Source organism: Brachionichthys hirsutus, unplaced genomic scaffold, assembly GCF_040956055.1.
Source record: "Brachionichthys hirsutus isolate HB-005 unplaced genomic scaffold, CSIRO-AGI_Bhir_v1 contig_202, whole genome shotgun sequence".
Taxonomy (NCBI): domain Eukaryota; kingdom Metazoa; phylum Chordata; class Actinopteri; order Lophiiformes; family Brachionichthyidae; genus Brachionichthys; species Brachionichthys hirsutus.
Genome location: NW_027180319.1, coordinates 665,885 through 810,063, shown reverse-complemented (window position 1 = coordinate 810,063; position 144,179 = coordinate 665,885). Strand labels below are relative to the sequence as shown.

Genomic DNA, 144,179 nt, shown 5'->3' with positions numbered 1-144,179 from the left:
CCGGGGGGGGGGCACCTTGAACAGACCAGCGCATCGTGGGGCCACACTGTGTAAATTAATGTGGGGAAATCTGCAAATACAGGAGCATTTCAAATAAAGCAGGGATTCTGAAAATACCAGGGCAAAATTAAAAACGAAGCCGCGAAAATAAATGTTAAAGAATCTATTTGCACTTAGCGGACAAACTTCTCACTTGACACTGCCGTTGTGGTCGGCAACACGTGCAGAAGCATTTCAGGTATGGCTTCTGACACGTGGCTAAAGGTGTCCAAGATGGTGAGCTGACATGGAAAAACTCCTGCAGCACCCCATACAGCTCACTTGAGTATTTCCCCCGGGTTACTGGCATGAACTGTGTATAAGGAATGATAGCTGCTCTAATCTCAGACAGATAAAGGTAATGGTGTGGAGAATGAGTGGTCATATTGGTATTTAGGAAAAGGGTTCTCTCTATTACAAAGATACATTTTCAGTGATTCATTTGAAGCAATTCTAAATGTAAAGATAATCTGCTGGGTCAGACCATTTTTACAGAACATAAATCGGGGTCTCTGTTCCTCCACAGATTGATTCTTTCAGGGGTAACCTGAAAATAATGCATCACTATTGAAGCTGTCAAATAAAGGAGGTGTAGCTGTGCACTGATGAATTAGATGTGCCACAGAGCATTATTTTCCTCTGAAAAGTTTTAAACCTTAGGTTCAAGAGTACTTTGTCATTGTTTTCTCACTCCAAATGAAACTTTTTGAAAAATAGAGAAAAATCTTCCAATGGGAGTGATTCAACATTTGATGCAGAATCAAACAAGGTCCAGCAGAGCACACCACCTTTAAATGGACTGCACTTATAAAGCGCTTTTTCCACCTTAACAGTGCTCAAAGCGCTTTACATTAGGCCTCACATTCACCCATTCACACACATATTCACACTCCAGTCGGCAACTGCTGCTGCTGACATGACCAGACCCACTGGGAGCAATTTGGGGTTCAGTGGGGTACCTTTCGTCAGAGAAATAATGGCCATCAAGCAGAATCATTAGCTGCTGTTTAATAGCTAAACATAGCTAAGCTGGGATAGGCTCCAGCAACACCCACTGCTGTAACTGAGACAATTGTCTCATGTGCAAGAAAATGGATGGATAGAGGTAACCAGGATTCAGCACTCTTTGATGTTACCGTGGAAACTGTGAGGGTTTTGATATAACGATATTAGTTGACAGCCCTAGCATTTAACATTTTCATATTCCCTGAATTCGGTCAATTCCTGTTGTTTCTGTTGCTTCATAATAATTTGTAGAGTTATTATTTTGGAGCAGTAACCTTGATTCAGTTGAAATATAAGAATAAAATCATCTCTCATGTGACAACTACATAAAATTTTCAGTCATGCTTTATGAATATTTATGGAATCTATTTTTGTGTTTTTGCTCTGAAATAATTGTGTCTCAGCTCTTAACCGTAGTAAATTGCAGTTTTAAAGACAAACTCTGTGGCCATCTCTGCTTTGGTAAAGGCCCCTTGGCAGGTGCTGATGCCCTGAACTGATTGGATAGAAAAATGTTTGGAGGGGAAAACATAAATGCATTGATTGCCGCTGCACTCTAAAATAATAAATATGCTATAAATTCCCAAGAGGCATGCTCATTTGTTTGAAGTATGTTTGAAGTATGTTTGGGATAATAAAAAAATAATTAGTCAGAGCTACCTTCTCATGTCTGCTCAGATAAATGACAATTGAGAAAACACTCACACAAATGCATTTCTCTGTTTCCTCTCATATCCCCATCAGGTGTACCTACTGAATTAACATTCTGTTTGAGACAGCAACCAGGCATGATTGCTGAAAGTCATTAAGTTCATTTTTTAAATTAAATGATATGATATTAATTAAAAACTCCATATTCCATTTTCATGGTGTGCTCAGTAGAATAATTGTATTTGCTTTTTAATATTTTTCATGTTTTCAATTAATTTAAAACATCAGCTCATTCCCTCTGACTCTCCAGCCTTCTTGGCTTCTTAAACTCTGCCGGAACTCATCAGATAAGTACAGGTATAGTTAGTGCAGTGAAAAGAGTGCCCTTATTCTCAGTGATAGAAAAATGATATTTCTAAGATTCATCCATCTCCATCGTGTGCTGCTCTCTGTGTTCTCTTTTGTTTCAATGAATATGCAGTATCTATTTCGAGTATTCACAATAGGGCTGAAAAATGAACAGCCTTTGGTTGTGCAGCGCCAGAGCAGCGGACCTTGGCTGATCAGGAGGTGAAAAAGCAGAGAAGATCTCATTGGAATGTACACATTAAAAATCTAAATCAATTCCTATTCTGAAAGTAAATGGCCTTTCACGCTCTGTTCACCAACAGATTTGCAAAATAATTTTCTCCTGTAATAGAGGAAATGTATAAGAATGAGACTCCGTCACTTGGCTGTGGTCAAAGTGAACACCCACTCAAGGAAGCTTAAAAGAGAATCTGAGGTATAAGCAAAGGCACAAGGGCCATAATGCATTCTTTAAATGTAAAGCATGTACATTCATCAAGGATAATTAGCCATGCTGCTGCGGGAACCAAACACTCCCAGATGAAATAAAAAAACACAGACAACCAACACTATGTGATGCAAAGGAATACATTATTCATTTACCAAAGATCTTATAATAAATTGAAGAAAACGAATGCTGTATTGGTAACATGTAGTAAAAGCTGAAATATTTAAAATTCAGTAAATCATTAAGATTCATGTTTGCCAGCAGTTTCAGTCCTGTCAGCATCTAGAAATACAGAATGCATCCACCAGTCAATATACTGTACATTGGGAAGGCTTTATCATAGTGGCTCTGTAGTCAGTAGATGTTCCAGCATGGGGGTCAGATTCCAGAAGATGATGCACAGAGTCAGACTACAGAGAAACATTTCTGCACTGAAATATGTTCAATTTTTATTTTTCAATCTCCTTGCATGGCTTTTTGTTGTGAATTATTTAATTTAGCTCAATAAATTATTATGGGCAGCACGATGGTGCAGTGGGTAGCACTGTTGTTTCACAGCAAGAAGGCTCTGGGTTTGATTTGAGTCACATTCATTCTGCCAGTCAAAGAATCAGAATCAAGAACAGCCAGAGAGACAGCAGCATCTCAATTTGGAATTGGAGTCATAAAAAATCCAAATGCCGACCAACTCTATTTAGTTTTAAAAAAATAAAAAATGGATAGGATTAATCTTGCTTACCTCTTCAATGTGAGAAATCATAATAATTTCTGACAAAAGCACATTTCTCCTCCACGCTCTTTATTACAGTTATTAGTAGCATGGTGGCGATTAACTACTCATTTTATTGACAACCTTGCAGGTAAATTCACTTTCACATAATTCGGAATCTTGCACTTTTTAACATGCACCAATCAAAGCGGAGTTCCAGTCAAATAAAATATAGCAGCATTAACTTCAGTTCAGCCGCAGCCCTTTTACCGGTACATGTTTTGTATTTAACTTAACTGACCTTGAAAGTTTAATAGGTAAAGTTCCGAGCATGAGAACAGAGATGTTATAAATAAAAATCTAAAATTATGTGTGAATGCTGTGCTTTAATTTTAGATTTTACATAGAGCTATACTGATATTTTGTTCAGTGTTTAGTTTTCTTCATTCTTCTATGCTTGTACTCTTGGTAGGTTAGCACCGTTTCAAATATTTTTCATTCATAAACCACTGGTTGTTCCATCTTTTTGACACTTAAACATGTACTACAGAAGACCCCAAACTGATATTTGATGTTCCTCCTGCATTATTAATATGCTCCAAGATATGAGAACTGGGAAGTCACTTACTCTTCTCTGTAAAGTTATCAAAGATGACACATCTAAAGCCTTTGTTGATGCTCCATCCTCTTCACAGCTGTATACGAAATGCATCATACATTTTTGAAGGGAGTAGAGAAAGGACTTAAGATATCCAATTAATGTCTGAGTGTCAGCATTATAACTTTTACTGTAGTTTTTCACTGAGACTTTACATAGTATTTGTATTTCAGGACTCCAGCTTGTTGCTGATTATTCTCAGTATAGTTGACTTTGTCACTTGCATGCAATCATCAAATTTCAAAGTCCATCATTGTGCTTTATATGAGACTGAGACGCTGTGTCTGCATCGTTGAATGTTAGTGCCACTTTGAGCTTCAGTGTCAGCAAGATGTTTAATTATGCTACACCCAGTGGCATTTCTTGCTACACTATGCAAAGGATTAAAAGTTTGGAAGGGCAAGCTAAATGGTCAGACACAGAAGAGTCTTTAGTTCATTGATAAAGGTCACACAAGAGGGCTGTCAGTTTTCTAATTGAATATTTGGTACTAATGCTGGAGGATGTATTGAGAAGTGAGAGTGGCCTTTTGAAAATACCACAACAGTTAGTAATGTATTCATGTGTTGGGCAAAACAGTGCTTCCTCTTTGGAACTCTTCTGAAGTGTTGTATGGGATAAAGTGTACTCTAAGCTAAAAAACAAAGTACCATAAACGTTTCATATGGAACAATAGAACTGCATGAAGTTTTGCCAACTTTGCTAAGTCGGCTGCAGTACAGCAATATTTCTGGAATTAGTTTGAGAAGAGAAGTATTTGGTGTGTAGGGCTTCCTCTACTGAAATGTTTGCACTTGGGTTTCTTGGCGTGATGACAAACATTTATTGCCGGTTTATTGAACATTCCAAGCAAAATCCTGGGTTTGGGGGAATCCAGTAAAATGTCCCTTCACTAGGTTTGATTGGTCATTTGCACCTTGCCTCACACTGCTGCTGTTCATAGCTTTTTTACTTTGTTTGATACTATATGCACAACTGGTCTTTTTTTTCATTCCTTTTTTTTTTTTTTGTCTTTTCTTCAGTTTCTGTATTAAAACTTTCATTCTAATTTTATTTTAGCTTATTTTTGGTATTATTATGATATGGGTTTTATTATTTAAAGGCATTCTATCCATGTCTTGTACCTCTGACCAATCACATGCAGGGAGAGGTCCAGCAGCAGTAGTAGCAACATGGCATCATATTTCACCAAGGAGGAGCAGACAGTAATTTTGTGAAAGTTTGAGGAACTGAATTGTGTAATCCTCTAAATTTGACAAGTTGCCCAAATAGTAGTAGAACTTGATGGCTTACGTTTAACAGTCCCTTAGATTAAAACATATTGCTCTCATCTGTAGTCCAAAATTAATAGGATCTTCCTCAAACAATGATTTTCCAAGAGAAGTGAGTGTTCATTAGGCTGTGCTTGTATACCTGGCAATCTCAATCTTGAACATAACCTATCTGGATACAGATAGCCATTCAACATAAATTACCATGGTAGCGTATCCCTATAAGAGGTGAACGACTGTTGCATCAAAAACACAGACTGAAATCCTGAAGTTACCTTGAAAACCCATTCATGCTTCCTAGTATACGTAGGGCTGATAGATGAGATAGAGGCACAGATAGATATCTCTGTTGTCATTCAAGGACACGTGAAAACATTTGCACTTAAATGGCATGCTATCCCATTGACTCTTGAATTAGCAGTAAAGTAATGCTATTTACAAAATATGCAATAATAAAATAATATTATATAATAAAAAATGTTTTATATTTAGCTCTAGCAACAGTTTTTTGTGACGCAGCAGTGTTGTGTCATTTTACTGAGTGTTCAGTAGTCCTGTGGCACGGGGGAACAGTCCATGGTGTGGATGTGTGCGGTCGCTGATGATGTTATTGGCTCTTGTCAGACAGTCTTAATGTCCATATGGAGGGAACAGAAGTCCCAAATATTTGTATCCATCATTTTCACCGCTGTCTTTGATTAAGAGATGTTTACAAAGCAGAGGAGTTAGAGTGAAGTGCCAGTTATTGAATGAAGGCTGAGCAGAGAGATGCAGAGCCCTGCATCTGATACACGGGAATAAAAAAAACAGGACGCAGGAGGGAAGGGAGAACACAGGAAACCGCACAAATAAATAGAAGTAGCAAACATGGCTCTACAATAGTTAGTTGCATATGACATGTTTTTATGTACGTGCATAAACAACATCACCATTATTTTTTTCGGCTGCAATAGTAATATATTGTGTGAAATCGTCCTTTTATAACATGTTACAGAGTTAACTTCCAGGCTCTTCTTTTAAAGAAAGGACTTATAGCAACAGTTTGCAAAGTCAGAGACTGTGATGGCACCACAGTGATGTGATTAAGTTCAGTGTGCTGCTGCTGTAATTTATGATGCACAGGTGAATATTTGCTTTTCAGCAAGAACAGCAAAGGACAGTCAGTCTCCTCTTCATCAAATAGACGCAGCTGCATCTTTCACCCAAATTACAGGATGGACTGCCAAATTCGGGATTTAGTGGTTAACTGCCACAATTAGAAAGATCTATAGCTCTTTCAAAACACTTTTCTGAAAGTATGCAATTGTGTAAAGACATGCTGATGGAGGATAAAATAGTGATCCAGGCTGAAAAAGTGGAAAGGAGGAAATCACAGGAACGCGATAGTTCATTGCTGATTGATCTTCAGCAGTCATTGATCTTAGGACAGTGTCTCACATCACAGCAGGTGGTGTGTGTGTGTGTGCTGGCATTGTGCTGTGGAATTTAATTTAAATAGGACAGTTGGAAGTACATTGAGACACAATCTAAGATGCACCCTGCATAAATAGAAGGTAATGCTTTTCTGGCCTTATAAAAACCCAACCCTTCCTGGTATAATCTGATCATGTTTTGAATTGCCCAAGTCAGAGTGTTGATGACAGTGGTCTCTGCCAAGGACTTCCCTTTTCTGGCCTCTTCATCACTTCTGAAAGGATGTTGTTTTACATAAAAGCTGACTTCCTGTCCCCTAGATATCCATCCTACCATCTGCAAAGACATTGTGGTGGCTGGCGCTCCTGGGTCCGGTCAATGTGAATAGTTTTCTCTAATTAGGTTTCAAACTGTTTCAAAATGATTTATTTTCTCCTGGGAAAATAAATAAATAACTCTGTGTCCTTGATAACAAGTGCTTCTGAATCTTCTGACACACATTATAGACCCTTCTTTTAATGGCAGGATCTCCAAAGGATGCACTCAATTAATCCTCAAATTAATTATACAACAACTCCTAGAGGGTTCTTAAAGTGAGATGATGACACTGGTGCACTTCTGTTACTGACCATATACACCCTTTGGTTCATTAACCCTGATTGCTCTTCCCTTGTTTGCTGAATGTCATAGCAACACAATTAAAATAGGCCACTATATTATAGTTACAGTATCTCATCCAAGAAGGTCATGTTGTCACTTGTGTATGTCTGTTAGCAGAATTACAAAAAAAAAAACATTTTGATATAGTTTCATAAAACCTGGCGGCAGACTTGGGCATGCGACGGAGAAGGTACCATTTATAATTATTTTTTTTATTCATATATATATATCCAAATATCCAAATCTAATGATTTTTTTTCAGGACAACAGTAATCTATCGTTATTGTTTTTAGTTTTTACCATTTTGGCCAATTTTCTTTTTAGTTTACGTACACCCGATAATTTAGGCCATGGGGCATAGAAGAACTCATCGAATTTTAAATTATTGATATGGCTCATGAAGAAAACCCCACTGATCCCAGACTCGCAACTCGTCTTCTCATGTCCCTCCTCATGCACTCTGCGCAAACTCAAATACAGAGCGGAAACGTCTCTGACATTCTGTACATCCATCTCCTCTCCTACTACTGCTACTGCACTTGCGGCTTGTCCCGTCAACCTTCTCCACTTCACCCTGTCTTTTGCATCGTTGTCCCCAACACCAGCCACTCATGTCCTCCCTCACTACGTCCATGTATCTTCTCCTAGGAGGTCGACATCCATCGCCTGTCCAACTCTCATTAACCTAAAAACAAATATTTTGGCTGTTCCAGCCCCTTTCATTTCTTCTTTTCATTAAAGTGTGATCTGAAATGGGAAACATCTCCTCAACTCAAGGATATTGCATATGCTTCCATTCCTCTGTTGCTTCAGACATTCTCGCAGTGGAGACGACTGATTTTGACATCATGTTGCTATGTTACTGGCGCCTGATATCCCTAACAATATAAGCAGACTCGGTGTTTGCAGTGGTGTGTTGCTAGGTTACAACTGGTACTGTGGTCAGGTTTTGTCACAGTGGAAAGCCCCACAGATGATCATGCTGCTAAAATCACCCTTAAATGTCAGTGTATTAAGAATATGTCAGATAAAACATCTTACCTGCACTGTGCCAAAATGACATGCTTCCAATGCTGATAGGCAAGTGTATTTTAATCTGTATTTAATTGTTGCAAATGTCTGACAATTCAAACAAATAGTGCAAATATAACTGGAGTCAAATTTATCATTTGCAGCAACAGGTGGGATAGCAATTTAAAGAACAGCAAAGTTTGTCAGGTTAAAATTAATACAGCATCTGGCACATGGTGTCATCACTTGTTCTACGTCTGGCTGTTTGAAGACTATACATGGCCTTTACAAACTACTGAAGGTCAGGCAAAGCAGGATTTTCAGGGGGTGTTCCATTACCCTTTAAGTGAGATTTAGATAAGAAAATGGCTTCAGGCCAAATATTTTCCACCCTAATCATGCTTGTTGCCTTGTGTGTTTTTTCACAGTACATCTCAAATTACTGCTGAAATCTGTCCTGTACTTCAGTCTCTCATACTTTCTTGTGTTTATCTTCCTGAAGGGTGCAGCTTAGTGGAGAGCACTTCAGCAAGTCAACTAAATCATTGCAGATGAATAACACTGTTGATGGAAATGCCACTCACTATATGAAGTTGTGGTGCACGTACCCCTGGCTATTTATCCTGTAGCATACACGTTTAGAACACACAGAGAGCTGCCTGTTCTAATAGAACCCAACCTGACAAATGTGTTGTGATTATGTTGCTGGTGACAGTTGAATTGAGACGAAGGAAGTAAACTGTTTTGTTGCCACCATCAAAAGACTGAATGAAGAATCCTTTCATTCATTCATTCATCTTCCCGACCGCTTTGTCCTTTACCGGGTTGCAGGTCATGCTGGAGCTTATCCCAGCAGTCAACAGGCGAGACGCCAGTTCATCGCAGGGCCACACAAAGACAGACATCATTCACAGACCCATTTATGCCTATGGGCTATTTAAGTAATTTACCGTACTGTGCAGTGTTTTTATTGTAACCTCGTTCTTTTTTATGTCTTGTTGTGTCTTTCTTTTTTTTATCTGCCTAGGGACTGCGGATGTAAATTAGCATTTTTGCTAAAATCCGGCATAATTACATCTATTAGATGCTTATGTATAGATGTGCATTAATGTGCACTGTCTCTATCAAATAAATTAATAAATAAATAAATAATGTAACCAATTCACACAACTTGCAAAGAACCCTTAGAGAACCCATGAAGACACGCGGAGAACATGCACACTCCTCACAGAAAGCCCACAAGTCGAATTCAAACCTGTGAGGCTACAGGTTTGAATGTGAGGCAACAGCGCCTACCACTGCACCACCACGCTGCTCTTGAATGAAGAATCATGGGAAGATAAAAAGAATGCAGTAAATGCATAATCATATTTCTCTTTATTTGTCACCTGTACATTAATAGAGCATCGGCATCCTCACTCTGGTCAAGCAGCGCCTCCCAGGAGGCCACTGGATATTTTCCATTAGCTGTTCAAAGTCTGTGATTCGGTTATTGACTACAGCCTAAAGTGTCTCCTGACCTAAACCTAGACTGAAAGAAACAACAGACCTACTTGACAAGCAGGTGCAGGAGTCAGAGAACCCACAGGAGGTTAGTACATGAAAGGAAACACCGCGCCCGATATAGCTATAGGGAACCGATGCTCACATTGTTTGACGCTGTCTATGTGTTAAGGCTTAGGGTTATGGTTAGACATCCACTGTCAGAGTCAAGTAAGATTTCATGTGCTACAATATATTTTCAGCATGATTCGATCAGTTCACCATAAACTTGAGAATGACATTGCAAATTGGAATTTTAGATCTTTGTTTTTATTACAGACAAACATGAACTGGAAATGTTTTTTATGTTGACTTTAATCAAATGTTCAAATTTAAACTTTAACTTGTGGCTGCTGTCTTAAAAAAAAAAAACATTTAACATTATAACATTAATGTGGAATAACTGTTGGCTCATAAGGAACTATTAATAAAGACATATATTGTACATGCAAACATGAATAAAAGTGATCCTCACATGACAACATACTCATTTAATGATGATTCGGAGTTATGATGGGCTTTCTGAAGTTTACAAATAAAAGCAAAAAAATAAAAACAAAAATAAATCGCTGTTATGACGAGCGGGATTCACGTCACGTACATATGCACAGTATAAATGGCCTATACATATGCAATTATAAAATGTTTTTCATTCATCGATTTATTTTCATGTCCGCTTTGTCCATCTTGCAGGTCACGGGTGTTGCTGGAGCCCATCTCAGTTTGTCTAAGGGCAAGAGGCGGGGCACACCCCAGATGCATTGCCAGCCCATTGCCTTGTCTTTGTTTTGTTTCAATGATGAGCTAACGTGATTGTATTTGTTGTATGGGACTTTACTGAGATCCATTCTAAACAACATTTCCACAACATGTAAAACATGTAAATATAATAGTGCTATTCTAAAGCTGCACACAAACATCTATTTTGCTAGAATTTAACTAACAGGAAAGTGTTTCTGTTTTATTAGGAGTCTATTTGAAGCATTCTAACATTTTATTAATTCTTTAATTCTATTTAACGCTGAATGGCTGCTGTATGGATTCAAAATGCAGAGGCACAGACTGACTGTAGAAAGGTTTAATCCAGAAAAGGGTTCAGTACACAGAAAACTGTCCCCACTGGCAAAGGTATCCAAAATTATTAGGCAAAAAACAAGGTAAAAAATCAGGCAAAGGTTCAGATACGAGACCATGGCTATGACATGAGAAAAAAGGCTGGGACGTGACTACGCGGTTCAATGAACCGGCAGAGGGCTGAAGACAGCGGGAGGGATAAGGAGGCAGGGTGACGAAGGGAATGAGGAGCAGGTGTGAAAAACAGAGCAGGTGTGACAACGAGAGGGAAAGAGGTCATACACAGAACACAGCAAGTAATGCAAGACATAAAGGCAGGCATAGAAGCAAAAAATACAAGGAAAAAAATCACGAACATGGCACATAGTGTTGGATTGAATTTGCTACCTTCCACCATTTTCAGACTCCCACACAGCTGAGTTGGAATTAGAAAAGAGGAAAGAAATGAAGAAAGAAAAAGGTTGGTGGTGTGCCGAAGACATTAGAATGTTTACAGAGGGTGAAAGGGTGAACATCCTCTCAGACAGTTGCCAACATGTCGTCAACATGTCCGAGTGAGCTCAAAAGGCTGCCATTAAACACCAAGAGCCAAAAGCAGCCATGGGAAAATGGTGAGTTTGGTTGAGGCCTCATCTGGGAATTTTGACAATAGCTGAGTGGTTTTCTTTTTTGAAAGTAAAATTATGCTGCTGAGTAGCAGTGGGTGTTTACATCACACATTGCTGAGCATAATATTGGCCTGTGGGCCCGTCGCTGTAATGATTGAGCTTTTATAGTCTGAGGCCAAACGTTTGAAATGACAGGCGAAGGAAAAAAAGAAAAACAGCATTGAAGGCTGCAGCTAAAAGTGCGATAAGTCCATCATAGGCAGGGCAGGTGCATTCCTAGAAGGTATTGTGTGATGGGATGAGGAAGTGACCTTGAAACAGATGAATATTTATGCCTTAATTGTTTTTCTGCGCAAAATGTTGCACTTTCCCACACTACAAATATTTCATGGCTGCTTTTATATATTTTCTGTTTCGCAGCACACAAATTCTTCATAAAAGGCAACTAATTTGAACAATAAATATATTTCTGAAATGCTACTGGCTCAGACATATTTCCCCCCCTCCCCCCCTGCGTACAAAAATACAAACCTAGAGAGGCTACTTTACTGAGACAAACTTTCTTCTTTCTTCCTCCTTATTTCTAGTCATTTGTAGTTCAATATTCCAATCATTACACATTATTCTACTGTGCAGTGCTGGGCCAGACTGCACACAAAGCAGGTTCTGCTGTGGGATTCGAGCAAGCTTTGCATAGCTAAATACTGAGATCCCTTGAAGCTGCAAGTCTCTGCACTGTGCCATCCTCACAAATCAATATGGACATCAAATATGTCAGCTATGGATTTAACAGCCTCGCCTGGATCACAGTCCTCATTGGCGATACCCTACTTTGCTAACTGCTTCACCACAGTCAGAAGTTATTGACTGCTTTGACTCAGTGTGAACTGGAATTGCTATCCTTTCTCATATCTTTGCTGTCTGCTGCTTTCTGAAATCATCAGCACTTCTGGAACCTACAAGACTCTGACTTAGTATTATAAACACGTTATCTATTGGAAATCTCTTTCACACGCTCCTTCACTCTCACTCTCGCCTCCAAACTTGAATCATCCTGTAACAAATATGGTGTGAGGCAACAGATTCCAGCAGGAGCAAAGGAAGGAATCCAGAAGGATCTTGCCACTTGAGCTGGATGTAGAATTTCGAAGATTCCGTTATCTTCAACTGACCTAATTTAATAAGCACAAGGGGCCACTGGGGCATTAAACCTATCATAGCTATTATGAATAGTCAACTAAATAATGTCATGTTCACCTGAAACCTTCCTCCAGTTCCACAGAATGCACCACTGAATAACTTGAAAAGTTCATCAGACTGAAGGCGGTGCAGAGACATTAAAAATGTGCACATCTGAGAGAAGTGACTGATTTCCTTTGCTGATTCAGCCGAGTTGAGGCAGAGATGATTTTATAAGGACGTGTCTCTCCATGCGCCTGTGTCAGCAAAGGTGGGAACCATAAAATAATTTATCCAATCTTTTATGGTCGCCTGTGTGGAAACTCAAATTTTTTTTGCATCATTGACAAATCGCGTGTCTTGTCAAGTATGAAACATTTAAATCATGCACTAGTAAAACAAGCACTTCCATGCCAACTGGAGTGCTGTTACATCTTTTTTTTTGCCTATTCTTCCTCTGCCTTCAAATCCATAATAACACTGCAGAGGAGTGGACGGTGGACCGTGTACCCATACTACTTTACATAAATGGAATGGTCCTGTCTTCAGACACTGTAGCTGACAAGCAATCACCGCATTTTTTTACATCTCAGGACTAAATCCAAGACTTATCTTAGAGAAACATTAGTTACTCAAGTGATGTCATGTAAAGCTTTAAAACAAAAATAAGTTATGATAAATGGTTCATATCCAAATAAATTCAGTGCTCCTTGTACGCATTCAATTTGTTTTTTAATGCATTTTTTTGGATAAGGGATGGAGCTCATGATCCAAACCATCAGTTTTGTCAAATTAGATTGAGGACAGATTGTGATACTTGTGATAAGTAAGTAAGTACATAAGTAAATTACATTAAATGTATATCTATCTATCCATCCATATCATATATATGTGTAGAATAGATAGATAGATAGACAATCAACTTTCCTCGACTTAATTTGACAGATATGATTGTAGGCTTTATTGTACTGAATTAAATTAAGTAAATTAAGTTCTGTGCATTTTTCTCAGTGTGATTACAGCTAGCTGCTGACAGCAGCTCTGTTTCTGAACATAGAAACATACTGTACTTCAGCTGTTTCTTCTTTGGTCTGGGGGTGGGGTTGAATCGGGGGGGGTTAGTAAATATCTCCATGTGAAAATGTAGGCATCACAGCATGCCTGGCTGCCTTGCTGACATTGCCGTCTGTTGCCATCCCATGATGGTCCTTTCCTGTTAATGACCCTTCTTTTACAGTTTGATGCCCAACCATCTCTACCTGTTCCTGATTTGTCCTCCTGATAACTGGAAGCTGATTTTGACCTGCTGCCTGTTAATGACTTGCCTGCCTGCCTGTCTTGTTTTGTGGGGATTTGTCTTTGAGCCATTGAATTTAGAATAATTTAAATAAAGTTGTTTTTCTTTGACAAGTTCTGCCTCAGTCTCTGCATCTGGTTCCTTAATCCTATTGACTCGTTCACGCAACCGTGACAATGTCTGTCTCTTCCCCCCAAGTGATGAGCCTCGTTTTGCATTTAAGCCACAAGGTGTTGACATCAGACATGTGATAGGGCATTTATTATGTTGTAGACCAAGAGCTGGCCTTTTTTCCTCTGTTTTTTTTATTAAAAAAAAGAAAAACCCATTGTTATATTCATGGAGCAGTTGTTTTATTTATTTACATAATTCATCATTCTCTCTTGCAAAAACATAATGGGCATGTAATTCAGCCTTTTTCCAATTTTGTAATATATATGTTCACAGAAATTGAAATTAAATCTATTCACTCCTTGGACATCATGTGAGGGTCATGTGGCTGCACTGGCTGATTGGCCTACGACTCACACCTGGTTGCTGCCTCTCAGCCCAGACACACCTGAGGCTGATTACGACCGGCCTTCATAAGCCCTGCTCCGCCCGCTGTTCCTAGTCGGACTATTTTTCATGGATCGTGTCCCTGCTTACAGAACGTCTTTCTGCCGCTCCTCATCCCTGGGATCTGCCTTTGTTAGAGTTTGTATTTTGAGCTTGCTTATTTGCTTTGTTCTTTTGGCTGTGTCTTTTTGTTTAACAAGATATTTTTGTTGGGCTCCAGCCACCCCGTAACCCGTGCGCAGCTCCGGGATAGTGACTCGACTGATGAACATTCCAGTAAAACTTATAGTCACGTTTGTACTGTCTCCGTCCTCTGTTTCTTGGGGTCCTCTCGCACCAGTCCGTAACAGTAATAGTCCGACCACAGTAACATGGACCCCGCAGAGACGGAACGGGTACGTCAAGCCCTTTCTAGCCAGGGCCTCCTAGTCGGGCAGCACGATGCCTCCCTCAGGGGTCTCGCTGACGCCCTGGACCAGCTCAGCTCCACCGTAGCACAAATGGACGGGCGAGTTGAACGCATTGCCGGGGCCGCAGCGGGGATCCCTCCACCCACCTTCTCCCGCGAGCCGCATATCCCCACGCCGGAGCGATACGCCGGGGAACCGGGGAAGTGCGCGCAGTTCCTGCTGCAGTGTTCCTTGATTTTTGATCACCAGCCGGCAACGTACAGCACCCAGAGCGCCAAGATCGCGTTCCTGATAAGTCTCCTCTCTGACCGGGCTGCCGCCTGGGCGCTCGCCGCCCATTCCAGCGGGGCGGCCTTCCTGGACTCGTACCCGCTATTCGTGGCCGAGATGCGGAAGGTATTCGACCACCGCGTCTGCAGCAGGGAAGCCGGCAGCCGCCTCCTTTCCCTTCGACAGGGCTCCGCCACCGTCGCCCATTTTTCGGTAGACTTCCGTATCACAGCGGCGGAGAGCGGGTGGGGACAGACTGCACTCCAGTCAGTTTTTTTAAGGTGCCTCAACGACGATGTCAGAGACGAGTTGGCGGCACGGGACGAGGCCAGGTCACTGGAGGAACTGGTGGCGCTCGCTATCCGTCTGGACGACCGCCTCAGAGAGAGACGCCGTGAGCGCGCTGAGACCCGGGGAGTCCGTGGATCCATGGGCCCCCGGCCATTACGGAGGCCCGACTTGGGTGCCTTCGTCCCCCCGGAACCGGCTGCTGCCACCCCTTCTCCCGGTGCTGGTGAGGAGCCAATGCAGCTGGGGAGAACCAGCCTCTCCAGGGCGGAGCGTCAGCGTCGCCTTCAGCAGCACCTGTGCCTCTACTGTGGTGAACAGGGTCACTACCTCGCCTCCTGCCCCATACGGCCCAGAAGCGCCACTCCGCCAGCCGGGGGACGGGCCCTTCTGAACCGGGCAGCGTCCTCCCTCCACACAGTCAGCGGGGTTACAATTCGAGGTACAATCCGTTTTCTGCAAGATTCTGTTCCGGTGCACGTTCTGATCGACAGCGGATCAGACGATAACTTTGTGGACTCTGAACTCTGTACCCAAGCCGGCATCCCGCTGGTGACGCTTGCTAGTTCCAGGGACGTCTTGGCGTTGGATGGGAAGCGCCTATCCAAGGTCACACACCGCACGGCCCCTGTCACCCTCCAGTTGTCAGGAAACCACGCTGAGGTCCTTTCTTTTTATGTTTTCTCGTCACCCTCTGCTCCGTTGGTGCTCGGACTCCCCTGGTTACAGATGCACAATCCCCACATAGACTGGTCCACCGGGTCGGTAGCCAATTGGAGCGTTTATTGCCACTCTAACTGTCTCCGGTCAGCTATCCCTCACTCCGGTCACACCCCTCCGTCCACTCCGCCACCGGCCGACTTATCCAATGTTCCAACGGTGTATCATGTCCTCCGTGAGGCTTTTAGCAAGACCCGCGCTCTGGAACTACCGCCTCACCGACCCTATGATTGTGCTATAGATCTGCTCCCTGGCTCACCTCTCCCTTCGCAGAGGCTGTTTAATATCTCCAAGCCAGAGAGGGAGGCCATGGAGACGTACATAACCGACTCCGTGGCGGCAGGCATCATCCGTCCGTCCTCCTCTCCGGTCGGGGCGGGGTTTTTCTTTGTCGAGAAGAAGGACAAGAGCTTGCGCCCCTGTATCGATTACCGTGGCCTCAACTCTATCACCGTGCGCAACAAATACCCCCTTCCTCTCATAGATTCGGCGTTCGGGTCACTTAGTCAGGCCACCATTTTCACTAAGCTCGACCTCCGAAATGCTTACCACCTCGTCCGGGTCCGCGAGGGGGACGAGTGGAAGACGGCGTTTAACACACCTCTCGGTCACTTCGAGTATTTGGTTATGCCGTTCGGGCTCACCAACGCACCGGCGGTTTTTCAAGCCTTAGTGAACGACGTGCTGAGGGATATGCTAAATCGGTTTGTTTTTGTGTACCTCGACGACATTCTGATCTTCTCCCGCAACCTGGACGAACACGTCCAGCAGGTGAAGTTGGTCATCCAACGGCTGCTAGAAAATAAGCTGTTTATCAAGGCCGAGAAGTGTGAGTTCCACACCACCTCCGTACGGTTTTTGGGTTTTGTGGTAGAACAGGGACAGGTCAAGGCGGATCCGGCTAAGGTCCGAGCTGTGGCAGAGTGGCCAGTCCCTGATTCCCGCAAGCAGTTGCAACGGTTCCTCGGTTTCGCCAATTTCTACCGCCGTTTCATCAGGGACTACAGCAAGGTCGCCTCCCCCTTGACTCGGCTCACATCCCCTAAGACACCGTTTGAGTGGTCCACTGCCGCCGCCGCCGCGTTTAGCCGTTTGAAGGCCCTGTTCACGTCGGCCCCCGTACTTATTCACCCTGACCCGGCCCTTCAGTTTATCGTGGAGGTGGATGCTTCCGACACTGGGGTGGGGGCCGTGCTCTCGCAACGGAACCCGAAGGATTCCAAGGTGCATCCCTGTGCGTTTTTCTCCCGACGCCTATCGCCTGCAGAACGGAACTATGACGTGGGCAACCGGGAGCTGCTGGCTGTGGTTCTGGCGCTCCAAGAATGGAGGCATTGGTTGGAGGGCGCAGTACAACCTTTTGTGGTGTGGACGGACCACAAGAACCTGTCCTACCTCCGCTCGGCGCGCCGCCACAACTCCCGCCAGGCTCGGTGGGCGTTGTTCCTGGGACGGTTCCAGTACACGCTCACCTACCGCCCTGGTTCCAGGAACACCAAGCCGGATGCGCTTTCCCGGCAATTCGCCCCCATGATGGAGGAGGGGGTGGTGGAAGCCATCGTTCCCCCATCTTGTGTCGTGGGCGCCGCTCGCTGGGAGGTGGAGCGGACCGTCCAGGAGGCCCAGGGTGATCGACCGGTGCCAGGCGATTGCCCCCCCCGATCGGATGTTCGTCCCACCAGCAGCTCGTCCGGAGGTGCTACAGTGGGGGCATGCCTCCAGGGTAGCCTGCCATCCTGGAGTCAACCGCACGCTGGCGCTGCTGCGCCGGAGCTTTTGGTGGCCATCCATCGCCGCCGACACCCGGGCCTTCGTCTCCGCATGCACGGTTTGTGCCCGCAGCAAGGCTTCGCATCGGTTGCCATCTGGACTTCTCCGGCCGCTGCCCATACCCGGACGCCCCTGGTCCCACATAGCCCTGGATTTCGTCACCGGCCTTCCCCCTTCCGGTGGTAACACTGTCGTGTTGACTGTTGTGGACCGGTTCTCCAAGGCAGTCCACTTCGTTCCTCTGCCCAAGCTCCCGTCTGCCTTGGAAACCGCACAACTCATCACACAGCATGTATTCCGGCTCCACGGTATCCCCCTGGACATTGTGTCGGACCGGGGCCCCCAGTTCATCTCCCAGGTCTGGAAGGCGTTCTGCCGTGAGCTGGGTGCTGTGGTCAGCCTGACGTCAGGGTACCATCCCCAGTCCAATGGCCAGACGGAGAGGGCGAACCAGGACCTTGAGGCGGCTCTCCGTTGCGTCTGTTACCAGCGACCTTCGTCCTGGGCCGCCCAGCTGCCCTGGGTGGAGTACGCTCACAATTCGCTGGTGAGCTCTGCTACGGGGGTGTCGCCGTTTGAGGCGTCGTTGGGGTTCCAACCACCCCTGTTCCCGGCCCAGGAGGGTGAGGTGGCAGTTCCTTCTGTCCAGGACCACTTGCAGCGGGCCCGCCAGGCCTGGCGGGACACCAGGGAGGCCCTGACCCGCACCGCGGCCCGGAATCGGCAGTTGGCGGATCGTCGTCGTGCTCCAGCTCCCCCGTACCAACCGGGCCAGAAGGTCTGGCTCTCCTCCAAGGATCTCCCGCTGCAGGCGGTCAGCAGGAAGCTGGCCCCGCGCTACATCGGCCCCTACGAGGTGGAGCGCATCATCAACCCCAGCGCCGTCCGCCTCAAGCTGCCGCCCGCGCTGAAGGTGCATCCTGTCTTCCACGTCTCCTTGCTGAAGCCGGTTGCCTCCAGCGATCTGTGCCCTCCGGCCGACCCCCCTCCGCTCCCGCGTCTTGTCGACGGCCATCCGGCTTATACTGTCCGGCGGTTGCTGGACGTTCGCCGCCGGGGTCGGGGTTTCCAGTACCTCGTGGACTGGGTGGGGTATGGGCCTGAGGAGCGTTCGTGGGTTGCCCCGTCCTTGATTCTGGACCCCGACCTGTTGGTTGACTTTTATCGGGACTTCCCGGACAAGCCTGGTCGGCCGCCGGGTGGCGTCCGTTGAGGGGGGGGTACTGTGAGGGTCATGTGGCTGCACTGGCTGATTGGCCTACGACTCACACCTGGTTGCTGCCTCTCAGCCCAGACACACCTGAGGCTGATTACGACCGGCCTTCATAAGCCCTGCTCCGCCCGCTGTTCCTAGTCGGACTATTTTTCATGGATCGTGTCCCTGCTTACAGAACGTCTTTCTGCCGCTCCTCATCCCTGGGATCTGCCTTTGTTAGAGTTTGTATTTTGAGCTTGCTTATTTGCTTTGTTCTTTTGGCTGTGTCTTTTTGTTTAACAAGATATTTTCGTTGGGCTCCAGCCACCCCGTAACCCGTGCGCAGCTCCGGGATAGTGACTCGACTGATGAACATTCCAGTAAAACTTATAGTCACATTTGTACTGTCTCCGTCCTCTGTTTCTTGGGGTCCTCTCGCACCAGTCCGTAACACATCACTTATCTATACACCCTGCACGGTGGCCAACGGTAGTGCAAAGTACATTCCCACTTAATCAATGGGCTGTAGCCAATTAATATGGTCCACAATAGTGAGACTGGCACTGAGATTGGCTTGTCTACTACTTGTCTACACACATTCACTTACTTCAACCCTAGTGATTAATGTAAAGTGGCTTCAGAGGTGAAGTGGTCATTCTCTCATTGGAAGTGTCAAGGTTTGATTAACAACTCTTTTTGGTCAAGGGTGCATGTGGAAGTGTCCTTGAGCATCCTCAAGGAACTCCAACTGGTTGCTTGCGTGATGGTGTGAATGGTTATTGATCATTAATAAGCAGGTGTCTTGGATTGTAGCTGCTACGACCATCAGACTGTAAAGGGGCTATACAGCACAGTCCATTTACTTGTTCTATAAAATTATATTCCTCATCTGTGGAGGGAGGAAAACATAAAACCCACATCATTCCCTGCAATAATGAAGATAGAGATACTTTTGAGTCCAGGGCAGCCTTTACAGTGCAGCCAGAATGTTTTACAATGGATGAATTATTTATAGAATACAATAACAAATGGGCTAAATTGAAAAACTTACCAGAGAGCACTTCTCAAAACCGGGAACACGATGGAACAGGTTAAACGTTTAAATGCAGGTAGACGTGGTGGGAATAAAAGTCTGGCAGTAGATCAAAAAAATGAAGACAGATATGAAGTCATGAATAAACAATAAATGTGCTGTGAGAAAAGAAACAAAACCTCACCTTCAAAGCGGATGTAATGTTAACGCCACTGTTTGCCTTCGGTGCCTGCAGGGGCTGTCGATTGACTCGTGCAAGTTGAACAAACTTTAGATCACGGTTTCTCTTATCGTGGTAGGCAGCTGTTAAACATGTCTGTGTTCTCAGTGCAGTATACCCTGAAGTGCAGGAAAATATATGCACAAGTCACTATCAAACTGATGAAAGTATGTATAGAAGTGTAATTTTGCCACTTGCCTCACATCCACACGACTGTGGCATGACGTCCACCTGCACATACTCCGGAAATGACATGACATAAGCACATCTGTTGAAAAATGCAAATTTATGTGCCATACATGAAGAGAGAAATGATTCCTCCATCACTAAAGGATTATGTAATGGAAGGACAAGGTGCCTCAATGCTTTGAAACTGAGCTGGTGGATGGAAGAGGAATACCAAATAGTGCATGAGCAAATGTCCTTTCCTGCACTTCACTTCACATTTTGAGTCAAACAACGGCATAAACTCATGAAAAATCATGAATGTAAATGAAAAGAATGAAAAAGATAAATGCTCACATCCATTGGATTTTACTAATAGCTTAAGCTTTTACTTAAATATTTTTTGTTTTACTTTACTAAATGTTCAGTGTAAATTTTCCATCCACCCCAAGATGACAGTATACATGTCTAATCTATGCAGTCTGTGGTGCAAAAATGCTCTGTATTTCTAGGCCATTGCTCCCTGCTCTCATAGGAAATGTGCAATTACATGTATTGATGCACTGTGAGTTTCTTGCTTTGGAATTAAATGACAAGAGAGTGAGACACTGTAGCTACGGACCAGGTACCACAAGAGGTTGCCCTGACTTGTCAACAGAGTTTGGGTGAATGCTTAATCTCGTGTCATTGCTGGCGCTCCATGCATGACAAAGAAATTCAAATCAATCCAGGCAGAGTTTATGGGAGTCAAATTGTCACAATATATTTTTACGGCATACATGAAACGAGTCCTTGACAAGAATGCCAAAGGTAATACAACCCTGAGGGACATGTATTCTAAAATAACTTTTTCGATAGTTAACGGTAGGCTTTGTGGGTGAACTATTTTGTGTAAAAGGGGATATTTGGGGGAAATTGTTTAGTGTGTTTGTTTCTTTCTGATCCTGTATATTATACAGTAATGCAATGTGAAGCAAACATGTAAGATGTGCTTTTCTAATTTAATTACTGTACATTCAATCAAATTAATATGATTATTCTATTTAAAAAATATATCATATTTACCCTCAGGGCATTCCTGGGAAATGGATGACTAACATTGCTCCCGATGGTTCTGAAAGTGTAGAAAAGCTACACTAATTACCTTGAAACTACTTTCGTAGCTGTACCGGTTGCCATGACAGCACGACAGAAAGGAGTGGAAATGAAGGGTAACACTTGTGAATGATGATATACAAACGACCGTCTCCACAGTTAAAACAGCATCACATTGGTCGAGTTGGATGGAAATGGGGAAAAAAAGGAATTCACATTTTGAAGATTTAGAAGATAGTTCAAGCAGTGATAAAACTAGAATCAGTGGAATACCTGAAGAGAAAAAGGAGATCAATAGCGCCCACAAGAATTTTCAGCAATGGCTGTTTGAGATACTGTATTGGCTAGAGATAGTGTGTGTGTGTGATATATAGACACATTTTTAGTAGCAGGAGGATTTTAATACCATCCCGTGACCGTAATAAATAATTCCCAATAATAAAATGTGTTTTAAAAATATTAACATATTGAAGACAACGCACATCTACACACAGAGATTACTCATTTTACTTTCCAGTATATAATTCATACATCAGAATGGATTATTTTCTTAGTTAATGCAAAATTAATATCCCTTAAAAAGAAATGCTGAAGCGGAGAGTTTTTGCACGAGTGCTTTACACTTTCATTCCATTTAGAAGGTATTACCACGCCATGTGGGTTCTTGGTTGTTGGCTGAAAATTAGTTTTATGAATACTTGACAGCCAAAAATTAATCTATATTCTGAAACAAACGATATTACAGAGACCATTTTTCAATATTACGGGAGGCCTTTACATCCTATTTGAGAAACTATGTGCTATCATTCAAAGCTGAGATAAAGGAATATTAATAAAGCAAAAGAAGAAGAATAAGAACTGCAAATGGGGAAAATGCCCTCACTCGCTCTTCCTCCCATACAAGCATAGCAAAGGTGGAATATTAATATAATCACATGGCATATAATCTCTATATAACAATAGTCTATATATCTTTATAATTTACCGGTATATAACCAAAGACACTAAAATGAAAAACTGCACAAATCATAGGTTCTCACAATCTTATGATATTATATAAATCTCCCCACACCGCAATTATGAATGAATGTTCCTATAACAATGACAAAGAGCACAGAGATGTCAATTTTGAAATTTATATCACAAAGACAGGAAACATTTTCACAACTCTTAACTAAAGAAAGGCACAATGAGTCTGTAAACAACTTATTCAAGAAATGCCCTGCTAGCTGACCTACGGCTACATCAGCGTCAAACGCATCAATACAGGAATGAGTCAGCCTCTCTGCCCAGTCCTCCATTGAAACTGATGATGGGGGATCAGTTAAAACCAAAGTATGCCTCTACCACACTGAAATAGGTAGGTAAATATCCATCTCTGTGAGCATGCATGTAAGCCTCCTCACTACCAGAAAAAAACAAATGTGTCAAATAACAAAGAGTGAAAATTGCTGCACCACCTTACAGAAAAAATGCAACTACTGTTTGAATGACAAGCAACCAAACAACACAGACTAAAAAAAACACATACACACTTCCTGTAGAAGTACACACTATCAATCTCAAAAACACTAGAGCGACAGCCAAAGAGCAAAGTGGCTCTGGCAACAACGCATGTAACAGCATGCAGCTGCACAAATTTAATGCCTGCGAGCAACAACATGCATCTCAACAAGTCTCCAGGCACGAAGCCCAAACCCCAAGATGAGCCCCTGTGATATTTTGGCTCGGAAAGTGCAGCAAAACAGGAAACCACACCATAATTATGCAGTAGAAATGAAACCAATTAGACCAGATTTGATGTGAAATTAAAAACAAGGGAATCAGTGGTGTTTTATTTATAATGAAATGTGTGCACACAGATGTTCCACGGCAATAAGAAATAGAGGATTGTCTAACAGATTGTAACCGAAGCAGGACAGCGTGCGCCTGAAGAGTGGAGCAGAGTATTGCTGACATCGTGTACACAGAAAGGGAGCGAGGCGAAGTAAAAATCTGGTCATATTTGAGCTCAGCATTGAAAATCCATTTGACCAGATTGAATGCTCATATTTATCTGAGGTCCTCAGGAGATTTAACTTCAGACCTGATTTTCAGGAATGGATTAAACAGCTTTACAAGAACCCAACAGCATAAATCCTCTGCAGCCAAAACCCTCCCTCTGAAGCATTCACAGGGATAAGACCGGTCACACCATTTCAGTGTTAATATTTGCAATCGCTATAGAACTCCTGGAATTCACCCAGATACTGTATTATGATCTAATTTACGTTTATAAAAAGACAAATGGGCTGAATTTATTCCAGGTGTCACCAAGAGATGCAATAAACGGCCAGAGAATGATTAATACGTGATTTCACAATTATGCCACAGCTGGACGTTCTACTGTAAACTAAATAACTAGTGTATTCTTCCTGAATTAAGTCAGGAACCAAATGTTATCAATGCATGTACAATAAAATGTTTACGAAGTCAACAGTATATGGTTATATAGATGGCTTCATCTCCTACATAAAAACCTCTACATCTCCTGAGCGCTTTACGGCCAGTTAGGACAAACAATTTGGAGCTCCTAGATGACACATAAGATGAGAGACTCAAGCAAAAACAAACAAACAAATAAATGCACAGACCCTCAACCAACGCTTTGATGTGAATGTAGTGAACGAGTGAATGTCGGTGGTTATCAGGAGGGCCGGTGGTGCAAATTGGCATCCTCGCTTCTTTTCAGTCTGCACCAGGGCAGCTGTGGCTACAATAGTAGCTTCACCGCCACCAAGTATGGAGTGAATGAATAATGCAATGTAAAGTGCTTTTGGTGTCTAGAAAAGCGCTATATAAATCCAAAGCATTGTTGTTATTTTACTTCCTGGTTAAATAGTACACATATAATGCATTCAAATGGACCATACGTGTGAGATAGCGTTCTCTATCTCAACTCAGGAACAAATACTTTAAATGGTTACTAATACTCATGTACAGAAAAGGCTGTTTCTTTTTTGTTTTTATCTCAAAAAGTGTGTAATCTTTTCACGCTAATTAAAATGATCAGCCATTACAATATTTTTTGTTTAAACAATTAGATGTCTTGATGTCTTGACTGACAGCCAAACTAAGCAATGATCAAATTATAAGAATTAAAAAACTAGTTTATATTTTATTATATTATCCGTTGTAGGGTTTCTATTTCGTTCTTATTTTGTACTCAAACTTTTTCAATCAAATTCAGTGTCCTGTTTGCTATGGAAATTCTTGTAACATAAAAGTGTGTATATTCCAGCAGCAACAGGCTCTACAGCTGTGGGTTAGCAAAGCACACAAAGAACAGATTTGGAATGAAAATGCTGCATGAGCTGCGCTGTGTACAAACTGTGCACAGGAGACGATCTCTTCTCCCATGAGGCACACAAAGAGAAGGAAAACGGATTGCTTCAAATGCCAACAACTAATGGGACACTGCTTTAGAATTACCTCATGCTGTTTCTGAGATCCCCCCCGCGCCATGTCTGTCTCGTTACAAGCCGGCCCTGCGCCAGTTGGCCCGAAGGATCCAGCAGCTGAGATGCGTGACTGTTTCCTCCGTGGTGGATGCAGGTGGTCTCGGGGCCGCCATCACTGCAGCAGCACTGGGCCTGGATGTCACAGCACTGCTGATGCACAGTCTGGAGGTTGGCCTCGATTCATGGCTACACTCCGAAGTTGTTCCAGCTATCCGGGATGGGGTGGTGTGCTGCAACCAAAGATTTCTGAACAACCTGCTTTCACTCTTTTTACCTGTTTCACATTCCTGATGGATGATGCTCATCCTGCTGAGGTCTCAGCTGCTTTTGCTCCTGTGTCTCCTTTATTTGCCGCTGTGTCCCCTCTAGCTGTTGAGATGAAGTTGGCTTAAAATCCACCATCATAGCGAAGTAGCTGGGTCACTTTATCTTTTCGTCCTCTCTCTCCCCACCGCTACATTTGTCATTGGATATTCAACAGCCGAGGTCCTTTGCTTCACAAACACCATCACTCACTGTTTTCCTTATGCCACTGTCCCCAACATTTTTGGCATAGCTTCTGGACTTATTGCCCCGCTCCTGACCTCAATCAAAGGAATTTTCCTGCAGAATTTTCACTCCAGTCAAGAGTGTGAGCACACAATGTGTGTCTGAACCTTTCCCATGGTTCACTCCGTGGCCTTATTTTGTCCTTGTGTGTGCTTCCTGTTGTTTGCTTATCATTAAATGAAAAGGTTTTTCCTATGACTGCTAAATGGATGAGGTTCATCCACACGTCTCCCTCACACCGGATGACTTCTGTAAACTCTGCTCTCGATGTCGAGGACTGGATGTTAGATGGCGCCCCTCAATTTTATCCTGAGAACCAGCAGAATGAATGTTCTCATGATTCTTCCTGGGAGATTCTCTAGAATAGAATACAGCAAAAAATACATACATACAATCCCAATTTGAAACATATAATTGGTACAAACAGGGAGATCTACTGTTTTGTTACATTTTTCCACTAAGAAAAAAGTTAGTCAATGTTCTTTCAACATCAACATCAATACAATACTTTTCAGTCTGAGTGTGAATAAAGGCATCATAAAATATTGTATAATAATAAGCTCTCAATAGAAAATGTGAAAATATTATTAATATTGTTGAACCAGTGGGAGGACAGTGGGGAGCACTGTCGCCTCACAGCAGGGCTTTCCAGGGTTCAAATCCATCCGAAAATGGATGGTCCTTCAACCTGGCACACTATCCTGATGCAGATGATTTATGAGCATTTAATAAAGAGGCTCTTAAGGTCTTACCGTTCTAACATTACAAGTCAAATTAAAGGTGAGTAAGAATCTAAATGCCTTCCTCATAATGCAGACTGTCTGTGATGATGTTAAACTATGATACTGATTTATTGACGTTAACGTCTGCACATCTTAAAAGCATTAGAATTAGACAAGCATGACAAAAATGAACATGCAGTACATTAAGCATGAAAGGGATGCACAGTACATGCTTTTTGTAAAAGGAGGCTACTTATGTTCCCTTTCCTGCACCAAAGAACAGCCTTAAAAAATGCCGACTATCTCCTCAAGCATTTATCAGCTAAAGAAAACGGCAATACTGCACTCCCAGAAGCTCAGACTAGACCAGAGCTAATAGGAGCGAGATGGTAACTGATTGCTTATGTTGTTCCGTCTTTGCTATCAATGATAACAGGCTGTTCTGCTGTCCCCATGTTGCCAAAAAAATACAAAATCAATCCATCAATACTGCTTTAAGGAAAACAATAAATGAGTTACAAAGATAGGTATTACAGGAAGCTGGGAAAACTGTCAAAAATCAAATATTGAATTCTGTATCTATTATATTTATCAGTTTTTAATGATACATCTAGAGAGAGTTTTTGTACTTTTTGTGTAACCACGGCGTACGTATCTTTCCTACCAGTCTTTGGTTATTGCACAGTGAATAATGGCATAATGGCAGTCTTTATGTTGAATATCACAACCAACCAGGTTTTAATTTAGCTTAGCTGAGAGGCGTGTAATTAATTTGCCATAAGAAGTAATGAGCTGCATTGTAATGTAGCATGTAATCACCTCCTGTCTAGAGAAAAAAAATCTCTGGTATTTGCCTGTGTGTGTAGAGATACCCGTGTTGACCATTTTTCTCAGAAATATATTTAGCCCCTTCAGTTCCTACTCAACAACATTTCTTTCTCCTTCTTTCTTCTCAGAGACACGAATCCAAGAGGACGAAAAGGGACAAAACAGGACTCGATTGGTCCTTATTATTATGACAGCAAGGGAGAGGGGGGAAGGACTGTCATCCTCTGCATTGCAGGCTCCAAATAACTGTGCACTGGGCTGTGGCAGATTTTAATCAGCTCCTTGTCCTAGCCATGGGATGATACGCACCATGGGAGCACTGGAACCCGAAGACATACGTACTGAAGCTGAGTTTCTCTTAATGGCACTGAAAGGGCTTCATAACCCATGACATCAATTAACAAAAGAGGCATATAGGGAACACTGACCGTTAACTTTGTGGCATCTCAGATCACAACAATACCTAAAAAATGTTTTTGTATTATTTCCACACATGCACAGCAGAGAAGGAAATTATTTTTGGACTGTGGACTATCTATGGTAGAGGCTGTAGTCATGTTTGTCCAAAACCTCAATCTCAATCTGGAAGTTTGAGAACGATAGTCTGGGTGTAGCAGTGTCGTTGTAAAAAAAAAAACTATAAAACACTAATTAGTCAGACGTGCTCACCGCCATGTTCGACTCTTTCATCAGCAGTTGCTTCGGATGTGTTCCAATCACCTCAGGGTGTCATCTGTGAGGGCAGGATGCCCTTTCACCATTCAAATGATAAATAAAGATTGGCTGGCACGTGTCTCGGTCATCTCAAAGGAATCACAAATCATCTTTGGGGAGACATGGTTGGAGTTGAGTTCTCTTTTTCACAAATCAGTTTCTGCTAAATCATTAACATTAATGTGAAGTGGTGTATGGTGAGACTTGAGTAAAGAGAATAATAATAATATTCTCTAGGCATAATGATATGTTGCTATAGTATTAAATGTATGTTCTTAATATCATGACTGTGCATTTAGTGTAACCATCAGTAGCAGTATTAAAGCAACAGGCTTCCGGGGGCTTAAAAGCTCCGTAAAGCGGACGAATTAAATATTCTTTCTCTGTAGTCTCAGCATTACTGTAAAACACTGCTGTTCACAATTGGCATTAACTAGAAAGAGATTATTGTACCCAATCCCCAAAGTCAGAAAATGTAATCAAATTCAAGTTCCACAACACCGCTAATTAAAACTAAGATAATTTTATGATCAACTAAATTACAATGATTAATATTGTCTTTGCAGAATTTCACTGTAAGCATGTTGATTTTTAATATCTATTTATTTTGCGGTAATATTGTGCAGTTTCAATACTACGGTAAGTCTTTTTATACCAACAAAAATACACCATAAAAACAGAGACACTTAAAGTGTTGTTCTACATTATTCACACTAACGGAGGTTTGGCTGAGTAGATAATGGGATCTGTTGAGGAGCCTCTTTGCCTGGAACTGTGGCTCATCGGCAGCTTGTTTGAAGTAGTGTTCTAATGACTGAACCCTGTTGCTGATTGCTCAGGTGTAAGCTCAGACATCCAGGATGACAATGGGTATAGTGAACTGGGAACATGAGGGGACTCAGCCCAGTACATGTTGCATTGCAACCGTGTGGCATATGTCATGAGACTTCCTGGCCTGCGCAACATTTGGTGACCTTGATTGGAGCCTGCCTGCCTCCCATACATAAATAGTGCCTGTTTATTTCTGCATTTCTCCAGTCATCTGTAGTCCAGTGCCAATTAGAAGTGGCAAATGCCTTGCCAACTTCTACTGTTTCCAGCTGAGGAGTGGTGCAGGGGCTCAGTCAACAGTGGCGTTGCTGACCAGCGAGCTGGCTGGGGGCTGTCCCGCTGACTCACTTAGCTGATCGATAGCTAATTCCCTTAAATAATCAAGGGGCCTCTGCAATGGGAATGTAGTAGGAGGTGTGATAATTGATGACACTTGCTCTACATTTTCCCCAGTGGGTTCGCTCTGTGCGATACTCAGGCGCATTTTTTATTGAGCTGTTCACAAAATGCTGAGCTATGCTCCCTCAGAGCACCACATTTGGTTGGGGCCAACATGAGGTTAGAATTCTCTTTATCTTAGACACTTACTTTTGTTGCTAACTTCATGGGTTGACCATTAACTCTTATAATGAAATGTAGATATTTGTTTGTATTCCTACTCTATTTGTATTTGTCCCATGTTTCATCTTCAGTGGTTTCCACGTAGCATCAATATTAACATCACATAGCACAAAGACTGAATACATTAAGGATATTAATGGACTGTAATAAATCAATTATGTATTGAGGATTCTATTCAAGAAACTAAAAGTCCATATGTTCACGATGCAAAACATTGAACAAATATCACATTGTAACTTATAATCAAGCAGGTTCGGTTTTCATGTCCTTCACTAAATTAAGTTTATTCATTTAGAAACAAACAAACATTGAGCTTAAAGATAAAAGATGAAAACGAGATTTTTGCAGCTGCTCAGATGAGAAATCGAGGACTCAGCTGTGCTGCTGACAAGAGGAGCAGAGATGGAAACGACCAGAGGCAAATATTTTGCCTGCCTTGCAGTTCTTCTGATCCTTTGTGTGCCTGTGTACTTGCGTGTGTACGAACATGCGCGTGCGTGAATGCATAAACATCTATGCTAGGAGCATGAATAGAGGAGAAAAAAAGAGAAATAACACTTTGCTCTTGAAGAGGCCCTTTGACAGCCGCAAGCCATCTGTTATTTTATTATGTATTCTGTTGCTTGTTTATCTGCCAAAACCACAAACGCAGTTAGGAGCAAGAGATATAAGAGTGAAGAAGCACTGGGCCGGCACCAAGTCAACACAACTGACACACTGCTATCTCATGAGTGGGTTTGCAATGAATCTTTACAAAGACTCAATTAGTTTGCTTGGACACGTTATAAGGTAAAATAATTACATGTTGTATTTGCATCTAATTTAATATGTATTCACATTCAGGTGAAATCAGTGCTGGATAGTCAATAGGTGATAGATTATTTCATGTGATGCAGATATGAGCCTTGTTGATTCATTTATTGACATTTTCTGTATCCAATTATTTCATGGCTGATATTGCCATATTACATGTCTTCACCAGCAGATGGCGTTTTCCTCATTCACTTTCTTGTGATTCGTACAGATATAACACATTTAATGTATGGTACAAGCGTTGCATCAGCTTTTTCTCTGATTGTTTACTTATTTGTTTATTCTCTGGTTTTGCACATCATGATTTTGAGTTATGACATGATAAGAATGTGGGGTATGTGTTTGACCTGCAGTGTTTTTGTTATTTTGTAAACAATGAAAGTAACTGTAGGTTCTGAATTTCCCACCAAAACACACAGATGCCGATTGTGCATTTCCGTCCTCACGAGACATTTGGAAAGTTTTTGTTTGTGGGGTAAATAGTGCATACTGCACTTTCAGGACACTCAGGGAGCAGTATTTTTCCTCACTGCACATTGTTACCACCAACAATTCACAACCTGTGAAAGAATGTGAAGACAGCAGCAAGATGTTGCCTAAACAAAATAAAAAATTGTCCCTGTCCTAAAAATGCAGAGTCATGAATCTACAAAAGGTTAAAAGCATCACAGTGAACCTTTAGTGTGACATGACCACATTATGAATAGGCTCTGTTTTGAATGAAGACAATGAGCGTCTAATTAAAGGTAAATAAATTGATTTGATGCTCAAATTTCCATTCCCTGTTTGTATTAGCCTAAAACTGGGATTACAAGTTAGTTGAAACACATAAATTAGATCTGCCATAACTTGTATGCTGATTAAAATTATGTGATGTAATCTAATGTCCCAAAATAGTTGAATATGATCATTGAAGGTAGCAGAGTTTCTCATCTGCTATTAATAATTCCAAGAGTGAATCTCAATGTTATATCTGGAAACAGGTAGGATAAAGCAGCATGCATGCATTATATAAGTGTAATGAATGCACACAAAGGGCACACGGTGTAGCGACCATGCACAGTACATACTTTGCCTACGATGATGATGACATTAGCATCCATCCATCCATCCACTACGACCACACTGCTGTACTCTTGCCAGACTACCACCTGTTCCCTCCCACCTCCTTCACATAATCCTCTTTAAACAGTCCTAAAGCTTCCTCCAGATTGCTATTGGTTTACTGGGAACTAATTTCATTGAGGAAAATCCAAACAATCATGATACATATTGGATATTTATACCCATGGTGCAAACATCTGTCCACTTGAATTATACGGCACAAGCTGTTCACAGGATAATGTTCTGCCTTTTTATGGTGCTGCAAATAGAGAACTCTGTTAAATAGTAGAGGGGGATGCTGGGGTGAAACCGCTGAACCTAAATAGCTTCACTTATTTTTTTTGTCACACTTTATAAGCAATTTTGAATTTTCATAAACAGTGATTTATACTTGGATGGACTGTATAAAAACATCAATTATATGTTATCAACTTTATGTGGGTAAGTTTTAGCAGACAATTAGGCTGCATATTTGCACATCCAGTAGATGCAGACTAATATCAAGATAAATTATTGATAATGCTTCTGGTCTGCAAAGGTAAGTCTTATTTTCACTCTTTTTTATGCCTGTTTTTCTTTCTGAAGTCTGTTCCTTTAGGTGATAAATGAGCATTAATGCATTAATGTCAATATCTCCTTCCACCACCACAACCTCTCCCAATATGACATATTCAAACATTGTCGGTATTTTTTATTTTATTTTTATATTGAAGCAGTACTGTGATAAATACCATTCCCACCCCATCACCGGTTTACCATTTCCATTAAGACTGCACTCCCAATATTCATATAAAAATACTTGTCTTTGAATTTTATGTTCCTTTACTTCCTCCAATGATGTTATCTTTTGATGGCGTTTGATTGTTTCTCTGTAAGCGGACTTATGAAAAAAGCTGCTGGATGGCTCTCGATAAAAAAAAAATAATCTGAAGATGGGTCTTGGTCTAACTTAGAGCCCATTTTATTTTGAGAGCAATCTGGATACCTGTCGGGATACAGAAAAATCAGGATTTTCCCATTTACTTACAATGGAGGCTTTTTCAAAGAAAACAATGTCTAAAATATGCATTCGATTCACTCACCATATGCACTATCATGCAAAATTTATTCTGGATCTGCTCGAGAATGAGGTCAGGAAAAAATTTTACATTTTAACAATGAAAACAATGTGCTTTTCTAGTTGGATCTTGTTTCTGGCAGTTGACTCACTTCGGCTCAAATTCTTTGTTTGGCCATTTAGGAATAACATACCATTTTGTAAAATGTTGTTCAACCTGTCAAACAGGTAAATCTACAGTACATTATGTTCTTCCCTGCTGTAATAAAAAGATGTGATGGAAGAATTTACTTATTATTACCGCTGGACTTCATTACATGACACTGAAGCTTTATACTGAATTGAAAGTGCATACAGATGTGTCACTATGTTATACCAGAGGTAGTTGGTTATCGTCACTTTCACAGAAAAAGTTGGGGTATCACTGGATTTAAACTTCCCAAAAAGCCACTTCCACAGACCTACAGTATTTCTATTCATCTGTTGAAGTCACACAGGGGCTTAAAAATATTCACACTTCAAAATATTTAAAACTTCTGGATCACCAGGTGTTGGAAAATATAAAAACTTCATAAAGGTTCACACTGTCTCTTCCATCTGTTGCCTTTTGCCTTGCAATAAATTGTCTTTTTCATTTTCAATCTTCTAGTGCATAGAGGCTGAATTTTACATTCCTGTTTTTGAGCAAATGGGCTAAAACAGCATTCATGACAAGGACCATGACAAGGCTGGAGCCACAGGGTTTACAAATATACAAAACAATAGACCTGACACAGACAATTATAGCATAATGCCTTACACACCCATAGTAAACCCATAGCTGGATTTTTTTCTGGTTGAGTAGACATCTATTTGTTACCTGCTATTACTCTTATTGATAAATAAAGTACATGGTGACCTTCCATAATTTCCAGCCCTAAGAGAGGTTTGTTTATATGCTTGTTCATCTATCTTTCATAACTGCTTACTGTTTAAGGTTCACTTTGGGAATTGGAGCCGATCCCAGCTGACGTTGGCCTGGAGGCAGGACACACCCTGAATATTTCATCACAGGGTTGACCCAGGGAGAAAAACAGCCATTCAGGCTCCCAATCAAAATTTAGCCCAAGGACATACCTGTATTGTATCTTCTTTGAGACACAAGACTTGCTGAGATAACAGAGCTAATCCCTGACACACAGTAGTAATCCAGAGTCACTAAGACTACCTGCCTTCACGGTATTTAAGCCATGTGGTCATTGTTTAAGTCATGGCTCTCTTACCTAAAGAAAGTCATGTTGATGAAAAAACTATAGCCTTTTCTTAAAATTGTTATTTAGCTGTTGTTGTCCAGAGTGAGAAAACATGTCATTGAAATAAATGTAATTTTTGTAATCATCATGCTACCAGTTCAGTCAACAGTTCAATCAAGAGAGACTCGTGGTGGAAGTAAAAGTGGAAGCCTTTCATGTGAGGCAAGCTATCAGCTGGTTAGATCAGTTTCTGACATGTATAAAATAGAAGAGTGACACACCTTTATTGTTGCCCTATCATCCATCTCTTGAGTTCTTTCATGTTGTTGTTTGACCATCTCCCCATCATTGCCCAGTCTTTACAAATTCACCATTTTCTTCAGTTCAACTCAGCAAAGTCATCAGCCGTCACCACCACCTGCGTCATAACTCCAATGGGTGGTATATCTTGCTGCGTCTCAGGGCAGATGCCCCTCAGTCCCAATCGACATACTAATTACCACATACCGTCTGCTGCAATAAACAATCTTTTTTACTTCACTCTACCTCCCTGACTGAAATGCTTCTGTTGTGGCACAGCCATCTGTGGCTCATCCAGAGAGAATGGATATCCGTCGGGGTCAGGATGATGCCCCCCCCCCCCCCCCCGCCCCCCCCACCAATGTAATAATGTACCAGAAATGCAAACACAACCACATAATTATCAGACAATCAGACCAACCGCAATACCTGATGTGGTTTACAAAGCAACAAAGTCCCATGTGAAGGAGGAATGCGGACCGCCATTCCTCGAGGTAACAATGAATGACCTTCGTTGTAGGAAGGCAACTATTCAAATAAAATACAAGTAATTAAAATTTTAAGATATAAAAAGAGCCGAAACACATCTGTTCTTGTACAGTTTTAATATAATTTAAATTGTATTTGAGCGTAGTTCTTGAATACATGTACTATAGCACGGGATACTTGCATTGTGTTGTACAATGTGTTGTGTTAAATGAATGTACTAATGCACCTTTAAAATTTGGTGCACACATTAAGGGTATTCCTCTTCTGCAGACACCACTACATCACTGTGAACAACATGACTGGATCCAAACGGGTTGAAAATATATTTTCCGTTTTATACACCTCTGTACTCATACACCAGCAACTCGTCAGTATTCATTGCCTGGCTGCAAATATCACTCCCCGGTCTCACCTGTATATTTGGAAACCTTTCGTATTTGTTTATCTTTCTCAGAACGTTGACCTTTCTGATCTTCCTCAGTGACCCAACGGTAACAGTAAACAGTGTGGACAGATTCCTGGCAGACGAGGCTCCGTGGGTAATGTAGAAGCAGAGCGGTAAATACTGACCAACCTCTGCAACGAGAGAGTGACATAAGGGGAACATTAACCTGATGTTTGGCCTCATTTCTCCTCCTCAAATGTAACTTATTGAGTCAACTTTTAAAAACACCCCAGTGTGAGCAGCAGGTGTTCTTTTTCAAATGCAAAACAGTTCCTTTACACACAGGTTCACAGACACAGTTTGTTAGTTTAGCTCACTGCTGGGATTATTATAATCAATTAGTGAATTCCCTGTGGCTCTGCCCTAAACTCAATTTATACTATAAAGACTGAATCAAGTCTAGAACATTCTGAGTACGCCCACACTGGCACAAAATTGGTAACACAGCATTTGCACGTCAAACCAAAGGCACAATTCAAAATTGGCTTCATAATTTCCTCCATGAAACTGCTTTACTGTACAATTGTGCTCTTTTTTTGTGTTACAGGTATTGAGTGACGGGCTGGGTCATAGCTTTGCATAGGCAAAAGAAAACAGATAACCAGATTATCTCCCCTTGAAACATTTAAAACTCAATTTGGTCACAGCTCAATTATTTGCAGACAGAGATAACAATCATGACAATTTGTTGTTTTTGAAACAGTTTATTGTAAACAGTTGTTAATTCTCACATAACTTTTTGCCAAAAATAATACATAGAGCATTTACTCATTGTATATGAAGTAAAAAAAATAAAAGAGGACTGATTGGTGCTTAAATGAACCAATGAGGTGGATTTTCCAATTTGCAACCGTCTAATATTTATGCTAAGATAAACCAACTCTTATCTGATGTGGGTCACTGTCACTGTCACATTGTCAGGTACCATTTAAATGGATTTGAACTATTTTGATGCTCAACCACCAGATTTTGCATCAGTGTGTTGCAGTAAAACAGAACGCATTGACTTGATTTATCACTATATTCCTTTGAGTAAAATCCACAGCCCTGACCTCCATGTTCATTAAAAATCACCGGACTCCAATATTCTCTGGATACTTTATTGTTTCGTATGGTCCCTTTGCTAAAGAGACAGTGGTTTTGATTATTACAACATACTAATTTTAAAGGTTAAAGTCATTTTCAGAGAGTTGACTCAAACAAGGCAAATTCAGATTTAGCTAATAATAATTTTGTCATAGTAATTTAGATAGCAATCATTCAATTTCAATCAAATCAAATTTGTTCAGCTAGAAGTGTAAATTAACCTGCCAACAACCCTGAATGAAATATGTACATCCTTCAACGAGGACTTGGAGTCAGTAAATTGATTTCAGCAGCCTGCCAAAACGATCGCGCCCTACGTCATTGTGCCTAATTAAAACAGGCACCATCTCTCCATAGAGCACATTTTCTGACTTTCCTTTTCTTTTTAGTGATCGATTGATGCTGAATAAACAATATGTAAATGATTTAATGAATAAAACTATATTTTCACTTTGAGTATCAGTTTGGAAGAATTTAATATCAAATAAAAAAAACATTTGGGGGATTTGACCATTTTTAAGGTATCACCATTCATTACATTTCACAAGCAGTGAGACATGTCCCATTTAATATCACAGTGATTCTTCAATATTTATAATCTTCCAACCTGCTTTGCCACCAATCCATATAACCACCATAATGAAAAGTCACACATCTCCAAGTCACTGTTGTTTAAGCAAAGCTGAAGCATATGTCATTCATAATACCGATGCGTGTTGACTGATTCTGGGTTTGACTCAGCCAATTATAGGCCACTGAGTATCAATGGCGTTGTGGCAGGTTGCTCATTTGGATGTTGTCCCCTTGTAGTCCAGGGTTGTAATAGGTTGAGCCTCCCAAGCTGAAATCCAAAGGTTCCCCGTTGTCTAGTCTATGAACTGAAATGAGACAAGGTCACATTTGTAACATTGAACGCTTGATTTCAAAATGCTCATTGTGACCGTGCCAATTTCTTTTTTAAACACTGAGTTTGAATGTTTTTGGCTGCTAAAGAAAGAATTCACCTCAAACCTTTAATACTTTTACGATAATAACCGTTGCTGTATTTGTGGGGCTTGTTTATTGTTGGTTCTTCAATCAGTCCTATTCCAACACATCATCATATTTCTATATTTATTGTCACATTTATGCCATGGTTTTAAAAATATTCTATAATAAAAGGTTACAATTTCACTCTTTTCAGGTTCTTCACTACGACATAAAAAAGAAGTGTTTTTTTCTCACAATTAACTGTCCTAATTCCTGTAGAGTAATAATTGTCCACCTTCCATAATACCTTCACCTAAAATGACAATTACATTTTTTTATATAGTATCTCTTAGAGTCTTAGAAGACATTCATTTCCACTAAATGACAGCATACACTGATCAGCCGTCACATTATAACCCCTTACAGATGAATAACATGGATTATTTTATCACAATGCCATCTGTCAGTGGGTAGGATATATTAAGCAGCAAATAAACATTTGTTTCCTTGAGGCTGATGATTTGAAAGTAGGAAAAGTGTAAGGACCTGGGTGATTTTGACTAATTGTGTTGGCTACACATCTGAGTCAGAACACCTGCAGATTAAATTTAAATTTAGAAATCGTTATCATAACTGGTACATAAGATAAAGAGTAGTTGTCTAATGGTAATCATATTGTTTTGAAGGTGACTAGAGCTGGTGACAAGCCTGAGGTACAGGCGGTTGGTTTCAAATAGCTGGACCAGGTCAACTAAAGACACCAGCCATTTGAATTAATAGCAGCCACAGCTGAAGGATGTCCATCTGATGACCCAAGAGACCTGATCAGGTTTGAATCAATTTGAGATGTGCAGTGGAGCTGAACCATTAAGTGCTTTGTAGACCACTGACAGTACTTTGAAGGTGATTGTGCATTGTATTTTGCTGGACTAATATCTTTAAATTTGCATATACAGTACTTGTAAGCAGCCTGCTGCATTTTAAATGAGCTCAAGCTATCTTATTGATAGCATTAATTACCCTGAAATTATACCCTAACAGTATATAACAGGTGTATAAATGAAGCAGTTTTTCCAGAACCATTAGTGATATACATTGTGATATATTTTTCCGGTAATAAAATGCTATTCTGGTGATGTCGTTAATGTGAATAGAGTTACACAGTGAAACCTCGTTGCTCTGTCTTTTAGGATCAGCTTGGAACATCCTGTCCTGCCTGAATTTCTATATTTAGAGACTGATGTCATTGATTAAGAAGTCTGACTCTTTATACTAAGGTTGCAAGAGGACAGAGAAATATACAAGTAATTCATCTGATTTATTATACAAAGCTTTTTAGAGGTCACTTGGGGAAATGTAGGAACTTTCCATGCTCTAATGAGGAATTTTATTTTATCAATTTCCAGAAAGAAAATGATACCATTATATACCATTTTAAAGAAAAAAGACAAGTTAGTTGATTCTACAACATAATACAACATTGCTGTGTTATGTGTATTATTTAGTAATACTACACAGTATATTTCCTTGTTGGTCTAAGTCTTATGGGATCAGAAATGCTCCATTAGCCTCCAGGCCTGGTGATTATACATAACTACACAGGCCAAGGACATCACGATGAAAAAATGAATGGATTAATAATTATTCTGCAATTGGAAGTCTTTGACAAACGTTTTATTGTTGTTTTCTAAGCATGAGGTTTGTGAACTTTGCGTTCAAACACGTAATTAATGTCTCTTAACCTTGTCTCAGATATGTGAACATTGCTGTTGGGCATCGTCATCATGTTATTCAAGCATTAATTAACTAAGGCATTCTGCCGTTACTCAACCTTTTAGAATCTCTCTTAAAAGGCCTGAAGGCCAAACCTGTTTGTTGTAGCGCACGAGCTGAATGCTGCTTAACAGAAACGTTAGGCTTGTAGTAGTGCAAGGTAACTGGAACTGGAACAAAGCGCGTTTTCCGCAAAAGGTTCATGGCAAACAGCCGAGATAGATTATCCTTTTTCACACGGTCAATCAGTTACATGAGAAACTGGACATTTTCTGCATACACTGCAGTTCAAAAGTTTGTGGTCACATAGAAATATCCTTATTTTTGAAAGAAAAGCACTGTTATTTTTAATGATAACTTTAAACTACCAGTAATCAGAAATACACCCTAGACATTGCTAATGTGGTAAATGACTATTCTAGCTGCAAATGTCTGGTTTTTGGTGCAATATCTACATAGAGGCCCATTTCCAACAACTGTCACTCCAGTGTTCTCATGGTACAATGTGTTTGCTCATTGCATCAGAAGGCTAACGGATGAGTAGAAAACCCTGTGCAATCATGTTGAAAACAGTTTAGCTGGTTAGAGAAGCGATTAAACTGACCTTCCTTTGTCTGGGTGACCCCAAACATTTGAACAGTAGTGTATACTTATATATATACACATAAGAAAGTTGGACTTTAAATATGTATCTCAAAAAATAGTTTTTAACATTCTTGTGTATCTGTTTATTGACTGTTAAATGCAGCAGCACAGTGGAGTTGAGCGACACCTTTCACATTCTCCAGCTCTATATAGATCAATATTGCATGCTTTGGAGCATGGGCGCTTTTCGACAAATTGTTGTACACAGTTGTAAATTGGAATTTTCATTCATATTTCTTGCAAAATCCATTTGCTAACGTTTTGAAAATAATTGCGCCATATGGAAAGGCCTATCTCATAAAGCTCTAAAGCTCACAGTAAACATGGTACATCTAAATCCTGATCAAACAATCACATTTGGCTCACACATGTCCAAACTTCTACTGTAAAGAGGGTTTCAACATACCTGAATCCGAGTGATGCTCCTCAACCAGCTTCCGGTGGGAGAAACCCTTCTTGTGTTGCTCTTTAAGGAGGATGTAGACGACAGTTCCCACGCAGGCCACAGCTACCACAATCCCCAGTATAGCCCCCCATGCTCTGTTATTTGTTTTCCGACTGGAATCCGACTCCAAACCTTTATTGGAGGAAGGGCAGAGTCACAGGGTGAGAGAGAGAGAGAGATACATGATTAATAAACATCTACATTTTTTTGTATCAACTGGCTCTTTGTTGTCTAAATTTATTTTAAACTCATCGAGGCTTTTCGTGTTTATTTAATTTGTTTTAATTGCATGCCGATTAGGTTTTTGGATTTGTCGAATTAGTGCACCGATAATTTCACAATTAACATAAAAAATCATGATAACTTTATGAATGTATTTAAATATTTTAAGGAGTTGGGCTGTGCGCCTCATTTGGATAAAGTTGTGTGACCAAGCATTTGTTCTCCAACTGTCTTTTGTTTTTAGAAGCATAAACGGATTTCAGTTACGTTTAATGGGAAGATGAGTCTCAGAGTCATAAAAAGGTGATTTGATTTTGAGGTGGATCTGAATTGAGGTTTGGATCCAGCACAGATTGACAGTACCTGCTAAACACCAGCTTTTTCATTCAGGCATTGTGAGCATATTACGAGACTCGTGTTAACTTTTAATTAAACTCTCCACTGCTCATGTTCAGAGCAGCTCTTAGTTTTGTTCTACTATGATAAAACATGGTTATACTTTATAAAGAAGTCAATGATATGTTTGCATTGAACATGATCTTGGGAGGTCAGGTTGATGGACTGAACAGATATGATTATTTACTGACCATAGAAAAAGCACGTTTGTATTTTTAGACTGTTTGTCTGTACTCGATCGTGTTTCTCCGTACACACTGTGCCTGTCATGGTGGCTGTGGAGCAGTTTCTTTTTCTCCCTGTGTTGCTCTCACTTTCACAACTGTTCCTCACTCTTTATTGCCATCATCTGTTAGTGTTAGAACCTGCTGTCACACCTGTCAATGTGATGCCAGTTTCATTTTAACCTTAACCTCACAGCAGCTCTGGAAAAGGCCTTTTTTTGAACTTGTCATGATGTTGGTTGTGAACTCGCCCACACATTTTGCAGAATAACTAGCGTTTTGAGTACACAGAGCGATAAAAAGCAGCTTTTTCAGCCCCGTCTAGTCCATCTTTTGGTCGACACCAAAGGCTCGTCTCACGGCCTCGCAAGCAGGCAGAACAAATATCTTTGACCGAAGTCCCTCTTTCACATTTCTGCCTCTAAACAGACTTCCATTGTCTTGGTGAATAGGTGGCTGTAATGGACCCCGTCTCTTATACTGGCCACATTGATAGCATTTGAAACCCAAACCCTCTTTCTCCTTTGAAAAAGAAGTGTTTGTCCTTTGCCAATGGAAAAATAGGTACAGGTAAATGTCGATCAGGCAAAGGGCAGAATTATAGCCATTTTCAGCAATTGCACTTTGTTATATTCAAAACAATTGCATTTCCACTACACGGTTCCTGTCTTTGATAGCTGATAGTGATGACCGATGACCATTTACACTGAGGCTGTACTTTTGCCTAATGGAAAACAAACCTCCAGAAAAGTAACTGATATTAAAGCTTTGAGCCGAGTGGAATGGAGCCGTTACCGGGAAACGTGGCTTAATGGGAATCTGTAAAGAAGTTTGTTTTCCTCTTCCTTAAACTTTGACATGAATCGGGCAGGTAAACGTGCCTTAATGTTATTTAACTCATCTCTGTGTTTTCAGTGATGTCAGCCAGGCTGCTAGGACAAAGCACAAAGCAGCGTTCTGAGCACAAAAACTAGCACAAGATTCAGTGAACCCAGTACCTATTCCTGAGCTGCTCCCTTTCAGGGAATCGTCGTCTGACGTGTTTGCCACCGTCTCTGTGGTTTCAAATGAAATGACTGTTGTAGATGGAGACTCGCTTATCCCGGTGGTTGCGTTGGTAGATCCCGTATCTGGCAGGTCCCTTGACCACACATCTACACCGGGTGCTGTTGTGAATACTTGTGTGATGTTGTCCTCGTGAGCCAAGGTTGAAGTATGCAAATCAGTGTCATTCACAAAGCTGGTGGTGTTTTGTGAGTTATCCTCACTTGGCGTTGTCATGGAGTTATTTGATTCCTCCTCAGTGTCTATCGCGTTGACTTGACTTGAGTTTGTGGGGTTCACCTGAGCAGTAGTTTGAGACACGGTGGTGTTCGGAAATTCTTGCTTGGTTGTACCAGTTGGAATTATTGGTGCCACAGAGGGAGTGGCGAATGTCAGATCAACAGCTGTCTCATTAGCATCCCTATCTTGGTCAGCAGGATTTACTGACATGGGGTCAAACACTGCCCCATCGCTGCGTTCGTTACTTGACTCCAATGCAGCCTTGTCAGCCACCTGATCGTATCCCGTCTCCGCTCCGGCAGCATTTTCACTTCCAGCTTTACTCTTGGCTGGTCCACGAAAGTAGCTTTTATCAATTGCCCTCCCTGGAGAGTCAGTTGGAAAAGGGATTGATGCCGAGTGACAGGCTTGGACAAGCAAAAGGAGGCCAACTGTGATTTGTACATATATTTTCATCTTCACTCTGAAACAAAAGAGAGAACATAAATATTTCTGTAGTCCTTGAGGTTAATACCCATCCCAACATTTGAACAGGCTCACTATCTAAAACTGGCGGGTGTGGCTGGAAAATAAAAATAATTGATCAGCTTTCAGTAGAACTGTAAGAGTGATTTTATGGCATGATTGTGCTCTTATCAAATACTAAATAATTAACAAATGAATCTACAGAGGAAAAATCTGTTGATATGTTTTTGTATGTGCTGAGCTGAAAAGCCATGAATCATGTAACAACTTGCATTCAGATTGATGGTTCTTACGTTTTTGCTTGTTGATGCTGTTGACATGAAGTTGTAAATATTCAAGCGTCATTTGGGGGACATTTTAGAGCTGATATCTATATTGTCATAAAAGTCAAGAGGTTAAAAGCTGAAGTTGCTCTGAAGCTCCGGAACATAAAGTCGACGTTAAGTGAAATGTTCAACTTCTGATTATAAGGTAAAGAAGGGAACTGCTAAACTCACCAACAACATCAGCTGTACTTAAAGAAACAGTTTAATCTCATTTACATTAATCTGCTAATGACCTCACTGAACAGCGTGTTTCCAGTTTGTATGAATAGAGTTCTTATTATTGCCGCTGCTTTCATTTCAATTCAACACTAATAATCATATCATATTTTGTTCAAGATGTGACATTTTGTTGGCTTAACTTTACAGCATGGATACATCATCCTGAGCTTGTTATTGTTAACACAGCGAGTTAACACCGCTCCACATATTCTCAACCCAACCCCTGGTGAGATATGTGACTTCTTGGTGGCATGAATTTGCGCAGGTACCCCGTTAGCGATGTGTTCTCCCCTCGGCTTCACTCCAATGCACAAATGATTGCCAGTTATTCCCTCCAGGGCACTGTAACTGCGAGTCACTTTGTTAAACGGCTGTTTTATTGTGAGCAAATCCTTATAAACACTGCATATAGTGTGTGATGCCTGGTTTGTGTGGAACCTGTGGACTGAATTTCAAACCAGTACTACCGGTAGTCTACAGTACTTCCTGTTGTCTATAAATGTACCATTAGTTAAGTATTGTTCCTTCTCTCACTAGATTACCATAGTTCAGTTCAGAGGAAACCTCCACCTGTCTGCAGGTATCGCACTAGAAAATGTTCATCTGGTCATCATGATAATGCCAAAGAATATTTCTGCAGTGATGGATTGAAGAAAGAGAGAGGGGTGTTTACTTTGACCCTTCATATAAGAACTGCTCTGCCAGAGTCTGCAGTAGCTTTCCTCCACAGCTCTGTCAGCCGTAACGTCAGTCCCGAACAAACATATGCACAAGCCATTATATGATATTTATTTTAAAAATTACTTTAATTTAACTAGTTTAACTTTATTTTTCCTTAAGCTTGCCAGTTTAAAGTGTGTCTTCAATTGATGTTGTGTATTTACTACATTATGCATCTTCAAAATCCAAAGCAGGGGTTGAACGAAAGTCAATATATTGTTATGCCCAGCTTGAAGTTATCATATGTATGTCAGGGAGAAATATGCTATTTGCTCTATATAGTAGCTTTGATTACAAAGTTGATTTTATTCTTTACATGTATGATGTGCTGTTTTAAAGTGTAATAATCTAAATAAGCAGTAGAATTTATTTTAACTCCATTGAAGCCACAGTGCCAATAATGACTGACAGGATACAGAGCATAATTTGTTGCTAATGTTTTTGTAATTTTACCTGTACTTGTTTTTTTTATGCTTCTGTGCTTTTTAAAAGTGAGGGATTACTATTTTACTCAATTTGATGATCATAGTATGTTTTTTATTTTACAAATTAAATCATACTTTGTCAACAGTTTTTAGTTTCTGTTCATTTGTAATACAGACAGACAGTACAGTAATACATTAAATAATGTAATACAGACTAGACTGTATGTCACTTGTTTAGGATTGTTTAGGATAAGTGATGAGCTCTTTTCACTCACAGAACAGTGTAGTGAAAATTCCAGAGTTTTCACATTTCAAATTTCCTATATGTAACATTTTAACTTCATTCATGTTGCTGTCAGAAACATGACTCTTAATAAAGTCTTGAGATTTTTTTTAGTTCATCTTAGAAATGTAACAGCGACTCTAAATCTTATAAGAAAAATTCAGTCCTGAACAAATTATCCTTCCAGTTATGAATCCCACACATTTCACAAATTAGACAAAGATTTAAATCCTTCCTGGGAAAATCCTTACCTTATTCCTAGCCTATATATCAGATGAAAACAGGTGCACAGACAACAAATCTTTTCACTGAGCTGCCAACATGTGAAAGTGAATCTGCAGCCTGCCTGGAGACTGAAGCAGCGAGGGAGGGAGGGCGCAGCAGACTGGCATTCTGGGAACAACCTGCTCAACCTGCTCCCACACCTGTCAGCAATGGCACAACACCTAAAACGCATCCAGTTCCACGCTGTGAAAAGGCCACAAAGCACAGGGATGGAAACAAATTAAAGCACAAGACAGGCAGAGGAGGACTGAGGGGGGGTTTGGGGGAATTAATTTGTTATAGTTTCATTTTATATTCTCATTATAGCAAGCTTATTATATTCATCTTTGGTTACCAGGAAAGCTCTGTGAATCCCTCTAGTAGGTGGAGCCTCTGGCCACAGGTCTTCTGAGCCCTGTTTTTTCCTCTCAGAGGGTTTAGGCTGCAGTCGTCAAAGCAACCAAAAAGAGGCTGGCAATCTCGGGTTTCATCCTAGCCTTTGTATCTGCTCTATGTCAGGCCACCAAGTGACGTGTGACTTTGTGAACTCATTGTTACTGTGTGCAGAATGAGTCGAGCTTGTTTTTGTCTCATTCCAAGTGAACTGAGTCATGAAGCGCAGCCGAAGTGGTACTCAAACCAAGATCAAGGAAAAGTTGTATTTTGTTAATGATCTTGAATATAATTTATTTCTTTATTTTATATTAATTTTACTATTGGCTCTTGTCTCTTTTTTTACTGTGACTTGTCAAAACATCCTCTGTGAAAACAACTCATTATCTACATTTGAAGTGCTCTTTGATGCCCATGACTTCAAGCAGAGTTGCGAGCAACGTATCAAAATACTAGAAAGAAGAAAGAATGTTCCCTTTATTAATCCCGCGTGGGGAAATTATTTTTCCACTCGGCATACAATTTTACACGCAATTGTTACACACCAATTAATGGGGAGGTGGTCGAGTGAAGGGCAAGCCACGTGTCAGCGCCCAGGGAGCAGCTCCTGGGGTTTGTTGCCTTGCTCAATGGCACCTCTGCAGCACTGAGGAGGAAAACCGGCACTTCTCCAACCACCAAGCCACACTCCGAACTTCTTGGTCCATGCTCGTCTTGAACTGTCCACTCATCTCAAGCTGGTCTTTAATCCACGTCCTTATGGACTGAGCGACTGCCGCCGTGATTACTTACGTGCTTACCTAATTACAAAGGTAATTCGTCCCACACACCCACAGCCACTCCTCTCCTCGCATTCTAATCAGAAACATTTAGTTTATGTTGAGTTGTGTTAAAGGTATTTACTGTAAGGTCAAAGTACTTAAATGTCTTTCATCTATGTATGTATTTGTGGAAGACCTGCATCATATTACTGTAACATCACCAATTGATGTTTACTTTAAACAGTATAGTGACTGTATCGTAGTAGACTGGTGTTTTGCTGCTGCTTAACTGCCAAAGTGAGGTTAATGGTAACTTAATGTCCCAAATCACACAAGCAGTTTGTTTCCGGCAGCTAACTTGGCCTCCCAGTGTTTCAAGCTAATGGATTTGTAGCCTCATCAGGGATGTGAATGATAGAAATGTCTGAATGTTGAACAGGCCTCTTAATTCAGGGCCAAACAAAAGTCAGAAAAAAGTAAAAACGTGGGGTAGTTTAAAACCCGCTCAACACATTATGAACTGCTTCATTATTAGATGTCTTTATGATTTAAGTTTTACGCCAGGCTTCCTTCAGTATCCAGGACTGCAGAGACGGAAATGTGAACACCACATTTGGTTTGGTTTTGTTTTTTGTCAGCAGCGGATGATGTGAATCTGTAAGGCTGTCTTCCTGACGTGAAGGACGTTACTAGAATTCAATAAATGTACTTAAATAGACAATACAGCCATTCCTGCAACAATGTCTTTCTAATTACCTGTAAAATATTTAAAATGCAGATTAAGCTAAAGGCCATTAATGCAGTGTTTGTGCAAGTATTTGATACAGAGTCGATGGAAATTCAATCTGGCAATAAATTACCACTGGAAAACACATCTGATCTACTAACATTACCAGAGTTCTCTATTTCTTAACATGTTTGTGGCTTTTTAGTGAAAACGTCCATGCCTAAGCTAATGAGTCAGGTATTCAACACAATAGCAGGGTGCTCATTTAGAATTAGAACACAGAGAAGGTCCTTATGTGCCTTTCACATGAACATAAATGGTGTAGGATGAATATTATTTTTCATTGTCAGTCCTCTAATGCTGAATGCTGAATGTCTGCCCCTTTGTCACGGTTTGTATTAACACAGAATTTAAACCTTTTTGGAATTAGATTTGTATCCCATTTCAGAAATCTTCACATATTTTTGTTGAAGCAAAAGAGTGCAAAAAAGTGTAAAATAAAAAATACAAAAAACAACAACAACTTTGATAAATTATTTTTGTTGATAATGAAAAGCTGACACACAGAATGTCACAATATACACTGGGTCACACTGACAGAGAAATGAACATTATTTTATTTTCTACATTTCAATATCAACCCTTTCAGAAAGGATTTCATATTGCAGCACTGTCTAATGGACGTGTTTCATCCTTTTAGGAGCAGATGTGTCTGTAGGCAGGTCCATGCCTCTGGGTGCACAAGAATAATCACATTTATTAATGGATGCTGAGAGACTCAGTTACAGGGTGTTGAAGGTGCTTGTAAACAGCTTAACTGGGGTGTAGCCAGTAGCAACAGTATTCTCTGCATGAGTCAAGGACAAGTTCTCATGAATACTCATTATACAAGCTATTAATACAACAGAAACAGTCACCTCAGTCAATAGGGTTGGAGGTTAGGTTGCTATTTCTGCAATACATCTCAAACAGCTGTAAACAGATGTTGATGAGATTTCATGTCAGGGTGGATCTCAGTTCATAGCCACAATTGAGGATCCGTGGATTGGTACAGGATTTTGTTTTGACACCGTCTGGAAAGTCTTTGTTAGCAGAGTTGTCAGCAGTAGTGTGAGTACAGATGTGTGCTCTCAGAGTGCTTCTTAATTTTAATTGTTAACACCACCAAGGAATCAATAATGCTTGTTTGTTATTTGTTGGACAGATTGTCCACAGGAGGATGCAAAACCTACTGAGTGGATTTCCATGAAACTTAGTGGGAGGAGAGGTTAAAGGGCAGAATAGACTTGATTGTGCTTTGGTGTGGATATCAATAAAAATCTAAAGGGGCCCAGTGATATTTGACTTATTAAAGCAAGTTTAATTTAGCAGGAAATTGATTCATGACGGCAGTAAATATTAAATAAGTGTATCGTGCATAGAAATGTGTCTTCTGTGTAAAGGCACAGCACTGCAGCACAGTTAGCACTTTAATTCCTCATCATCAGTGTCTTTGTGAGCCAGAGGAAGCTGATTTAAAGCGTGTTTGGGCAGGTGTGGGTGTGACAAATATCTGTGAGGTTGTGTCTTAAAGTCTCATTGCACCTTACGCTTTCACACAGGTTGTCACTCAGGTTTGATCACACCTTGACTTTATGTAACTCTGTTCTTCAGGCCTGACTTCCTTTTCTTGCCTCAGAGCTGATCCAGGCTGAACAAAGAGAGATGGAAATAGTTTTTGTTTGTTTTTGTTTTTAAGGAATCTTCCTTCAATAACTATTTATTTATTTCAAAGTTGACAGACTAGATTTTTAAGGTAACTCTTATGTCAACCAGAAAGTACTCAGACAGCACACACCTCTGTCATCATCATCATTGTTACGAAAACCTGAACAAATGGAAAACATCTGAAGGGCTCTGACAGAAGAGCTGTGTTTTCTTCATCTTGGACAATGCATATTTTCGTTGTGAGTCACTGTGAAGAGATAATCAGTGACTGTATAACACAGAGCAGAGGGCATTATGTTGACTCAAGCATCATGACATTGTTTTACTTCCTTCACTACAAATTAGGCAACACAACCAAGATTTCCAAGATCCTGGAAAACCATTCATAGCATGTGCTCATCATTACTTGTTTCTATGACTTAGCAACATAGATATGATACTAATGATGGAGCATCCTGATCCGTCATCTAGATATAACAGTTCTCCTTCAGACATGAAATCCATTTGAATTTCTGAGTTAATCTGCAGTATCGCAGCTACATATTGGTGTGTCTATCCTTTCTGTTATCATACAGTGACCTAATAAATACTCCTTCAAACACATTTTAATCTCCCAGATCCAGATCCAAATCCGGATCCGGATATAGGTCCAGTTGTAGATAGAAGTGAAACCTTGATTGTTATCCAACCCCACAAAAAATATTGTTCAAAGTCTGTTGGCAGCTGCCTGAAATACCTCGCTGCCAAAAATGAATAAATAAACACGATGGTCCACTTTGGTGTCGTCATAGTCTCACAAGAAGTGTTAAGAGTGAAATGGCAGATTGTGTATTGATGACATGTGTTAAACAACAGTCAATTATTCGTTTGATGTTGTGCAAAATCTGTAATATTAAAAATAATAATAGTAAGTAAATATCATCCACCAATATCTATCTGGCAACTACTCCATTCAGTTCTGTAATACACACATGCTACATATGTTGTATTTAAATAACACAACACACATAGATTTTTAAGTCTTCCGTTACAACTTGAACCTTCATGTAATCGGCTGATATTTGCATCAAGAAACATCTCAGGCTGTGCCAGCGGCTTAGTGATGTTTGTTTGTCCTTCATTTACCTTTGGGACACTGATTCTATCCAACCTGGTCACTCCACAGATTCTAGATGAAGAACCTCTGCATCGTCATCTCTACCACTGCTAACTCCGCCTCCTGTCTTTTCCTCAGAATTTTATAAGATAACTATAAATATAACTATAAACTCTATAAGTATTACATTTTATTCCACATTGTGTACTGTATAATAACCCTGGATGGCATTTTGTTTTGGAATTTGAATGCCAAGCAGTTTGAGTTGCGTTTGACACCCTGAAAATGTCAGATTCGCTGAGGTATTTTTATTACTGCACAAGATGAAAGGTCTCAGTCTGTATAATTTGGAAACATTTAATCAAATATGAAGAGGCCAACAAAGGTGTTTTTCTTGATAAATGCTCAATCTAGCATGTTTCACAAAGACATTCACAGTTTTATTGTGACAGGAAACGTGCCATGTCATTTTGAGATGTTTAACCAATTAAGATGTTCCATTTATCATATTAAAATAACCAGAAACTCCAAACACCTTATTTTCTCTATGAACTGTCACAGTAAGTGTCGGATGTTTGAAACCCAGCTAGACAGAAAAACAAAAATGCTGTCTGTATGAGGAGGTGAATGTGGACCTGAATGATAACTTCAAGGACTGTAGGAAAACGGTTAACTTAATTATTTAACGTGTGCTGTTCAATTTTCATTTTCATAATTCGTAGAATTATTTTTTTCACTTCCATCAATGACCAGATAATGTTGATCCATGTTCTACCACTAGAGGTCAGCATCAACCAACAACGTTACCTGTAATAAATATGTATTAATGGACTATTCTTTCTATAGCTCGGTGAAATATTCATGATTAAACTAAATCATTAATCAAAAACATTGGGGGTGATAAGTGGAACAAGTGTCAATGAAGAGCAGCAGAGGGTGGATTATACATAAATTACAGAATAGACAAGAAGAGAAAACAACACTGTATGCAGAGAACTACAGTTTACAGCATTAAAAAGTACCACTAACACAAAGTGAATGAAATATGATGCAACGTGTAGATGTGTGGATATATTCTATACCGCAGAGGACTTGATGCATAAATAAAATATAACAGTTGTTTTACTGTAATACACAATTTACTATAAAAATGCATTTTACACATAAAATATCCCCTTTAGAACCACAGATGAGAAGTTATTATATATTTCATGTGATAAAAATTAAATCATCGTAGCTACAGTATGCAAAAGATGAACATAATGAATTTACTCAAGGATCTCATTGATCATTTAAATAATTGGGGGCTTGTGAAAGGAAAAAAAAGAAGGTGGTGATCGTTTTAAAATATATATATATATACAAAGTCTTTAAATTAACTTGAATTTCAATGTTTTGCACAAGAGGAGAAAGTGAACACATTTGATTTAATACAATAACACAATACGTTTTCAGTGGAATGAGTATTCTAGATGGGCAGCACGGTGGCACAGTGGTCAGCGCTGCTGCCTTGCAGCAAGAAGGGTTCTCCGGCTTCCTTCCACCGTCGACTGCTGGGAGAGGCTCCAGCACAACAAGCGACCCGGTAACAAGCGGTTCAAGAGATGAATGAATGAATGAGTATTCTAGATTATTATTATTATTATTATATATTTTGATAACATTTAAGCAAACAGTGTTAATTTATGGAAGCCCAACATTCAATAAGGATATTTAAAAAAATAATAATAAAGAAAACACCAATATGAATCTGAAATCCTGATTTACATTCAGGAAGGCTGTCAGTGATGTGGACTGAAGCAGGAAGGGATTTACTAACGCACAGGAACATCAGCACTAAAGACAGCTTGGCACGTGATTGTGTTTTAAAAATTACATTGGCTCACTGACAAGAAAATAGCGAACCTTTGCTCTCTTGGTTACACCATTCATCAAGCTGGGAAGAACCCACATGTCCCCCTGAGAGAACAACAGAATGTCCCCAGGTTAACACAAATCAACACAATCTGTGGGAAAGATTAATTTCTCTCCAGTTACATCAGAGTAGCAACTAATAACCGCACCACAAAAAAGTTGCCAGCTAGTTCGTGAATCTATAGCCTGAAATGGAGACGTGGATTCAGACAGAAGTGGTGCCAGTTAGCTCTGTGTGTGTGTGTGTGTGGGTGTGTGTGTGTGTGCTACTGCACGGATCAAATGGATGCATGATAATCTTTCTTTCCGTGGCTGTACATCACTATAATTAGTTGATCGCATCCTTTATGACGATCAACCCTCGGCATCTGTTCTGCCGTGCACAGCGGAAAACAATGAGCACATTTAAGATGTTGCACAGAACTGAAAGGTCGCTGAGATGAAATCTGGCATCAAAACAATCCCACTATTACGCTCCCTGAGGGGATCTAACAGTTACCATAAAAATAATAATACCAAGATTTGTTTTCCACTCAGTTTGTTGTCATCTGATGAGAGAGAGGCCTCTTCATAGATTCTGTTTGTTAGTGTTTGGGACGACTCCAACAGCTTGACAATGTTATGAATAGTGGATGAGGGAGGTTGGTGATTTTTCTGAGGTTTGTCCTGTGTAGAAAGATGAAAAGCAGACTCCGCCACACCTCTTATAACAAAGTCCCTTTGTGCAAACGCCTCACGGCTTCATGCCTCATGACATGCGTGCACATTACACCTCTCTAAATGACTCCAGGAGCATTACAGCATGTTTAGCTTCAACCTCTGCGTTTGACAGGGGGGGAGCAGTGTTTGCAGCATAACTGCGCTATGAGGTAGAACTTCATTAATACATCAAGTCACAACAAATTAATAACAAAAGGTTTCCTGTGTTTTATTCAAAGAAAAAAAAACTAACCATGGCTAATTCTCTGGGAAAGATTAAAGACTTAAATACTCCGAAGGAGAAAGTATTTATGGGGCTCTAAATGACCTTTCTCAAAATTAAATGTAATTAATAAATACATCAACCACCTTTTAAAATGGGGTTGATGTTGTTAAATTGAAACAGATTGTCAACAGATTCTTCTCACACACAAACACAAACACACGGCCATTAATAAGATCTGGTATTTCAGGCGTAAAAGATGGAAATAATGAAGAAACAAAGAGCATTGTGCATTGTCAAAGAAAGTGGAAAAAATATTCCTGGATCCATCCCTTCATTCTAATCCAATTTAAATAAAAATATAATACCTTCTACCTTGCAACATACCCAACTCTTCCCCATATACGTTACCATCTTAATCCTGCAATTAGTCAAACCCACAAATGAAAATATACCATCCCAGTCAACACCCACTTTGAGCCTCTCTCTTTCTGATACATCTGCTGCTTGGTCCTCACTGGAATATGGCAGGGGGGAAAAATGGAGGCTCTCCACAGGGAGGGATGACATCACTATCCAGACATGAAGTAAAACGACTGCTGCCCTAAAACCCAGACTCAGAGAACGAGATAGATAAAGGAAACAGGCATATAAATAACACTTCACAAGAATGATCAGACTTAGAAAATATTTTGAAAGGAGCAACAAAGGAAACACTTGGCTTTAATTCCATTCTTCCTTTGACGTTTGTTGGACACTCAGCGTTTCCAGTCTGTGCTGGAACGGAATCAGCTGAACGGTTTCCTGGATGTAATCAGTGGGGTTTTCTTCACCATCTTTATGAACATCATTGACTGTCAATCACTGTTTTTCGCTGCACAAGGTAACCTTTAGTACAATGAAACAGTTTTTATATAGAAAACATACAGAAAGTATGTAAATAATGGTCATTTCAGATCAGCACTGAAATTGGCAATAACATCATGACAATAAAACGGTTTGGAATCTATGTGGATGATTACATAAAGCCTATAATTACACACATATTTCACATTTGGTCTATTATAACACATTTTACAGGACATTGCAGTGGCATGTAGTAGTTATTTAAAAAAATAACAGTAGCAGAATTGGTTGATTGTTGCTCCTACACACAATGGGAGAGATGCAAAAGTTTGTTGAGCTGAAATAAGAATATGAGGCTTGTCACGCGCCAGAATCCTCAGCTCGAGACATACGGCAGAAGAATGTATTTATTTAAGCTTTTGCTTCCAGTGAAAGATAACAGCGCTTTTAAATGAAAAGAATAAATTACAGGTATGATGCAATGGGCTGAAATCATGCGTATATGATTACGAAGTGGAATAAAATTACAGACACAGTGGATTAAGTATTCATTAATATTCAGAAAAGTCAAATGAACAGATTTCTTACAGATCAAAAAAGGGTTTTTTCATGCATTCTATAACCGTGTTTCTGTCTACTGCAGCGAGCTTGGAGGATAAAACCCGAAGACGTTACTTTAATATGTTAATTCCAATAAGTCCAGTTTAGAATACTGAGCAACACTGTAAAGGCAGGCAGTGGTTTAGACATGTAATAATTATAGTTAGAGCTTGCCAGTTATTTCAGATTTATAACAACGTGAACCCAAAAGGCCACTGGCTAACCTCAACAATACCTGAGCAGACACTTCAAGGATTATGAGCCCTCCCATTCGGTCATTGTCCAGAAACAGTTTCAACTGTTTTCTTAAGTAATATTGAATTTTCCAACTTAGGACATTGATATTCAACACCTCATGCCTTTTAAATGCAAGAGAGCAGAAATGGAAATGCTTTGTTTGCTGACACCAAATCCACAATAATAATTCTTCTGTTCAAATTCTTATGGTTACCATGGACAGTATGATGTAGCTGTGCAGCGTCTCACAAAGGTGAATTTTACTTTTTGGTTACAACAAAGGCTGAAAGAGTTCTTTAGGATGAGAGAATATATCTTTAAGTAAACCAGAATGCAATAATTAACCACCACACCATATAAATCATAAACATGCATTTAACGTAACGTAAAGTAACTGAATTACTTTAAGAATGTAATAGGGCTTCGGCACCGTGGACATGCTTTGAAGTGTGCTTTGAGAAAACTTTAGCACAGACGTTAAAGACAGTGTTTAACATTTAATAGCCAAATGCCCAGATGGGGCTAAGTATGAGGAATTTAGAAAATTACACTATGGTATGGTCCCGGTTGGTCAAAGGCAGCTTTTCCAGACACATTTTAACTAAGCAAGGAATGGAAACAAATTCCAGCATGTCTGTGACGCTTGGCTTTATTCACAAGGTGCTGAACTGGTGTTCAGGAGACTGTCTTCCATGTCAAAGAGTTTATATTTAGAGTTCATATGGTGTAAAAAAAAAATACCTTTTTGAAAACCAAAACAAAGAGTGTTCGAGAAAAAATTATTATTTTGGTCTTTATCCATGTCCAGGTAATGAGCCAAACAACTGCAGTAGTAACTGTGATTAGATCCTCGGCCAAGGAACGCCTTATTATTCCTTTTCAGGATCGCTATATCACAAAGTTCAACTGGCATGTCTGCTGTTCAGTAGCTGCTGTGTAGGTTTGGCATAATGGAGACTGTTGATGTCAGACTTTGGGATAATTTTCTGCTGCTCTCCCCTGATCCTTATTAAATTTGAGGCCGTTTACTTTCCAGCAATTTAATCCACATCAGCAGAAATGGCCTTACATTTACCAGACATCAGTTATTGCTCATCCTTTCATTTCCTTTGAAGCCTTAAAAATGATTTATTATTTTTTTTAAATATAAATCTGAAATATATAAGATTTATGTTAGAGAAACAGCAAAAGAAGAAAAAGATGACAGTTTGATCAATAAGACTTTTAACTAAATCTTCAATGAATGAAATGCAAAAAAGCCGCCTCATTTTTATTTCTATGAGAAGACACAATTTTCATCTAGAACATGCATTTTTTAGCATCATGCATGTGCCCATTGCTGATAAGTGTATAGTCAAAATGTGTGCACATTTGCAAATTTGTTAAAACAAGTCAGCTGGGAACAGCAGTATGACAATAACAATGTTGTTGATTGATCCCCATGCAAGACAATTCTTGAGGAGAATATAGATTCCCAAGATACTGAATTGTGATTGTTGAATTACTGTGTCTGACACATCCTTCATAAGCTGTGAGTTATTTTGCCCGAACGAAGAATAAATTAAATGAAAGATGCATAATTCACACAGAGAAATGCCTGTTTCAGTCAAATACAATGTGGGCAGTGTCAGTCAGTCAGACAGCGGTGGGGAAGGCCTCGTTCCCGCAGCCTGGCACCATGGCAGACAGTCAGGATACACGCAGAGCCTCAGCCAACCGTTCATGTAGCTGCCTGATCCAGAGATTACCGCAATGCTTTGGCCGTCTTGCCAACTACCACACAAATTCATTACAGCATGTGGAAAGCATGCATGCACACTGAGCTAAAAGTAAGTGGCCATATAGCAGACTTTCAAGAGGTGTTCAATAACCCCATTGTGCTGCATTTGAATTCCAAATGCGTGGTACAAACAGTGTATACACAGAAAGAAAGAAAAAAGCATCAAAGTATCTTAGCATCTGCAGTGTTCCTCTTGGTATGTAAACATCAGTCTGGAAGATTCTGATCTAGGGTCAGAGATATTTCCCAGGCTGTGATGAGCCAATTAATCACCTCAAAGCATCAATTACTCAGCCCTTACATTGTGACATCCTCAACCTTGAGTCTAAACATGGGCTCTGTGTAACATAGAAACAAAGGAGTACTCAGAGATGGCATACTTCCACCAACATCATATTCAATATAACCAGAACAATAGAAAATCAAAAAGTTTGTGTTTCCAACTCTGGAAGAAGCAATCATTGTGAAATTGTCAGCGAATGTACAGTATCATTGTAACCAGGCCATCCCACACAATTACCTCCCTTTTTAGATCAACCTCTTGCCAACAAAAATATGGTGGTTATATGGAAAATTTCACATTGTCAATGCCTGGACATTATTTTCCCTTTTCTTTTTTTCCATGATAATGGCAAAAACTACAATCGGAGCTGCCTTTTTTAGTTTGCATCTAAAAGCAATAGTCCCATGGGATGTGACTTTAAAATGTGACTTTAAAAACTTAATGTGGAAAAGTATCATTATAGTTTGATAGTTATTTAAGGGGGGCGGAAACTATTTGAAGGTGTTTCATGACCTCGTCCCACAACCTTTGAAGATTCATCAGCTTTGACACCAATTACGCTGCTTTTCCTGGAAGACGCAGATGTTCACATCTCCATCTCTCTGAGGAGGAAACCTCCCAGTATACTGTAGCACAAAAGCTGAAGACATTGTTGACTAAATAATCTCACTACAAAATCGATTCACAAGCTTTTTGTGTCCTTTTGGAAGTTCCGGATCAGCTACCTGCATGATCCTTTTGCTAAGACTGCTTTCACAAGTGATGTTTAACTGCTTTAGAGGTCATCGCCTGAAATGGGAAGGTCACAGTGGGTTGTGTTATCAAGTGAACATGGAAAGATAACACTAAGGTAGAGAGACTTCAGGAGGATAAGAAGGCGCAATTAAATTTCATTGAACTCATCGCCCACGCAGAACAGCTCCCATCGATGGTGCAAATAGTAATGATAATGATGAAGAGGCCATAAGGAGTCCTCTCACAGAGAAGCTCTGATTTAAATATAAGGATTATGATGTTACCTAAGAATTTCCCCTCGGGGCTTAGAGCAGATTCTGATAAAGATGTTATTCACAAAGCAATGAAGTGCTGGAAAAATGTCAGGAGCTCTGACTCAGTATCTGAAGCAGAGAGGTCAGAGGTAGAGATCTGTTTTTAAAGTCTTAACAAGAAACTATTCATTTAAATCAGCTCAGTTAAATAAAACTGTTTCAAAGAATTAATACTGGGCCGAGGAGGCAACTGTTAATCTAGTAGCATACCCACTCCCTTAATACTCGTGTGTGGATGTTACACTACATTTTCCGATTGATTGGAGCTAACCATTTTCACTGTTAAAGCATCATTAAGTTATGCAAAAGTTACCAGCGTTCTGTCTTTCATCGTAATCGTGCACTTAAATTGATAGAGTCACACTTGGATGGATTATGAAGGGTATTATGTCTCTGATCCCACTGACGCAGGACGGCTGCGACTCCAGCCAAGCAGCAAAAGGTCTTAATAAAATGGTTTGTGGGGTTTTTGCTGTGAAATACCAGATATTTCATCTGTAGCTCTTAATTGAATAGATTTGTTTCTGTAAAAATGCAGTTGCCACATTAACTTTGGAGTGCAGAATGCAGAGCAAGCATCCGCATTCCATTCAATTTCTGTGCAAGTTATTTTTGGGTTGATGTATTTTCTCGCTTACAAAGAGAGAAACAGCCCGGTGGTGCCTGCAGATAAAATGCTGCTCTGCAGAAATGCTGCTCGAACTGTAATAAAAATGTAAATGAAAGTAATATAACTGTAGATATGATATGAATGATGTGCTATGCTTGTCAATGTGCCTTAAATTAGTTGGTCTTATTTTTGTACTATGAATTGGAACAGTTGGTGACAACAGAAACCCCACAAAATGTATCCAAATCGTGTTTCTCTCCATTTGCAATCTTTTTTCTAAAATGAGCAGATTGATCGGTCGTGGTACTTTCATATTTACCAGCACGGACATGAGAGTAAAATCTCTTCTGATTCTCTGCCGGAAGCAAACATGCATATTTTTGATTTAAAAAAAGTTTTTTTAAAAAAACTTGAAAAACATGTTGTATTCAAACTGAAGTTATCATTCCTGAAGGACATAAAAGTGAAGATCATGGCTGTGTTTGATTGCATTTTTATGTGGAGTGAATCATTTTTGGTATCCAAGGATCTTGCAAATAAATATACTGTTTGAAAAGAAAGTTACACCAAAAAAAAGCCTTGATTTTCTATGAATATGATTTGAATGCATTTAATTTATTTTTTTTAGTCTCCACAAAAATAATGATGAAAGACATTGTCCTAAGCCAATTTCTTCTTTGGTAAAAGGACAAATTCTGAGGAGGTTCACTGTGGTGAAGGATTCCCTGTTTCAAAAAGATCAATAAAGACAAACATATGTATGCAAGCCATGCCAGTAAAATGCTTTGCCGTCTATTAGTCAGAACTGTCTCTATTTTACACAGTGAGTCAAAGGATATGAGCGAGCCTGAAAAGTAACAGCTGGAGCCCGGCAGTGGCCGTTGGGAAGAGCAGCATGATTTGAAACAGAACATTTCAGGAAAATCACTCAATAGTGCTGACAGACTGCCAGGTTTTTAAAGATGCCAAATAAAAATTGTGATGTCTGACATCTAGAAAATGCCTTTGAATAGCAATATAAAATTATTTAAATTGTTTATTCATAAAATGTCTCAGACAGTAAACCTTAAAGGGGAGTTTTGGGTGAATGGTTGAACATTTCAGCTGACTCAAACTGAAGGACATAAAAACATTTGAGAGTTTAAAATAGATCTTAAATAAAATGTTCATGCATTAATTAAACATACTTCTAAAATTGATGTTCCAACTTACAAATTATTCTGCTAAAGCATAACTTATGCAGGCCACAAGCATCATCATGTATGCAGTGGAAAAGTGACTCCTCGGAGGTAGGTGGTGGTGCAACGTCTGCTGTTTCCACTGGAAAGACATGCTCAATTCAGTGGGGTTAATCATGACATATATTTGAAACACAAGATCACAGTTTCTCTTCACTTGGGGCGATGCCTGTGTGACTGTAGCAGTTTAGATTTATGAGAACGAGCCCTATCATTACATGTGAATCACATTTCTTGGATCCACGTTGTAGAATGTTCCTTTAAACACTATTGTACTGTAATGTGTTGCACAACATGCACTTGAAATCTAAGCAAATTATAGGTCTAAACTGTAACAAAGCTTTTTGGCTCTTGTTACTCAGCAGTTATTTATTTTCTGTTTCCTTTGAACTGAATTGGACTTGTCATTTGATGCCAGTGGGCAGCGAGAAACAGTATGTTGTAGAGAGAGCTCTGAGAACATGCTTTCTGAACTCATCTTATGTTTGAGCTGCCACCGACATAGACCAGGCATATGTTTTCTTTTTGCTATTGGATAATGACTTTTAAACTATTACTGTGTTCAATGAATTGGATGAATAAAAAACTTCAGATACATGCAATAAAATCCAATTTATGAATCAGGAACTGGTAAAAATTTAGTTATTTGGCTCTAAAACAGGTTGGGATAATGACATGTCATCTATTTATATTTTTAATGGATGGCAGTCAACCTGCAGAGATACTAAGAAAATATACTGTGTTTTTTTCTCGTACAAAGACAGATTTTAACCAGTTAATTACTGAAAGTCATATTGTCCTCCAATCTAATCCAATTTAACATACTTCTACTGTAGTTTGTATTTCATCTGTATGGAGACATGCGGAAAAAAAGTGACACAGTAAATTAACCATCAAAGACATACATGTAAACTTGAGCATCACTAACTAACCATGATTCATAGCCAAATTGTACTGACAGTGTCAGTTGATACATTCAAATTGTAAAGTTTGCTTTTGCGCTCACGTCATTCATAAATCCTCATTTTCCAACTGAACTATAAGACGCACAGGCACTTTTAGAACTGCCTGTGTACAGAGTAAAAGTAACACTGATGTGATTAGTTGTTACAAAACAAAACAAAAAAACTCCAACACTGAACTGTAAAAGTCTCATTCTAACTCTTCAATTTTTGCTGTGTACTAAATAAGTTATCTTTGCAGTCATTTTTTGTAATGAAGCACTTTTAAAAATCGGTTTTGATAAATGCTATTAAAATTAATATGTTGGTGTAGCTTGTAGAATAGCGCAGTTTGAAGTGGCAACAGTTCAAGCCGCAGGGACTTGGACTGGGTCCCTTGAGCAAGGCACCAAACCCCAAATTGCTCCCAATGCAATGAGCCTATACCTCAAAATTGTACTTGAATAAGGAATATATGGTGGGCTTGTTGAGAAAATTTGAAATTTACAACACTGGTGTGTAGTTTTTTTTTAAAGTTTTTTTTTACTCCTCCTCCACGCTGAACGCAGCCTTTAAAGGGGGCTGTAATCTGAGAGCGGCGCAGAGGTAACCTGTTATTATCCCTGAAGCCGACGCGCGGCTCTGGAGACGTCCAGATGTTGCGTTCACGGCACCGCGTCAAGTCGCGTTTCCACGCCGAAGCGAACTTGCATGCGTTGCGTTGTTTCTCACGAGCAGCGATGGAGGCTGCCGGGCTGGACTAGAGTAAAGATAAGCGGAGCTGTTGTAAAATATTTCCACCTTTTTTATCTTTTCGGGCAGAGTCGTCATTGCGGACGCGGAGCCTCAACTCAACCACGCCGTTAAAAACCCAATTGAAAATGTTTTTGAATTCGCCTGGGTGGAATTAAAGAGTTTTGGCAAGGAGAGCGTTTTTTAAAATATTTCCGAGTGTTTTTTTTTGGGGGACAATCATGTCTTTCCTTCGCCTGCTCCTGTGCGCCGGGATGCTGCTGCTGTCGCTGCCGGCGTGCGGCGCGTATTACAGCGGGCCGCTGCAGCCGGAGATGTCCAACGGCACTTTTCATCACTATTTCGTCCCCGACGGCGACTATGAAGAAAACGACGATCCGGAGAGATGCCAAATGCTGTTCAAAATGACGGACGACCGAAAGTGCGGTCTGGACGAGGACCGGGACGGCGTCATCCGCGATGATTTCACCATCATCAGGAGGCAGATCGAGGACGCGGCGAGGGTGCTGGAGGGGATCGGGAAAAGCGTCTCGTACGACCTGGACGGGGAGGACAGCTACGGTAAATATTTGCGCAGGGAGACGAGCCAAATCAGCGAGGCGTTTACGAATTCGGAGAAGTCCCTGCTGGAGCTTGAGGTGAAATTCAAACAAAGCCAGGAGACAGAGCTGAAGGAGGAGCACCGGCTGAGCGACGACTTCCTGAACATGATGGTGCAGACTCGGGACCTGGTGAGGGAGACGCTGGACGTGTCCCTGGGACTGAAGGACAAGCACGAGCTCCTGTCTCTGATCATCCGCAGCCACGGCACGAGACTGAGCAGACTGAAGAACGAGTACATGAAGTACTGAGAGAGAGAAAAAAGATCAGTTTGTTATCGGGAGAGTGACTATTCGGGGCGAAAAGCATTGAGCAGTCGTATCAGGGATAAACAAACAAACAAACAAAGCAAAATACATACACATGTTCTTGTAGGACCACAACTTGGGGGTCACGACCCCTCCTGTGGGTAAAAAGAAGTTTTGTGAGCTCATCAGATGATTAATGAAATGGAAAAACTGGTTTTCCTTTTGCAGTACTCTCCCATTCAGTTTGCTGTAGGGAAGCTAAAACAGCATTGGGAAAAAAAAAAAGCATCCGAGCTGTCCGGAAGTCTCAGGTGATCGCGGCTCCAGAGCAAACTGAAGAGCGCTTTGATGCCATCAAATCTATAAAAATCCAGAACATCAGATATTTCAATAAAGGACTCCTGCTCAGTGATTAGCAATTCAGATTACGATATTCGCCTGAGCAGGAAGCAGCATATTATTTATACAGCTGCCCTCGCATAAATAAAGGCAACACATCTGCTCTGTGATGGTCTTCAGCCATCGGCTGCTCCAACCACAGTAATGTTTCCAATAAATCATACAGGTCATTACTTTTAGTGAAATGATTATTCGTTTATAAAACAATACTGCCTGCTATCTTGGTTTATGGTTATTGCATTGAATTTACCTCTAAACAAGTTTGTGCATGCTTGTAAAACGACGGCTCCCAACATGAGTCAGCCAATTACAAAAGTGGGAGCATGAATTTTCAGTTTGCAAAACACAAACGTTGTTGATACATGAAGGCTTTTTTTTTTAAACTCTTGTGCATAAAACAAAATGAGAACTCGGCTTTGTTGAGGTTTTGCAGATTCACTGGGATTGAGTGAAGTTTTTTGACCTCTTGATCGTTTGTGTGTCAACATCCATCACAAGTGAATTGCTATTTGTTTGGTTTGATTTTAGACCCCAAAAGATGAATAAACATGTTTTAGAGAGACCCTTCATAAAGCAGTGACGCGGTTTACATAGTGGTCCTCATGTAGTAGCCTGGTTGGACGCTCCTATAGCATGAGGAACTTTATCGTCGCTTTCCTCTCACTCTCCAGATGTATGTCTACAAGAACTTCATACAATGTTTACAGATAAAACACCAACCTGTTGTATTTTCACCTCCACCCAAGAGGTTTATTTGTTCTATAGGCTAGCATACTTTGCACAATTCTTTACAGCTCTGGCGCTAAAGGTTGTGACATAATTTAAAAAGTAAAGCCTTTTAATGTGCGGTTTAGCAGAGGCAGTATAATCTTGAAAAATGTACAGTGTATTATTAGAAGTAAGTAAATACTGTGAGTACCAATGCGTTATTACAGAATACCAAAATATGTAATTCATTGTTCATAAAAAGGTTTTGTAATAGAGAAACATATATATATATATTCTTGTTTAACTCTAAGATATATGGTGAGATGTAATACTTTGACGGATAAGACTGCAGGCAGCACTCATGGACTTCATTGTCAAACGTTAATCTGTATGACATATTCTTAACAGATTGTATTTTGTCTTCAAATAAAGACGTTGTGTTTGAAATACAGTACTGTTGCAAAGAATGTGCTTTTATTGTTTCAATAATTCACATTTAAAGTAGGATTTGTTTAAGAATTGCAAAACGAGTCAAAATATTCATTCTGTTCACAATTGTCGATCTTTCCTCAATAGCTAAGAATGTGAAATGACTCCACTTACATAACAAATTCCATGGTGCAAATAATGGACTTCATATAAATGATGATAAAAGCATGCTATTTGATTAAACATGCCTGATTTGTGATTTGCCTTGTAAAGCTGGCTGAAAAATAGGCCTAATAATGTTTTTCTTATATATATAATGCACCGAGATAGCCAAATTCAATGATCTATCAAAAAAAGAAAATTGTTTTGAACTTTGCAGGAATATTTTTCACGAGTTACATGGCAGAATAATATCAGTAGTGATGCAACACAGCATTTGTAAAAGAAGAGTGACATCAATTTATTGGGAAAAGCGAGGGAATAACTTTTATCATAGTTTGTCAGAAGAACAGGTACGAGCAGGTGAGCATTAATGACGGCGAGCGCAAATGACAGGTGTGTGGACATTTACAGGGAAGAATCCATATGAAGGTATGAGCCGCACAGCTGGATTAAAATGCAAAGGGCAGCCTGGCAGTGTGTGACGGCGAGTGGGGCTTAAATACAGGCTTGATTGCAGATGAGCAGCAGCTGAGTGAGGAGAAGGAGTTGATGAGGTGGGCAGAGCTGTCAGATGAGCGAGTGAAAAATACTGAAGTAGCAGGTTGTGACAGAACTGAACAATTGTTAATTAATTGTTGCCTCACAACAAAACATTCCAGGGATCCAACCCACATGGATCTTTCTGTGTGGAGTTTGCTGCATGTTCTCCTACTGTGTGCATGGCTTCCTTGTGAATGTGCATGGCTGCTTATCACTCAATGTACTGGCCCTGTGATGAACTGGTGACTAGTCCAGGGCGTACCCCACCTCATGCACAAGGACAGCTGGGATAGGATCCAGGCACCCCAAGATGCTCTGCAGGATAAATGGTTGCAGAGAATGAAAGGATGGGTGGATGGAAAAAGACTGTCAATGCAATTGGATTCACCTGATCTGATTTCCCAAACTTCAGTTCCTACTCCATAGAAATATGTTGTCTGTGCTTTTAAAATGTTTAGTGTCTCCCTTGAGTGGTCAGGCCTGTGCATATTTGCAGTGCATGCTCGTTTTTCAACCTTTCTCACAAGAACAGTTCTTCACACTTGTGCTATATTCCTTGTCTTTTCCACATCCACCGTCAGGCAGCCAGACTCCTGTGTCTGGCCTGAGGATGGCAGCCTGGCCCTAATGCTTGATAAGCAGCATGCTTGACCTGTTTTGTTAGGGTTCTGTGTTGATGACATTGAATCGTTTCTCTCTGTCGGTCATACAATCTCTCCAGCTGTTGCAGGTCAGAGTCTCTAATCGATGCCGCAAGTTGTTTGAGATCAATGAGGGATTTGAAACATCATGCTCTCAAGCTCTCTTTCTGTTTCTGTTCTGGGCCAAAGACTGTTTCTTAACATTTGAAAACTCAAAATTAGCCAAATATTGGAAAACAACCAGAGGAACCCTTGATTGGATAAATAGTGAGAATAAGTTCAAAATTCAATCCAATCCAGTGAATCAACTAAACAAACCCAATTCTTTTGCATTCTGGGGGGCTGTGGACCAAAGTACAACAGATATATAATTTATCACAATATGTAAAAATATATGCAGTCTTGTGTAATAATTCCAGTATGCGTTTGAAAAATACCTGTATGGTGGGAGCATTGGCGGATTTGTAAGATAATGTATTTATGTCTTATATTGATTTGTGATAAATGTGACCTTAATAGCTAAAGTTACTCTTGGACATACTTTCAAATGATTAACTCTGTATGAGTGAATGCAGAAAACCCAATTCTGGACCATCTTAAAAGATTGCGTTAATGTCACACAACCTCCTGATATTATAAGCTGATAAATTATTTTGTAAATAATGAGTCAACCCAACGGGCCACAATGGGTTATAAAATTTGACAGAGGGGCCGGGTCAGGAACAGATGGATGGAGAGTCTGTGTGAACTAATATAAATGACATGTAAAAGCCATTACATGAAAGGATTTGGCCTTTTACAGGTAGAAATACAGGGAAAAGGTAAAATTAATGAGTTTTATACTATTTTATTTAATGATATTATTTGTACAAGTTCGGCGGGCCGTATTATAAAGCCTAACAGGCTGTATATGGCTCCCGGGCCTTAGTTTGCCCATGTCTGCTCTAATCTAAAACATATCTACCCTCTCCAAATAAATATTTTATTGTGGATTATTATTATTATTATGGTCCTAATTGTCCATACCATGCTAGTTTTTATTATTCCCCATTTTAATATACAAAAAAGGGCATATGTTGTAAAATCTGAACCTGCGTGTTATAAAATCTGTGAAAATCTGAACCTGTGTGTTATAAAATCTGTGAAAATCTGAACCTGTGTGTTATAAAATTTAATATTACATGTCTGGAGAAATGCCAAAGAAAACCGGCTGTCAATTTTCTGTGGAAAAACATGAGTGACCAAATAACTCCAGCTCTCATTGGCGAGCATAACCTTGACCTTCTGGGACTATGAACAGTTCACTCAGTGCACTCAGTCACATATATATACAGAGCAATCACGCTGACAGGAACTCAGACAACACCTGACCGCAAACCGCTGACTGAGACGGAGGAGCTGCAAACAAAGCAGGTAACTAATAGCAATGTTTTATTGTTAGTAGAATTTTACTTCAAACAGCTGACAAAAATTAAAGTGGCGAAATACTTTCGACAGCTCTTTATGTGGACAAACATAATAATAATAATAATGCTTGATTTTATATAGCGCTTTTCTAGGCACCCAAAGACGCTTCACATTGTGCATTATTCATTCACTCCATACTTGTTGGTGGTAAGCTACTAGCCACAGCTGCCCTGGGGCAGACTGACAGGAGCGAGGCTGCCAATTTGCGCCATCGGCCTTCCTGACCACAACCAATCACTCACTCACAACATTCACACAGGCAATGTGGGTGAAGTGTCTTGCCCAAGGACACAATGACAGTGGACAAACGTGCCAGAGGCGGGAATCGAACCGCCAATCTCTCGATCACAGTTTTTTATATATTGAATTTATTGTATGTAATATTTGCATGTTTATCTGCACTGCTGCTGTATTTGTCTGCTGTCAATTATAAGGATGATTAAGTAACCTAAGAAATATTGCCTTCTCAGTAACAGTAATATGCAAATTATAAAACAAGACAAGTCTGAATAAATAATTGTTTAGATTAATTAAATAAATATATAAATAAATAATAATAATAATACAATAAAAATATCTCAAACACATTTTAATAATAATTAAATATAAAGACTGTCCAGTTGGCTGTGATTTGGATGCATGGACTACTAGTAACTCCTGTTGCTGCAAGTAATTAAGATAAAGAACTCTTTATTGTCATATGTACATCACACATCAGTTCACACACACAGTGTCATTTACATTGGGCCCCACACACCTGCATATGCAGTATGTATGGGCCCTGTAACATGCATAGAAAGGGCATGATTGGCACACCTGGAGTGGTTGGGGGAAACAGTGCCTTGCTCAAGGGCACCTCGGCAGTACCCTGGAGGTAGAGTGGCCCATCTCCAACCACCACGTCTGATATTCGTGATGTCAAAGGACTGCACATGCATTATGTCCATCAACTCTTACTACTGGGCTTAACAAATCTTTTGGGGCAAAACCCTGCATGCCATCTGTAGTGTGCATGTAATTATCTATATATACGTATATTATCTATATATACGTGTAATATGATCATAGAGCCCTGTGTGTCTGCTCCAGCTAGGGCTAGGCAGGCCACCTCTGCAGTGAAGTTAGGTTTGATATATGTAAATTATCCCTGTTAGAATGTTTACTACAGTTAACTGTGGCACAACAATGGACAGTTCCCGATACATATCCTTCCTGAAAAAGTAACTCTAAACTGTTTTGTAACTTGCCAATTGATGACGTTTGTATTAACATACGTTTTCTTTGTGCACAATTAATGCTCTACAGCAATCCTGCTGCTGGAAAATGTGGAGATTTTAATCTTGATGTAAATATTGTGTTGTTTTCATGGTGTAAAACTCACATACTGAATATTTTACTGTTGTCATTTTTCAAAATGAACACAGTGCAATATTTGGTAGGCTTGATTAAGACATTTTACAGGGAAACAAAATATCATCTTTGGGATTATCTGTCCTAGTACAAGTGAATTGGAAACAGTGATGTAAACCAATTAGTGCTCTTATTGGGATTTATAATTTTGAATAATGTTTCACATTTCACAGCAACAGATTCTAAAATTTGATCATTTGTTTGGAGACACTGGAGATTTCTAATGTTTGTAATTGAATGACTTGTTAATTATCTGCCTCTCGTTGTTAAATATGCAAACCTGACGACTTTCTCTCTCTCTCTCTGTCTCTCTCTTTTAACAGAGACTTTGAGTCCCTTTCTCTTCTACAGACCAATTTGTCTCAACAGAAACGTTCCAAAATGTGGATGAATGCATTTTCACGTATAGCCCTGCCAGCCCTGCAGAGGAGCACCGCTACCATGGCCTTCTGGACACCGAGGGCTTGTCGCAGACCCGGAGAGGCTGCAGGTCCACTTCGCTCCTGTCTTCAATCGATGCAGATCCGTGAGCAGCAAACAGCGTCTCTCCCTCTGTCTCAACACTCGGTGAGACATGTCCAGTCTCTGCATGAGGAGAGGATGATAGCGGTGGAGTGGGAGGATGGAAGCAGCAGTTTGTATCCTTTCACCTGGCTGAGAGATAACTGTCAGTGTCCGCTGTGTTTCCTGGACTCCGCTCAAGCCCGGAAGTTGTTGATGGCTGACACTGATGTCAACATAGGAGTTGACGCCGTGGAGGTCACCAAAGACAACAAGGTACATTGTTGCGATGGTCTAGAACATCTGAGGCTCAGGAAGTAGATATTTTGGTCAGTTGGGATCAATAATGATTTTGTTTCGCCACAGGTTTCCATTCTGTGGCCGGACCAGCACTCCAGCGTGTTCCATCCAGACTGGCTGAAGAAACGCTGCTTCTCTCCTGCTGCCAGACAAACCATGCGAGAGGAGCTTTTCCTCAAAGGTGAGTCGAGTTTTTCTGTTTTACATTGAAACCATCACGGATTTTCTGGTAATGAATCTGGCGATTTTTGTGATTGTGATTTTTATACAGAGAGCTAAAGCTATTGCAGTCTAATGCAGCAGCCATGCATAAGCTCCGCCTGCAGGAGCAGTTCAGTTTTTGTTTTGTTTTTATTCTGCAGAGATTTTAATTTGTTTTGTACAATGTGGTTTACTGTACTCCTAAAATGTGTTGCACTACACCTGCAGCTGTTTGTGTTTTACAGTCCACCTCATTTATATTTGTTTGATATCCTAAATCAGCTTTTTTAAATAATGACACCCCTTCAAATCACACACACACATCATGATTCTTCCTCTCTATGTGCTGATTTTGTTAATTTCTCGATAAATCCATTTTCACGACTGTGATTAAGCTGCATTGGAGGAGGCTTATTTTTAATGTCGATATAATAAATGTCTTGTCCAACTAGCAGAAGTAAGAATAATAAAGTAATAAATAATATCCAAGAAATAATTCCTCCAGAGAAGCATAGATCTAAATGCTTTGTCATTCAGGCACATGATGTGTTTGTAAAAGAGGGGGCACATTTAGTTTTAGTACTTTGTGTACACAAAGTACACCTAGCTAAAACTAAATGGACCACAGTGTTCTGTCCTTCATGTAGCTGATAACCAGAATGTTGTCAATATATTTGCTGTGAGTGTGCACACATGAAGGCAGCAGTGTGGAAACGAGGTTCAACCTGTAGCCAACTAGAAAGCTCTTTGAATCTCAGTATTGATGGAATTGTGTGAAAACCTTTTAAACCCTGTACTAACCTCAATTCCAAGTTTTACACTAAATAATTTTGGCTAAACACTTTTATTTAGCTTTTTTACCTTTTTTTCTCCAATTCTTTTGTCACCAATTTTAGCATTTATAGTAAATATTAATGAGGTAACAAAGTCCCTCTAATTTATTGTAAAATGCTTGTGTATTCTATTTTTATATTTCTCAAACTTCATAGCCACTGTTTGTGATGTAAAGTGTGCAATTCTGTACTCTGTATACTTTAAAGTCAAGCTAAAGATGAAGAAGCAAAGATTGACTGAGGTGCAGATGAACCCAGTGCTGCAGTTTCTGTTGATTAATCCCTGTTCAGTGGATCATGCAAGGATAAATCAAGGTTTCACAATTATTTGGTTTTCTGTTGTGTAATTCCGTTTGTTATTGTTGTCATGATAAACTCTCACTGTTTGAGTTTATGTAACTATTTTCACTAAAAATAGAGTGCCTTGCAATCACTCATCCACCGTCATTCGGTCACTCGTGTTTTTTGTTTTTGTTTTTGCTTTAATTTACCAAAATCGGAGTATGTGAGGTTACGAAATTAAGCAAGAGTTTATGAGACCAAACAATGATCTCCTTCCTCCATGTCTGCCAACACCTTCTGTTAACTCAAGTACTTTAATCTCAAAGGTAACTACGCTTTAGAAAACCTGTGTACTTCATTACATTCTCCTTTATTTATCTATTTTATTGTTTTCTAATGTTTTTATATATTTGTTATTATAATATTTTTTAAATTCTTATTTAAAAACATATAACAAAAAAATGTGGTGGATTTTCTGGGGACTGGAACAGATTAACGGCATTTCCTTTCATTTCATTGGGGGGAAATCTGATTTGATATGTGAGCAAATTGAGTTTGGTCACGGTACAAATGAAACGTGTAAGTCATGGTACTACCCTACATTAACAGTGACCCAATACACCGAACAGTCTGTCAGACGGTGGAGGAGAAAGATGAGTTGTGGCAGAAGGTGGTGGTTTTTCAGTGGAGGGGGGGTGGACTGGAGTCAGGGCAGTCTGTGTGCAGACTTGTGGTCCTGAAGGAACCCACGGAGCTCAGCAGCTCCTGCTCAGTTCCAACGTGATGAACAATCCTTCTTATAACAGTTTACGCACATTTAGTTTTTTGTAGTATCGATTCCTCTCGCCGGTTTTCTGTGCAGAGGCGAGAGCGAGTTCACACAGCAAAGAGCAACAGAAGAATGCCATACAGTGACACGCTCCAGATGTGATGATTACCTCAGGAGCACTGGGACACATTTCCAAAAATACGCTCACATTCTTAAAAGATGGATTGATCATGTTTACCTTTCCATGACTTAAACTCAGTGTTCCCCACAGTTAAAATTTATGTTCCCTCTTTCATACATCACATCCCGAATGAATGGGCTCAAGCAGGGCTGTTAAAGTTCTTCAGCAGGGGGAGTTTAGTGCACACAGAACACTATTAGGTCAATATGAAAAGTGGCCCACTGGGGATATTATCCTGTTTGTACAGTGCCTGCTGCTTTTATGTCTTCACAAATGTTTTTTTTCTCCTGCTTTCACCGTTTCTATGGAGTTGTTCATGTCTCACCGTAAGCAATTCAGCCACAGCTATTAGCTGAGGAGACAAGGGACTAGTACAGTTCAAGGCAATTATTACACAAACAAAGCTCTGAACGGTTTATTACACAGACTCAAAGCAGGAGACAGTCGGAACGTGTTGAATTTAGATTTCTTCAGGGGTTCCAAATGTTTTCAGGTCAGTTTTTAGCATCCCATTAATAAATCAGTGGATTCCAAAGTTTGTGTTTTGTTTTTAGTCGTTTTTTGTTTCACTTCTGTACAGAAACAGTGTAAGGTTGCGAAATTTCTGAGAAGCTGATGTCTCTGTAAATGCAAAGCCTCATTCAGACTCCCTCTTCCATATGGAAAACTATTTTAGTGTCAGGCTCAAGAAAAGCACTACATGTTCTTAAAACCCACACAAACTCCCCATTGGCAGTATTTCCTTCCATGGGAATGAACAATTCCCCAAGCATGAAGGTATGTGTATCCAGCATTTTATGAATTCTTCCTGGTCTCAGTTCCTACAGACATTTTATAATCAAATGTGTCATGCCCCGTTATAAAGTTGCCATTTTCTGGTTTGTCTGTCTGTCTGTCTGTCTTCTTAAAGACACTTCTTGTCTCTGTAATCAATACGACTTTAACATTGTGTTCTCAGGACACATCCTGTACACTTTGAACCTTTTGCAGGAGGAGGAGCGATTATGTTGAATTGCTTTCTGGAACACAAGCTTATGACACTTGGCAGCTTATCTTCAGTGGCGCTTCCTTCCACCAATAAATCCATCGGGGAGTTACTCAAAACCTGCCAGATGCATTTACTATTTGAACCATGTCATCATTTCAGGCTGCCCATTTTGCGCCTGTCACGTTTATTTAGTCGTGGGTGGAATCATAACTAATATCATGTCGCTGGTATTTAGAACTTGGACCTGAAACAGGCTAAATTGATTTGAGGAAATGTAAAATAATATAATGCACAGAATCACAGCCTTTTCCTGCATACTCCAGCCATTGGTAAAGGACTCTGTCCTCTTGCTGCTGGCTCCTGAATGTGCCATGATGATGACGCGTCATTTGTGAGTCATTGTCTTTGATCACTCAAAGTAAATGCGTAGTTTGTGCTGATAGATGCACCGCTGCCCTACCTCCTTTGATCAGACCTCCTTTCAAATGTATCAGCAGTGGATGCAGTTTAGTTTGGAAGCTAAGAAGATTTCTGCTGTAGTGTTCTATGATTTTTAATTCGTCATTAAGCTGGATCATGTGTTTGGTTGAGTGTACATAGAGAATGCCCTCCGCAATGTGTGAAAGTCTTCAGATAGCCGAGCTGCAATCAACCTGATATTGTAAATGTAATGATCACTTGAAAGATGTTGGATTCATAAGTTAGGTTTTTCTTTTACTAAATTGATCATCTCAATTGTAGCTTACAGTGTGTGCATTGGTATTGCAAGGCTCTATCTGTCTTACCCATACCCCTACAGCTTATTTATAATGTGTATATTTATGCTTTTAAGAGTCGTAAAGAGCCCACAAATTGTAAATATTAGCATTAGACTGCGTATCACCCGAATGTTATGAACAGAAGTGAACGATGAAAGGAAAGCATCCTGAGCAGCAATAATTTGAGGCTTGCACCCGCGCCCTCCGTTGGATGCAGCGCAGCCTTTTAAGCCAGTATTTGATCTATAAACAGATTCATTATCAGGCTGCTTCCTGAGCAGACTTTTCAGTCAGCAGGTGGGTTTATTTCATTTTCATTTCCTAACCGCTTATTCCGCTATCGGGTCGCGGGCCAAGCTGGAGCCAATCCCAGCAGTCAATGGGCGAGAGGCAGGGGACACCCTGGACAAGCCGCCAGTTCATCGCAGGGCAACACAGAGACAGACAACCAGCCACACACACACTCACACCTACGGGCAATTTAGTGTCACCAATCAGCCTAGGCTGCATGTCTGTGGAGGTGGGAGGAAGCCGGAGAACCCGGAGGGAACCAGGTGGGTTTATTTAGTACTAATTAAGTTCTTAAAGCAAGCTGGGACATATCAGCCAGCTTGTTTTGTCCCATTACAAATGCAATAGCTTTATTTATATTGGCTCAAATGAACAAGTATTTGCTCCCAGTTTCAAACCAGCTGCTCTAAAGTTGTTTGGCATGTGCAGTAAACACCTTAAGTATGCACTGGCAAATATCAAACATTGAACACCCTTTATCACAAAGAAGATATTTTACTGTTGCTGGTGTTTTCACCAGTGGTGTGCTGTAAACAGTCCCTCTTAAATAAAGCACCAGTAGAAGGATGCTGAAGGAATTTATGAAACGTCATTGTTTTCTTAGCAGGAAATGATGGCACTGAAGGTACGATCAGCTGATCCGGTTACATCCTTCATGGCCTGCCAGAAAACCTCACTAGTTATCAGTGGCAGCCAAATAATGTTCACTTTAAGCTGTAGTTTGCTGGTCACAGCAACTCCTGGCACCTTACCTCAACTAATTGTACAACAAGTGTAATTATTCGCTCTAGTCTACTAAAATATCTACATAGATCGGTCAAATTTGATCCAGGATCAAAAGTAATTAAAACATTGCAACAATTTTAAAGACTCTACTCCTGTCACTGGTTTGTCTACTAATTTCAAAATCTAACAGTTTGTGGGGAGCAACGCATTGAAGTGCAGGAAGCCCCCCCCCCCCCCCCCTAGACACATCTGTCTATGTTTGAAAATAGTAACACTGAACCTTAGATCTCTTGAGTCTGATTTTTTTTCTGGTGGTGGCATTGAGATGCTCTTAAATCTTTTATTATTCTCACAATATTTTGCTGCATGCGGTAAAAACACTGGACCATAAATTGTCAGTCATTTGCAAAGCAAAATAGATGCTGTCACTTTAATGGTTTTGTTGCTCCCTTGGCTTTTTAGTCTGCTGTGCTACTTTTGGTATTGCTGTTTCTTCACCTCAGTTCAGTTGTAAATACCTGCTATATATATGTGTGTATATATATATATACTGTATATAATATGAACTGTACCTCTGAGTTTGGACTTTTCTTTCTTTCTCAAGTCTGCTGATTCTATAACTCAGCCAAATAGCAGTTGATTTGTCATTTCCCTGTCTGGCTGGTGTTCTGTGCCATCTGGACTGAATTTAGCCTTTGATGTCATCACTCCTCCGTTGACAGAACAGCTTCTGGAAACAAAGCCGTGGAGGTCCATCCATGGAAAGGCGCGTGTTTTTCCAAACACATCACTACCCATGGCTTTGCATATGGCCTGCAAAGCTGGCTCCTCAGGCCCGTGTGAACACACGTGAGCATGCTGTGTTATCAATCTGAAAGGAATTTGAGGAATCTAATCTGTAAACTACAACTGGAGTGTTTCCATTTGTCAGAAGTGGCTTTCATTATTGCGCAGTGGACCGATGAAGGTTTAGCTTTTTGTGGTACGCCAAATCTTCCACATTTTGACTTCCCTTTCAAGGGAAGTTGGGCTTCCCCTCAACACGTTATGCTGTCTTTCACCCACACACAGTTCCTTTTTACAATGTGTCTGTAATTCCCCCGCAGATCAACTCTATTTATGTTGAATCCCCTTTTCTCTATCATCGCCTCTAATTTTACAGCATCAGACTACAATTAAACTTGTTATGTAATTATATGATGATGTAATGAACGTACTGTTCATTTCTCTGATGAGCCAGACCTCCTGCTTGACACTTTAAATACTGCTGAAAGCTCTTGAGTGTAAGTTGGCATGAAGAACAGAATTTGACAAACTATTGCAATGCAAGCCTCGGTAGAATTTTGGGAATGAGAACGTGTTGATGGCGAAAGACCTTAGTTTGGATGAATGTGCAGAGGTCCTCCAGTGAGAAAACACTGCTCACACAGTTTCCTTCATACTGGGAATGCAGCAGCTGGCTGCTCTGTCTTCCAGACATGTTTCAGAGATAGAGGTGTGATTGTCCAATCAGCAGAGGCTGCAGTAATTTCCCTGCATCTACAGTGACATACGTAGACACGCATTATGTCCGCTGTCAAAACAAAAATGTACATAATTGTTGACTGGAATATAACTTGAGAACAGTTTCTGTTCTATTTTATAGATGTCTGGATATATATACGCAATATCCGAATATTAAATACTTGTCTATTCTGTCACCTTATTTATTCATTTAAATAAGATTCTTTATAAATGAATTTGTTGAGAATGCATTTGTATTTGTACTCTGAAATGACATCATACATGGGTCATTGTTCATGCACTTTTAATTTAGGTGACCTTGACCGTCACCTGCCCTCTTGGCAGACTAGCCTATCAAGTTGTATTTGCCGTTTCCTACGTTGCGCCATCGAGGCCTGTGCCACACCGCAGTGAAGCATGGGACCAACAAACGAGAGTTTATATTTCCAATACCAATTTATTTTTAAAAAGCCAACAACCATAGACGATAGCAGCAACGAATCATGCTGTACAAAACTAGAACACCCAGTACATTTCCAAAAGTACTGCGATACAAGAACAAAATCTGGCTACAGAGGAGAAGTAGGTAGACGGTGAAAAGAACGCATAAAGGGAAAGGGGAAGAAATGAAAGTGTAGTTAGGAACAAAAATCACAATGCAGTCTATCATAGTAAACACAAGATATCACCTCATAATACATATTACAAGGAACAAGGTAACATCGAAAATGAATTGCAAACATTATTACCAGAGTAAATATTGAATACAAACAGGTTCATTTTGATCTATAATAATCTATCAGCAGATCAATAGGTTTTCTACATTTAAACTCTTGATTTGTAAAGTTAATAATAACGGCAGCTGTTGGTATAAAAGCAAGTCTACCTCCGGGTACAAATAAAGTAACCTTGAACCTTGAACCTTCCCTGCAAGCTGTCATGGAGCCTGTTAAACAGCATGAAATGGTCCTGTTTAGGTAGAGAAATACTGCCTTATATTCCAACAGTTTCTTTATCGACACTGACGTATGGCTAAAATAAAATAATGATGAGATAAATGGGACATCTGAGGATCAAATTGCAACTGAAATGCACTTGTATTAGTCATTAATTTCCACCAAAACTCTCAAATCTCATTTTAGAATGAAGAACAACTTGAATCTGTTTCTGAAAATCTCGTTCATGGCTCCGAGGCTGCCGCTGTGCATTCCACAGACGGCCCCGTTGGTGGGAGCTGATGCGTAATCTGTTGGGAAACAAGGGAAAACAAAATTACTCCTGATCACTGCAGTGATTCCAACAGAGCTTTTAAGATGCCCACAGCTGCAGAGGATGATGCAGCCCTCCGAGCCTAACCAGCTCAGCGAGGGGAGAGCCAAACTGCCATGAGTTGTCTGACAGCCTCAGGAGCCGGAGGCTTCGGGTTTCCTCATCTGGAAAAGCCACTGTAGCAGACAACGACCGAAGGGGAAACCGGAGAGGGGATTATGCACATATACCATCTTGTCAAACTGTCAGTTGTGTCCCTTAAAGCAAATTCAAAAATAGTCCTTCCCGAGAAAGTGGGAGTGATTCTGAAATAAATGTGCAAATGAATTAAAATTGCAATTCTTACTTTGTTTGGACAAAACATACCACCTGTATAAGTAACGTTTACATGTCTTTAAAGTTAGTAAATCATTTATTCATACTTTCAGCTGTTACAGAGCAACATCGGCGTTTGTTTGAAGCTGGTTGTCTCTTTCCCTTGTGAATGTTATTCTTATTTTCATTCTTTTAGCTTAGTTTTTGGTCACAAGCAACTTCTGCAGGAAAAGTCAGACTCTTAAAACTCACCAATGTTCAACAGCTCGTTTTGGTGTTTGCTTTCTGAAGATGATTGATGTTTCTTTGCAGTGAACTTGGTTTAAAACAATGTGATATCCGTACTTAATTGAATCGAAGAGACACAAAGCGATGAAATAAACAGATATGAACATTACTACGTACAAATCTGTACTGTACAGTACAGATGATGCAGGATCAATAAACGTATCCACACCAGTGTGTCATGGATCCTATTTATTAATCTGCAGCCATGAACAATTCTCAGGGACCCATTACATGATGAAAAGGCAGATATTCATGGGAAGCTCTCATCCTTTGTTCAACTGGGGTCCCAGACTCTGAGCTCATTCTGCAGTAACGAGTCGTAAGCATTGAAAATGAGATCTGTGCTGAACTGCAGCCAGGACTCTGCAGCTGATGTGCACCAGACGGACAGTCAGCACTGTATCTTGTCTCTGCCGCGGGAGACAGCCTTACAGCACTGAAACTGTCCTCTCTGTGTAAGACCTCCAGGTCCAGTTTCACAAGAGTAATTGTAACATGCATGCATGATCTTTGCCCCAGTTCCTCGTTCTCAGCCTTGTTTTTCAGCCGCCCTCTCGACAGATTTTAACAGGCAGGGGCTTCCTGACCCTTCAAACTGTGCGACCAGAAGCTAATTATTTGTGACAACCGCCTGGAGGGAGTTCTCCGAATCATAATGGTCACTATGTTTCTGACTGACGTCACATTTCTGAGTGCTTCGTTGCTCACGGCCGTAAAATTAAAAAAAGCCCTGAAACGTCACGTCAGCAGTAAACAGACTGCTGTAATATTTATGGCCTTCACATTGAGCACTCATATAATCGTTTAATGATTTAGACCCGGAGGGTCAGAGAGCAAAGTCTGCTGTGAGTCCAGCTCCTGAACATTTTCTCTGGATGACAAATGTGTCACCCATTAAAAACTAATGCAGACAAGGTAAAGAAAAAAAAAAAACGTTCCTTTCAAGTGGCTGAATTTGAAAAGCAGACCATAGGAAGAGTCACAAACATCAGACAGGTACACAACCTCCCAAGCTAAACCATCCACATCCTCCTCCTCCTCCTCCTGCTGAAAATATACTTAGCAGCTGTTTCTGTGGAAATCACTGGAGAGAGGCTGTATGGAAAAAGGAATGGAGCCAGCTGGGTGGAGGGCTGTGGGTTGATTCTTTCCACTTGTGTCTGTCTGACAGAGACTGGCTGTTTTTTGTTTTTTTTCTCAGCAAGCTATTCATCTTGAAGCAGGCAAACCCGTGCATAAAGTGGCAAGATAAAACCTTTTCAAATAAGATGAACGTGAATGATTTCCTTTGTGTTAATAGCTTTAGTATTATGTTTCAGCTTCAACGAGTTGTTTTCCTTCACTTGTCCATCAGACAACACTTCTCAAAGAAAACTTGTCCTGAATTTACGTTAGGCTATTTGATGGAAAGTATAAAGAAATAGCTGTGCTCTGTTCTCATCCCTGCTGCACACCGGGATGGGTCTGGTTCATTTTTACCATTGAATACGCGCTTAGGTCACTGAATCTGTAGACTATGATTTATCCCACTTCACAAAGTCTGCTAATATTCTGCCAATAAACCAATTTTTTTTAGATTTATTTATGCAGCATGGAAAGAATGTACAGTATATTAAAAACATGCCTTGCAGATTGTCACTCAATAAATCCCACAGATTTCTGACAGACCATGAAGGAAACGGAATGCAGCTCCTCATTCAGTGGCCTTGATGCAGACACTTCTCTACTTTCAGCACACTGTTCGTTTAACTGAGCAGCGCCAAGACACTCGGGTGGAAAAGCCTTGTGTTGGTGCCTTGTAGACGCGTATTTATCATTACACACACAGAAAGCTCCACTAAATCTGCGCTGAGATGAAATGACATTTCTTTCATGTCCCGTTTCTCCTGTCAGAATGTTATTATTGGGACTCTAAGCTGCACATTCCCACAGCCAACTATGAGGAAGTCATCCATGACGATAAGGCTGCCCTGGATTGGCTCTTGGCTCTGCGTCGTTTTGGCTTGGTCCACCTAAAGGGGGCTCCGAAGGAGAGCGGCCCTGTGGACAGGCTCTCTAAGAGGATTGGCTATCATAGATTGACGTATTACGGGTAAGACTGCTTGGCATTGATCCATTTTGCTCCATTTACCCTCAGCCAAGACGTGGTTGAATAGTCACCAATAAATCCAAACATTCCACTGATAATCATCAGCACAGATACGAATAATATGTAAAATAAAGGCAAAAGAAACTTTTCATCCATTTATCACTGAATCAGAAAATAGGAACTCTGTATTTTAGGAAATATTTGGTCAGATTGTAATCCTGCAGCCTAAACGTGTAGGAGTTCGCCAGTCTCTTGATTCGTTTTGGTTCCGTGGAAACACTTTGGGTGTTTGTTGGCTCTTCATCGCTTTGAGCTGCTGCAGTGCTTATTGTCTGGCGACAGAGACGAGGATAACAAACTAAAAGTCACTCCAGCTTTTCTAAAGCAGAGGAATTACCTGGTGCACTCAGTCAGAACAGCGGCCTGGAGAGTAACGCTTCACTGCCAGGGGACGAGCTCATCCTGCTGAAAGTCAAAAGTCTAAAGAGGAGCCGTCATTAGAGAAGCCAGACTTTTATGAGTGGGCATCCAAATGAGACGTGCATACAGAACATAGGAGATAAATTTACCTTCCTGGTGCTCGACTCCTGCATCATCTCAATGAGGTGTCTGCCCCAGACACCTCATTGCCTCCGTCTTTGAATTCCTGGGAAGCTGTCCACTCTGTCCTCAGGGATCCCCAAAAAGTTAATCTCATCTCGACCTTTTTCTCCACAAAGATGAGTTGTTGCTGCTTGACATCCAAAGCCAAAGTTAAATAATTAATGTGACGTTAATTAACCATATAATGCTTGTCCTCAGGCATACTTGGGAGGTCTCGGACAAATACATGGCAAACAATTTAGCCTATACATCAGAAAAGCTGAGTGTCCACACAGACTACCCTGCCCTGCAGCACACACCCGGAGTGAGTCAAGTTTGTTTTTTTTACCCCATTCCTTCCTCAAAGGATGAAACCACATTAATGTCCTGCTTTTAGAAGTTTGTTTCAACTGTTGGCACTTGGTTTTGACATAATGAAGGATTGTAAAACCAGCATTTGTGCGGCATATGTGTGTGTGTGTTGTTTTTTTAAATGGTAGGTGCAGTTTCTGCACTGCATCAAGCAGGCTGCAGAAGGAGGGGAGACCGACATGGTGGATGGCTTCCACGCAGCCATGCAGCTGCAGAGAGAGGACCCAGAGGCCTTCAAGACTCTCACCACCCTCCGTGCTGACTTTACAGACAGAGGGACAGACTACTGCGACTTCATGCTGCAGTCCAAGAAACGCATCATCGAGTGAGTGGAGGCAGACTCTTCTCGTTCCTTCATTCTCTTTGTGTGGCAGTTCACGCCTTGTCCAAACTGAAATGACAATGCATAAATAAATTTAAAAAGATGCAGTGGTATGCCATACCAACAGAAGTGTGATTTTCAATGGGACACTGCCATCTGTTGTCCAAAATAATTTTGTCCGTATACTGTATGCATGCCTCCAAAAACGTGTAGCAGAAATGTTTAAAAGCAGTGTGAAAAGCGCCAATGTGTTGCGGTGAGTAGTCCAACACCCTCATTGACATTGTGATGAAGAGATATTTAATCAATTTATGATAAATGAGACATTTCTAAATGCGTTCTGTATGAAGTGACTGAATTTATCTTTTTTGCCATGACGGATAAATCTGTTGTTTTGAGGGATGAATCCTCAAGTCGATAAAAAGAGGGACATTTTAACTCTTGGCCTCTACTTATGAATTTGACTCAGACATGTTTGCTTGTATATTACTGTGGTCTAAACATGCATTCAAAGTTGTAGCCATTTTTGAACTATTCCATTATTAATGTTGGGTTAGTTTGATGCTGAACTTTGGCCTTCCTCTTCGCTCTGAGCAGACTTAATTCAGAAGGCCAAATCAAGATGATAAACTTCAACAATGCCACCAGAGATTCGGTGCTGGATGTCCCCTTGCAGCAGGTCCAGCCCTTCTATAGAGCCTACAGAGCCTTTATGGACATCTTGAACCGACCGGAGAACATGGTCACCTTCAGAATGGAGCCAGGTCAGTATGCACTTCCTCAAAGCCCATTGATATGAAATGGGACTACATCCATGATTAAGCCCACAGATTCACCACCAGAAAACCTAGGAAAAAATGGTCAGGATGCAGTTTTGGATGAGGAATAGGCGATCACAGGAAGAGTTGTAAATGTACCGGTACTCCTAATATGACTGAGTTACTGTATTATTATTAGTATATTTAATGATTTTATTTTTGTGTTTCCATCAAGGTCACAATGACCTCAGAATCAGCATCATCTGTCACTTTACACCACTAAATAATGAAAACTTCAGTATCTTAATTCAAGATGCCGTATAGGAAGGTGCTCCGAGTGAAGAGACTCTCTCCTCGAGCTCGTCCATGTTGACGGGGAGTCCTTCATGTTGTTTACATGGTTCAATACGCTAGAAAGCAAACCGGCTGTTATGCATCAGTCTCTGAATCTCTGAAGGCCTACGTCTTTAAACTTGACAAAGGTGAGAGGACATGGCTGCAGCAAAGAGAGGGTGAGATGTGATGACTCGGCGCTGGCATTCAGTTTTTGTGTCATTTACCATTTTTCAAAACAGAGCATTGGTGTTAGAAATTGACTGTTTCATCAGATTCAGAGTTTGGTGCTTCATTTTAATCTACTATGCTCAAAACTAGTTACTTACTTTACTGCAGTGACTGGTTCAACATTGCCCCGCAAGACCAACATTTTGGCTTTTTGCTCTTCCAACATGTAGCCAGTCGCTTCTTTCCTTTAGCACAAGATCATTTACAAAGCTATTAGGTTCATTTATAAATGATCTATTACAAGACTCATCTCAAGGTAAGTCACAAGGATTAAACCAAGAAGAACCAAAGCATACAAGATATTAGCCAAATTAAGTAAAGCTGCCAAGGAATTGCCAGTTATTTCCTTTTTAGGATTTGAAAAAAATATTTCTAATCTCAAAGAAAATTAATATTTGACCTCAGTTTCTGAATTTTGTATTTCAGGTGAGATGGTGACCTTTGATAATTGGCGTTTGCTGCACGGCCGGAGACGCTACACTAACAAGCCAGATGCGATGCGGCATCTGGAAGGTGCCTACCTGGACTGGGATGAAGTCACATCCCGCCTACGGATACTCCGCTGCTCAGTCCAACAGAAAGCATGAGCTCCGGAAACCGTAAAACACAAAAATGTATATTTGCCACAGATTCAAATTGTGTGATTATAGTTTCATGTTCCCAAATTAAATCAGTACCCTCGCCGAAGCGGAGGCGAGGGTATTGCAATTGGGTGCGTTTGTCTGTTTGTTTGTCTGTCCGAGCGCATAACTCAAAAACTAGTAACCCAATCGACTCGACATTTTTACACAAGCAAGGTTCTGTCCGTGGCTCGGTCCTCCCCGAGAACGGCGTTGATCCGGATCTGGATCCAGATTCTAGAATTATTTTTACATCTGGAATTGTGCCTGTGCTGTAAACTGCCACTTTAAGAGGGAGGGACACGAATGGCATGATGGGAAAAAGAGTCCAGAAGGACTCTTGTAGTACGTTCCGGAGCAGCAAGCTAGAGCAGGTTTGGCCCCTCTGATCTGGAAGCCCTGTTTACTGTCTCACAAGATCGAATAGTCTATTGGAGGCGAGGGTCTGCAATCTCTGATTGTCGTTTTCTAGTTTTAAATGGATGCACTTCTGTTCAGAAACGTCTTAAGAAAAATAACATTTTGCAAGCTTGTTTTAATTAAAGTTTGAAGTAAATCCTCAGCACTGAATTTTGTCTTCCACTTATTTATATCATTTATTTTCTTCATTAATGGACAAACTATACAAAGTGTGTTTGCGACAAGTTTATTGTATTGCCAAAGCTGTACGTGTTCTATAAATATTTATTTTTATTTTTTCCCAAATACTGGAGTACTTACACATGGCATCTCAGTTCACTTATTCCCTCTAGTAACAGCAGCTGTCTATCTAGTACAATGGCAGAGATGAGCAATAAACTGGTTTAATGAAAAAAAAAGTCATAAAGTAGACAAAATAAATTGTCTCATTCCCAGCAACTAGCAACCCTTTGAGCTGCTTCAGATCAAGTTCAGTCTTATTAATACAGCCATGTTATTCATTAAGGGAAAAAAATCATACAGACCATTTTCTGAACAGTTAACATCAAAATAAGAACATCTCCAGTGATATAACAGACTTATATATTGCTGATCTGCAGACACTAATGACCACGTGAACACAAACCCACACACGTCAGTGTTAATAGAACAACAGGAGCAGTTCGGGACAGAAGCAACAAGGAGCCCCCCTCCCCACCCCCATCTACTCGGTGGGCCGAGCTGTCGGCTTGAACGTGTCAAAGAGTCAGAAAGCTGCGAACGTTGATGTGGCTGGTGCTCTCCTTTGGTCACAACCTAATGCATGAACTGGCTTATTTCCTTGGCTGCTTATGGAAGGTTAGGTTTAGGGCACTCCAAAAACCACAGTGTGTAATACTGAGAGTTTATCAACAAATTACTTTAATGGGGGGGGGGAGAAAACCACTAATCATATGTTCACCAATTAATCGAATTACTAGTTGCAGCCCTAGGGCGACTACAAGAGGCACCGTTCATGGATGTTGGGTCAAACGTCTTACAAGTGGTTGCAATTAATATTCAGTTCAACTGGTGTAAGAGGCCAAGACAATGGCAATATATGTTTTGTTTTATTTTTCTGTAATTGGAAATTTGAAGGGAAAAAAAGCCAAACAATTTTTTTTAAACGTAATTTTTTTTTTAACATATTCAGAGGCTGATGTGGCCAGAAGTCATCGTACATGACAATATTAGGATAAGTTAATTTCCTGGCTCAGGTTAACAAATGCAATACTGACTAAATAGTCTAAATTTCAACAGTAAATGGAATATTTTACATAGACATAAATTGCAGCCTTCCTCAGAGACCAGAAGCATGCCATGCAACAGCGCCCCCTGCAGTGACAGTGGTAGAATCCATGTGGGTTTGTGTTCTGCCTCACTATCAAAGTCACTTCTCACACGACACAACCTGCAGTGGCTGAATTCAAGCGGCAAAGTTACAGTATCTTCTTTTCCAAATTATCACATCACTACTTGCTGCTCTGTAATAACACCTGCAGTGACATCACTCATGAGGGGTGTGGCCTGAGTTTGTAGCCTAGAGAACAACACAGCAGTCGTTTTTGGTCATATGTCGGTTGATGATCTAAAGACAAACTTTAAACACTTCAAAAGAAAAAGAAAAAAAAGTTGTCTTTCATTCATCACCCTGTGAACGCCAGTTAACTGAAAAAGACCTGGCTCTGGCAAAGGCTAACTACCTATTAAGTATTGCACATCTAGTAAAAAAAAAAAATTGAACTTTTTTTTTCCATAGAAATGTACAGTCAATATATGTATATATTAAATAAATACTATATATAGAAATATATATATAATATTTATTTGTAATCCTCATATTAACATGCAGCAGACCACAGACGAGAAATGTTACAGTAGAACAAGAACAGTAATTCAGCCAGGGGGGGCCGATATAGGGAAGCGAACACACACATCATTTTGGGGCTCAAACCATTAAGAAGCGTTTACATGCGGTGCTCCGGTGCAGCATACAGTAGCATCTTCAGTATGGAACATCCGGCGCTACAGACGGTCTCCGAATGTTTCGCCAGATTTAACTTGGATTGGAACTTTACAGAAACCACGTATCACAAAATATCACAGTCAAATAGAGATGGGCGGGGGAGGGGAAGACTACGTTGTAGTGAATTGTGAAGGCTGTGCACGGGACCTGCATGCACTTTGCCTCAAAGGTATCCCCCCTCATACTGGTAAAACCGATGGGTTCAGTGGGAACATTAGCGGACGGACGTTCACACTGAGAAGAGCTCGAGTAACTTCTCCCACATCAAGGAGCAGGCAAACATTTAGCTATTATCACTAGAACGACAGTGATTTACAGACATCACAGAACACACACGTCTACACAACAGGGTCAAATAACGGTCTGAGGTTTGTATATACAGGGCCAGGGTGCAGGAGTTGTGTGCTTTGACTTAGGAAGGGGATTGTCAGGAAAAACCTGTGGTTTTAGGGCCCGAGATGCATTTCAAGTAGCGAGGCACATCGAGGATGGGGAGGAAGGGGGATGGAGAGGATGTGGCGTGTAGACTAGCTAGTAAAGGGTCTCGGTGACAGAAGCTTGGGTTTTCCGTCCGCCTCCTTTCCCTTCGCTGCAGCCACATAGGAGAAAAGGCAGAGGACGGAGTAACAGATCTGATGTGCCTGCAGAGGAAGAAACCGCCATGAGGAACAGATTCCAAGAACAGGGACGGATCTGGAAAAAGAAGCTCCGGCTCTTTATGTCTGGGTTCCTGTTTAAGTTATAGTTTGTCTGAATACTGCTGATTAATTTGTTTATTCCTTCTTCAAGCAACAGTAGATATATTTTTGGCATATTATCCCATAATGGTCACTTTTGTCACCTCACAGCAATAAAGTACATCCAGTGCTCCTGGTGCTACTTACAAGAAGAGACTAATAACTGAATGTGCAAAACCCAGACATTTAGGGTGCTTACATTTTCTGGTGTTTTTGTTACCGACTAAATTAAGATAATCATTAAAAATTCATGAGAATAAAATGTGGGTTTTTATTTCCAGATGAAACAACCTTCCAAAGCATATTTGTAAATTGTGGTGCATTTTTCAAATCGCTGAGATTCCGTTTATTTGCATACAGTATATAGAGTGAGGAGCTGGGACCCGTTCAGTGGATGAACACGTAAAGTCACACGCGTGGCTAGACTGAGCAGCTAGTTCTCTACGTACATGCAGTGCTGATGACTCCGGCAGAAGAAGCGAGGACTCACCATGGGTGTCTTGTACTTGTGGATCACCACTTCTTTAGTTTCAGGAACTATGCCAGTGCAAGAGACAAAACAAATGACTCAACGGCAGCAGGAACATTACTGTTACTGTTTGAGCGTTTTGGGGGTTTTAGAGGTAGACATAAAAGGTGTAAAATGGGATGTGGGCCAAGAAGAGTCCACCTCAACAGTCAGGAAGTTCAGTTCAGAGAGAAAAGGGACAGCCTCCACTCCGGAACCCCCTACCGCAGTGAACTGAACATTAAAAGACGTCACAGAAAAGCAGCTACCAGAGTCCAAAACCCATTGACCCAGGACCATGTCACTGTCCACAGGACATGTTGACTTTTCATTAGTAACTGTGAACCCATAGAGGTGAAAAAGCAGTGGTGTGGACAGATGTGAAATGTTTAACAGCCCCAGCAAAGATCTCAACTTGCTAAAAGATAGACTTTTAGAAAATGTTAGAGAGATGGAGTTTTGGGGGGGGTGATCTCCAAAAATGACAAGCAAGTGATGAAGGAAGCAGAGGGAAACTCAGGGCACATAAAAGAAAGATGAATTCATGAAAAGGGCCATGAGGGAAATAGTCAGAATTCGTTTGAATAAGAAAGGTGACAACACTTTACCTGCTGGAGAATGAAGGTTTTCATAGTGGCAAAGATGAGGGCAACATTACAAAAGCAGCACAGAGACACGGCAGTAACCCAGCCTGGCACTCCACCTCTGATCTCTGCTCCGTCAGACAGTAAGTCAACCTTTTTGTCCTCAGTGTTAACCCTTCACAGTCCCACTGACAAGCATGTCTAGCCTAAAGCCTCATGTCACCGTCCACTGGGCTAGACGAAAGAAAACGTAGGCCCTCAATCCTTTTTAAAAAGGGCTACTGTGTTCTGCTTCAGCACAAAAGAAATGGGACAAATGTTTCACTTTCACAGTAAATAAATCCGCAATTAGAAATCAGAATATGACTTATTCTAATTTAAATGTAATCAAATCCAGTCATTTAGTGGACCTCGATAAATGACTTTGAGTACATGTCATTACAAGTCCCAAGGAGGTTTAATTTTTACCCATGTCTAGACAAAAATAAACTATCGAATGGATTTCTATGAGTCTTGATGTCAGGAAGAGTCCTAAGCTGGAACAGACGCCATTAAACTGTGTGGTGGATTCCAGATTTCACTGACCGCAATCTTTCTCTATATCAAGTCCTACATCCTCCTTCCCTGTAAGCAAAGACTCTGCTTCTCATGAAGACCCATTTCAATTTGTACCCGTGTCCAAAATATGGTCAAAACTTTCTGTCCAACACTGGGTTGGATGGAACTGAATCACTTCTCTCAAACGCTGTCCCTCTTTATCAACTAAATGAAATGTCACTCGCTCTGAACTTCAGTGCTGCCGTGCAATTTAAGGAAAAGCACATCCTCAGCAGAATTCATCACTCAGGAAATCACCTGCAGGAATCGTCGTCTCGGTACTCCTCCGAGAGAGCGATTATCCAATTTAATGAACCCTTATAAAATCTCATCAATACATTAGCCATGAAGCCGAGTTACTGCCGTGCTGAGTACAGGCCTAGAATCAATAGATGGTGTAATTACCAAATTCCTCCAGGACAAAGACTCCCTTCACTGTATTGCACTTTTTAATGTGACTCAGCTCTATGAAAACCTAAAAACAAACAAAAAACAAACAAAACAGGACAGAACATTATTAACTCAACCACACTGGATGGAAAGCAAAACACGTTATATTTAAAAAAATTACAATTTTAAACTTGTTTCACTCAGTATGAAAGGTAAAAATAAAACAACTACACATGCAAGCTTTTATCATCTACCAAAAGAAAACAAACACACTGAGAAATTTCCATGATTAAACGCATACATGGGCGATGGTCAGATGAGGAGAAAGCATTTAGCCTGCTCAAAGCTCAAAACTAATTCAACATAACTTTTTCATCGATCAAGTGTATCAGAACTGGAAAGTTTACACTTAAATTTAGACGTAAACAGCAAAAGCAGTTCAAAACACACTTTCTATTCAGAAATGTAATATGGCCCATATGATGCAAACATGGAAGTTCTATATGAAAATGTAGACAAGGACAAAAAAATTTGATTTGCCATATAGCTACGACAGTTAAAAGGAAAGATAGAGGGATAAAAAGGAACCCAATAGGGTTCAGTGCTAATAAGCAAACACAGCAGAGGTTGTGTACCTTCCGCTCCTTGCAGGGGGAGAGAGCATGGGAGAAAAATGGTTTGTATTATTATCGGACAGAAGAGCACAGACACTCGACGCAACTCCTCGAGGGAGCTATCCACAGGAGCCTCGTATTGTTTCATAGCAAGAATCGAGCTAAGACCCAGAGCCAAATGAAAAATGCATGACAAGAGGGAGCAGCCCCAAAAATAGGAAAGAGGGACAAAAAGAGGACTAAAGGTTTTACAAGGCATTGAGCGCTAAGTTCACCTTTGTTGTCAAAGCCTGGGGAACGCCTTAGTTCACCAGAGCCCTCCATGCCTCCTCCTCCAGCAACAAGGGCTGGCACCAACATCACTTACACAGCAGAACTGATGATTGAGGGACAGGAAATCTTGCCATGATGTATAGTGAAATCAACTCACTGCAGAGCTGCCATGAACTAATGCCCATCACTGAAATAGTCATACAAAACCAGCTCTGACTAAAGTTGTACTCTGAAACCATAATAACTATCAAAGAGGATGGCTCACGAGCAGACCTGCAAACACCCCCAAGCAAACAAAGCAAAGCTGCTCATAAAAATCCGTTACTCTGGGAATGGTCAACATGGAGCGTCTCTAACGGACTCATCTTTTATTTACTGTATTTCACTTAATGGGGAAATCTTTTCTAAGCGTGGCACTCAAACCCCTTGAAATATGAGGCACAACCTATTCAACATTCAAGTTAAGCCAAAAGAGCCAAAGGTACAACAAACAAAGATAATAAAAGACTCTTTAGCAACAAATAAATAAAAAGTCACTCCACTAGATCTGACCAAGCAGAAGGTCTGGGTTTTACAATAGTGGTACGCAGAATGCTATTTGTGATGCTCACAGTGATATAATATACACTTAAACCTGCAATTGCAGGCAACAATATAGCCTTAATTTAAAAAACATCTTTAATAGATTCATTTTGATTCACACATTCAATATGTGCAAATACAGAATGCCGTGCAGGTACAAGATATCTGGAGTACTAACACTACAAAACAGCAGGTGGCACTATGAGCACATTAAAATGGGAGGCTGAGGCCGGCAAGCCAAATTATATTTCCCCATGCAGAACCTGCAACACTTGTCATTCACCCAATCACTTTTAATTTAAACAAAGCTAACAGCTGGTGACAATGACATCTGATCGCTGCTGTAAATGACATGCAGGACCGGTAAGTGTGACTTTATTCCATCTTCAGGTCTTCTCACCCGTCTCCTCTAGACAGGAAGCAGTCACTCTGGGGTTAGACTGCCCTCAGACAGGGCGGGGCGGGGGGGTCTCACTCACGCTGCTTGTTGGCCAGCTTCACAAATCGACAATTGGACAAAGTGAGTCCATATTTGGAGATTAAAGCATTTAACTTCTCTGCTAACATTATTAAATCGAACAATGACCTTCCTACAGCAAATAATGTACGGTAATAGTTTTCAGTCCGACTGCCATTTCTGCTATGTAGTTGAATTGTGTGCCTCCCTCCTAACAGCACTGTGAAGTGATTGATAACTGGTTCAGGCTGCATTAGCAGAAATCAATTTGACCGTCACAGGCTCAGCCTGCTAATGGAATGAACTCATTCTGTCATCTGCTGTTACTTAGACCGAAGTACTCAACACATTTGTGAGAAAACCATGAACAAAGCTTGATGGAAAATTCAAGCCAAAGTCCATCTTCAGTGAAAATATTTTTCTGCACCTGTACGATATTCTCTTTCTGCCTCTGAAGCAATGTAATAGTAATGTTGTGAATGTACTTGTGAAACATTTACTGTTGTGCACTTGTAGAACTTATTTGATCACTTTGTGAAGTTTTCACTGCATAGTTCCAGAGGCAGAAAACAACACGACAGCGCAGAATCTGAGCCCAAACAGTCAACTGAGCATGCACCTGTTTATCTACAGTTAAATATGGTATATCAGTCATTTTGTGAGCACCACAAATGAGAATCCATTCACCTCCATCACACTGGAGGAGGAAGGAGGATGAAAAATAAAATCATAAAATAGCTCAAGAGGAATCCAAATAGTTTCAACAAAAGCTGTTTGGTTGGATTTTTCACCGATACTGTATCAGATCACAGATGTAGGACAGCTCATGAAAACACAGCTGTTCAAATTCCCTTTTGTAAGACCTCACACTTCCATGTTATTGTTTAATACATATTTGTCAGCTAGCAAGAGGGAGGGGGTCCCTGATCATTCACCATAGTCCAGTCTGAGACTACTCCATCACATTCTAATGAACCTGAACCACAAAATAAAATAAAAAACCCTGCTGAAGACTACCTGCTCACACGTAAGGACAACACACGACAATGTTCAAGGGTCCAAACTTAAATGTGGATAGTTGCTATAAAATAGCCAATTATTAATGAAAAGTCGTTGCTTCAGGTCATCCGTCTTACCGCTGACGCACAACACACACATTAACACTTCATCTGCCACACAATAAATGAACAATGAGTTTTGAGCACCACAAATGTCAACAGGGGACTTGTGTGGAAGAATGTGTTAATACTGTTTTTGGGAAACATGCACTTGAACAAAAACCATGAACACGAACAACAAACTGTTAAAATAAATAAAATAAAAATTAAGCAAAAGCACAAACAGGAATTCTTCCTCTAAGGGTTGAGCATCAGGTGTGAGTAAAAGTCAATCAAGCACCACTGCTACTATTTTTACGACTGTAATTTGATTTTAATGACAATAGAGGAAGACATCAGGGAGGAAACGAGGCAAACAGGAGGGATGAGAAAGGAGGACGGGAGGATGGGATGAGCTCTGAGTTTTTATTTTCATGCCCTTGCGTTGTGTGAGACGACAAGCAGAGTCTCTGCAGTGGTGTTGGCCTCTTACCTGGCTGTGCATGAATTTAAGGTTGATTCCTTCCAATGTGACCTGCAGCAGTCCACCTTCTCCAGACTTCATGTCCTGGACCGGGAACTCTCCACCCAGCTCTGGACCTACAGGAAACCACACGGATGATGAATTCCATCAAAGACCTGACAGCATGCAGGAAAAAATGAAAACCCACTCAAAATGAGCCATTTTGAATGTCTTCCATGCTTGTATTTTGACTGTTGGCAAGACTACACAGCCCCCCGCCCCCGGTGGTTTCTCATAAACCTTGAAGGGTTGGTGATGTTGCTTAGTAAAACCTGTTAAATGCTGAAGTAGGTCCAGATAAAGTGCCACATTACTATGAACAGCATTATAAAATATGGCTTTTTCATGATTTCCATGCAATTATTCAGTTACAGACAAGATTCAGCAAAACCTCGACAGATGCATGCTCGGTCACTCACTCCATACCTGGTTTAATGCATTGCTGTCTTGCTGCAGCTTTCTCCATGCTGTCTTTAACACAATAGTACAGTTCACGACACTAAAATATAAAAATGAAAATTGTTTTAATTACGGTACAAATCAAGGTCACCCGATTGTGAATGAAAGCACAGGATGCAGACAGATGAACATTTGACCTTTTTGGTGTAGAACTTGTTGAGCTGTGTTTCTTGGCCGTTGCGTCTCCACAGACAGAGCACCTTTGTCTTGGGGCAGTAAGTCATGTTGATGAGCTTCTCGTACCACCAGCGCTCATAGACTGTGCCGATGTTGCTGCGTAAGACGATGCAATCATCACAAACCTAAAACAAAAGATGAATAGCATAAGTAAAATAAGCACCAACCTGATTTCTGAAGAAGCATTACAGACATAGTTACAGATGTAGTTTGGAGGACTTAATGTACCTCCATGAAAAAGATGTCTCCTGTGGTATCTGTGCCAGCATGTACAACAAACGTTTGCTTCTTGATGTGCCGGCTTCCACTGGGCCTGATCGGCAGCTCCCGGCCATTCTAAACATAACATAGTTCAGTATAAATAATTACAACGGATTAATACATGTTGAAATACAGTAAAAAAGGCCAGATAATTACCATGTTGGCGAGTTTGTCCAGTAGCTCATTGATCTCTTGGCTGTATGTGAGGCCAATGTGAGACTTTCCCATCAAACGCCTCACTTTCTTCCTGATGTCATTTTTGGTCAGCTAAACAACGAGGCACAACAACAGGAACAAACATTGAAATAAATGGAGCTCAAAAACATTTTATTTGGCATAAATAAACACCAATTATGAGCCTAATGACTAAAAGGACCCATACTTTCATCATGAGCATATATGCAACCATATTGTGCAGCAGGGTGGCCAGAAGTCTGTCTTCATCATCCTCCAGACGCTTACGGTCATGTTCTCCTAATGACAAATATCTGTGTTGACAAATACAACACAGAAAACGAGTATGAGCAGTGCAGAATTACAAACCATTATCTACCAAAGGTGAAGAGGGCAACGCTACATAGTAACGAATAAAAAGCCAGAACCGTTCAATCATCTCCTGAGGTCCCTGGTCCATGCCCATGCCTTCACGCTCCAGCATCACAGCATCTAAGTAGGCATCCTCCCAGAACTGGAGCTGGTCCCACAGTGTGGAGCGCTCCTTACCTGAACACAGGTATGATACACTAATGAAGCTCCTAAATGATGCAAAGCTTGACATCTGAACATCTGAATCTGAATTTCATCCACAACACAGCTTTATCACCTTCCAATTTAAATGTCACATTGAAAACAGTCAAAAATGGAAAGAAAAAAATGTGACAAAAGAATGAACACACTTTTACAATGATGAAAAAAGATATTTGGTTTTCCCAACTTCTATCATGTTGCAGAATACTTTTACATTTCCCTCTTATTTACCAGCCAAATGCTGAACCATTATGTGGACTTCAGATGCTGGAAGCCAATACCAAAACTCATCCTGCATGTAAAAGCATGACATATCAAGCTTTTAGGTTAAAAAAGTTAGTCAGAAAACTGGTTGAAAACACAGATGAAGGTGGATCATCTGGTGGTTATTCCTATTAATAAGATCATAACTTTCATCACTTCTTGTGTTAAGAAATCACACAGTCGTGTGGCTCACCAACAGACAGGAAAAAGCCACACCAAATCAAACATTACACCGAGTCAATCTGTGTGAGCAATGGGCTCACCCAACACACACCCATACAGAGGAAAAAGCGAAGGCAAGAGATTAGCCCTACTCAGAGAAAAGGTTTCCATGGCGGCATCCTCTAGTTGATCCCAAACGGAGCTCTTATCGCGGCCTGTAAGTATTTCCCAGGAGGAGCAGCAGGAGGGATGAAAAGCAGCAAAAGCAGGATGGGGTTAGGCAAAGAGGTGAGAATGGTTAATAATAAAAACAACAGACCAAGCTGAGAACCACACCAGGCAACCGAAACAAGGACAGACACTTCACACTCATTGAGTTCTAATCTACAGCTCACTCTAGTCAAAATCATGCTCAACAGAACCGCGTGGAGGAAAAAGGATCTGTTCCTGTGATTCACCTTTTAACTTTCAGTTCACACGTTAAGAATAAATAATTAACATTCATCAACATTAAGGTGATCACGTGTTTTTTTTTATTCCTTCGAAATAAAGTTCACTCCCGTTACATTATTAGGAAACCAAAGCAAGAGCATGTGGTTCCCAAAAATACCGAAAAAGATACATCAATCTCAGCACTTTAGATTTGAAAGATATTAGTAAAGATGCAAAACAATCCAGTGACAGAAATGTAATTAATGTAACCCGTTTGACTTTACTGTAAAAGGGCTTGGAGGATAGATCATACCCAGCAGGCCTTCACAAAGGTAAATCCTCATGCTGAGGTCCTCCATTGGTGCAGGCGGCCCCTTTGCCATCACAAGTACATGGTCTTTTACATTTGGTTTCAGAGTGTGGGTTTTTCCCTGAAGAGATAGAACAATGTTTGTGAACCTTCAGTTATAGTAGAACTACTATTGTACTTTTAGCTTGTCCCGTGAGGGGTCACCACAACAAATCAACGTTCTCTACTTCACCCTGTCCTTTGCATCGTCCTCCCCAACACCAGCCACTCTCATTGCCTCCCTCACTACGTCCATGTATCTTCTCCTGGGTCGACCTCTAGCCCTGTTCCCTGGCAGTTCCATCCTCAGCATCCTTCTACCGATATAGTCCCCGTCTCTCCTCTGGACATGTCCAAACCATCAAAGTCTGGTCTCTCTGACCTCATCTCCAAAACGTCTAACCTTCACTGTCCCTCTAATTGTCTCATTTCTAATCCTACCCAACCTGGCCCCCCCATAAGGAGAACCTCAGCATCTTCATCTCGACCACTTCTAGCTCCGCCTCCTGTCTTTTCCTCAGAGCCGCTGTCTCTAAGCCGTCCATCATGGCTGTCCTCACCACTGTCTTGTAGACCTTTCCCTTCATCCTCGCTGACACTCTCCTATCACAGAGCACACCTGATACTTTCCTCCAGCCGTTCCAGCCTGCCTGCACACGATGCTTCACTTCCTTTCCACATTGACCCGAGGTACATGAAGTCCTCTACCTTCTTTACGTCTATTCCTTGTAACCTCACTGTTCTCCCTGGGACATTCTCATTTACACACATGTACTCTGTTTTACTACTGCTCACCTTCATTCCTTTCTTTTCTAAAGCAGACCTCCACTTCTCTAAATTCTCCTCTACCTGCGCTCACAATATCATCTGCAAACATCATATTCCAAGGAACTTCTTGTCTCGTCTCATCTGTTAATCTATCCATCACCATGACAAACAAAAAAACAAAAAGGGGCTAAGAGCTTATCGCTGGTGCAATCACACCTCAACACTAAACTCCCCTGTTACTCCTACTGCACACTTCGCTGTTATACATGTACTGGTCTACTCTGACATACTTCTCTGCCACTCCAGACTTCCTCATGCAGTCCCACAGTTCCTCTCTGGGCACCCTGTCATAGGCTTTCTCTAGACCTACAAATTTGCACACAGGTGTCTACACACAGACGAACTGATGTTTGGTGTGGTGCTTGTCAGTTTTGGATAACTAAGCTGCAATCTTTCTGTTTTTCCTTATATGCACGGGAATTCTGAAATTCATCAATACCACCTTCTAGAGTTCATCTAGTACTTTATGGTTTTTATGTTCACATAAGGTTGGTTTGTAACTATAGAATACTATTTCAAGTTGGCTATTATCTCAAATACAAACTATATGATTTATTTATTTCACTTATGGTGAGGTGTGGACTTACAAACACTGTGCTGGTGGCTGGATTGGTTTCAATCTCACTGTCAGAGAGAGTCCCTCTGGACTGATTTAAATGAGGAGCAATCCTCCCAGCCGGACCGTCTCCTGCTGTACTGCTCAGGTCACTGTCAGCTCCAAGAGTCTCTCCAGAGCTGTTGCTTATCTTAAAAAAAAAAAAGAGAACAACAATAGATAAATGTGATGCAACAGCAATTTTTGGTACTGATCCTTATGGTTAATGATAAAAATCATCACTCAGCTTCATCAAGCCATTCAATGAAGATAGGATCTATATCCTCCTAAGACCCAGCCCACCAGCATGTCCTCTGTAGTGGACATTTGTCCATTATAGAGGAAGCATGTCTGCGGGCTGGTCTCAGGGGGATATACTATAACACATATCCCAATAAAAGAGAACATGTTTTAGACGAGAACATATTGCATAATATCTGAGTTGGCTGTGCCCTACCACTGTGCTAGCCTCCGAGTCCTGGCTGGTGCTCCTTGTCAGGATTGGAGGTTCTGAACTTGTTACAGACTCGGTGTCACTCTTCTGTAAACATAAAGGGGAAAAGAGGATGGAATGCAGGGGTACAATACATGGTTAGACATTTAAAATGAGCAGCAAACCAATAGAAATCTTTGCCATCCACAAACCAACACTATAGCTCAGAGGCCTGAGTAATGGCATACACCATCTTAGCAGCATTAGAACACAGGCCGCTCAACCACACTATTGGTGACAAAAGTTTAAAAATAGGCCATTTATCTCACTGAATCGTGGTGCAAAGCCACATTGTCATAGGTTAAAGGAAAATTACATTGTGCAAGTCACATAGTCATAATTTTAGGGAGAAAGCAACGTCACTGCTATCAACGTTTTTGATTAAATGAAAACTGCACGTGTTACCGCGGTTGGTACCTGTGAATAAAAACTGATTTTATAATCATACATGGTGCAGCATTAATTTGTAAATCCATTCAGTTCTGTTCAGTCACCCCCCAAACAAACCTGAGATCCAGACGTGACACTGAGGCCACTGTCTGCACTCATCTGTGACTTTTTCTCTTCTAAATCAGCCACGTGGGGGCGCTGCTGCTTTGCTCCTTCAGACCCTGGAGAACAGACATGAAAATCAGCACGTTTTTATGAGTAGGGCTACATTTTCTTGCCTTAATGAGTCGCCTCATTCAAAGCCAACGCTGCACAGTAACACTGATGCAACATCCATGTAAAGTGCCAAAGACTGTATCCAAACACTGCATTTACACTCGTGACACAGTAACCCAGTCTAACACGACCTTATTCATATTTGGAAAAGTATTTTATCATTGACTGAGCCTTAAGCTGCGTCTAGCCAAGAAACACAGGATCTATATTCAATGTAATCTCAAGAGCTAAGAAAATGTGTTTAAAGTACCTTTTGTTTCATCTTTTTGCATAACTCGATAGTAACAGATAAAGTTTTTAAACACCACAAGAGGTTAGGAATGGGCAAACAGAGAAGTGCCATACAACTAGAAATGAAAACAAATCTGCAGCAGCGTGACGTTAATTGTCAAGTCAAAGCTGAAAATGTGCTCCAAGATACATAAAAACAGCAAACAGACACAGGCAGTTAGGCATGCAGACAAACTGATGAACAAGAGGCATTCTGCTTCAAGTGAGATGTGTACTGCATAACTTCGTAAACAAGTCAGTAGGTGCAGAACTAATAACAAGTCAATCTCAATCATCCTTGTTTTAATGTTTGCAAATCATTTAGCTAAATGAGTCCGTAACCATAGAGTATTGACTCAAGAAACCCAACTTAAAGTAAACCACTTGAAACTGTGAAAAAAATACCGTTATAAGAGGATGGCAGGGCAGCAGGTATTAGTTTCTGCTGATATGGTGTCAAGAAAGGCAAAAAAACCGACCAAACTGAAATGACCAAGACACAAAATTCCTCTTTTTAAATCAAGGTCCCCTGAGAAAGTCCATTGGATTCTGGGTCAGAAACTCACATCAGTTAGAATCTGTGTCTTTTGTTTAATGCACAGAGTTAAATAACCACCATTACTGCTTAAACCATGAGAAATGGCAGAATGGAAACATTTATATAGCAAAACTTTCCTCTTGCTTGCTATCTTCTAGAGTATGGTGTCATTCCAGTCATTGAGCTACAGCTATTAAGCTAACAGAGCTTAACGTAGTATAGAAAAACAAACATTGTCATCAGGCCGGCTGGAAGAACTTACAATGAAAGCAGACTGGCTGTCATCTGAACTCTTGATTAAATACAACCGACAATGAAAAGAGGGTGTAATTTATGAGAAATTATCCAACTCCAGTTGTCATATAAAGTTAGAGTACATATATTACCATTAGTTAATACCGATAAGAACCCACCTGTGATTTGAAACAGGCATAACAATTAGAAAAACGGGATACCATATAAAGATTATTTTCAGATGAATCCATCCGCCTCTGCATCTCATTTGTAAAACAATTATACCTGCATTTTTCTGGTTATTAATTCTGACAACTTACTGGAAGTATAGCTTTTGACTTATTTGTGTACAAAAACATTGGTGAGTTGGATAAGGGGGAGAAGACGGGGTGGGGTAAAAACAGCGGGACACCCCAATCCTTTTTTAATTTTTGATGTGTGAACAGTCTCTTACTCTGTTGTTTTTCCATAGCTTTTTGCTTATCCTGGTGCTTGTTCCACAATTCTACCCAAGATGCATTGCAAGCAAGGAGAGAAAGACAGAGAGAGAGTCAGAGAGTTGGTTGAAAAGGCATGTATGGTGGATGAGCATTGAAACCAAATAAAAACAAAATAAGCAATAAGAATCTGTCAATAACTGAATATTGGTGGATTGTAATGTTTGCATGTAGCTGCACTTCAACCTGGATAAAGGGAAGTATTCAGTTGTCAGCAGGGATCGTCTATGTGTAACAGCTACTAAGGTAACATACATTACAACACACCCAGAGCTCATATCCCAAAGTCCTGAAGAGCCATGCAAGCGATGTTATAATAAACTTCTACTATCACCACAAGCCACCGACTGTATTTGTCTGGCTCTCCAGAGCAAAGGCGAGAGAGAGAGAGATGGCTGATTCGGAAAAAGAGCATGGGATGGGGTTGAGAGGCCGACTAGCCAGCAGGTGAAATGGAGCAGTTGCAGAAGCCGGGATGCAAGTCTCACAGCATTCTGTAGGATTGAAGGTGCAACTTCTAAAAGGAAGAGAAGGGGTGCGGGCAGGAGAGGCGTCAGGGTGGCTGACTCAGAAAGTCCCCCGTATACAGACCCAGAATAACTTTTGGGAAATGAAAAGGTAGTGACTGAGGATTTCTCAAGTCAGTTGGTTCTTTGCTGATGGATCGACACTTTGCAGAGACAAACGTGTCTCCTTACTGGGACTGCTTACTGGGGAGTGATGCTTCCACCCTCCATGCTGAGAATAAAGTGAGCTGCCATTTACTACAGCACTCCCCAGAGAAACCTGCAGTAAAGGCAAACTGATTTTACCATCGATGCGCATACCTCTAGCTTCCCTCCTCCACTACTGCAGATTTTAGTACTGGAAGATCAAATGAAAGACATGCATTCGAGGTGCTAAGAGGCCGACAACATGACTCGAGAGAAGGCAAACAGGGGCACAGATGTTTCAGGAAGGGGAGACAAATACACACAGTTCAGTCTGGAAGACAGGGAAAATATTCCAGACACTTTTCACCAACCAATAGGGAAATATCTTAACCAAGGGCCAAATTCTGAAAAATAGTATCATATATTTATAGAGAAATACTGCTTGGGTATAAAATCATAGTGGTACTTTTTTTTTTTTTTTACAGCAGTAATTCAAGAACAAATGTGTGGAATACTTTGTACACCTTTACAGTATATTTTCTGAGATGGGAGAAGGAGGGAGCAAGACTAGTTTGTAGGGTTGATGAGCTTGCTGGGGACGGGGTAGAGGATCTCACAGTGCACATGCAACCAGGGTTGGAGTGATGTACACACCAATCGAGGCTATAAAGTTCTCCTCATTCAGACTCCGGGTATCAAAATGTCGGGCTCCTTTGCCCATTGTGTGATGTGGCAGCTGCAGGTGGGGAACATTTAGAAGGCCCTGAGGTCTGGCCATCTCCATACGACCAGAAGGACTCTCTTTACTCCCTGGGCTGCCGGCACTGTCTGTGGGACTTCGCTTGCGTTTTTCTGGGTCTGATAAATTACCAAAATTTACAGCCCAAAGACAGAGTTAATGAAAATTACAGGAGAGGAAATTACAAGAAGGTTAATACTGGGAGAGGATCAACAGCATTAGTCAGAGAAGGGAAAACAGTGATGAGCTCTAAACTTTGCAATTATAGGGAATATTTCAGTAAATCATGCAGATTTTAGCTCAATTTAAACATGCGTGTCAGTGAATACATGGACAAGTATTGGTCGTACAGGCCAGGCTTTCATGCTTCTTGTATGCACTGCAGTGCTAAAAATACTGGCCGTACCTTTAGTTTGATAGTGTGTGCGTGCTATTTCCAACAAGCTGAAGACGCTGGCCATTCCCCCGAGGCCTGCATTAGTGTAAGAGTGCTCTAGACTGGAAACTGTGCACTTCAAGATGTCCAACATGCCTTTGTACACCTTCCTGCTCACTTCCTGGAAGCAATACACATCTATGAGTTCATGGTGAATTCAACATCAAAGAAAACAAAGCATTGATACAAGTCCCGTTGAAAGACAGTGTCATACGTTGCACAGATTATAATCCAAAACGTCTAACCACTCCCAAGGAAGAACCTCAGCATCTTCATCTCTGCCACTTCTACCTCCACCTTAATTATCAAAATTACTTAACTGAATATTCCAAAAATAAAATAATAATTATCTTTGGCCTGAATACATATACTTAAAGTTGCATGAACAAAAAGCCCTCTCGGCATGCTACCTCCAGTTAAAATAATTCTGTCAATTTGCATGAAATCATTTAGGCAGATGCTAGAGACGCTGCGTGTCTCAGTGGGGATGCTAAAACCAGGTATCTCACCACATCACGTATGATCTCTTGTCTGGCATCTTCCTCCGACTGGATAGCTCTGTTCAGCTTGCTCAGCACAAAGACACGAAGCTGCTCGTTCTCCAACAGGCGGCGCACTTTCTTCATGTTGAGCCAGCCGACTCCCTGACCGTCAAGAACGCTCTGCACCACCTCCTTCAAGAACTGCTGGTTCTCACTGAATCAAAGTAACACTACATGTGATGATAACATGCTCTGATCTTTTACAGTGGCAGACAGATGTTCAAATGATAAATTACCTTGTGTTGTTGACTCGACCCTGAGGTGAGGGCGATTCCCTCTTCACTGTCGGACTGTGCTTTATTACAGACGACTTCTGGTCCACAAGTGCTCGAGGTGCACGTGCACCTGGATGAAGAACCAAAGCAATGAAGTGTCTGACTACCAGAGCTAGAAAACCCCCACAAGAAAAAAAGAAAAACTGGAAACTACGAGGTCACTAGAAACACTTTCTCAAGAGGGACTGCAAACAAGAGAAGGATAGCACTATCAAACTAGCCTTTTTAACTATTAACAGTTTGTGGAGAGGACAGACAAACATGGAATCTACAGATTTATTATCTACTGCAGAACAGAACAGTCACAAGAGAGGTGAAGGACAAATCAAACAGGGACTATGCCGCTCTCTCACACGCAGACACACACACACACAGTTGGCGGTGGGATCACACATTAGTGGTATAAAAATATCGATGTCAGATGGAAGGCAGTGGGTGCATCAACCACATGAGGGACATCATGCACGGAAGAAATGAAAGAATGTGTGAATGGTGTGGTACAAGAGCTACAGTACAACGTCACAAGCTGACTCAACCCAATACGCTGCTGTAACGCTGTGGGATGCTAGGCAACTGTGAGCAAATCACAATAAGGTGTCGGGGAACTGTTTCATAATTGTAATATAATCATCAAACATCACAATATCCTTTGGGCAAATCTTTATTTGCTAACTCAAACGACTAAGTAAAACACACGAGACTTGATAGAGACTTCATCCAGACCGCTGCAGCAAATAATGAAGCCCTTTGATGATGACTGTCACATGTTGATGCAGAAATTTGTGTCTTAAGATCACAGTGATGTTTTAGGTTTTTCACACTGCTAATCTGAAAGCGGTTACACATTTCATCCTCTCTGGGCCACATCAAGCCCCCTCGTGATTCCTTTTAATTCCATCAATAAAACTGGCAAACTCTCCGCGTTTTTAAATCTTGTATATTGTATTAACTTGCACAAGACATTCCAATCCACCTTTGTTACAATCCACACCTCGATGACTCACACTCTCGGGCTGAAGTAACTTGGACTTAAACATTTAACCCATGGTCGATTTTGTACGTTAAACATTTTGATAAACATGTCAATTTTGAGTGCCGAGTCACAACACTGCAACAACTAAATACAGTGAGAGAGAAAGACATTTTGCCTGACACTTTTTTTTTACAATTCTACAAGGCAAACCACTTAAAAATATAAGGAGCTTGATAGCAAGCAAACAATATGGTCTCTGTTCGACTCTGAAGTTCAGTAAAGATGACATGCGACACTAAACATGAAAACAAGCCCAAACTGTCTTTACATGAGGAGGAAACGGCTAACAAAAAATGGGTACGGTACATGCCAGAAACCCAACCAGTTGTCTAACGTAAACAACAGTTTACAATTTTAAAATCCTAAAGAATCGTAGAATCACATTTCATAATACACGAGAATCTCGACAGATCCTCTTCTCTTGCACCCTTTACAACATAAATGATTATATTATTAAATATAATGTTCTTGTGCCTGATAGAACAGTGACTGCACCACCTCCAGAGGAGCTGCGTGCATGAACAAAAAGACTAATGATGTTGCCATAGCAATCGGTCAACTTTACAGTGAGAGAGAATCAAAGCAAATTATTTCCTCAACCAAGAGTGGATGAGGAAATAACAGGGAAGACGTATTAAACAAAGGCCGCCTGTCTTTCACTTAGAAATAGGTGAGATTCGACAGTAATATGCTAGCTAAAGGTACAAACTCAGAAGAAGCTAAAATGTTTCATTCAATTCAAAATTACATTTTCTTCCACATTTGCTTAGTTTTAAGCTGAAAAACTATGTTAAAAATATATTAAATGTGACTCTCTAATCTGTCACTTGCAGACCATGAGAATCTCTGTGCGGGTTCTAGTTTAAATATTCAATAATGCAAGGCTGGCTTATATTGACTTCTTCCAATATGACTACAATAAAATCGGTTTTTCCAAATCCATGGTGCAGATTTCTTATGGATTTTGATTATAAATGCGTCAGAAGTATCTTGCGTTAAAAGTAAAGGCTTGCTTGTAACAAGCAGTAGTTCCTGTGGTCTACTGCATGATTGAAGGATTTAATAAAGATTTCTTACGGGTATTGATCCAACCTCAGAAGGATAATTGACCAAAACAAACCCATTCCAAGAGCATGTATGTATTTCACCTTTATCCAGTATTGCCTGTGGCACCAAGGTACCCATTTTGATTGTCGATGCTTAATTAAAATCTTATCTGGACTAAAACCTGAACATTTCGGTTAACTTAATATCATTAGCTCTGCAACCATCCTGGTAAATTTTCCACTGCGATTTTTCATAACGTCGTGAGCGATTTAAATTGATAATGCGACTATGATCACTTATGATACTGCATTAATAGACAACTGCAGCTCTTAAGTTGGGGGAAATAGTGCCCATCTATTACAGATAAGGACAACATATAATTTCAACATCAAGTTGTGTCTATAGTATGCAGTTAAGGTGTGTGTGAGCTAAACAAACCATAGTCTTGGTACAAAATAAAACCTGCACAGTTGTAACAGGGTCCAACAACATATATATATATATAGATCAATTGGAAAATTATTAGATAATATATCATTTCTTTTCCAAGCGGGAAATGGTAGTACTCGAACTAGATGGAGCGAACCATAGACCTTTCCTCTCTGTCGAGAGAAAGTAGCGGTCGGACTCGGAAACAGGAGTCGAATTGGGAAGATGTGGGCGAAACTCTGTCACAATTCAACACATTTTTGGGAGCAAGGCAGAAAGGGTCTAAGAAGAAAATAATTGAAGTCTTTATTTTTTTGACAGGCACTAATTATCGGAAAGGAAATGGGGGAAAGGATAATGTTTATTGACCTGAGGGCAAGAGCTCTGACGCACTTCCTAGACAAGTAAACGCTACATAATAACCAACCAATTTCCTTTAGCCTGGTAAAACCATGAATTTAGTTTGATGACGATATAAAGTACACTTTCCATAAATTAGGCAACATGATTAAAGTAGGCTTGGGTCAGTGACACACAATATAATCTTGCAGATTAAATGAGTCCATTCTATTTTTATTCTGCATCTCACCATCCTGTGCTCAATTTGCTTCTCTGTTTATTTGTTACATGATGTATCGTGTCACTATCTCCTATGATAAATGGATGTTGGATTCAACTATGCTTCTTGTCATGATTCCTATGAACATGCTTTTGATAAGACTATTTCAATAAAAAAGAATTAATCATGTAGAGAGGAGTTAGTCTGAGGAAGATACAGTCACTATAAGATGATATTCCACTGGATCTTTGATGAGACAAACTAGTGAAATGAGATTAGATGAAGGGATGCTGGGAGATGTAGTTGACTGGCTTGGAGAAGCATGCAGCTCACTCAAAAACATGGGCGGAACCCACCTTCTCCGCTCCCTGGGCCGGCCTCTGTAATTATCTCCATTAGAGAATTTAGCCCAAATACTGCACACAAAACCCAGAATTAGTGCCGTACAAAAAGGTGTACAGAGAGAGGCACACCGGCCCAGACACAACCAGTCTGAACATCAACCCGTAATACAACATGCACACTCAACACGGTGCCAAAGAATATTAGAAAACATAATAGAAAAGACAAACACAATATGCATCGATGATGAGACCAACCCAGAAAGCATTCAACAAGGATGTCTAACTTGATGCGTTTGTAAATAGATTTGATTCACCATTACGAAAACGGAGCTGTGTAGTACTCATACATTGCTGGATATACATCAAGTTAAGTAATGCTAACCAAATGTCAAACTACAGCAGTAGATGCAATGCAGTGCAATTCAAATCTAGAAGTTGTCGCTGATGTAAGGAACAAGTCTTGTTTTGAGCACTAAAACAAAAAAGATCATGATACAGCATAAAATATTTAATAAGAAAGCTTGAGAGCTTCTACGTCTTTTTGGTGTTTTGGTAAAAAGACCTCTAAAAGGGAGAACCACCAAGCAAGCAAGCAAACTAGGAAGGCAAAACACGTAATGAAGACAGGAAGCAGGAAATGAAATCCATTCAGCGACGAGAAATTGAGTATGTAACTACCGTACGTGAACTAGGTATATGCAGTTAAAAAGGACTGAGCATCCTGCATGTGCAGTTTGTCCGTTTGTAGAGAGCAGCAAACATGTGCGTCATTGAATAGACGGGACTCCCACCAGTCACACACAGCAAAATGGCAACAGAAGGGAGGAAGAGCACACACATATTAAATATGTGTCTTCTATCTTAGTCCTAAATTAAGAAACAGGCTGCAAGATAGGTAGAGGTCACTAGAAAGATAATCAAAGGCAGAGTCAGAGGGCAAAAACAACTATCACATCAGACATAACATACCCGGGCTGTCAGGGGCATCTGAACAATTGAGACAAAACACATCATAATCAAACACATTTCCTATGGCAGCTATTCCTCATGGAGCGGTGATATTGAGTTGGCTCACCATGCTTCACCTGTTTTTTTTCTCTCGGTTGAAGTGAAAATCCACCCAAAAATCTTTCTTATTAGCCTCATGTACTCTGATAAATTGAGAAATCTGAAACAATTTGATGACACTGTTCAAAAGGACAATTTTAATTCCTCCAACTTCAGCGAATTTGTATAATTCACCTCCTCTTCAGTTGATAGCTTATCATGAGCATCAGCTATGGTTGGATTTGTTTAATATTTAGAGTTTTTTCTTTTGAAACTGGCATTTTACCCATAAATCACATATTTGCAGTTAGTATGCATCACTTCCCAATTATCCGCTTGATTAACAAAGTACCTGGCTTCCAACATTAATACAATTTTTACCAAGGTTCATTGTACAAATTATGATAAAATTTAACAAGTTTAATACTAACAAAAGGAGGCGCTACAGTATGGTGGGAATATTCTGGGAAAAATTGAAAACGAAAAAGTAACAAAATGCTAAGAGATTTGTTATAACTACTGTGAAGTCTGCTTAGTGGATTTTCCCATTACTCTTGAGAGAAAAGTCCTCAATATTCCCCCTTGAAATAGTGCCATAACTGATTGGCAAATCCAGCCAGAATCAAAATCAGGCTACAGTTCTACAAACCTGCTTGCTCCATTTCCTCTTCAATATCAATATTGAAATATTCTTGTGACACAAAATAGTTTTTTATATAAAAGGAAAAGACAAGGCAGAAAACAGATAACAAAATTAAATTAAATTCTATGCATTTCTATTAAATAAATGAAAATCTTTTTACATTATGATAAGCAATGTTGGCCATAAAAATGTCTGAATTAGAACTTGATTATTAGGATATTTAGACTGTATTTTGATGTACTGGTAATTTTAATTATTCTGATATAGAATAAAGAAAATCCTCAATAAGGAAATATAGATTGTTAATACAAAGAAAGTGATTAAAACATATTAATTGAATTTATACTGTATATCCAAGTTGTTGGGAAAAATAAATATGTTGAAAAAGTTCACCGTCTTTTATCTTTAATTCTGTAAACGTTGCCTACTATACCTAAATGACAAACGCATGTTGTAGTAATGCTCCTTATTACCTTTGAATAGAACAAACAATAAATAAAAACAGATTTCTTCATGAACTTGAATATATTCAATTGTGTTTAGGTTGGGTGCGTTATTCTACCTTTTAGACTTGGGAAAGGTGTTACTTTGTCCCTTGCTGCCTTATTGGGAAGGGCAAGATTGGACAGACTGAAGCTGGTACCATGGTTCTTGTAAAGATTGCCTGTTGTGGGCATGAAAATATTGTAATGAGAAACAGGAAAACAATGCAAGTGATGAGACAAAACCAAAGCACAAAGTGATTAGAGGATGCTTTTGTAAGAGGAAACAGACCAAGATATGCTATGGTGTATTTAGCTGACTGTTTCTGTTCACTTCTATATCTGTTCAAATCTGAGACCCTTAAAAGTCACTTTAAAGAGTAAATTGACACAAAACTATAACCTCCCTTGACTCTAGTCCAACTCTAAAAGGCTTATTACAATAAAATAAAAAATTATATGAAAAGGCATTATAACCCAAAACACACATTGCATTTAAGGCATATTATTTAAGGATAAATTAAGTGCTTTTGGTTTGGTCCATCAAAATCTTGATTCCCCACATAAATCAGCCGATTTACCATGATTTACAATCCAAACTCGGATGAATGGAAAGAAAGTAAAACTCCAATGTTCTTACTGGCAAAAGACATGAGTCCTCCGAATCCATCGTTGCTGCTGTTGGATATGGTGGAATTTGGGGAGCTGTTGCGTGAGTCTCCTTCTCCATCAGACTCTCCTGGGAGCCTTAGGCTACTGGGACGTAATGGACGATGTGCCCTAAAATCAATGATCAAAAGACATTAATGGTGCATCACAGACACAGCAACATATGTTTATAATACATACATCTACCCTACAGTATACAAGATGAACGATTTAAACGCACTTGTTGCCATTGAGGTGCTGGTTGAATCGAGGGGTGTACGACTCCACTTGCTCTTCTGCGTCAGGCTCATCTTCTGTGGGGAAGCCATACTGAGGCTCAAAGTACGGGTTGTCATATTCTTGGTTCTTTTTCACCAGGTCCACAAGGTTGGAGGGGGCTGGAGGGCTAAGGAAAGCCTGATTGCCCAAAGTTGGGAGCCGGTTCTGTAAAGCCGCACCTACTGATGCTTCAATTTCAGTGGCTTCCAACTGTTCCTAGAAAAATGTTCACACAGAATACTGGGAGTTTTCAATCTCATTATGTTTTTGAAAATACTACCGGTACTCTTCTTTTCCTTATTAATACTATAGTTAATAGTTTATACCATAAGTTGGGATTCAAGTCGTTACTACTCTAGTTTGTCCCTACTTATTCTCATGATAAACATTACAATGAAAAAAGTTTATAAAAAAAAAACATGAGCATAAATAATTAATTATAAATATCTGTAATGTAATTAATATCTGTCCAAATTCGTTACCAAGTCATTTCGTTTTTACGAAAGGTAAAGATAAAGGTTCACACACATGGTTGACTCCCTGGACGATTGTGCTGGGACTGGAGCTTGCTGTTGTGCTGGAGCTTGAACGGAGCGGTTGTCCATCGGAGGATTCAGCAGGTCCATCCCCAGGTGGACCTTCCAAGCCATGACCTTCCTTGAATTCCTCCCTGAACTCCTGAATCTCAACCTCACTGGCATCTCCCAGTGCAGCATGGGTTGGAGGGTCCAAAGCTGTGACATCAAGGTAGAACTTTATAGGAAATATAATAGTATGACTGGTGAATTTATGTTTTCCATGAAAGAAAAAGAAAAACCTTACTGGTTGTGTCCCCCTGGATGTCACCTTGGATCATCTCACTCACAAGGTCTCCAAGTGAAGAATAAGATGAGCTGGAGTCATCGTATGCCTCACTGTCACTACCACTGCAACAAAATCTATTAATTATCAAGAGCTGCCTGACTAAAACTACCTGAAGCAAAATAAACTGAGCACTGAAGTACTGCAAATTTCTGTGCTAAAAGCAATGCTGTTCCATCTTACCTGTCTGTCGGGTCTGAATCATTGCCCTCGTCCTCTGAAGGACCAGCCATAGCTTCAACCAGCTGGGAGCTTCCATCATACACACGGTAGACAACTGGTTGTAGCTGGTGAGAATACCACTTAGGCTTGTCTCCAATGAGAGAGGGGTCAAACACATCTGAAACGTGCAGAGTATAATGTCTTTAACACAACGCACGTTTTGCAGTGCATTGTGATTGGGATGAGCATCGAGTCTTACTGTTATGTATCCTCTGAAAAGCAAGGTTGGTGGGATTGAGAGCCCATTCACCATAGAACTCCACTGCCTGAGTGTGAGAAAGTTTATCTGCAAATCCAGAGCGGCGCGGCCTGGATGCAAGGAATGAAGTGGACTGGAAAGCCACTACGGGCCGGGGAAAGAGGCGCAAGGTGCGAGTGTGCATCTGGAACCCCTGCAGAACATTTGCAGAGTTGAAGAACCTTACCATGGCGACTCTGTAAAATAAAAAGAATAAACAGATGCATTAAAATTGACAGAACAATATATTTGTGGCTAATATATTATGCGCAGATTAAAAAGAACGTTATATCATTGTTCATTGATGTGTCAAAATAATAAACCTCGTCCTCATTACTTTTATTATTTAGAATTTCAGAATATTGGAGAAAATGTAACCTAAAAACAACATATGATTAACTATCATATACTGTATTGATATTCTCCAACTGATGACTATTAGAGATTCCCAGTAGCCGTCAGTGCATTTATAAATGTCACAACAGAAAGAGACACGTGTGGCTTGCCTGGTGGCGACATCCACAGAATCAACATCATTGCCATAAATCAGCGGGTTGAACTCTGTGGAGGACGGTGAAGCTTTGTCTCGTCCAGGCGGGAGCAGGGGAATCTCCTGACCTTCCTGGAGCTTTTCCAGGTTCAGAATGGGTTGGGTGTTCAAGCTCATACTGGCCAAGGCCTGGAACAGGTGGCAGTGATGCAGATTACAACCATAGCAGTGGCTTTAAAGACATCGCCTCAGGTCTGAGATGGACCACGCCCACAATTGGCATCAACTTTAATATCAACGTTAAATGGGGCATTGCCTAAAGATGTATTTTCTCTATAAAGGGAAAACAAGACCAAAGTACCAGACTGCTCGAAGAGGCTTAAATGATGATGATACAAATGGCTAGAATGGATCTAAATTGTAATCTCTTACTTCCGAGAAACTCCCAGCCGAGCAATGAGCCAATAAACTACAGATTCCCAATCTGGTTTTCTTCATTATGTACTGTAGAACAGCTGAAGGATAGGCGTTAGATACATGTTGATGCCTGTGGTGGGTGTGTCATTTTAGAGAGGAGAGGCAGAAGGGGAGTAAGTCACTATGCATGGTTTGCTTGAGAACAGCTGCCAAATGAAGAGTCAATGTTTAGCTTAGCATAATGAAACATTTAGTTGGTAGATCTGGATGAATGTTAACTGTTCTTTCATTGTATCTTGTCCCACTGATGTTGGGGATAGATGCGCGCACATTCCGTCATGCTCAAGCCAGAGCTAAGCAGGGTATCAAAGATCTGAAACACAACATTCGGTGGCACTCTTAGCATATTAAAGTGTTGACGGGTACGAGACAAGTAGTAGTGACAAGCAAAATAATGTGAAAGAGGAGCTATCCGTGCAGGGACATTACACATTCCACAGGAGGAGAATGAGTAACCTTATTTTCAGAGGAGAAGATCTGCTTTTGGGTGATCACGGTCAACCTAAGCAGACACTAGGAGGGGATAAGAGAGATGCGAGGACAATCACATGGAGGGCTGGGATGAAAACTGAAGTGACTGGCAATCAAACAGCACATGAGGAAAGGGTCACCATCATGGCCCTTTCCCTTCAATTCTGTCTCTTTTCAACAAAAAGAACATTTCAGAGTTGCCAAAATGTGACCCCAATAGAACTATCCTCAATAATGTTTTTTTTTACCAATAACATTTTCTTTGTGCAATGAAACAGGTGACTTGTTGCTTCACAATTTCTATTCTGCAATTTATTGACAAAAGGAAATAGGAAAAGAGACAATTGTGATTTTTGACATGGTTATGGGTTGTCAATACAGTATTGCAAATTGCAAGACTGAGTGAGCGAAGAGAAAGATCAAGAAAGGGAGAGGACTACAAGGACAGAAGAGGGCTACGTCTGAAATGTCATACAACATGCTATTGAGCATATCAAAACAGTATGTGACCATCCAAACACTCAAAATGCTAATAATTTCTTGGAAAATATTACAGTACGTGAGCACCAGACATTGCATTGTCAAATATTAAAATGCAATGCAGTAATGACAACATAACATAATGAAAAGTAAACAAGGAAGCACTGATATAGCTTCAGTATTTCTGAAATACATGTAGCATAGGGTTCTCTATTATAGTTATGTTTTATTTAATTAGCTAATTGTTGTCATGGATTTCCTTGGCACATCTCCAGCCTGAGGAGAACATCCTAAAAAAGAAATGATCTACTGTTCATTCACAAAAGAGCGTTGAACATCAGAACACATACTGGATATGCATTCCAAAGTACGTAACTTCAGACATAGCATATGACATAGCAAAGATGGCAGACAGCGGAAAACCCAATTAAATCAATGTGATTACATAAAAAAAAGACAATCCAGCCATTAAAAAGGCACAAAGGACATATATGGTAACTAACAGGGACACACCAGCAAAACAGCAGATCTTTCTTCATAAAAACATAAAATATTTGCACAATGAAGCATCTGTCGGTAAATAAATGTCTTATGTTTAACTTGTTTCGAACAGAAATGTCAGGTGAGCAGATATATTCAAAATAAAAACAAAATCCTAAAATAAATAAATCAGTCTCTCACTGGTAACCAATTTATTTTAAGTGATGATGATGAAGTATCACCAGTAATTCTCAGCAGCATCCTGCTCTAGCATCAGCATTTTTAGATGATCAAGACTGGCACTCTCTCTGTTCACAGACCTCAATAGTTCAATACTGTGTTCTTGTTCAGAAGTACACAACTTTGCGGCTTGGCACACTCCCACAGACCAGCCTCCCCAGTCACACATCCACACACAAGAAGCAGCTTATTAGACTATTGCACCGGCTCTGATTCAAGGCATACTAAAGAAACATTCAGTGAATGCAAGGATTTTAACCTAAAATCTGTTTCAAAGTAGTCTAAAAAAGCAAGGTAAAAAAAACAGGAAATTATTTATTGTTTGTATTCAATAAAACATAAAAACATGACTTTTTCTTTCCTTTCACATCTTTGATTTGCCCTCCTTACAAGCATTCTTAAAGTTATTGAACAAAACAATACTTTATCAATAGTAATGTTTGACTTTGGTTATGTCCATATTAAATTTAAATATATGTTTAAACTGCATGTTAGGTCATTTTATTAAGCTGGACTTGTTTGCGAGTGAAGAAATAAGTTTAAATTGACTGTCGGTACAAAACAGACAGCAGAAAGTTTAGCCGTGAATATTCATTCACGCCTTCTGGGATGAAGATCATTTCAGGACTTTCTGTATTTGTGTGATATTTAATGGTGTTAAATCCAAGAATCAGAACCAGATTCTGATGTTTAACAAGATAACCAGGTTAGATGGGCGAGTTAGTCACTACCAGTATGACTAAAGGTTTAGCTTTGGTAGTAGGGTCCTAGGATATGAGTTTACCTCCAAGAGCTAGAGCATGCAAAGACAACAGGAAAAAAAGAAAAGAAAGAAAAAATCTTTGTTAGTGCCATAAAAAAACCATTTCAAATGGTCTCACGCTCCTCTACAATACATACAACTGTGTTGAAGAATGAGGCCCTTATTCTCCACACTGCTGAAAGAGAAGTTTTACATTCATATAGCAGTTCATGAAAAGTAATGGGAACACACATCAAAGATTGGCCCCAGATCAGTACGTCGGTCCCACAAATCTTTCCATAAAGGGGTTCATACGTTCCGTTAGTGTATCATTTTGATCTTGTTGCACTGTGGCTCAGTCCAAAGTCACTGGCACTGGCACTAACAAATAGTAACTAGGAAAGAATCAGCCAAACCAGAGGCAGTACCTGTTTGAGATGTTTCTTCAGCTCGCCTGCTTCAGGCTCCGGAAGAAGCGGCAGACTCTCAGCATTGGTGGGTGTTATAACCTGTAGAAAAACACAGATGCATCAGACTCTATCTGTCTGAATCTGGACATTATAAAAACAGGCAACACAATATCAGATGTTACTGCACTGACCTTGCTGCTGTCGAGGTCTACAAGCCAAATATCGTCTGGCATTTTGAAATCAGCTTTGTAGAGGAAGAAGCTGGCTGGCACGCCTATAATATAAGGAGTGGGGGCAAGAAGGAGCTGTTGTGAAAAAAAAAAAAGCACATCAGTTAGTGAAAAAATGGATAGCCTCTTCAGTTACAAATTACATATTTGGAGAAAGTAATCTACTTCCTCAAAATGTACTTAAAACAAACAAGAAATGCTACCTGTTCAGCAGAAGCCATACATGTTGGCAGTAAGGGAATGACTGGGAACATGTACTCCAGAGGGTAGATCATGGTGACAAAGGCCATGACACTCATAGACAGCGCATTGTAATCTCTGGATTGAAGAATGACCTGTGTGGGCAAAAAGTAAACAAAGAAAAGACTGAAAACCCACGACACAGAGGTTTAATCAGTCACACATTACAACATTTTATTTCCTATTTATTACAAAACAAACATGGTGGGCATTCACTCATGTCCTGCATGATCCGTTCATGTTTCCTCTTTTTGTCTGTAGCATAGAGAAGGTTGTGACATAATGACTGATGAGACGGATCCAGCCCTGTCCTCACCTTGTGTTCTAGCAGGACACAGCTGAGCACCTGGAGACAGGCGTCTACACCGAGCAGCTCTAGAGGCAGGTGCAAGGGGAAGTCGACCATGGAGAAGCGAGAGTTTTCAGGCAGGGCAAATGTGAGTGGCCGTTTGAGTTCATGAGGCAAGACTTCCACATCCACACGTCTCTGACCAGTAATCGGTACAGGCGAACGCAGCAGCCGGTACACCCAGGATTCAATCTCCCGCAGGTCAGCCAGCAGTTGGCTGCCTTTCTCCTCAACTGATAGAGCCCCAGTAAACACCCTCCACATGGTATCCCTGGGAAGGACACAAATCAAAATATTAACTCCGGACTTGAGCATCGGGCAGACAGTCGTTTACCTCTTAATCTGAAAAGAAAATGAAAACTATATTGTGCATAAAAGAATTCTCTGAAGAGATTTTCAATAAACCTTTAGCAGTCTGAAAAAACAAACGATATTCCATTCAGTATGACAGGAAGCAGAGACAGGAAAGATCACTTCATTTGAAAAGCTGAAATAAGTGTCTTTGATAAATCAGACATTTCAGACTGCAGCCAAACCAGAATTGTTTCTCAAATCAAATATGTAAGATATATTGTAATTTTTTCTTTTTTACATTACATTTTTTTTAGAAAGAAAAACAGATTACCAATAGTCTAAATAATTATGGTAGTTTTCTTTTCTACAAACAACAACCTGGTTACACCCTCCTATAGGACTAACATGGGTAAATTATCTTTTTATAATACTGCCACTGTTACTGGAATTGTTTGACTCCCGCCCTCAAAACATGCACCTCTTTGGCCTCCTTCAAAACGGCCCTAAAAATGCACCTTTTAGGGGGACAGAAACGGAGATAGTCACCACGACTCTCTCCGGATCAACCCCCCCCCCCCCCCCCACCTCCTTTTTTGTCCACCTACGTTGCACATATTAAGTGTCTTTGTAATTTATTATTATTACAATTTATTGTCATTTATTGCCATTTTGCATGTGCTGTAATTTATTTTAAATTTATTGTTAGTTTGCATCTGTGGTGTGAAATTATTTTTATTTTTCTATTGTTATTTCGCATCAATTGAGCAATTTAATATTGGTTTTATTTTTATTGTTAAATTTGTATTGTTAAATGTCGATGATTTATGTACCAAGGACTTTCAACGGAAACAAGACCGCAAGGGCTTTTTTGAAATGCTCCTCTTAGACAGGACGTTTGACTTTATTTGTACTGTAATACATGCTACTGTGTGACTGTACTTGTACTCCAACATTCTATCTAATAAATATATTCATCATCATCATCATCATCATCACAAATCGCTACCGTAAGAAACTCATCACACCGGGCACAATCAATAAAATGAGATTGTAAACACAAGAGAACCGCTAAGCAATTGCCAAAATACTCAAATGAAAGACATCCACTCTACAAACTGATATTAAATCCTTTCTAGCGTAAACACAGGCGGTGTACAGCAAAGGGGAAGATTAATCATTAGTCCTTTGGATGCCTCCCACCAACTGCAGCTGCTCCTGGACCTAAATCTGTCACAGCCGCCATGGCACAAAGCACTTCCAGCCATTCAACAGTGTCTCTCCTGGCCTGTCATTGCCGTAACACATTTCATTCAACCGCATCATGAAACAAAGGACTCACAGGCCTTTAGAGCTTTTGAATTGAATGGCTTTTTCAAGACATTGAGAGAAACCACAGTTCTACAATGATGATCCATGGGTCTGATGCAGCATTTTATAAATGTATTACATGCATTACATACTTTACATACTTTAGTTAAACTATGAGAGTGTGAGTTGGATATTCTTGCAAACAGAGATGATGGAGAAGTTCCAAAGGTTCAATAGCTGCTATATATTTAAGTGACTGTGGAGTAAACAGGTGAACCTCAGGTGTCCAACAATCCCACCGAGCAACACGTATCCTTTAATGTACACCACATTAAGATGCTAGTATCAAACGTAGGTAAAAAGAAGATGATCGTGACTTCCAAGAATAAACCTCGCACCGCTTAAAGATGCAAACCCGAACCTCACCTTTGGGTGGAGCGAGGGAGCCCAGCACGTTGACCAAGTCTTTGACTGCAGCAGTCCACCAGCCTCTTGAGAATATATAAGCATTCCCTGAAGGTGGAAAAGAAGGGGTAGTGGCTGAGTATGCACAGCGAGGTCAGCGTGCTGTTGCGATTCCTGGCTGCCATCTTGGCAGCGCTTGGTCCGAGCTGTGGGGACTTGGCTGACTTTAACTCTGCACCTGGTTGTCCACTGCTCTCTTCTCCAGAGGAAGGTGGAGGTGCCGGTTCAGCATTGCTAGGAGGAGATAACGCGGAAGGTGGGCCTCCAGTGCTGCCATCAGACCCTTCACTTGTGGTTTCCGCAGACTTTGTCGCGGGCTCCGTGCGGCAACCCTTGTCACCACGAGAATGGTGATGTCCTCGCTGAAAGGAACGGTAGAAATTGATGCAGATTCCGTAGCGGGTGATCCCTGAATCCTTGTCAGTCAGTGTGAAAACAAATGAGGAGTCATCGCGAAGGCTAACCCTCCGTTGGCGAATACTTAGGCAGCCCTCTGGTTGACAGAAAAACACCACATCGGGTGGGAGCAGGAAGTCAGGGTGGTCCTCCAGCGGGTAGCGCCGGAGGAGCTGAGGAGTCTGGGCCACACTGTCACTACTGGGTTGCCTGGAGGAGAAGAATGCATTTATTTTATTTAAAAAAAAAAAACAGAAGCAGCCGTTGTAGGGCTGCAGTCGTCATTCGTTTGTAATGGTTCCACTACACATTAGTTTTTATTATGTATTCCTCTACCTATTAGTGTCATGTTAAATTTAAGTGGTGGAATCTATTGATTGAATAGAATAGAATAGAATAGAATAGAAAGCCTTTATTGTCATTGCATAATGCACAATAAGATTAGAAGCGCTGCTCCATCTGGTGTTTAGTTACAACATAAAATTCAAGTAATAGAAGATCAAAACAACACAAATTTAAATAGTGAGTTTGTTTCATATGGTTAAATTATGCTGCTCTAATTAGTCTATGGCATTAAATCATTTTTCTGTGATCTTTAAGTCTAAATGTGCGTATAACGCATGAAATACGCATTTTAATTTAAAATTAGTGATTTAGAATTTTATTTGGATTCATCATTAAAATGATTGTTTAAACAAAATTTTGACAGCAGCCTGAACCCGAACCAAAAATCTTTTCAAACACCTGGTTGACTGAAAAAAACAGAACAAAAACACCTGTTGGGGGAGTGGCTCAGTGGGTTGGGCCTTGGGCTGGGAAGCGGAGAAGTCCACCAGTTCATGTCCCTGACAAAATGAGTGCTGGTAACTGGAGAGGGGCCAGTTTTACCCTCAGAGCAATGCCGAGGTGCCCTTGAGCAAACATGCTAGTCCGTAAATTCCATTATTGTTCTGATGATGTGAAATTGAGCTTGTTTCGTGCTCACTGCACGCCTATGTATGCAGCCCCATGATGGGTCTGCTACAAGGACACCCTACACAAACTTCAGGTAGCATACAATGACTGCCTGAGGATACAGCTGAAAAATCCGAGGAGTAGAAGTGCTAGTAAGCCATTTTGTGACTCAGGACTAAGCACTCTACAGGCCCTCTTGAGGAACCTGATGCTAAAGTTCATGTCCCGACATGATGAGTCCCAAAACAGTATTATATTGATGCTCGCAAAACCCAGGTGCAGCTCGGTCAGATATCAATCACATCTATGGAAACATTGGCATTGGTTTCTGTTAAGAATGTCCTGAATAAGAGGATGTTTATGTGTTTTTATGTTGCATGTTTTTGCCATTGGGTCTAGAGCCTGTAATAACATTTATATATATATAAAGCACTTTCTACAGCCAGCCTCATGGCTAACCTTACCTTGCTCCGACAACCACCAGGTAGTCAAGAAGACGAGGGCACATTTTCTTTTTCTCCATCCTGTATTAACCAGACCGTGTGTCACGGCATCCAGGATTTAAACTCCCTCTTCCATCAGAGCTGGGACATTGTAGCTCTATGGATCATCATTATGATGGTTCAGAAAATGGATCAAACCTGTAACACATAAAAATGTGAAGGAATATTATTTTAGGTAATACCATCAGCTCGATGAAGTGAATTTCACCCTTTACAAACAATGTGGACCGTTGCTTAACACTGCATATCAGCTACATCAGGCATGGGCAAAACAAGGCCCGGGGGGCATATACGGCCCGTTGGGCTATTTAATCTAAATAAATTAAATCTAATATTTAATTTAAGCCCGCCGAACATCCAAATTATATCATTAAATTAAATTGTATTATAATTAAACCTGATTCATTTGACCTTTTCCCCTGTAATGCTACCTGTAAAAGGCCAAATCCCTTAAAGTAATGGGTTTTGCATGTCATTTATATCAGCTCACACAAATACTCCATCCATCTGTTCCTGGCCCGGCCCCCCTGTCAAATTTTAGAGCCCATTGTGGCCCGCAAGTCAAAAAGTTTGCCCACCCCTGAGCTCCATACTATGTCAATGTGGCATTGTCTCCCATTTTCTGCACAGGTTCATTCATACCATGGATAGCAGATATGTCACGCCTATGTGGACACCACTGTTTATCGATCATTTCATGCTTCATCTCCATCATGCGTTTTTTCTTCTCACTGACAAACGTACATTTCGCTTTCTTTGGACACATCATTTATTGTAAAGAATATTCAAACATGCAGCAAAAGAATCGCTGAATGATCGACGCGCGGTTGGAGCGCTCGTCCATCTGGCATCAGCATCTGGAAGCGTGCTCGCACCTCAAAGCAAAATATTGCTTGCAGGCTGGATCGTATATCAGAATGCTCGTATGACATGGTTTTACTATACGAGGGCCCCCCTCCACATTTTTGTCCGGGCCGGGAATTGAACCAGTGGCCCTCCGGTTCCCAAACCACAGAGCCACTGCCGCCCCAACCGTGATATACTAGTTCTTGAAACTGTTATCCATTTGCTTAATAAAAATGATATTCTATTTTATAGAAAGGGGTGGGCGTGAAGAGTTCTGGTGAACTTAAAACAACATCAGCAGCATTTCACCAGCAATAAAGGCAATACGTGTTTTGGTATTGATTATTCCTGCTGCAATGATTCGTGTCAGCTGAGCTGATTGTTTTTGCTGGAGGAAAAAGACTCCTTAGTAGAGGCTTGCAGATAAAGTAAGCCGCTTAGGGGCCTTGATGGAAGCAGCAGCCTCCATAGACTTTATAATGGCCCCTTGTTGTGCAGGCAGGACCCTCTTCCTGTATGGCTGTGCTGTTTGGGCCCTCCTTTAAACCATAAACTCACTCTCTGGCAGGCTGTGGAACATTTGTCTTAACTTGAGCCGACATGACGGAAAGAGAGGCTTGCCAACAAAAAAAAGGTAAAACCAATTGAGCTGGAGGAGGTATCGCCTTACACACAGATTACATCATTAGGCACGCACTCATCCATTACACAATGTACTCATGCAGTAGTCGTTAGGGATGGTAGCACTCTCAAGCTTTGCACAAATAGTTGATTGGATGAGACCCTGAACACATGTCAGCTCACTGTGCATTCATCATCTCTGCAGTGATGCTGTGTGTGCGTGCATAACACACCCAGAGCTGCACGAGCAATACTGGCAGAAAACGCACCGATATGATGATATAATAATATCTGCCACAGTTAAGCTGTCCAAACCGGCACATTTACAGGTGGCCGTTTCCCACCGGGTTATAGCGCTGGACCAGCAACATTTGTCATTGAAAATAAAGCTTGATGAGAAGAAGGAAACATTAACCCACATTGCCTGTGTGAATGTAGTGAGCGAGTGAATGTTGGTGGTGGTCAGGAGGGCCGATGGCGCAAATTGGCAACCTCGCTCCCGACAGTCTGCCCCAGGGCAGCTGTGGCTAGTAGCTTAGTCAGAAAACAAGTCTGCGTTGCAAAAATAACAGCTATTTATAGAAACCGTTTCACCCTGATGGACGTAAACCATGAGACAGTAAACAGCTGATCCAGGTCTCAAAACACATTCTGAATTAGTAACTATGATGCATGTGTGGTGAAAGACGAATGCTGGCTCTCATACTATCAGCACCATGCTGAGCAAACGGCCTTTATTCCAATACCAACAAATTGCATATGCAGAAACTCCGCCCTGAAACACAAACACTATAGCTGGAGTTGTCTGTCTCTTAAGAGGTAGTCGCCCCAACACCGATAAGCTAATGGGTCTATAGCTTGCCAGTGGTTAACATACACTACTAACCCTTACGGCATTCCATTTGAAAATTGGATAAACCGGCACGGATCAGGGTGTCGGGGAGGTCCATCCACTACACGACAAACTAAGTTAACAGTAGCTAGAGTTAGCATGAGTTAGCAGCTAACATTAGCCGGTCAGATGACATTAACATACATGTCCTAATTGAGACCAGAACTGCTGTGAGCTCAGCGTAACAGTGGTGACTGAGAACGTCTCAGGTGGCCATCGGTGTGCAAGCACAGAACGTGTAATTGATCCATTCGCTCTGTTGTCGATCGAGCTTGGGTCTAATTATGTCTGTTAGATGCACCCTTGAGAGGTCCAGAAGTGCCTCCTGATAGAGGAGAGTAAAACAGTCAGTATTTTACTTGCTTATCAAATTAATCAGAAAGTGACAATCCTTACACCATTAGCCTCAAAGCATGGCTTCATAAGTTACAGAACACATCATTTACAAGCCTTTTAAGTTTGTGATGACATTAAAGTTGCCCACATCCGACAGGTTTGACATAAGGAGTACGCATGCTGGGTACACACTGCAAAGTATTTAATACGTGCCATGCCATAAAAAGACATGGAACAAAGACTGTTTTCTCCAGTTAGCCTACTGTCAGCACTGAACACACATTATTCAAATACACTGCCTGCAAGACCAAAGCAGACTCCCTTAAGATTAACGGGTTTGGATGCTCTGAGAGACCAGCAAGAATAGACACATTTATGTTGAAACACTACTTTTTTTTAACAACGAAAAGAACATTCCACAAACAAAATGGTGGAGTAGATAAAAACAGAATACATACCCAGAAATTATAATGATTTATCTCCCAAGCCATCAGGATAATTAATGAACATTCAGGTCTGGAAATATTGAAATGGCCAAGCTGTAGTTCTGTATCTCATCCAAGAGACAGAATCACAGCATCATTTTACAGAAAATACAATACAATACAATACAATACAATTCACTCACCGGATTTACGGAGCCTCGTGCTGAACCTTGTTTTTTCTCTCTCCAAAAAAGGAAATTAAAAAAAGACAGCACAATGCTGTGTAATCTTCAAAAGCAAAATAATGACTGGGTAACAACCGATGAATCTGGTCAGCATGGACTGCAGGCGGCACTCACTGGTTATATAAGCACAAGGAGAAGATGACTGATTCATGTGACGCCAACACGGTGAACAGCAGTAACTATTAACGTCCACGGAGAACATGGAAGACAAAGTTATCAATGACTGCATTCTTGCTTTTAGATTATGATGAAGAAAGCCCCCCCCCAACCGAAACATTTATAGTGGCCTTCTTGTCAACTGGAAAATAATGACATGTCTTAATTTGTAATCACTCCCGCAGGCTAATGCTTCGCTGCTGTAGCAACAGTGGTAGGTGGTGAAACGGTGTGGTCGCAGATTGCATTCATGACATGCGCCATTAAGCAAGCGGTCATGTTCGGCTTTACTTTACTGCGAGTAGCAGAGAGGGATCTCAGTTCTATGTGTATCACATAATAATTACGTTCACATTATCACTAAATTCTATTTCCATTTTAAAAATCACACACGAATCACTAAATTATGTTGAATAGAATACAAAGTTCTTGTTATTTAACAATTTGTCAGCCTTTATTGACTGTTTTTGCATCTATACCACTCAGGCTTTAACAGAAATGTACATTTCTCTCAGATAGCAGTATTACCCAAATGTATGGAACAACTTTTCATGGAGTTTTCAAAGAGGAATGTTAAAGCCAAAAGAACAATCATTTGATTAGATAAATGCCTACAATAATTGGATAAAAATTGCATTTTGACTTCCTGATCAAAACTAATCAGGATCAAAGTCATATTCTGCATCTGTTAAAGCCTTTTGCCATAAATTAAATATTGAATTTTCCACATAAAATAACGGTCATATTTTACAATCGTGACACAAACGTAATGAAAGATTCTAGGGACGGGTAAGGTTTCATAGCCAAGAGGTCATACTGAGGTCAAATTGTCATGGAACTATTGCTTTGCAGAGTGTTGTCTAATCTAAAAGCTAAAAATATGACACTTATCATTCCTACCATTAATAACGTGGCTCTTACGCTCGCCCGAAGCGTCTATGTTGCAATGGTTTACCTGCTTTCATTTCACGTGGCATCACGATGAAAGCAAGGCTATTTTAGTCTTCTCTCATCTGTGCTGTTTTTTGTCGGAAGCAGGTGTGAGACAATGTAAACAAACAAACACGCAAAACACCTGCAAATAGGCGTTGCGACTTCACAATGACACCGGATTCCAGCTGAATCGGTGTCAGAGAGTAACGCAATGGCCAATTCCCTGCGTATCCTCACACGTTAACGACGTTGTGTAATAATAAAGTGATGCCGACTTCTTTTCCTGACAGCTTGTAGCTGTTATACGTCTAACATCAATAACAAGCTGTCAGGCCTCGGACTCGTCCTACACCCCAACGCCGCGTCCCCCTCACCTTCACTCAGCTAGCTTTATGGCTTTCTACGTCACACGTAAGGATTAGCTAGTTAGCCACCTAGCTGCTAAAAGTAGTTTAATCGATTTACCTTAGAAATAGCTACTTGTCGCATGTAACATACAGTCGCGCCATTAGAGAATGAATTCTGACTGTGCGCCACCAACGTTGTTTGTGGGTTTCAATCACACCGACGGCGAGGAAGAACATCATTACCCGTTCGCATTAGCCGAGTAGCCGCTAATGTTTTGGCCTGGGTGGGCTGGCGTCCTCTTCGGTCACAGAGGGAGGAAGGCAGCGGCGTTCGATCGATTCAGTCGTCTTTACTTTCGGATGAAGGTAATCGGAAACACTGAACAAGCATTCCGGATGAAAATGTGTCGTTTCTCCATCTAAGTGGTTTTGCAGCAGGATAAACGACGCGGCTGAATGCGTCAGGCTGCTCGGTGACAGCCTGCCTTCACAACATCCTCCGCATCGGTCTGCGCTCTGCAGGAGTTCCGCTTCACACTCGAGGGCCGACCTAGAGGACGCTACAAACAAGAAACCACCGCCCACGCGTGACGCTAGTGCGTCTCTGGCGGCAGGAGTCCGTTCAGTGTTACGTTTGAACAGTTTACTGGATTTTCCTGTTTTATTGGAAAATCCAGGGTCGGTCAAAGACCTTTTGGGGGAATCATCATTATGACCTGAGAGCCACCGAAACGCCCCCAAATTGTGACATTATTGATAATAATTTATGATGGGGGTGAAAGGGTGAAGGGGCATAGAAAAAAAAAAAAGCTACATTTTACACCTATGGACAATTTCACTGAGCACCCAGAGGGAAGCATGCAAGCAATACACAGAAGGATTTGGATTTGAACCCCTGCCCCAAGAAAGCATGAGACAAATGTGTTCAAAGGGGTATAGAATATGTTGCGGTGATTGCTCCATAATTTAGAACTCTTCTAAATCCACAAATGTTGAATTTGAATAGTTTCAAAAGCCTCCGGGTGCTCTGAGTATGCTCTTAACTTCTCTCTGGTTGGCAGTGTGTTGTTTGAGTTCAGAAGGGAACTTTGTGCTTCATCTTTTATTCTACTAATTAAGGTAAACGGCAGAATAGGGAATATTTATGGGGACCACTGATATGCACATTTAATGTGCGCTGAAAAGCGTTTGTGAATCCAGGAGCCACAAGTAGCATGGCTTTTGTTGTCACTTGTACTCACCTTGCCTCAATTCTAAAGGTCAGACTGACATGACAGATCATATCATGTTTTTACTGTGTTGTTCAGCACATCTGGCATCCTGTATTGCTGCAATTCAGCCCTCTTCCCCAGCGTGAAGAAGTCGGGAGGTTAACCCCGGAGGACGAGCTGCCTCCGGCCCTGGAGAAGACGTCCCCCCGGTGTCCCCCAACCAAGTTTCGGAGACCAGAGCCGGAAAGGTTTAACAGTGTGATGAAGTCTGAAAGCGGTTATGATGATGTGATGTCCCTCTTCTGGTCATCCACGAGACTGCTTTTTAGTTGTGTCATAAGTAGATTAATTTTGAGTTTTGTTTTTTAAACAGTGTGATGCTTCAATTTTGTCAGCATCTAAATACTTTGATATAAATATAAGATAATGCATTTCTTTCTTGTGTGAAAAGGACATAAAATTGATTATCACTGACAGGCACAACATGAATCATATATTTTAATAGATTCCAGTTATTAAGTTGGAATATTGACATTTTGTTGGTTCTTTTTTGTCATGTTTGCAAAACGTAAGTAATAGTAATTTGCGTGTGGAATAAAACGTCACACTGTCCTTTTGTTTATGTATGTAGTGCTGTCCATGGTGCTGATCCAACTGTCACAATGATCCATTAATGGACAGCAGATGCATCCAATGACTTTTGTGCATGCCACGATCTTGTCTATCATACTGTACCATCTCTTACAAGATGGTCACAAGCCAGCCTAAAAACATTTTATCAAAAGGCCAGCAGCTGTCACCATTGTTGTATACTGTAGAACTAACATACCCTTTTATTTACAGCTTTGAATATCCTGCAGATGTTTGCCTCATCTTTAAGGCCTGACCTTAACCTTAAAGATGACCTCTCTCTTAGCTAAGAATCAACATAAACACGGTAAAAATATTTATGTGCATGCATATTATATATCTCATGAGAAACGTATGGCCATGACAAAATCAATTGCCAAAATAAAGTGACCTAAATCCTAACTGGATTTATTTTTTTCTCTCAGGAAAACAAAAAAAGGCAGGACAGAAAATCATTTAAATGCCACATAAATTTGAGACAATTTAATCACTTCAGTCTTTTCTGTAATGTCAATCTCTAAACACCAATGTTGAAAAAGAAATTGAAGAAGCAATTTAGATTTCAACCTCGCCAGCACTGCAGCATAGCTTTAATTTATGCTGTACATAGAAAACATTAAGTATTAAAATAGGTTTGCATTTCTATGTTAATGTTTACACTTCCACCTTTGAAGACAGGAATTAGAAATCAGATCAGATACAATTTCAATATATACAGTACAATGGAACTTGCCACATACAGTATCAACATAACATATACACTCAGAACCAAGAGGTGCTTTTTGCTCATATGACCAGGCTACAGCAAAACTGTGGTTCAACTGGGACATTTACTCTGTTAATACAGAAATTATTTTTAAACTTGATCATGGGTATTCCACTGGCAATAAAAGCACCAACCCAAATCCCAAAAGCAAACATCACATGTCCTTTCAAGGTGACACAAAGTTCTGCATATCCAAAAGAAAGAAGTACTGGTATGTTTTAAAACACTGCACCCTCCTGCATTGAAATGTTAGATATAAAATAATTAAACATTTTACTAAAGGGTTAGAAGACTGCAATTTTTTTTGGCATCAAGTACCAATCAAGAAAATATCAAATATTGAGAGACAAAAGGATTGATGTAGTTTATAGTCAGAAAATCACTCACTCGTGTATTTATGTTCCTACTGTATGAAAAAGCTTGCTTTGGAAAGTTCTTTTGTACTTCCACATTTGATACAAGCAGCTTTCAGCTTAGCGATGAAACACAATCTGGTTAAAGATAGGAATGAAACGTCATGTTCAACGCGTCAAGCTGTCGCCGGGCCACACTTGCCTCCAGCAGCAGAAGCAGTTACTGAACTGGAGCTTTTCATAGAATGTTTTTCTGTGAACCGGCACACTGTTGTCCATTGTATCCATGTTGATCCTGCAGGCTTCCAGCAACATTTATATTAATCCAACCGAGTAATTGGTGCAGGTCACGGCCTGTTGTCCATTTAGTCATATCTCACGGTGAAAGGTCAGTACATCACAATCAAACGGCAAGCAGAGTTGAATGGTAAACCCAACCTAGACTATACTACCTGAGTATAACTACAGTCATAAATACACTGCTGTGGACAAGTCCTGCTTTAAAAAGCAAAACATATCTGGAACATCCATAACTTTTGAACAAAGGTTTTATGCAATATAAAATGACATTTGATTAAAAGCTTTTCAATAATGTTATTCTAACTGGGACGATGTTTAAAACTTCAAAAGCAGGCTGCAGTGGCATGTCCAATTTTTAGCCCTCTTGATGCCGCATGAATACGGAGAGAGAGAGAGAATAACCTTCACAATAATGAAATTGCATTGATATTCCTTTATCGACTAACGATTCAAATTCAATCTGTGGAGGAAAACACAATGAAGCGCAGCATGAATATAAACACGTGATGCTCCTTTATGCTTTCACTCATTTACCGGTACTGCTGTTCTGACAATAGAAGGTTTTGGTACACTTGGAGTGAGGCTTTCCGACGACTTAAAGCTGTTGGTGTTGTACCTTCCTTTTCAAAGATGAAAATAACTGGGCAACCCAGACTACATTTGTTTAATGAAATGAGTAAATGTACATCTCACACACAACAACAAATTAGGTGATCTGACCATGAGACAATCCTTCCTATTTAAGATAACTGACAATTTGGGATTCATCCATTTGAAAGGATAGTCATAGAAATGATCACTTTCCTTTTTTAACATTTAATAATTTCATGGAATTTGATGACACATCAGTAGCACCTACTTCAAGGTAGCAGAATTTATTAAAGGTGGAACATGAAGAAGAATTCAGTCGCATCACCATCACATTTACATGAGGATGCCGTCCACCTGTCTATGTAGTTTACTTTGCTTTGCGTTGGTATGCGGATACTTGTGGATTCATTTGTGCACAGACTCTTTTTGTGGAAAAATAAATACAGAATTTACATACAAGTTAATGGGAAACTGTCAATGACCAAAAGGGTCCCTTATGCATTTGGAAAAAAAACTCAATAAAACTAAGAAAAATTAAAGACGCCTCCAGATAATAGAGGTCTACCGGTACTTCACATTACTTTACCTGAGTCACTACTCCAATCATTTGATTTCTGCACTTAGCCCAAAATGAATACAAACTATACCAACAAGATGCTCTATCATTTAACCTTAACATTAATAGTGAGCAGATGTGGGTTTATTCATCTGTCTCCTTGTCTGCCTATTGCACAAATCTCTATTTCAACTTAATGCATGGCTGCAATCTCAACATTTGAGACAGACACCGCCAATACCAGAAACCTCTGATTAATATTATTAAAAGGTAAGTACAGAACTGCACAACAGATCAACATAACTTTGAAAGTAATAAAAATAAAATCAGAGATAACTGGTTAAAGAGCCTGATGCTGGTATTTCATATCGCCACAATCGATTATACCAGCATCTACACAAAAAGTAATAAAATAAAAATCTAGGTGCTTGTGTTTCTTCTTATAAACACAAAATATATTTAGGAGTCTGACTAAGAGCAAAGGGCAAAAATTCTTTCCTTCCCCTAGAAAAAAAAAATGTCAATGTTATAAACAATCCAGGAGCAAATGAGCAAAAAGGAGTCAGTGATCCAACTCAATGTCATGTCCGTCTCAGGCTCCACAAAGTGTCACTTGAGGTTTGCAGTCACTCATTGACATCCCAGATTTCAGACAGCAGCGGGGGAAGCTTCTTGTCCTGGAGGCGAAGGGCAAAAACCTGCTCCGAGTGGACACTACTTAGTGTACGAAGACTCACCAGCTTCATAAGCATACGAGGAAACATCAAGTGATCCTGAAGAAACATTTGAAACAATTGAAGAGATCTCTACTATAAAGGAAAAGTCATGACTCTTGCCTGCATGCATGATGTCCTGCTTCACTTGCATTCAGTAGCTGCATCACAGCAAAAACTAATCCGACTGATGCCCTTCATAATCTTGTAAATGTTCAACCCCCCCCCCAACCCAAATTAAACTATGTACCCTCAGTTCCGAAGCAGAGAGTTTTACAGTATTTTATAACTGATTTAGGGTGAAATTATTGATAAGAAAAACAAAATACTTAGACTTAAAATGAGCCAACATATTTCTTTAAAAGTTAACTTACTATTTTGAAAACATATTCAGTCACTGCTTTTCTTCGATGCTTAGCACTTGTTCTCATAAGAAGGCTTCCGAAAGGACAACATCTGTCTTCAGATCAAGAATTGTTTTCCAGCTATAGGTTGTATTCAGAATCATATTTTTTACAATTCAAATGTGGTAGATCTTGTTTGACAACTTCCTCTTCTCTGGAGCAAGTTCTGCCTACGTTTAATTCCTTCTGTTGTGCTTGCCGTAAAGTATTCTCATTGGTCTAAATCATTTCAGAGTCATCCAATCGTCAATCTGCGCTAAAGTTACCTGTATTTGATTTTCCTGTTCACAGAAAACAGTGGTGAAATTCAACAACAATAATAAAAAAAATAATAGTAAGGTCCCCAACACCATCCTAAAATCTTAAACAGTTCAAGACGATTCACAGAATTGATCAATTTGAATTTAAAATCGGCGGAAGTCCGATGATCAGCAGAAAATTGCAGTCTGTGTGACATATTGTTGGTAAAAAATCATAAAGGGTTGTGAACAACCAGCCACTTACATTTGGTCTCTTTATGATGATGTAAGAGCGCAAGGCGTCCACATAGGGTTGCTGCAGCCTCTCCACCAGATCATGATCCTGTACATTTGGCCGATCTAAACAGTTTACCACAGAAAACAAACACTCTCTTACAACAGATCAAATTTGTCCCTTAAAGCAGTGGTCCCCACCCACCGGGCCGTGAGGCATTTGTTACCGGGCTACACAGAAAGAATTACTAATGTATACAATTTCCGTTGAATTCACTAATGGCGTCTAAAACGTGTTTTATTTTGAAAAACGACAGGATTTTCGCCAACGTAACATTCGCCTGTGAATCTTCATGCTTTATCTACAACAGCTGATTAGCTTCGTTAACAGGCAATAAAGGGGTCAAAACGGGTTCGGCACATAGAGACCAAAAACCCTGAAGCTAAAGACAAGAATGTGGAATTTATGAAATTTATGAAGGACAGAAGCGATTATTGAGACCACAACGAATGGAGAGTAGATATTGGTGTAATACGTGTTTAATAGTTATTGCAAGTGCATTATATAAAGTTTATTGGTAAGATCATATTCCTCTTTTTTTATTTAATTACCCCTCAGTCCGTGAAGAAATTGCCCGCCATGAAACTGGTCCATGGCAGGAAAAAGGTTGGGGACCACTGCCTTAAATAATTGACATTAGTTCCAACTACTTGGCTCCACTGGGAACAGTGGCGTTGTGTTCCAGCTCTGGCACAAAGTAAAACTGCTCAGAGCATATCGAGCTTGGGCTGACAGGACAAAACCACTTTCTCTTTCTCACATATTTTTTACACACGTCAATAAGTTGACACAAACAAGTTTATGAATTCTAACCTGCAGAAAATATGTTGATGGCAATAAGAAGGGCATATTCTGCCTCGTCCAGATGCAGGTCATTCATTCCTTTTGAGAACTCAAAGATTGGGTTAATGAACTCAATCTGAAGCCCTGAGGAGACAAAAGAGGGGCAAGACAAGAAAATGTCACAGAAAGGACTTGTGGGCTTGAGGCTTTGTTAACAAGAGTGCAATTACTTTAAAAAAAATTAGGAACAGCAAATGTTTCTTTTTCATCAAGTCAGACGTCACATATATCCTTTTGTTTTAACTTTACACAGCATTGGTGTGACACCAAACATTCACAGCTCTACTAAAAAATGTATTCACCTGCTTTGGCAAAATCCTCCTTATTATAGCTAAAATCCTTAAGAAATGTAATGCTATCAATAGTAGGATTGTACCGCCGAGATGTTTCGAGTAGCATAATCTGAGGAAGACAAAACAAATCTTTAACATACATCAAACAAAGACAAACTCATATGCAAGTGGCAACTTATATTTCACAACAAAGTTACAGCAAACCTCAATGGTGGACGTTTTCAGCAAAGCAATCTGGTCCTCTCTCGTGAGCTCCAGGAATCCAGGAAGCTGCTTAGCAAAATCTACAATCTCTTGGACTGACATGATGGCGAGCTCCGTGAAGTGGGCGAACCGCTGCTGACGCACCTCCCGATTCTGCAGGTCCTGACTCTCTGGCCACGGCTGTTGGACAGTTGTATGACTGGGTTAGTCTGGAGTAAATATTTCCCTGATTCAACAGCATATTGAAGCACCTGAACTTCAGAGGCATTGGCTCAAGTATGCTTTAATCTGATTTCGATAGTGTGTAGGACTTTGACAAAGTATCACATGTATTTATTTTGCCTCTACAGCTACCTCGCCCTATCAGAATACTGGCCACCCACATTGAATATCTACCCTGAAGAAGCCCCTGCTAGCCATGTGACACTTGTCCGATATTGAGTTTCACAGCCAGCTAAACCCTTTCTTGCATCACGTCCCTGAAGGAACAGGCAGGTGTTGTAGTTGAGCCAGATTTAACAGAAAAGAGTCGCCGTTGCCACTCAAAGGGCTATGAACAAATGGATGGCTAAAGATTGAAAGTGAGCGACATCAGCATGTCTCACTTGAGAACAAAGAAAGAAGGAAGTTCCTGTTACAGCACTTCCTGTAACTTCTTTTTGGTTGAGACCATTATAAAAAAAGAGAACCGTGCCCCCAGAGTCCTGGGAGAACAGCTAAATAAACAGCTCCAGCACAGCCGCCCTTAACTTCCATTACTACAACCATTTAACCACTTGGTTGTGACTTAAAGTAACTCTATTTTTTAAAATAAATCCCTGATTTCTATATGAATAATATCACAAGAAACCTTTAACTGGTAAAAATTCAAACCAAATTTCTCCCCTGAATATTTACTTACGGTCACTTTTGGTCGCTCAAGGAAAGACCTTTTGTTGCATTGCTTCTGCATGGACACCAACTTATCAATCATCTCTTGCTGCTCTGGATCCAGTGAGGCGGTTTCCTGTAGAGGGGTGGGGGGGGCCTCTGTGGATGTGTGGGCTGTTTCCTCCTCGTGCTGCTTCTTCATCTTCTTCAGTCTGATTTGTTCCTCAGAGAGCACACCTACAGGTGTGACAAAATCTCAATCTGAGTCAGCGGAACGTTCCATATTATTGCGATGATATTCACTCTGTCTACACGTGCAGTTGAATGTAATTCTTTCGCCATGTCTGATTTATTTAGCATACAGATACTCACACTGTTCCAGCATGCCGGCCTCCCGACACTTGCGTAGGCGGCATTGCTGGCATTTGCGGCGCATGTACATGTCCATTTCACAGTGGCCATTGTTCTTGCAACTGTACTGGGCACTCTTAATGACACTGCGTCGAAAGAAGCCCTTGCAGCCCTCGCAGCTCAATACATTGTAATGGAAACCAGAGGCTTTGTCGCCACATACACTGCACACCTCATTGCCAAGCATCTTTGGAGCAGGTCCCTTTTTTCTTTTGACTGGCTGGCCATCTGTGCACAAGTTGAAATAGAAGTGTTAAACCATTTCAAATATTTCAGTAAAGGAATTATCTGACACATCAGCTTGTAGACTCAGACACGCGATGGAGGCTGGAGAATGTCAGTTTGTCGACCTTCATTTGAATAAAGAAAAGATGAGTACTTCCCCGCATCCTAGCTCAGAGGCAGAGACAGCTTTGTATGCAAAATATTCAAGGAGCATACAACGCAAGATCTATAATGCAAATTCAGTGAGTTACAAAGATCATGCAAGTCAAGACTGAATACTTATTCAAAGCAACCGACATACAAAAGAACAGTGTGTAAAAATGGTTTATTCTTGAACACATGTATATTACTCTATGTGGAGTGACCAGCCTCCTGCACACACTTGCCTGACCAATTTTAATCCAATACTTTGACTTGAACGTAATTTTCAAGACCAAGTACAGTCGTACCTCCCTATATCGGTTCACTTTCCACGGCTTCACTGTATCGCGGGAAAACTAAATAAACAACGATACAAACAACGGCGCCACAAAAAGCATGTGGCCATTTGTGACACCCGAGACACGCATAACTTGAGATTTGATTGGAAATTGGTTTATCTATACTGAATTGAACAAAACTTCACGAGCGCAGTCCACAGAGATTTGGCTTGGGAACCAGATGATGCTGTTGTTGTTTTTTCCTTTCTCCAAACAGATTGTGCAAACATGTACATTAAGTGGTGTTCCTTCACCTGTGGTGGCAGATGTGTCACCTGCAGTTGGATCCGCCTTGATGTCACTTAGCTCGACCGGCAGAGGGCTGTTCATCGCAGCCAGTGAAGGGCCATTGTGGGAGGGGCAAGGAGAGTCCTCTGGGTGAGCGTGGCGAGCCTGTGACAGCTGTCTGTTGTGCTTTACTGCGGCGCTTCCACTGCTTTCCTCAACCATGCAGTCCAGCTGCAGCTCAGAAGCCCCGTCAAACACCTTACTCTCATCTGACAGGAGGTAAACATTCAATCAACCACAAGCCACCTTAAACATATATGCGCCAATGACGCGGGACTGAAAGTCGTGTTTGACCTCCTATGGATGAATTTTTACAAAAAGTATACATCAAACACCGGCATTAATGCTCTAAAATAGAAATGAGTGCTCTTACCATGACCAACATCTGGGATATCAGTCACTGACAGCGTGGACATCTTCTGCACAGCAGCTTGTCATAACGAAATCAAGACGTACCTTCACAACAGCACACAAAAAATTGTGTTTTAGCCATTTAACAAAAAGATAATCGAAACCAATTCATGGTAGATTTCTCTGTGGAAGAATATTCACTTCAGCCACAGCGTCAATGGTACACGACTTGTGGTACCTCTTTGTGGGCTTTCTACTAAACTGAAACAGGAATATGGTTCAATTCCAGCGAAAATACATAATCATAATGCACCACAATAGAATAGAATAGAATAGAATAGAGATCCGTACAGGAAAGCAAACTGGCCAAAAGCAGAAACGAAAGCTTGTCATGGGCCACATATGGATTCGTTTCAGGAAACTGATTCAGCAGACACATGCATGATCCATCGCTATTCTTAACAAGAGTCATCTGAAGATGACATATTCCCACCAACATCCCCCAAAACTCCGGGCAAAATGACCACCGTCAGGATCGACAACTCATCTCCACTAAAACGCCACAAAAGAACAAATAGTATCCTGCATTACTCAAACACTCACTGATCAGGAACATAGTTGATTAGAAAGTACTTGTATTGAACTGATTATTCTATTTTTGCTTGATTTTATTTTCTGTCTTTGAGTAAGAGAGCTGTTAGAAGCACTCCCAATGACAGTGTGACAATAAAGCGTCATAAACAAGATGAGCTGCCTTTTCTATTTACGATAATAGTTTAAAAGTTCATAAATTGTGATAATCACCAGCACAGGGCCACCAACACCAAAATAAAATAAAACATTTCACAGGCACCATGCAAATATGTTCAATTACTAGTTTATTCAAGCTTGCATTCTTCAATCATAGTCAGTGTTTGTCACAGACTGTTTCAATCTCTCCTACCGACTTACCAAAAATAAATAAATAAAAGGGAATCAAGGAATATTCAGGTGTCAAAAAATATGTTGAACATTAAAGGAACAGTAGAGGGACAATCTTCCAATAACTTTTTCAAACAGTCTCAAACATGACGAGACATTTCTAGACTTTCCATTACTTCTGTATCTACAGAAGTAACTGAACTGAAATGTAAGAAGACAACCAGATCAGGCTTGTGGGATGTAAATTATTTTTCTAGTAGAATTTCTTAAAATACATTATGTAATGCCAAATCAGGTCTATTACAATAAACACAACTCCATAAGCAAAGGTCCCATTCCTGTGTGAGTGCAATAACAAAGATTCCTTTATGTAAGCTATTTCATGTAATTTTTTAGGATGTCTTTACGATATTCCTGCAATATTAAACAATTGAAACGTTGCAAATGTTCTATGAACTATGAAAAGAACCATCAGCTTCTGTTTGCTCTTAAAAAATGTTTGAAGCCGAAACACAGGAGGTAAAAACCAAGGCTTTGGTAATCTTTTTAAAAACACAAACACCAGTTGTACCAGGTTTGTTCCCCTAATGCTAATAGTACACAAAAGAGAGGCAACGTTTGACCATAACTAATAGTATCTCTGCCTTCAAAATATCCATGTCAGCACTAGTCTGCAAATTTACTGGGAAGAAGGAATCAATTTTTAAAAGCCTTCATATTCCAATTAAAACAAATTTATGAAAATGAAATAAATAAAAGTAACACTAAACACTTAAATACTTTACTGCAGCATCAAGGATTGTGTGACGGGCCTAGTGTCAGGTTGACCTTACCTCTGAAGCTGATGCTTTATTTATAGTCTATCCATCTTGCCCATGAGTCCACAGCTGCAGTCTGTTGATATTCTTGCACTGATGGAGAACTCGTTCATCTGAGGAGTCTTGAGGATGTCACTGTGGCTTATTGGAGGATTTCCATTACTCACTATCGTTCACAAAGTGAGTAGGGAAGAGGACAAGTCGCTTTCTACAATACCCAATGGGAGACAGAAGGGAAAACAGACAGAGGGAGGAGGGAGGGTGAAAGAGGGAACACAAAAAGGTTACTATTGGTCATGTACACGACTATCAAATCCTCACAGGACTGAAGCACTCCAGACTTCTGTGTGTATTTAAGCAACCTATTTAACTCAAATAGCCGAATGGCACACAGAACTCTTAAATTGATCCCATCTTATCTCTAGTTCTTTAAAAATATTACTAGTATCATCTTTGCCACTGCTTGATATAGCATTTGTATAGACTACACAAAAATGTTATATCTCACTTCGACCCATTCATTAATAATTTCAGCCAAAGACAATCCAGTGTCGTGACGTTTACATTCTATTGTTCCAAAGATTTAAACTCATGCCATCTCCGCCTCGATCGCTCTGTTCAAGTCCAATGTCCCTTCCATCTTATCAGCCAGTCACCTTTGTCCATGTTTTTATAGACTCATGGAATTGAATGAAAGCACCAACAAAATCAATAAAGAACTGAATGAAACTCAAATGTGTATCACCGTAAGGATTTATTTAGTATTCTAAATGTGATAACTCACAAACTATATCAAAGTTTAGCATCTAACAGAAGACAGGATGACACCTCGTCCTGTGTCAACTACTCAAACTATAGTTTATGCCACGATGAACAGTTTTACAATACAACGCCTAGGAAATGCTTTATCCGTTCCACAAATTCAGTATTTATTTGTTTTTTCAGAATCAGTTACCAGTAACACACACCTTATTATGAGATTAAGATCGAGGAACTACCATAGATCTGAAGCAATTACTTGAATGAGTTAATATATAGCTTATGGATCCATCAACAATTTAGACAATTATTCATTCCATAATCTTCAAGGCAAAAACACAAAAACGAACTGCTCCAGGTATCTCGTGTCCTTTTTTTTTCATCTGTCCTTTCTTAGTGTGACGGATATCTAAACGATAAGGCTGCAAAAGTAATGCCCATCGGATCAATCTTTGATTTTGGTTCTGCAATGGCCGAAAAAAAGGAACGTGACACTTAGAATGATTGTTGAATAGAGATCTTGTTGTTTTGCACTATAGATTACACAAAGTAATCATTTTAAATTTAGCTATTAATGGTGATTACCTCTTTTGACTTCTGCCATCGTGCAGAAATCTCAGTCAATCCGAACAACCCATATATGACAACAGAGGAACTGTGAAAAAGCGGTGTCCAGAGTCAGTTAACTAAATTATCAGTGTATAAATGAGTCAGCACAACTGACTGGGAAATGCTCCTTCCTCGCAGTCTCACAGGACGAAGGGATGTAACAAAACAGACCATCATAGTCAGCAACGACTCGGTGCGAAAGCAAACAGTCAGGGTTTTCAGGAACCACTTTCTCCTACATTTCCCAAGTTCCTACCACTATAATAAATGCACCTTGGCCACAGCCTTGCATTATCTGAGACTAAATTAGCTTATCTGTTGTTAGCTTCGGTGGTTAGCTCGTTGGCCGGAAAGTAAAACTTCATGTTCGCACTATTTCGTAATCTAGTCATCCAATATCTATAAAAAAAAAAAGAAAAAAATCAGAAAAAAAAAAGGCAAGCCGAGATTTAAAACACAAGTTCCGTGTTGACGCTTTTGCGTCGTAGTTAATTGGATCAGTATTCGCCAAGTTGGTATTAAACCTTCAACAGACCTCACCGTCAGTGGGTAGATTTGGCCAGCTAACTACAAGTTCGGCTCGTTTAAACGAGCTAACGCTATCAATGCTCGAAAAGTATGAACATTTAGCATGCTAGCCTAAGTAAGCTTAGCTTCCAAGTCATATTCCAAGCTAGGCCAACCCCGTTAACGTTAGCCGAACAGCGTTACCAGCGACATAACTCATTTTACAAGCTCAACTCACCTATCTTGCCAGAAACTTCTCTAGTTTGACATTTCTTCTAAACTGCAGCAGGCTCTGTCGTCCAGTCGTGACTATTGACAGCCACTTCGATACCATAAAGCTAGCTAGCACGGTTCCTTGCTAACCAGCGTAGTTACATCACGTGACGCTGCCGCAGGAGGAAACAGATTCTTTTTTTTTTTTTTTTGAGAACTACATACGTGTTAGAGGCCCATTGTTTTGTCTTAAAGGCGTCACCCGGCAACCATATGTAAATCCAAGTTCCAAGGTATATGTACAGTATAGCAAATAAATAACCAGTAACTAACTAAACTAATCCTGAAAGAAATGTGTGAGCTTGATCCTCAGCTAAATTATTATTACAGTACTACTAATGAAAAAAAGTTAATTCATTCCTTCCGAATCGACTGACAGTCAAATGCAATGTAATAAAATAAAAATTACTATTAATTTTTGATCATCAGCATAAATTAATAGTGAAAATTAATATTTTATTACATTGATTTTGACTGTCATAAACTTTTTTTTTTTTTACAAATTTACCCTCAAACAGACCTATGAATAATTTACTTATGTCAGTGTAATGAAATCAATAAAATAAAATCTAAACAAAGTGATGTTTGTTTTTCTCGAGGTTTGCTCTTTTGAGGAGATCAATCTGCCTCTCCATACAGAGGTGTGGAGGGATTTGCATGCATACTGATGTAGGTTCAGAAAGTAACAGCTAAGGATCAATCCCGGGAAATGCTTAGAATGATTGTTAGACAACATATGTTTCATTTCATTTTCTCACCGCTTATTCCGCCATCGGGTCACGGGCCAAGCTGGAGCCAATCCCAGCAGTCAATGGGCGAGAGGCAGGGGACACCCTGGACAAGCCGCCAGTTCATCGCAGGGCAACACAGAGACAGACAACCAGCCACACACACACTCACACCTACGGACAATTTAGGGTCACCAATCAGCCTAGGCTGCATGTCTTTGGAGGCGGGAGGAAGCCGGAGAACCCGGAGAGAACCCACGCAGACACGGGGAGAACATGCAAACTCCACACAGAATGGCCACAAGCCGGGGACAAACCTGCGACCAACTCGCCGTGAGGCAACAGTGCTTACCACTGCGCCGCCGAGCCGCCAGACAACATATGTCTGTAATCCAATTTACTGACTCAGCATTATTATACATAAGAGTTGGAGTATGTTTAACACCTCCAGAGTTTCTTTGCAACACAGCTCTCAGTGTTATCAAGTTCCTCATAGTGCTGATTTATTTGAAAAGGTCATTGCAAATGCAGTAAAATTCCACTTTGACTTGACAAAAACACTTACCAATGATTGCTTTTGCCTGCATCTAGAACATGAGGGCTGGTCATAATGATTTTAACTTATCTCTGCACTTTATCTGTACCAATTCTTCTGTACAGAAAGTAACTGAACTGCAGGTTCTCAGTCATCAAAGTCAGGGTCCCAACTGGACTTGCTGAAGTTTGTTCAACCAAACGTGGTTCTGCTTTTTTGCTCTTCTTGATGAAATGCAGTAAGAATAAAAAGTATTCGACCCGGCACATTTGCCATTACCTAAAACTGGCCCTAAGTAAAGGGTTTCAAAGTGACATTTCCCCTACATCTTCTAACCTTAATGCTAATTAAATGTAATTTATTGTATGATTTGTATGACTTATAATGTTACAATAAGACAATATGAGAAGTCTGCATAAAATCACTCAAATATAGTGTATAAAGCTTGTGTGAAGAAAGTTGAGAAATGAGGCTTTCCCTGATGACTAATTTAACCCCAGCTAACTCTACCATTAAGATGGTTCCAGCTTAATGAATGCAGTTCTACATGCAATACTGCATTGAAGAACAACTGAATGAGACATTGTACTAAGTTATATACAGTATAATGCTACTCCTGGTGTAGTTCGTTCATGGTAAGAGGAACTTGGATGGAGAAACAACCTTACTTGGCCTATAGGCACTACTTAAATATGAGCTCTGGCTACAATATTTACTTTGAGATGCAACAGCTAGACGTATGTAGGTCAGATCAGGATAATAATATTTTGCTCATCATCAACTTCTGCTGGCATAATGTGAGAAATGAGAAGAAGTAGTGGTGATTTTGCCAGAAGCTGAAGCATCCCGACCCCAGCAGCTGACTGAGTCAGGGCTATGACACAGCATGATTTTAAACACATTTGTAAGGCAAGGGCTATATCATTAACAGCTGATTGTATTAAAGTGGACACTGTTTCTTCCAGTACAAAAGTTTGTGTTGAGCAGTTCAATGATCTGACAGCTGCATGAAATGAGGCAAACACAACACATGCATGCTCTTTGGCTTCTGCAGCTGTCTTTTGCATGCTACAACTACTATACATCTGTACTGTGAGCACAACGGTTGAGATAAGTGTTGAAAGGAGGCCTGTGTGATGATATGTGCTTCAAAACAAATGTGCTCCCCTGTCAAGGGAGGAGACATAATGGAAGTAGACAGGCGTAAGAACCATCGGTGAGCAGTGAATGAGCCATTTTCCTCCAGCAGAAAAGCGATGAGAGGATAATGTAGGCCAAGTCCAAAACAATGTCAGCAATAGCTTGTTCCCACTGCGGCTCCAAAGTGTTCAGTTTCCAGTGTCAGTGATGTGGATCCTGTAAGGTGACCAAACTGATTAAAACAATAGTCTTTGTTCTTTTTTTTTTTTAAGTTAATGGTTATTCAGTCATCAAGTTTTGGAAGGTCAAAGGAGCATCATCAGGGTTGACCAGGGATGACTGGCCTGGTTACCGGGGCCTGGCTTTGGGGTCTCCAGAGCGTTCAGTAGGACGGCCTACGAGGTGAAAACATGAGTGAAAAAATGTTGAAGCTCACAAATCCTTTCTGAGAGGCCAAAGCCATGAATTTGTTCATGGCTTTGTAACAAGTTAGATGTCATCAGTGATATATGGAGACGTTGTGTTGCTGTAATTCAAAAATCGAATTCAATTTGTTTGTACAGAATGTTAGATTCATACAGAGCAGAACAAAATGGGGAAAGTACTAGTATGTGTGTGAATGTGCATGCAGTAAATATTCATACAGCAAGCGGTAAATATCTGCACAAGTAACGACACCGTTGAATGCTTTTTATTACATCACAAGCAGATATAAAACTCACGTTGTTAAATATATATCTTGGGGATAACATGTTATTGGCCTGTCAGATGTATCTCGCATTAGGATAAGTGCAGTGCACTTCCGAAGGGAGGTATCCAGTCACTGACTCCCAGAGGAGAGGCACCACCAAAGCATCCCGCAGGGGAGAGACGAATGTTTTTGACATGGTATGCTTGCTTTCCCCTTATGAAAGCACACAGAATGGTTGAGCTGTTGAAAACTATTGCATTCCGCTCAATCCAAACCTAACCCTGATTACATTTTTATGTTTTTGCGTGTGTCTTTTTATGCTTTTGAGGCATTTTGTTGCGTATAGGGACAATAATATGCCGAACATTTCTCTAGCACAGCCACGGTAATTGACGTAATTGTCCCATGTCACTGAAAGCATTTGTCGACGTTTAGTTTTACTTGCTTGTCACGCATGAATAACGCCACTTTCAAGGTCAAACCTCCGTGGTGACAACTCTGTCGATTAAACATTTGCGTTTAAGTGACTAAAAGGGGGTTGATTAAATTTAGACTGGGGAAATCTGTAGCATGATATTGACAGCTGTCTGGGGAAAAGTTGTAGGTAACCCCGTGAATGTAGCACTTCAATCCATGTTTGATGGTTCATGGTTTGTCAATCAATGAATTTCCAATATAGTTGCTGTTTGCCTGACATGATGGACATATCTAGTCACTATTTCCTTTGTGGGAATGGCCTTCATACTGCAGTAAGTGAACCCTGAGCAATCAAACAGTCCTATTAGCAGTCCATTTACCATTTAGCCCTGAAACCGTTTCCACTCTCTAGATTATGTTGAAAGCTGGCTTCTCTTGAAATGGGAGCCAGTTAGATATCGCACAACTCATCTGAACGAAGATATTATATAACTGTGAAGTCCAGATGGAGAGCCTTGAGCGCATGACAAACATTTACACGTCTACAGGTAAAATAAACGTTCAGTTTTTTTCACACTTATTCGTCGCATTTTTTGACGGTAGGAGTGACTGGGAAATAAACGCCACCAGTATACAGATATCACTGAAACAAATTGCTAAGTAGTTCAGAGAGTTTGAGCTCCTGTGCTCCGTCCTGCTTTTCTCTTTATATTGAGCTCTCTTTGTTGAAATGGCAGGTTTGCCCTCTTTCTCCTAGACTGAAGGCAGTTGGACAGCTACTGTCGGAGACGTCCGGCTCAGATTGTCCACAGTCTGTGTCGCTTTCCTCAGTGGCCATCCTTTTTTTAGGGGGTAAAACCGTGGCAGTGCGTTTCAAAGACCCTGTGATTGATTTGTTAGATTCCAGTTCTGTCACGACTCTCGCTTTCCAGTAGCAGCTTCTCAGGCCTTTGCGGAAGCGTATAGTGAACAAGCCGTAGATGATTGGATCGAGACAGGCATTAAAAAGTCCAAAGATGAACAGGATATGGGTAAGGGAGTGAGAGACCTTTCCCTCCAGGTCGTCTGGGAAGAACCAGTACCACAAGCCCAGCAGGTAGTATGGAGTCCAGCAGACTATGAAACAGATCACTATGACAATGCTCATTTTCAGCATTCTCATGCGAGCTTTGGGGATGTTGTTCTTGGAGCAACGGAGATGTAGTTCATTGGAGAACACTGCAAGAAAAGAAAAAGAGTTGAGCTGGGATGGGATCAACAAATGGAATCATTTACATCCAACCAATCAAAACCAGGTTCAGCTGTGAACTTACAGCTCTTTTTTGTCATCTCCTTGGAGATCTGAATGAGGATCCTGGTGTAGCAGATGATCATTATGACCAGTGGCAGCAGGAAGAGGCAGGAGAAGGTGAACATGTTGTAGGCTGTCTCTTGCCAGTGAGTGACAAAACTCCCCCGAGTGGTGCACTGAGTGAAATTTGCTGGATGGGTGATGGTCACATTATGGAAAATGAACATCTGCAAAAAATAGATGCATTAAAAACACATTGTATTGCACTTTAATACCAATAGATGTCCTCCATTGTAAGGAAGATGGTTGAAGCATTATGTAAGTGTGATGTTGCAGTGGCAAAGCCCCTATGGCCTTTGGAATTATGGTGTCGAATACATCATGTGTTAATTAATGTAAAGTAATGTTTCTATGTCAAAAACTAAAGGTGTGAGGGACAAGCTGGCCCATTTAGACTGAATGTTGAAGCAGGACTGCTGTGTCTTTATTTGCATAATCTGAGAGTATTTACAAAGTTTGTAGTTTAGGTCAGAGCATAACTTGATCTCCAGTGATACATGCTAGATTGTATTTTATTATTATTTTTTTGTTAGGGTGTACTTCATCATGTTATATTGCCAGCTGTGTTTGTCTGTCTGCAAATGAGCTAAAAAATGGGAAAAAGAGGAACTGATAAAAGTTTTAATTTAAATTCAGATATGAAAGTAGGTTCTCAGGGTGAAGATCTTTGATGGTATAACTTAATATGATAGGAGACAGATGTGAATGAAGGAAAGTCATCGTGGCTGCTCCCTGGGTGCAAAAACAATCAAGGACACAAAATGGAATTCATGTGTTGTGCATCCATTACTTCACTCACGGATAATCAGTTGTTTCAGGATTCTGTCTTGATTTAGTGCTGATTGTTCAGGTTTTAGTGGCAATAACATTGGCAAAGGTATATGCTCTATGAGCATATATGTATATGTATACTGTTTTATTTACAGTTTTAATCACTCATATTTGAAAATAAATCCTACCTTTTTTCCTTATACTGTAATATTTTAGTTACAATACTGCTTTTGTGTTTTTATTAAAACACTTTGTGAGTGTACGTGTGTGTATATATATATATATATATATATATATACATATTCCTCCCCATTTTTGTTATCATGTCACACTGGTTGCAACAAACCATCTATACTGCTCGGATTAGGAATACCCATCCATTTTGCAACCCAATGATAGAGTCCCTAATCCCTAACACCGAGTGCTTTCAAAAACCGTTAAATTATGCGGCATATTTTCTTGCATCAAGAAGAAACCTCAAGAAATTGCCACCTTTTATGCAGAGGAATGTGACAAAAGAGAATGATGAACCATAAAATATGTAAAAATGTCATGCACGTACATGTAAAGCCAGATCAGAATCGTCCATTCATCTGTTACCTTCTGCTCACACATAATGTTTGGACCATAGAGGAGAGGTTTCAGGTGTACAGAGAATCCTCACAAACATGAAAGCTTGCTCTCAGTAGTTTACCTTTTGAAATCATCCTGAAATCACACATCTGCTTTAGTCAAAGTCAGTCAATTTGGTTCAATTTGACTTTCACAGTTAAACCTATGAAATCGTTCTGATTTCATTTAACATAAACAAACAAGTTTTTAATCTGTTCAAATCTTCTTAATTGTGGTCATGTCTGTGGCTTGAACAACCTTCTGTCATCACCAATCAAACCGGTCTTTACCTGAGGGATTGAGAAAAAGACGCTCATAATCCATGCCACCATCAGCATGATTTTGTTCCTTTTCCGGGCCATGCTGATGGCCAGGGGGTTGAGGATAGCAGACTGTCTGTCCAAACTAATCACGACTGTGATAAAGGCACAGGAATACATGGCCTGCAGCTTGAGGAACATCAGAAATCTGCAAGCCAGGTCGCCGGCCAGCCACTGAACTGTGATGTTCCACACTGCATCCACAGGCATCACTATGAAGGTAACTAAGAGATCAGCTGCAGTTAGATTGACTATCAGCACGCGGACATGTGATTTACGCTTTTGGTGATGTGCGGCCCACAACACAGCCAAATTGCAGAATGTGGAAAGGCCGCACAGAATAAAGGTTATGATCACTCTGACTTTGGCTGCTGTAGAAAAGGTAGGAAGCTGCAGCCCTGTGTCCACGGATGTCCAGTTACAGAGAGCAGCCAGCCAGTCACAGCTGGCGTTGAGGTCATATCCTCGGTTCTGCTGATACATGAGGACTGGAGGACCACAGCAAGAGGAGGCATTCATTTTCTGACCCTCACAGAAGAGTCAGCATTTAGTTCAGCTGATGGTGCCAAAGGGAGATAAGACAAAATACATACAGAAGGTTTATTCATGCAGTTGTTGCAAAATATTCACGTGCATGGATTTGCATAAGAAGGCTAAACAACTGACATTAATACAAAGAGAGGCTAAAGTCATGATGTGTAGAGGTCAAGCCTCTGATGTGCACTAATGTGGATGACTGCCTATAGCAAAACACACTACAGCCTGTGATATTTGAACAATACTAAATTTGGAGACCAAAGAACAAAATGATACAATATTTTGTTATCAGACTGAACTGCAAAAGGGAATTCATAAAGTAAAAAGTGCTGTGGACACATCTCTGTTTGTCATGAGCCCCAGGCCACACTTTGCAAGACTAGTCTTTGAATAACAAAGGAAGTATCCCCATCAGCATAGTGTCAGTTATGTCTCCTAGCAAATCCATTAATTATATTAATTAAATAAATGTTCATATGCTGCATACATTCTCTCTATCTCTCTCTAATAGTAGATAGTGCCAGGTATTTTCAGTAATTAATGAAAATATAAAAAACACAAAAGTGAACTCACATGGAGGTCCGTGCTGCGTTGGTACTGAATATCCAGGTCAGTGGTATAACGTGGAATCCTCTCTGTTGAAGTGGACGGAGGCTGCTGCTGCTCCATCTCCCTCCTGGACTCCTGATGGGGAGACAGCGCTGTTTCTGTTCATCCGTGGGGGTGTGGCTTCTCCACTTCATCGGGATGAAGAGAGTTTACAGTTTTGTCTACCCAGAGGGGAAGACAAAACACAGTAGGCCAAAAATACCTGGCGTAGAACAGACAGCAGAGATGGAAGCAATGGTACCATCCTAAGAAAGGCCCAAAACAGGCAGGAGTGGAGGCCGTTTGTTGCTACCCTACATGTCAATTAGGCATAAAAGGCAGTAAGTCATAAGATAATTTACATGTATGATCTATACTTTCTAAACAAGATAGCAAAAACCCTCATTAAGGGGTGAAATAAGTTGATTAAATTCACAAAATGTTTAATAAAATAAAATTATTACGTTAATTGTATGTAGGCTGTTCACATTTTCTAATAACATTTTGTTTATTTTCTTTTCATCTTTTCTTCAAATATGAAATTAAATGGGATGCAAATAAGTTATGTTGTCAAAATATATATTTTAAAAAAATATGGAAGATTTGGAGAATCTGATGCAATTTGTACAAAATACTATGGAAATTGGTCATTTTAAATCTTATTTTGTAAATATGGCTCATTTTAATCAGTGGTGCCATTTTTGGACAGATTTAGGACACGCTGGATTTTGACTGGGCATTTTTTATTATTATTGGAGAACATTCAAAAATTATTTAATATTTTGAAATTACTTTGACATTTTATAAGTTATATGGGTTACAAGTGAAATCAAATTAATTTGATTTGGCGAGAGAGAGAGAGAGAGAGAGAATTTCTCGAAGACATCAATATTATTTAGCATTTCTCTCCCATTGGTATGCTGCAGAGGAAGTTTCTTTTTTCGCTACAATCCATGGTCTTCCATTGTGTGACCCTTGGATCCAGGGCACCACAGTACTGCTGCTGACTTGGACAAAGAGGAAGGTAGGAGCTCGTCACCTCTGCACCACTGAGCCACACCCACTCACCAGCCAGGAAACGCAGTCCGATCCACACCTTGATGAAGAAACAGCAGAATAAGATGAAGCAATCACCCCTTCTGACACCCCCATAGTTTTAATTTTCAGACCCACTGTGGGGAAACCAAACACAATGTCTATTACAGTATTTGACACTATCCTGTGCTCTGTTGTCTTCTGCCAGGCTGGTGCTGCTGCATCACAGAATGTTTTTTTCTAAGGCCATGGCTCATCAGAAACTTAAACACTTAGAGTTCAAATGATCGTATATCTTAATATGTTATAAATCTTCTCAGGTCAATTCTGAGCTTTTGATGATTTCCTTTGCGACAGACGAGAGAAATACAAACCTCGT

At 40.5% G+C, this 144,179-nt stretch overlaps 6 protein-coding genes and 2 long non-coding RNA genes across 10 annotated transcripts; 2 read left to right on the top strand and 6 right to left on the bottom strand.

Moving 5' to 3' along the window:
- Positions 1 to 36,690: 36,690 nt before the first annotated feature.
- LOC137912640 (mucin-15-like) lies at positions 36,691 to 44,635 on the bottom strand. Its single transcript, XM_068756777.1, has 4 exons — positions 44,576 to 44,635; positions 41,601 to 42,349; positions 39,722 to 39,892; positions 36,691 to 36,806 (listed from the first exon to the last, which is right to left on the bottom strand). The coding sequence occupies exons 2-4, from the start codon at positions 42,340 to 42,342 to the stop codon at positions 36,691 to 36,693; spliced, it is 1,029 nt and encodes a 342-aa protein (XP_068612878.1). The 5' UTR covers positions 42,343 to 42,349; positions 44,576 to 44,635.
- A 16,031-nt stretch (positions 44,636 to 60,666) lies between these two features.
- LOC137912635 (fin bud initiation factor-like) lies at positions 60,667 to 61,296 on the top strand. The gene has a single exon (XM_068756772.1). The coding sequence runs from the start codon at positions 60,667 to 60,669 to the stop codon at positions 61,294 to 61,296; it is 630 nt and encodes a 209-aa protein (XP_068612873.1).
- A 6,134-nt stretch (positions 61,297 to 67,430) lies between these two features.
- Positions 67,431 to 81,528, top strand: LOC137912625 (gamma-butyrobetaine dioxygenase-like). The gene is made up of 7 exons (XM_068756763.1): positions 67,431 to 67,826; positions 67,917 to 68,031; positions 78,148 to 78,346; positions 79,145 to 79,250; positions 79,426 to 79,622; positions 80,217 to 80,383; positions 81,368 to 81,528. The coding sequence occupies exons 1-7, from the start codon at positions 67,431 to 67,433 to the stop codon at positions 81,526 to 81,528; spliced, it is 1,341 nt and encodes a 446-aa protein (XP_068612864.1).
- On the bottom strand, positions 74,832 to 79,154 carry LOC137912626 (uncharacterized). The gene is made up of 3 exons (XR_011106361.1): positions 78,913 to 79,154; positions 78,741 to 78,823; positions 74,832 to 75,628 (listed from the first exon to the last, which is right to left on the bottom strand). It is a non-coding gene; the product is annotated as an uncharacterized lncRNA (long non-coding RNA).
- On the bottom strand, positions 79,599 to 81,121 carry LOC137912627 (uncharacterized). Its single transcript, XR_011106362.1, has 3 exons — positions 81,040 to 81,121; positions 80,367 to 80,466; positions 79,599 to 79,688 (listed from the first exon to the last, which is right to left on the bottom strand). It is a non-coding gene; the product is annotated as an uncharacterized lncRNA (long non-coding RNA).
- A 663-nt stretch (positions 81,529 to 82,191) lies between the features above and the next one.
- LOC137912605 (MAP kinase-activating death domain protein-like) lies at positions 82,192 to 116,385 on the bottom strand. The gene is made up of 39 exons (XM_068756742.1): positions 116,327 to 116,385; positions 114,474 to 115,118; positions 112,413 to 112,716; positions 112,060 to 112,191; positions 111,818 to 111,931; positions 111,645 to 111,725; positions 109,260 to 109,316; positions 108,343 to 108,515; positions 107,798 to 108,033; positions 107,560 to 107,716; positions 107,338 to 107,441; positions 107,044 to 107,249; positions 106,478 to 106,731; positions 106,229 to 106,368; positions 105,669 to 105,770; positions 105,113 to 105,154; positions 104,377 to 104,403; positions 103,429 to 103,488; positions 99,966 to 100,074; positions 99,697 to 99,883; positions 99,158 to 99,308; positions 98,667 to 98,870; positions 97,317 to 97,367; positions 97,015 to 97,041; positions 95,662 to 95,765; positions 95,119 to 95,202; positions 94,654 to 94,812; positions 93,203 to 93,320; positions 92,610 to 92,672; positions 91,887 to 92,007; positions 91,667 to 91,772; positions 91,441 to 91,551; positions 91,252 to 91,359; positions 90,984 to 91,148; positions 90,814 to 90,886; positions 90,358 to 90,464; positions 86,857 to 86,926; positions 85,253 to 85,299; positions 82,192 to 84,666 (listed from the first exon to the last, which is right to left on the bottom strand). Exons 1-39 carry the CDS (start codon positions 116,383 to 116,385, stop codon positions 84,553 to 84,555), a joined length of 5,172 nt encoding a protein of 1,723 aa, XP_068612843.1. The 3' UTR covers positions 82,192 to 84,552.
- Positions 116,386 to 123,416: 7,031 nt separating this feature from the next.
- LOC137912613 (oxysterols receptor LXR-alpha-like) lies at positions 123,417 to 132,984 on the bottom strand. Of its 3 annotated transcripts, XM_068756750.1 has the most exons (10): positions 132,943 to 132,984; positions 131,211 to 131,293; positions 130,804 to 131,046; positions 129,807 to 130,073; positions 129,466 to 129,671; positions 128,565 to 128,744; positions 128,370 to 128,469; positions 128,038 to 128,151; positions 127,195 to 127,289; positions 123,417 to 126,346 (listed from the first exon to the last, which is right to left on the bottom strand). In XM_068756750.1, exons 2-10 carry the CDS (start codon positions 131,251 to 131,253, stop codon positions 126,200 to 126,202), a joined length of 1,395 nt encoding a protein of 464 aa, XP_068612851.1. In that variant the 5' UTR covers positions 131,254 to 131,293; positions 132,943 to 132,984; the 3' UTR covers positions 123,417 to 126,199. The 3 variants fall into 3 exon arrangements, with proteins under 3 accessions (XP_068612851.1, XP_068612852.1, XP_068612853.1); XM_068756751.1 differs by lacking the exon at positions 132,943 to 132,984 and having other exon boundaries at positions 131,205 to 131,253; XM_068756752.1 differs by lacking the exon at positions 132,943 to 132,984 and having other exon boundaries at positions 131,217 to 131,253.
- Positions 132,985 to 139,292: 6,308 nt separating this feature from the next.
- LOC137912610 (gonadotropin-releasing hormone II receptor-like) lies at positions 139,293 to 142,182 on the bottom strand. Its single transcript, XM_068756746.1, has 3 exons — positions 141,611 to 142,182; positions 139,900 to 140,104; positions 139,293 to 139,804 (listed from the first exon to the last, which is right to left on the bottom strand). Exons 1-3 carry the CDS (start codon positions 142,157 to 142,159, stop codon positions 139,293 to 139,295), a joined length of 1,266 nt encoding a protein of 421 aa, XP_068612847.1. The 5' UTR covers positions 142,160 to 142,182.
- Between the last annotated feature and the right edge of the window lie 1,997 nt (positions 142,183 to 144,179).

Coding starts and splice junctions, on each gene's coding strand:
- LOC137912610 (XM_068756746.1), bottom strand. CDS start 142,159: ATGAATGCCTCCTCTTGCTGTGGTCCTCCAGTCCTCATGTATCAGCAG. Junction 140,105..141,610: donor TCTTTTTCTCAATCCCTCAG/GTAAAGACCGGT, acceptor TATTTTTTGCAG/ATGTTCATTTTCCATAATGT. Junction 139,805..139,899: donor GGAGATGACAAAAAAGAGCT/GTAAGTTCACAG, acceptor CTTTTCTTGCAG/TGTTCTCCAATGAACTACAT.
- LOC137912635 (XM_068756772.1), top strand. CDS start 60,667: ATGTCTTTCCTTCGCCTGCTCCTGTGCGCCGGGATGCTGCTGCTGTCG.
- LOC137912640 (XM_068756777.1), bottom strand. CDS start 42,342: ATGAAAATATATGTACAAATCACAGTTGGCCTCCTTTTGCTTGTCCAA. Junction 39,893..41,600: donor AGGGAGCAGCTCAGGAATAG/GTACTGGGTTCA, acceptor CCTCCAATAAAG/GTTTGGAGTCGGATTCCAGT. Junction 36,807..39,721: donor GGAGCATCACTCGGATTCAG/GTATGTTGAAAC, acceptor GTCTCATTTCAG/TTCATAGACTAGACAACGGG.
- LOC137912625 (XM_068756763.1), top strand. CDS start 67,431: ATGTGGATGAATGCATTTTCACGTATAGCCCTGCCAGCCCTGCAGAGG. Junction 79,251..79,425: donor CCCTGCAGCACACACCCGGA/GTGAGTCAAGTT, acceptor TTTAAATGGTAG/GTGCAGTTTCTGCACTGCAT. Junction 79,623..80,216: donor TCCAAGAAACGCATCATCGA/GTGAGTGGAGGC, acceptor CGCTCTGAGCAG/ACTTAATTCAGAAGGCCAAA.
- LOC137912605 (XM_068756742.1), bottom strand. CDS start 116,385: ATGGAGAAAAAGAAAATGTGCCCTCGTCTTCTTGACTACCTGGTGGTT. Junction 109,317..111,644: donor TGAAGAAACATCTCAAACAG/GTACTGCCTCTG, acceptor ATCCCCTCCTAG/TGTCTGCTTAGGTTGACCGT. Junction 105,155..105,668: donor ACCTTTCCCAAGTCTAAAAG/GTAGAATAACGC, acceptor TTGTGTCACAAG/AATATTTCAATATTGATATT.
- LOC137912613 (XM_068756751.1), bottom strand. CDS start 131,253: ATGTCCACGCTGTCAGTGACTGATATCCCAGATGTTGGTCATGGTAAG. Junction 128,745..129,465: donor TTGAGCGACCAAAAGTGACC/GTAAGTAAATAT, acceptor ACTGTCCAACAG/CCGTGGCCAGAGAGTCAGGA. Junction 128,152..128,369: donor GGAGGATTTTGCCAAAGCAG/GTGAATACATTT, acceptor TTGTCTCCTCAG/GGCTTCAGATTGAGTTCATT.